The sequence below is a fragment of the Chanodichthys erythropterus genome, chromosome 23, assembly GCF_024489055.1.
Source record: "Chanodichthys erythropterus isolate Z2021 chromosome 23, ASM2448905v1, whole genome shotgun sequence".
NCBI lineage: Eukaryota > Metazoa > Chordata > Actinopteri > Cypriniformes > Xenocyprididae > Chanodichthys > Chanodichthys erythropterus.
The window spans coordinates 7,649,908-7,793,058 of NC_090243.1; the positions used below are offsets into that span (position 1 = coordinate 7,649,908).

Sequence of the window (143,151 nt, forward strand, 5' to 3'; positions counted from 1 at the left end):
TTGAGGGCATGACAGGTGAAGATGATCACCACGTAGTTTGTGAAGGCAATCAAGGCAAGGAAAATCAGTGCAGCAATCATCTCCCTTTAAATAAATGCAAAGTATTTACAAAAGATGATGATAATGACAAAGATAAATATGTGTAATTATGAATAAAATATAAATATTCTATACATACATGTATAATTATATACACAATAAACTATACTTACTAAATAAAATTATACATTAAAGTATATACTATATAACATTAGGGCTGTCAAACAATTAATCGCGATTAATCGCATACAAAATAAAAGTTTGAGTTTGCCTAATATATGTGGGTGTACTGTGTGTAATTATTATGTATATATAAATACAAACACATCCATGTATATATTTGAGAAATATTTACAAGTATATGTATTTATTTATATTTTAATATAGTTTATATTATATATAAATACATTTTTTGTACATAACATATTTCTCTTAAATGTATACATTAATTTGTGTGTATTTATATATACATATTATTTACACATATTACTCACACATATATATGTGTGTATATATATATATATATATATATATATATATATATATATATATATATATATATATATTATGCAAACTCAAACTTTTATTTTGTATGTGATTAATCGCGATTAATCGTTTGACAGCCCTATATAAAATTATATATGTAGTGTTATAATTTGAATTATTACATTATTACATGCATGTATATATTTAACAAAAATATATTATTAAATATATATATTATATATTTATATTTAATATAAGTTTTTAATATATATATATATATATATATATATATATATATATATATATATATATATATATATATATATATATATATATATATATATATACATAAAAATATTTCTGTATTTATATATATATAATAAATATTCACAGTGCACACACACATATTATGTAAACACTATTATTTTGGATGCGATTCATCGCGATTACTCATTTGACAGCACCAATATATATATATATATATATATATATATATCAGAATTTTCCTTCTTACTCTCTGTCCCACAGAAGGAGCCAGCCTATATTCAGCAGCATGTTTGCAATCCATGTGATGAAGAATCCATATGGCAACACAGCAGGACTGCAGTACATTGGACCATAAGTAGTCCTGTAATAACATTATACATAAATGTCTGTCTCATGAACATCAGCATATTATTATTATTATTATTACATACCACTTTATTTTTTGATTATCATTTGATTCTAGCTCAGAGTTCATACCTCCTGCAGGTAGTGGAGACGATGTAAACAAACATGACAGACAGCCAGGTGTAGATGACACCCCAGATTGAGAAGGTCCATCCCGAGGGAGTGATTTCGGTATTGTAGTTATTGGATATAGCGCTAGTGGTGTTCTGAAAAGGACCTGCGAGTGAGAAAAACAACATTGTAGCAAAATATTCGACCAAAATATAATTTTTCACCTATAATTTAAACCGCTGTACATACCTTTTCCTGGTCCAGCAAGTGCATTGAATATGATGCAGATGATGAACATGACAACAGAAAGGACTATGAGTGCTAAACGGGGAACGCTGTGATCTCCCATTGTGAGCAGTTGAAATGAACAGAATATTCTGCTTGTTGTTGTCTGAAAATATTTAACAGAAGTGCACTCAATTCAGAAGCACTACTAACATTACCACTATTGACTATATAAACATAAAGGCACTAGAATTGTGTCTTACCTACAGCTGGGAACAATCCTAAAGTCTGAAAGCAAGCGTGACAGAGAGAAGGAAGTGAATATACCCTGAGGACTGAAGAACACAAATGTTAGTTTACACCCGTGGGATTGGTTTTATAAGTGTGCAGGTTGTGTAACTATTACACGTGCCGAGTATGACACTCAAATACATGCGTACAATGGCTGTCAAGGCAACCATTTTTTCATTGCATAAATTTCTGATGGTTATGAAAAAACCTTACACAACTAAGTGACCTGCACACTCTGAAGAAACAAAAATATTAGTAATAGATATGGAAGAAGGCTTTTGTGTTTCTTTAAGTTTTTCTGAAGTAAAAACTAAACTTTTATCCAAGAAAACATGTAGCGCATGTTCTTTAGATAACATCTTGTGTGGTTTAGTCATTAACCATGTGTGTTATAATGTCTTCAACAGTAAAAGGAACTGGGGGTGATGAATGAACACATGGATGAACACATGATGATGAATAAACGATGGATAGACAAAAACGGACAGAACAAATTCTCCAGACAAAATTTGAAGGATATCTATTATGAAATGAAACATTTAAATATGAGTTGAAGGAGTAATGTTGCCATTTCTATACATTTTAACATGTTCACAATCATGTTCAATCTGTTATGAAACTACATTTTACGAGGATTGGTTTCAGCTTGAAAATGTGCAGATTACCATAGAGGACCTTGATAAACTGGTTTGGGTTTTATTCAAATTTACTTGACAATTAAGTAGATCTATAAGGACAAGCATATCAAGTTACAGTTTTTGAACTTGTTCTTCACAAAACCAAATTATATCAAAATAGTCATAAGCAAGAAATAATAAATTATAGGCTAATTACGTTAAATTATATATACTGTAAAAAAAAAAAAAAAAAAAAAAAAAAAATTTACAAAAATAGGGTGAATTCTATTAAGGATTTACATTTTCCCCAGTCATTTTTAGGGCATAATGTATCCCAATTCACCTGAATTCACCCTATATGTTTAAAATGAGTTAATTCAGTAGTGACAGAAGCGTTAGTAGTCAGCTGGACTCACATGGGTTTTCAACTACTTGACTGAAATGTTAAAAGTTATTTTAATTCAAAATAATAGTTTGTCGTGTAAAAATTTCCTAACATCGAAACTATCCACGCCCTAACCAGTTACATATGCGTTCAAACCACTTTACGGGGGTGATGAAATATGAACAGAGATACATTACCATAAAGAAGATCAATATTTAATGTTTAAAGTTAAATAATTATCATGTTTAGACTTATATTTAAGCACATTAGCAAAGCAGCTTCCAGGTTTTTCTCTGTTGAAACACTACAACCCTCTTTGGTCTATTCCACAATAATGGTCTGTTCCAATGTCTCGTGATCACCAGGAAGTAAACTTTCCAGTCAGTGAATCTTGTTGTGAACAGTCGTTCTCGAGTAATTTTGTATTAACCGTCTGTATTTAAAATGCCTTTACTTTGTGGCGGAACATCCGAGGCGAAAGATGCCACTGAAGAGGTGCAGAAAATATGCGATGAGGTTGGTAACTTTACATTGCAGAAAAACAGAAATAGTGAAGTGATGTGTCATAAAACAACATTCACTGACACTCCCGTTTTTCCTCAGATGAAGTCTCATGCCGAGACTAAAGCTGGCCGCACGTTTGACGTTTTCACCGCCAAATCCTTTAAATCGCAAGTTGTTGCGGGAACAAATTACTTCATTAAGGTAAGAAAAAACTGTGTTATTTTATGAATTAACTCACCTGGGTAAAATTGGTTTTATATTCGCACATTCGGACATCCGTATTCAATAGCCTTGTTAATCACACTACATTGAACATTCAGTGGACATTCACAAGTAAATATGCCATTAAAACAATACTTGCCTATTTTGAGCGACTGTGAAAAATGTTGTAAGTTGACAATCGTTGGTTGACAATATCATGTCGCTGCTTAAAATCCGCAAACATTCATTTATTGCACATTTATTGGAAAATCTGAATTTATCAGAAGTCCGAATGCGCGAATATAAAACCAAATTTACCGAAGTAATGAACGCGTAGGGGAACCCTGTTAATGGACTGAATGTATCTGTAAAAACAAGCCTCATATAACACTTACAGTCCTTAACTATAATCGTTTTAAATGTTTCTGAATGATTTGTTTTAGGTGCATGTTGGTGAGGATGACTATATTCATCTACGTGTCTATAAAACCCTGCCTCATGCTGGAGAAAAACTGGAGCTGCACAGCATTCAGACATCCAAGGCTCATCATGATGCCATTGAATACTTCTGAAACAAACCTCCAGAAAGATCAAATCATCATGAATATTGACCAAAATCCCACTGTTACCATTTTTACACTGTAAATGTTTACATTAACATCTGAAGATGAAACATGTTAACTCATTTATTACATGTGATGACCTTAACAATAATGAACATTATTGACTAGTGTGTAAACAATACCTGCAGTCGGTGCAACCCATTTTGAATGCAGGTAATCCTTTAAATACATGTCTCCATTGTGTTTTTGGCATAGCTGTACAATAACAGTTCATTTTTCCCTCCCTTACACTAAAAACATCACTTAACTCACATCTAGATATCCATGCCAATAGTTCTTCAAATCTTGGGTTTTGTACTTAGTGATATTGATGCAGTAAATAGTGATTTTACACTTGACTGCTAATAATGTAAAGTATTTACATAAAATGCATGAATGGACAGTTATGTTTGTTGTTGTTGTTGTTGTTGTTGTTGTTTTGCATAGTGGACTTTTGGAATTTTAAAATTATGAGTGCTATAGTCCATGGTAAATAACAAAAAAATATATTTAAAAAATTGATGTAATTAAAAATTCTAAATATAAAAATAATTCTAAATAAAATTAATTCTAATTCTAAATAAAAAATATATATTACATGTAGCTGAATAGAAACTAAATATTTGTATATATATTAGATTTAAATAAAAATGTAATCTGATTTAAATAAATTTAGTCTAAGATTATAAATTAAATTTAATGTAACTGAATAGAAATAAAATATTTAGATTTAAAAGATTTTAGAATTAAATGAAAATGATAAATAAAATTTTATTTAAATAAAATTATTACAAATAAAAAATATTAAATATAAAGTAACTATAGAAACTAGATATTACATTTAAATAAACATTATTTAAACATAGCAGATTTCAATAAATAAAAACTATTTAAAAATATAAAGTTATTTTAGTCTAAATAAATAGACTAAATGTTATGGAAGAGGATTAGGGCCAAGCAATAATAAAAAAAAAAATTATACCATCTTGAGATTAAAGTTGTTAAATTTCGAGAAAAATCTCATTAAATTTAGAGAAAAAAGTCGAAATAAAATGTTGAGAATAAACTTGTTTAATTACGAGAAAAAACTCGTTAAATTTCAAGAAAAAAGTCGAAATAAAATGTTGAGAATAAACTCGTTTAATTACGAGAAAAAACTCGTTAGATTATGAGAACAAAATTGTTAAATTATGAGAATAAATTTTTAATTTAACAAATTTGTTCTCGTAATTTAACGACTTTATTCTCATAATTTAACAAGTTTATTCTCAACATTTTATCTCAACTTTTTTCTCGAAATTTAACGAGTTTTTTCTCGTAATTTAATGAGTTTATTTCCAACATTTTATCTCAACTTTTTTCTCGAAATTTAACGATTTTTTTCTCGTAATTTAACGAGTTTATTCTCAACATTTTATTTAGACTTTTTTCTCGAAATTTAACAACTTTAATCTCGAGAAGGTTTTATTTTTTTATTATTGCTTGGCCCTAATCCTCTTCTGTAAAATGTAGTTATGTCACTGGATAGAAACTAAATATTTTCCAAATATTTTGGCATATTTATAATATTAATTTTTCAACGTATAATTTGTGTCTTTATACAAACTATACAAAAAAATGACAGGAGAGAAGAAATTGTTGAACAAAGTCATTATTTTTGTTTTAATTTTGCACATAAAAAGTATTCTTATCCCTTCATAACATTAAGTTTGAACCACTGCAGTCACATGGACTATTTTAACAATGTCTCTACCTTTCTGGACCTGAAAAGGTGCAATGACGTTGCTGCCTATGTGTGCTTCAGAAACCATCGGATTTCATCAAAAATATCATAAAGGGATAGTTCACCCAAAAATGAAAATTTGATGTTTATCTGCTTACCCCCAGTGCATCCAAGATGTAGGTGACTTTTTTTCTTCAGTTGAACGCAAATTATGATTTTTAACTGCAACCGCTGCCGTCTGTCAGTCAAATAATAGCAGTAGATAGGAACTTCAACTATAACAGTAAATAAAACTTGCTTAGACAAATCAAAATTAAAACCTGCGGCTCGTGACGACACATTAACATTATTTATATAATACCTCTAATACACCACTATGTCCAACTTCGTTCAGCTTCCTGTTAGTGAGGTCAAAAAACGCGTTCTGAAGACGGAAGTGATGTCTCGCCCATATACTTCACTGTAAAACTCAATAAGTTCAGAATACTCAAAACATTTGAGGAAACTTATTACCTCAAAACGTTTAAGTTAACTAACTTATTTTTTTTAAGTTAGTAGAACTTAATTTTTTTGTGACAAGTGGGGCGGGGCCGAGAGCCATGGAAGTGGAGCAATGCTAGTGTGGTGCACAGGTGTCTCTCATTAACAATCACATCACTGGCATTCCTTCGCTCCCACAGTTCTCAGCCTCGCCCTACTCAAGTACATATAGTTAATTTACATAAACATCACATTCAAATCTTGGTTAAATGTTAGTTAGCAAAAAACACATGCTATTATAATTATCAAAGAGACTGTCAATATATACTTGCATGTATATAATCAAACAACATACAGTATATGTGGTCTTAAAAGTTTTGCAGCCCATCCTCAACCTAACCACACGGTCTACTCTTCACCAGAATGGTAACCCTACAAAACTAACATAACAGAACCCCCTGTCAATCCCAACATAACACAACATTAAACACTAACTTATGTCTCCCTATGTCAATCTTATGCAAAAACACACAAAATAACACTTTATTTCAACATTTATACAGTCTGATGCAAAGCATGCTGGGAATTAGAAATCTGCTGCAACTAAAACAGTTTAGTTTACTTGAAATATGTCAGTGCTGTGAACTCAAAAGTAAAAGAAAGTTTTAAATACTCATAACTGTTAATTTAACTGAACTAATTTGTTTAATTTAAGTTTGTCCTACTCAAACGAATTAAGTATTTTGAGCATTAGGGTTTACAGTGTTCAATGAGCGCGAGACATCACTTCCGTTGTCAGAGCGCGATCAGACCTCACTAGCCAGAAGCTGAACGAAGTTGGACATAGTGGTGTATTAGAGGTAAAAAATGATATAAATACTGTTCGGTTTCTCGCACAAACCGATCGTTTCGTGTCTTAGGACATCAATGTGCCGTAACGAGCCGCAGGGTTTAATTTGGATTTGTCTATGGAAGTTTTTTCGACTCTTATTGTTCAAGTTCCCAATCACTGCTATTATTTGACTGACAAGACGGCAGCAGTTGCAGTTAAAAATCATAATTTGCGTTCGACTGAAGAAAAAAAGTCCTGTACATCTTGGATGCACTGGGGGTAAGCAGATAAACATAAAATTTTCATTTTTGGGTGAACTATCCCTTTGATTTGTGTTTTCTGGAGATGAACGAAAGTCTCGTGTGCGGAACAACATGAGGGTGAGTAGCCTAATCAATGACAGAAATGAAATTTTTGGGTGAACTGACCCTTTGAACTATAATCTATGTTTCTCAGACATTCCAGCACTTTAGTAACCACGCCCATATGGTTTACATTTGACCAATCAAATGTTGATATTCAAATTAAGTTTTGTTATTACAAAATATCAAGACCACCCTCCATTATCACTATTTGTTTAAAGAGCACTATAGACACCAAAAAGATTTGTCCCATTTTAGCTGATGTGAAAATTGGGGGGGTGATTGAATATGAAAAGAGATATATTACTACCAAAAAGAAGATCCATTTTATGTTTAACACTAAATAATTATCATGTTTAGACATATATTTAAGCACAACAGCAGAGAAGCAATATCAGGTCTTTCTCTGTTGAAACACTCCAACCCTGTTTGGTCTATTCCTGTTCCAATGTCTCGTGATCATCAAGAAGCAGTCAGCGAACTTTCAAGTCAGTGAATCTTGAACATTCGTTCCCCGAGTGTTTTTTGTATTAACCGTCTGTATTTAAAATGTCTTTACTTTGTGGCGGAGCATCCGAGGCCAAAGATGCCACTGAAGAGGTGCAGAAAATATGCGATGAGGTTGGTAACTTTACATAGCAGAAAAACAGAAATAGTGAAGTGATGTGTCATACGTCTATATAAAGTCATAAAACATTCACTGACAACTCCCGTTTTATCTCAGGTAAAATATCATGCAGAAGATAAAGCTGGGCGAAAGTTTGACGTTTTCACCGCCAAATCTTTTAAAACACAAGTTGTTCAGGGGAAAAATTACTTCATTAAGGTAGGAAAATATAGGCTACTTATTATTTTATGAATGAACGTAGGGTTACTCTGTTTATGTAATGGGTAGGCCTATGTACGTATAAAAGCAAGCCTCATATAACGCATATATCGCAGTCCTTAATTGTTTTAAATGTTTCTAAATGATTTGTTTTAGGTGCATGTAGGTGAGGATGACTTTATTCATCTACGTGTCAATAAAGCCCTGCCTAAAGCTGGAGGCAAACTGGAGCTGCACAGCATACAGACATCCAAGGCTCATCATGATGCCATTGAACCCTTCTGAAACAAACCTCAAGAAACATCAAATCATCATAAATATTGCCCAAAATACTCATTAATCCCACATCCCAATTGATTACACTGTAAATGTGAACATTGACATCTGAAAATGAAACATGTTAACTCATTATATGACGACCTTATAACAATAATGAACATGTATTTGTTGACAAGTGTGTAAACAGCAGTGTAACTCATTGTGAATTAAGTAATCTTTTAAATGCATGTCTCCAATTGGCATAGCTGTACAATACCAGATCATTTTCCCTCCCTCACACTAAAAACATCACTTAAAGGTGCCCTAGAATTAAAAATTGAATTTACCGTGGCATAGTTGAATAACAAGAGTTCAATATGGAAATGACATACAGTGAGTCTCAAACTCAATTGTTTCCTCCTTCTTATATAAATCTTATTTGTTTAAAAGACCTCAGAAGAACAGGCAAATCTCAACATAACACTGACTGTTACGTTACAGTCTGTATCATTAATATGTACGCGCCCAATATTTGCATATGCCAGCTCATGTTCAAGCATTAGACAAGGGCAGAATGTCCGGATGTGCACAGCTGAATCATCAGACTAGGTAATCAAGCAAGCAACAATAGCGAAAAATGGCAGATGGAGCAATAATAACTGACATGATCCATGATATCATGATATTTTTAGTGATATTTGTAAATTGTCTTTCTAAATGTTTAGTTAGCATGTTGCTAATGTACTGTTAAATGTGGTTAAAGTTACCATCGTTTATTACTGTATTCACGGAGACAAGAGCCGTCGTTATATTCATTATTAAATACTTGCAATCTGTATAATTCATAAACAACTTCATTCTTTATAAATCTCTCCAACAGTCTGTAATGTTAGCTTTAACCACGGAGCACCATCAAACTCATTCAGAATCAAATGTAAACACCCAAATAAATACCATACTTACGCAATTAGACATGCTGCATGACAAACACTTTGTAAAGATCCATTTTGAGGGTTATATTAGCTGTGTGAACTTTGTTTATGCTGTTTAAGGCAAGTGCGAGCTCCGTGGGTGGGGAGCATGATAATTTAAAGGGGCCGCAGCCTAAATCGGCTCATATTTAATGATGCCCCAAAACAGGCAGTTAAAAAAATTAATAGTAAAAAATCTATGGGGTATTTTGAGCTGAAACTTCACAGACACATTCAGGGGACACCTTAGACTTATATTACATCTTTTAAAAAGATGTTCTACGGCACCTTTAACAATAATGAACATTATTGACTAGTGTGTAAACAATACCTGCAGTCAGTGCAACTCATTTTGAATGCAGGTAATCCTTTAAATACATGTCTCCATTGTGCTTTTGGCATAGCTGTACAATAACAGTTCATTTTTCCCTCCCTTACACTAAAAACATTACTTAACTCACATCTAGATATCCATGCCAATAATTCTTCATATTTTGGGCTTTGTACTTAGTGATATCGATGCAGTAAATAGTGATTTTATACTTGATTGCTAATAATGTAAAGTATTTATTTGAAATGCATGAATGGACAGTTATGTTTGTTGTTGTTGTTTTGCATAGTGGACTTTTGCATATCAAAATTATGAGTGCTATAGTCCTTGGTAAATAAATAATTAATTAAAAATGTAATCTGATTTAAATAATTTTAATCTAAAAAAATCAATTCAATGTAATGTAACTGAACAGAAACTAATATTTAGATTTAAAAGATTTTAGATTTAAATGAAAATGATTACAAATAATAAAGATTAAATGTTATAATGTAACTGAATAGAAACTAGATATTAGATTTAAACAAAAATAATTATAAATTATAATCAAAAAATATTTTAGTCTAAATAAATAGACTAAAGACTAAACATAATAATGTCCCTGAATAGAAGCTAAACATTTTCCAAATAATATTTTGTCACAGTATAAATTGGGTCTTTATACAAGAACCAGTCTTTTAAATTTTAGGATGGGGGTCCCTCACATGAGGATCATGAGGTCCATGGCTAAAACCCCCTGCTTTAACCTTTGACACTAGAGGACGTGTCAACATCTGAGGACAGATCAATAATCTTATTGTCGCTTCAAATGAACATTCATTGCTGTGTTGCAAAGCAAATAACAGACATTTCAGCAATTGGAAAACATTTCATTTTTAATAAAATCTTTTGTACAGTATTTATACAAAAAGTTTTACACTTGGGCAACAGTAGTGTTCCTTCACTGTAGAAACACAAAGCCACAGACAGAGCACGCTGGCGGTTTGTGGGATGAGAGATAGGGACGTTTGGGCTCAAAGTCCCGGCTCAGCTCCAGGTGTTGTCCTCAGAATAACTGTGTGGTTCATGTTGACAACAGAACTATCATTCACTTGATCTTAGGAGGGGTGTAGTGAATTCGGCACCTTTCATTGAAAACCTAGGGGGAAAACGGCATCAGTGACAAATGTAAACAGCTCATATTCAATAGAAGACACTCTCAAAAACTCACCTTTAGACTCCGGTCATTGACCACTTCTTCAACATTTAGCTCAGACTGCATGAGTTTTAACTGTAGGCAAATTGAGAAGATTTTAGAAGATTTAGATTTCAGCTATTTGTAAACAGACTTCCAGAGTGTTTATTATAGTATTATTAATATTTTAAATGAGCATTTATTTGTTATAATTTTAGTTTAATTGTCAGTCATTTTGTTATTTGCTGTTGTCATTTTATTTTTATTTTTAGTTTGTTTTTCAGTTTAAGTTTTTATTAATAATCTTACTTAATTTTTGTGTTTCAACAAACATATTTATATTTTATTTCAACTAATATGTGGGATGACAGAAATTAACAGAAATGTTTTTAATAGTTTTAGTTCTACTTAACCATAACCCTGATTTCAGATTATTTAAAAGGGAACCCAACAAAACCACGGATTTGAGAAGCACTTCTTCAAGCATTAAGATTCACGTGGTTCCACTTACTATCTGTTATTATGCAAGCTGTCAACCTCTAGTCTTATTATGACATTGCTTTGGTCATGAGTCAACAAATACAACTACGTAACACTAGAGTAATGGGCCCTCCAGTGGCAGACAGTGGTATTACCTTAGTTTGTTCTTTCCTGAGTTGCTTGGTTATTGACAAGTTGTCACTATCTTTTGCCCTCTCTTCACGTAACTTCCCGAGGACAGCAGAGGTCTCTGTAATACATGACTTTATTGCCTTATCTCTGGCAAGATGGGCTTCCATGAGCTGAAAAACATAGAAAGTACAAGGAAAGGGTTGGTAACTAACACATCACAGTCTATGAAAGTACACTAAAACAAGTCATACATCAAGCACAGAATTATGGGATCTCTAATAATCAGGTGCTTTATAAGGTGATACATACAGATTCATAAAGTTCTTTGCAGGTCTGTGCGGCATCCACTTTGCCAGAAAAGGACACCGTGGGCACAGTGGTATTAAGGGCATGGACAATTCTGTCATCTATGGTGCGCATCCCTTTTAATACTTCCTAGAGGACATAAGGAGAGATAGAAATACAGCAGACCATGTCAGTGTCAATAAAAATTCAACTTTTAAAGCAGCAGTCCTTAACTTTTTTTTTTTTTTTTTGGTAAAAAATTATCCAAAATCAATTTGAGCAAGTACATAACCAATCAGTGTTCAAAACTATCTCCTTACCTTAGACTGATTCACGACGGAAAGCTTGTAATAATGTTTTATAATGTCAGTGGTACTGGTAGAATTTTGCAGGAAATATGAGCTTCCGCCGTTCATTTTTGCGTCATTACGTCACTTCTGTATAGATACAGAATTCCGGCTAGCTGGAATAATTAAACGTATCATTTTGATGGCGGTTTGTAATCCAGCAAGTTTAAAATGACAATCATTGCTGACAACTAGTGCGTTGATAGACAACCCACATATACAACATTAAAAGGTAAAACTTACGGACTGCAGCTTTAAGTTGTTATCTTTTCCATTTACTGTAAGCATTGCAATCATTGTTGTTCTGATGCCTTAATTAAAACCCTAAAAATTAAGAATAATTTTCTCAATTTAAGGAATATTAATATTACTGATTACTAAATTATCTTCCAGCAAAATCCCATAACCATAACCATCATTTAAAATGTATACAATATAACTGTACACATAGGTAGTTGACAACATTTCAAGCAGAGTCCAGCAGTGTGGCATGATATAGTTTATCTAAACCCATTTTTAAACTACGGTTTTAAATTCTTGTCTAATAATTATTCATGTAGCTTTTTAAGCTCATATTAAATGGGAACATCTGGAATACCGCAGAAATAATTAAATTAATTTAAATAAATCGCACAAAATTAAAAAATATTCAGAAGTGTCACAACACCTAAAATACACTTTATCTTCAAATAAAACGCTAATGCTAAAAAGTTCACGAGTCCATGATGTCAACTACCTATTTATTACACAATACACAATATTTACTTAATAATTCTATTATAATTCTATTAATTCTGTATATTCTATTGTGTAGAAATTATAGCTCATTTAAAGCATACATTTATATTTATAAAGAAAAACAGTGTCATGTTTGCTCTGCTGCTCATTGAACCACACGACTGCGTGCAACAGACCACCGAGGGTCAGTCATTTGTACAACATTCCCGTTAACATCATAACACAGCGCTCAGAAAAATCAGTATGCGTTTAAGAATCCTGTACAACTTTATCCTGACCATTGGCAAGTTCGCTCGTTTTACCTGAAACATTGAAAAGTCCTCACAGCTCAGAACTCTACCGGGCGCCGCCATACTGTACCGAAGAGGTCCTTCGCGGCGAGGGTGTCCAAATACAGCCTGAATTATACTTAGTACAAACACGTTTCGTCTTTGACACTTACTAAATAATGTTACAGATAATTACTGAGTATTGCTCATACTATTATGGGCCAATTTAACAGAAATTATCTGATGTAATTATTTCTCACGATAAAAAAGATCAGGATTAAACGTGTGCGTGTAAAATCCACAGGCGCTCTATGGGAAATATTATTAAGAACTTTAAATATAATTCATATTATCTTATTTAACTAACTTATGCTATTTACAACTAAATTGCGATCCCTTTACATAAGTATGTCTTCAACAGGCGTTCATATGAGCTGTTTGATTGCTGCTCAGGGTCCTTCAGTCTTTCAACAGCTCCGCATGAACTCGAACTGACTTTCAGGTTAGGAACTAAACCCGGTATTGTCGTTTTGACAGGCTTTCATGGTTTAAAAACTGTCTTGTTTCTTTCATTATATTTTTCTTCAGACGTCATGATCTTCAGCATGATCAGCAGGCCTCGCGCTGCCTTTGGCACTTTAATAGGTCAGTATTTTCCATATGTTTGTTTTGTTCGCAGCATATGATAAGCGTTGGCACTGGGCAGTGGGCACAGTGGGCATTCTTCAGACACTCATCAGCACAAAACTAAGCAGTGAACACATGATTATAAACGTTTATAAATGATTATGACGTAGTTTCACTTTTCGATACTGCCGTGATTGGATTCACGAGGTTATTTAAGGATATTGCATGGACTTTTAAATAATGTTTTATCTAATATGTGAAGAGAGCCACACCTCTTGTGAATTGACTTGTTACGATTTTACAACTCTATCTGATGTCTCGGATGATTTTTCCAGCAAAATGAAACCTGAATTGTAAATGAATTCTTATTTTATTCATAAATTGTTATATATTATTAATATCTTAAAATGTAATTGTATTACATTTATAAATTATTACCAAAAATAATTATTAGTAACAACCATGGTAACTTGGTATCAGTCTGTCATAAAAAAAGAAGAACTGGAAAAAAGAACTGGAGCTCAATCTGATCCCTCTTACTAAAATTTACAATTTATAAAATACATTTTCAAAATTCAACATTTATAACTGATTTTTTTAAATAAATTATTGTATGTATGTATGTATGTATATATGTATATATATATATATATATATATATATATATATATAATTTTATATACAAATAATTGTATATTTCATATATATAATTTTATATACAAATAATTGTATATTTCATATATATAATTTTATATACAAATAATTGTATATTTCATATATGTATATATATATATATATATATATATATACACACACACACAAATATATAAGTAGAGTATCATACAGTTAAACTAAAAAAAATATATATATATATATATTTGTGTATATATATATAGAGAGAGCTTTTATAAATATATTAAGTCATACATAATTGTTTATTACATTACATAATTTTATATAATACATATAATTGTATATTTCATATATTTTTGTGTGTATGTGTGTGTATATATATATATATATATATATATATATATCTGTGGTAATTTGGTATTACTCAGTATGTCATAAAAAAGAACAATGACATGAAAAAATGTAAGTTTGTTTGAAGAAGATCCCAATAACAGTTTCACTGTAACTGGAATTTTGGCAGAAACTATAGTTACTATAGTTAAGGGGAGTCTGAGACTCTGAGTATAGTTTGAATATAGTAAATAAAAAAGAAATTTGAGTACAGTTTGTAAAAATACATTTTCAAATAAATTCTTAAATGGCTGCTCAAATGATAAGTCAAATGCTTATTCATATTAATTTCCTCATTTGTGGAACAAAAATATTTTGGACTTATAATCAGTGTGCAAATGTAACAGGAAACAGCATATTTGTGTTGTATAAACATCATCATACAGCCAAAATTGATCACCATGGCAACCTTAAAGGGACAGTTCAGCTAAAATGAAAAGAAAGTCAAACAGTCATAAAGATGATGACAGAATTGACATTTAGGCTGAACTGTCCCTTTAATAGTCCCTTTCCTCCCCACAGGTCAGTGGCGGAGAGGCGTGATGAACACAGGGAACAGAAGACTGTGCAGCAAGCCTCAAGAAGGGGCATCCGTACCCCAACAGACCCCAGAACGGGGTCAGTACTCTAAATATACATTCACTTCTACATGCCTGCATTAGAATGACGTGGCATATGACAAGACATAACACTCTTGATGACACAGCACTCGTGATGACACAGCACTCGTGATGACACAGCACTTTTTCGTGCTGAATGAAACACGTCGTTCCAGCACATTATGTACCTGCAATACATAGAAAGAATTCAAAAGCATGAAAAAACATGCATGTAGCACGCAACAGCGTAATTACAGTGTAGTTCCTGTTCTGGCTGTTCTACAAGGATCAGATTATACTGGAGGGAATTTTTTTCCCAACAGACCAACTTCTCTTCACTAATACCTTGTTTCTCATCTCTGGTTGCTGCCTTTAGCTGAACGGCTTGGGTTTAAAGTACCAGGCTACCGCCCATCGGACTGGGATAGGAAGATGCTGGTGTGGTCTGGGCGATTCAAAACCCCAGAGCAGATTCCCGAGTTTGTGTCGTAAGTGGGCTATTCCTGTTTACATTTGGAGAAACCCCCAGTTTCAGGCATGCTGCTGAATGTGTAGTTGGTTTATGAGGTCATGTGCCAGTTTATTGGTGGAGCACAAGAGCTGTCTGCTGTTCAAATGAGATTTAGTCCTAGTGTAATGACAGGTAATTAGTGTAATTCACGGTATCTGGAGGGAGATCATAGTGGGATGTGTTTGTGATGGTTAGATGCAAAACAGAACAGGCACGTCCTTTGTGACCCACCATACATACAGTTCACCATTCAGGGATGGGTAAAAATGATGATTTAAGAATGAATCGTGATATTTATTTTAACTAACCCCTAATCTTTTTTAAGTGCACGACTACTTTAAGTAACTTTGTGAAAATATATATTATGTAAAGGCCTGTTCACACAACTAGAACGATAAATATAAAGATAATTAATACAGTAACTATAATAGCGTCCACGCACCAATGGACGATAGCGCTCTGTTTATGTGCTGAGTGTGAATATGCAGTGCCACAGCAAAAGAAATCATATTTAATATGAGTTGTTTTGTGAGTTTTGTGTCTGTATTCGATGTTATGTAATAAAAAACCTACCTCAAAATAGTGGCAAGAAGCATCATGTCCTCGCGAGCTACACGCAAAAACAAACATGCACGCAAACAATGAAGCTTGATTCAAAAACAAACGGCTCTTATGAAATGAACTGGTTCGAAACGAACCAGTGAAGCCCGGTTCAAAAAGAAATGACTCTTATGAACTACCTATTTGTAGTGAATCAAAAACATACAGCGCAATGAGTGTAGACTGATTCAGTTTCCAAAATTAATAGTTTTAAAGTACCTTCTACATGGAAAGCACTTTAAAAACCAGCAGTCCACAAGTAGGATATCTATAAAGATAACTATAATAGTTCTTAAGAAATTGTATTTAATGAGTTTTTTGTGAGTTTTGAGTCTGTATTCGATGTTATGTGATTAAAAAACCTTTTACCTCAAAATAGTGGCAAGAAGCATGTCCTTGCGAGCTACACGCAAAAACAAACATGCACGCAAGCAATAACGCTTGATTCAAAAACAAATGACTCTTTTGAACTAGTTATTTGTAGTGAATCAAAAACGTACAGAGCAACGAGTGTAGACCGATTCAATTCCCAAAATGAATGACTTATTTTTTTAAGATGATTGATCAGCACTTCAAGTGAGAAAACCTGCCCTACTCTTTACTGTGTTTTCTAGGGCTGGGTATTGACACAATTTTCACGATTCGATTATGATTTCGATTCGACTTGATTCAATTTCAGTTATTTTGGTACATGGCAAATTTTCTAGAGGAAAAACATCTCTCAACTAATGCTGTAAACTACACATGTAAGCCAGTTGGTACTACTATAATAATACTGAAGGTTAAAATAACTTATTTATATACAAACACTTAAATTACACTGTGATGTTTTTATTATAAATAAAGTTTAGAATTACATGATCATATTTCTACTCCAATTAGTTTTTTTGAAATAATAAACATTTAAATCGTGGCTGTCATAACTGATTTATTCAAAAATGCATTAAATATTGAAGATCATTAAAAATGATAAGGAATATGTAACAGTGCATAGCTATATTTATCAGAATGTTGCTTTCTAGAGTTAATTTTTCTAGGTGACTAATGAGTTTCTGGTCACTGAATCTGTTTTTCTGAGGTAAATGTGACATTTTTTACAAGCTGTTTTATTGACATCTTTCCGAGGTTGAAACACTGATTGAGCTATTAAATGAGACATGATACGGATTTCAGTAAGTTGTACTGTATCTTTTAACATACCTTCAGATGTTTATTCATGTTTATTTCGTGCTGTAACTGGTATTAAAGCGGAGGAGAGGATGTTCTCATGCGCTCGTGCTGCCGCTTCTGTTTAACTGAGGCGCTAAAGCGATCAGTCACGACACATTAAACAGTGATTTAAGAATCGATATCGGTTCGTAAAAATGAGAGTCGATTAAAATCGAGAAATCGATATGTTTTACCCAGCCCTAGTGTTTTCCTTTGTAAAATCACAGCATTATATAGCAGGACTTTGTTTAAACATATATTTGTGGATGTACTATTTTATGCTAATGCATATACTTATGAAAACACTGTGCTGTTTTCAGTTTTGAGATGATTGATGCTGCCAGGAACAGAATACGTGTGAAGGCCTGCTATGTCATGATGGCCCTGACCATCGGAGCGTGTCTCGTTATGGTCATCACTGGCAAACAGGTAATAAAAACATGTGCTGTTGTGTAAATGAAATGACATCTTAGATTGCGTAATAAATGGCTGTCATATCCTTTAACCAATGTCTTTTATGACAGGCGGTAGGTCGGCATGACAATCTGACCTCTCGTAACATGGAGAAGAAGGCACGATGGAGAGAGGAAGCGCAGAGGGAGAAGGACGAGGCTGCTGCACTTTCAGAGAAAGCCCAGTGATATGCGCCCATTCAAGCTCCCAAAGCCCATCGTTCACCAACCAGTTTTTCAAATATCAAATGCCACACCACATGGGAAATCTGGTGGAGGTGGTACAGATTTTCCTCCACACAGACTTTTAGAGTAGTATATAAAATAATGATGTGAGATTATCTGTTTGACGTTTGTATATATATATTCAGAAAAAATAAAATAGTGTCCCACTGATGTTTATTTCCTTTACAACAATCCTTAGTCTCATTGTGAACTTTTGTTTTTATAAGTAATATTTTAAAGAAATACTGCTAAAATTACATGATATGAAGGTAAAGATATATCAGCTGATATTAGAAATTAATTGATCAGTATCTGTCAATATTAGATATTTATTATTTTTCTACGCAGATTAATGTAACAATATAATTTAATAAAATTATTACATTTAAAGGTGCAGCGTGTAAATTTTAGCAGCATTTAGCGGTGAAGTTGCAAACTGCAACTAACCGCGCACACCCCTCGCACAAAGCCACTAGATGACAAGCCTGCAACCATTAGCCAAGAAAGCGTAACGGCTAATGCTAAAGCTGCTGTAAAGACCATAAGGTGCGTCCCAATTTGCGTACTTATGCACTATTCTATGACGTTTTTAAGTATAAATAGTGCGAGTAGTGTGTTCACAGAAAATTCCAAAGAGAAAAAGTGCACTTTAAATAGGGGGAGGGGGTATCAGACTCCGTTGTTAAATGACAAAATAACCTTATACAATTCATGCACTACATGGATGAGTACGTAGTGCATAAGCACATAGTGTATTGCATCATTTGGGACGCAACTATAGACATTATTATGACGTCTATGGTAAAGACTGCCAGTACGCAGGAAAGGAGACCGGAGGCCATTACATGGTAAGCTGAGAGGTGCTGCATGTGATTAAGTTAGCCGTTACGCTTTCTCCAATGGTAAGAGATACAGACCCTCTCATCTTCCTAAAATAATACAATGCACAATAATACAGTTAATTCGGACATACTACATCCGCTATGTTTTTACTGTCACACGACCTACCAACGTCAACTCCATTCACAAATCCTCTCCCGTGGTCTCATGGGGTAGTAAAGTGTCCAGTGCACACTTCAGAATCTCGCCGGAAGTAGTAAGTCATCCGGGTACTTTTCGCCTACTGTTTTTCCAATTCTATGAATTCGGACATACTACTTTGTTCACATACTGTTTTTCACGTAGTATATAGTAGAGTTGTATTCGATTTCGGACGCAGTGGATCTCTGCCTCGCACCCCTCCCTTTCGGAGAAGCTACGGTGGCCGTCTGGCCGAAATGTCGTCGTCTGAGAGCAAAGAGTAGCTTTTTCTTATTTCTAACAAAGAACGGTCTCTAACGTTACTTCTAATAAACCAGACGACTACTACTTCGTGTGTATTCAACGTATTGATGCAAGCTGCCTCTAAAACATATTCAACGTATTGATGCAAGCTGCCTCTAAAACATACGATTTAAAAGAACAACACAGAGACGAAACACGCTCTGTATAGTGTTTGTCCGTTTAGGGCTGCTGTAGAAACATGGCGGCGCATAATGGCGATTGACATGGAGGGGGGACCCGCGGTGTATGTGATAGAAATGGCTCATTCTAAAGGTAATAAAAACATAAAGTTTCATTATGTAAGGTCTTTATGTACCACTGAAAACATAGTTATGAATATTGCATTTCTGTCAATTGATCCAAATTCTAGACATTGCACCTTTAATCTTTGCAAAATCTTAAACTGAATATTCATTTTTCGTACTATACATTGTTACATTAAATTATAAATTAAATTATAGCATTTAATAAACTGATTTAATGTTCTATTTTTAATCAGCGTGATAGCATTCCTGTAGCTCAAACTGTTGAGCTTGACGCTAGCAACACCAAGGTCATGGGTTTGATTCCTAGGGAAAGCAAGAACTAATGACGTTTTACCATGAATGCAATGTAGGTTGCTTTGGATAAAAGCATCTGCTAAACATAAATGTAAACATGACCTCACAATCACCATTTTAATATTGGTGCATCCCTACAAGAATGGTCTCCTAAAGCTAATGTTTTTTGTCTGCTCTTGGTTAAAATGACCAGTCAAAAGTAAAATAGCAACTTGTTAATCTGTCTGCTCCCTAATTATATAATGGGAAAAAAAGAGTGCATGGTTAAAAAGAAGGTTGAGAGAATGTGAAAATAAACATCAGCTAAAGGAGAACCTGAACCAACCATTTTTTTCCTGATTTACGCAATTCATGTGGGTCATAAAACAAGGAAATGTGTATAATACGGAAAAAGTCCAGATCCTGATGTAATGACTGGTGCTTTTGTGAATGAAGCAATGATGAATGAGTCTCCTAAAGTACCAGCAGATTTCTAATTAAATCACTTGACCACTGAGCTTCATGAAACAGCATTTATGCAAATGGCGTAACAGAGAACAGTTACACAATCTCAATACAACAGCAGTATTGAACACAAAGAGCTGGTCATCTCTTGGGAAGAATCTGACATTGAAATAAGAAAAACAAAGTAAACAATCATAGCTTTAGCTAATACCCAGTCAATTTTAAGTGTAAATTTGTTGATCAATTTTTAGTCTTCTTTAAAGTCCATTTGTTTGTCATTTTCCACCTCCATTTTTAAAAATGAGGATTATGGCACCTTCGGTATTAAGAGATTCTAACCCTCGCAAAAATACAATAAAATAAAACAGAAAACCAAACAGTACTGAACAACTTTCTGCTTTGTATTTTGTTTTATATAGTTCTAGTCGCATATGTTGTCTGAATGTGTGTGCGCATTCACCATAATTAGACATTAATATTAAAGTTTGTCTCACAAACGTCGGGAAGCTAAAGCCTTTCAGCTCAATTTTCAACAGCTTAATATGGTGCAAGCTTTGAAGGGGTGGAGTTTTCTCAGCACTCTTAAATACTTAGTGTTTTTTCTGTAAATACATCCCGATATGCAGATACGCACCATTCCTCTTCACCTCGATATCCTGAGAAGCGTTTCGGGGGCCTAAAACTGACTACAGAGGTTCAAATCTAAACAAAGGGTCTATTCTGAACGTAAAGTGCTGATGAAGATGATGCTCATGTGAAATTGTCCTCTTGAAGTATCAAATGGTTTTAATGCACAGGATACAGGACCTGTCTTTTTGTCTGTCCAGCAGTCTCAGTGAGCAGGAAGACTCCAACTCCCAGAATTCCAAAGGTGCAAATGTGTAACCCTAAAAGGAGAGGCGGAGCCTGTACAGTTCAGTCATTGTCGGAATGCACTTTCAATGCGTGTCAAAAAAGCAAGAGACCGTCTGACTGGCATCGTCAGTCAGAAAGCCCGGACCCCTTAGTCCGTCTTGTCTGGGTAAAATGGGAAGGTAAAAGTGCCTTGCCTTCAGCAGACGTCCTTTTGGCGCACAATGGCCGTCACTTTTTTTTGGGGGGGGGATGTTGGAGACATGCAAACACAGTCACACGGTCAGTCCAGTGTTTTACAATAGATGAAAAGTCAATATTGCAGTCACGTCACACGAGCTGTGCTTTCCCAGCTTCTATCAACTCATCGCTGGATGCAGTTTTCCTGAATCTGGACTGATGGGATACGCGTGCATTGAAGGGCTGAATGAAAGTTTAATGAAGGAAGTGGGAAATTTAAATCATATGTAAAAGTCTACTGATCACGTTTTCTGCATGTCGCCATCGTTCCGGACCGGGCCAATGACATCAGGGAAGTAGGACAAGAGGGGGGAAATGGGTTGACCGGCAACACACGCTCTTGTAATATCACACTCTAATTGAAATGTTCATTTGTTAAATCCTTCGCTCTCTTGGGTCAGTGGGGCGTCTCTCACCCTACAGGGTGGATTGCTTGGAGAATAAGGGAGTGAAGGGAAGTGTTAAAGTTGGAAACCCTCCATGGGAGCCTCGCACTGCTGGAAAAGGAACTGCTGCTGCTGGAGGTCAACGGCAGGTGCCAGAGCCGGATCTTCATCATCTGTGCTGAAGTAGCGCTCGATCAGGTCAAAAGCCTTTTGGTAGATCTCCTGGTTCTCATGACCCTGGAGGAACTCCAATTTGTCCAACCCTGATGGAAATCAATAGAAAAAGAAGTAAGCTTAAATTATCAAAAGTTTGTCTTTTTTAATGAAAATGTATTTTTTTATTTATATATTATTTGTCAAATTTCTTTTTTTAAATGTTTTAACAAGAAACTGCAAAAATGTAAAAATAATAGAAACATCAATTTAAAACAAACATGTGAAAACTCCTTGTGAAAATCTGATCTCCTGAAAACTCATTTTTGTTATTAATGACATTGACAAGATTAACACTGCTTGGGATTTAATGAAGCATCTGAAGACCCCAGAGAACCAATTATAGGCATTTGATCAGTTAAGGACAAAAAAAAAATATTAAATTTTTTTATTATTATTTCAATATGACAATCCAACAACAAATCATTGTTGTTATTAATCAAAATATAATTTTGGTAACACTTTGGTATGGGGAACACATATTCACTATTATTAACTATGACTTTTGCCTCAAACTCTTTACTGCTCTTTACTCATGTACTGCTCATTAATAGTTAGTATGGTAGTTGTTGTAGCATTTAAGTTTAGGTATGAGGTAGGATTCAGGGATGTAGAATATGGTCATGCAGAATAAGGCATTAGTATGTGCTTTATAAGTACTAATTAACAGCCAATATGTAAGCTAATAAGCAACTAGTTAAAAGTGTTACCATAAATTTATTTTATTTAATTATGGAAAAAATAAACAAATGAAGATATATATTACCACTGTAATACTATTGTACTGAACTATTATTATTAATAATGCTGATAATTTCATTTTCCATAAGCGCAGTAAAATTACCATACTAATATTTATTAAACTAAAAGAACTTTATTTAGAACTTTTATTTTGGCGGAAATCCACAGGGAGACCTTAAAGGGTTAGTTCACCCAAAAATACTGTCATGTATTGCTCACCTTCATGCCGTTCCACACCCGTAAGACCTTCGGAACACTTGAAGCTTCGGAGCATAATGAATCAGCGTGTCGAATCATGATTCGGATTGCTTGTCAAACCAGCAAACTGCTGAAATCACGTGACTTTGGAGCTCCGAGCCGCTGATTCGACACGCTGATTCATAACGCTCCAAAGCTTCCTGAAGCAGTGTTTTGAAATCATCGCTATATAAGTCGTTATTTGTGCAATGCTAGAGCTATGTAAACAGGTCGCGTGTTGCATTTATCCAATCAATTTCACTGACACCACAAATATGCAAATAAGAACGTTAACCCAAGGTTTCGGAATGTACAATGTGAAACGTCAGCTTATGAATACCCAGGATTAATTGTTAACCCAAGGTAAATTATGAGCCATGTAAAACATGAAGCAAAATAACCCAGGATTCCGTTTACCTGGGGTTTAGAATGACCCAGGGTAAACTATTTCAAGTGTGAAATGCCCTTATCAAATGTACGCTATAAAATATGCTAGTGTTCACGTCAAAACTGAAGTATTCTTTAGGGTTAAAGCTTCTCTTTTGCTGACAGATTTAAAAATTATTACAAATCTGGGAAGATGGTTGACACGTGTTGCGTTTTCAAATGATAAGCGACCAAATTTTACAAACTGACTACAAACTGAGCCGTTCAGAGACTATTTGTTTTCCTTGAAATTTCACATTAGTGGATCAAAATTTTCAGGTCAGAAAATATGGAAATCCATACGAATATGTAAAAATCACATTCAAAGTGTGACAGCTAACATACCATATGCCTCCTCAATGAGGGCGCAGTAGGGGTTGATTCCTCCTCCTCGTTTAGCTTCCAGCTCACCCAGTCGTAGAATGTTCTCCAAGCCATTTAGGGCCACCTGTACGATCTTTGAATCCATCAGCGTCAGGAGGTCACATAAGGGCTTGATGCAACCAAGCTCAACAAGATGCCTAAGGAGAAGATTAAAGCATTGTAATATATAGCCATCTTGGTTGCTGATCTGATCATAAATGACATGTTAAGATCAGGTTTAAGAAGTGATCTGTCACACCTGATCTGCTCAGCAGAACCGCCAGATGTGGCGTTTGTGATGGCCCACGCTGCCTCCTTTCTTGTGCGGAACTCAGCTACTTGCAGAATACTTATCAACGGGGGGAGCAAATTTGCATCCATCACCATCTACATGTTACAAAGATCAAAAGAAAGAGTGTGAGAGCGAAAAAGACACTCAAACTTAAGTTTATGCGTTGAACTGTTCAAACATGCACATACCTGTATTTGTGCACGATTCCCAGCTGTGATATTGGAGATGGTCCAACATGCCTCTTTTTTAATGGACTCTTTCGGGCTACTCAGCAGGTGGAGAAGACTTTGCAGGGCAGAGCAGTTAAGAATCACCTGTTCATGATAAAAGAAAACGACAAGTTACATCTAAAGAATGTATTAGTTACAACATTACAGCAGATGTATTATCAGCTAAGATATTGTTATTTTAATGATGTGGAAGCTGACATTATCACCTTGTTTTCACTGTGTGAATGGTGTAGCCTAGATGAATGCAGTTAGAACGCCCCAAAATTCAACATGTGTGTCGAAAGTGGACAAGCTCAAAACATTTTATACCCCGTTTGCACCTGTATTTAGCGTTGTCCACTTGTAATTGTACTGATGAAAACGCTTCTTAATACCAGATGTAAACATTGCCTTGATTACGTCAAAACTGTAACCAAGCCGTAGTGATTTTACACAACAGTTCAGTTCAATAAACGTGTTTTTGCTCTACTGCACCAATGAAAATCGTTCCAAAGCAACAGGGGAACTGTTGTGAGTCTCCAAGCAACACACAGTGGAGTTTAGTTCCTGAATGAATCAGTGTTTTTGAACAAAGCAATGATTCAATGATCCATTCATAAAGGCGGTCAACTTGATTTGTTCCTGAATCAGGAATGAATCAGTTGAATAAATGACTCAAATTTAGTTTCATATTTAAAATAATACATTTTTAAAAAATCATATTACAATATTTAAAATAATATTACATAACATAACATTAATTTCACAGCATTATTCATGCAACTATCTGCAGTGTAAATAGATCTAAATGCTTTAGTAAGATGCCGCTTTTCTGCAGTGAAAAAAATGGATTTTGTTGATTGGTAAAAGCCTATTTTTACTTTAAGCTTAGCTGAATTTATTTATTGATTAAATCTAAGAATTTGACGGTAAAAATTTATGCAACGCTCATATAAAAGGTAAAAATGCCCCTAGATAAAAAAAAAGTTAACAGGCCTAAACCAGACAAGGTACCAGCAAAAAACATCTAATTATTGTTATGAACAAAATCCCAAAAATTATTCAGATATAATTTAAGCACTATTAAGCAGAGGACATCTATAAAAAGAAAAAAGCGCAATTGTTTACCTGAGTCTGTAGGTCATCTCCTGTGACTATGTTCCCCACGGCTCTTAGAGCAGGCGAAACCACCTTATATTCTGCATGTCTGGAACACATGAAAACACCACCTCAGAAAACTGTTACTCTAAGGATTTTAAGTATCGCCAGTAAAAATTAAAACAAGAGAAGCCCTCTTAAAAGCCTAAGCCAGTGGTTCTCACCCAGGAGGGGCTGGGGCCCAATGCAAACTTCCAAGGGACCTCAAGATGACTTTAAATTAATTAAAATCATTCTAAATACAACCAATATATTTCTTATTTTAATTCAACTCTTTTTCCCTTAAGGAACCAGGGTTTCCACTGTCTTGATAATGTATATGAAGTAGCCTCTAATTTTCAAAGTGTGGAAAATGAATCAAATCTTATAACTCCAACATTTTTAAAAAATAAAAATTTTTATGGTTATGCCCAACTCTAAAACATTTTATTTGGTAGAAATTGAGTAAAAAAATAATCCCTCCCTAATCCTTATCACAAATGACTGGAAAAGTCAAGTCAACAACGGGGGGCCTTTGAATTACAAAGGTCGAGAACCACCGACCTAAGCTATTCATTATCTGTTTTTTCATGTCTTACAGCAGCAGCTCCACTAGTCTGCGACAGACTCCTGAGTCTATAACAGCCTGGATCTTTTCATTGGGACCGTCGGACAGATAAGAAAGAGCCCAGCATGCATCAGCCAAAATGTCAGTATCGTTCACAAAGAGGAGCCAGGACAGGACGCTGAGACACGGTGACACCTGCATTAAAAGACAAATACAACTTCACTTTAAGTTTAAAGGTGTGTATACTCATGTGACTTGCCCATTCCTGCAACTCTTACATTTCCACCACACAATTATACACTACAGTTCAAAAGTTTGGGGTCAGTAATCTATTAGTCTATTATGCTTACCAAGTCTGCATTTATTTGATCAAATATACAGTAAAAAAAAAAAGAAAGTAATGTTATTACAATAAGTTAAAATAATATTTCTATTTTAATATAATTTAAAAATTAAATATACTATTGTTTTAAATGTAATGTATTGCTGAATTTTCAACATCATTACTCCAGTCTTCAGTCACATGATCCTTCAGAAATCAATTTAACATGCTGATTTGATGCTCAAGTAACATTTATTATGGATGTTGGAAAAAGTATATTTTTGTGGAAACAATTTTTTTTTCCAGAGCTTGATGAATAAAAAACAAATAAATAAATAAAAACAGCATTTGATATATAAATCTTTTGTAACATTAAGTGAATCACTTAATATTACAAAACAAAATACTTAAATGTCTATAAATGTTTTAATTTATAATTAACACGTCCTTGTTAAAATATTCAATTCTTTAAAAAAAAAAAAAAAAAAAAAAAAATTGTACTGGCCCCAAACTTTTGAATAAAGATTATTAAAAACAAAACATTAAAAACTAAAGTTAATCACATTTAATATTTCAAGTGAACCTGGACATCACAACATTATAATGTACAGTATGAAAACGATGGCTCTTCATTTTGAGATTATATTTAACAGTGAGGATGAAAAATCATTAAAATGTAAAAAGAGGGGAAATAAACTTGGCATAATTAAATAATGATGCAAATAATATAATAATAATAATAATATATATATATATATATTTTTTTTTTAAAAGTTCTAATACAAATAAATTGTCTTTAATCGTAAGGAAATAAAAGAAGGTGATTTTACCTTGGCAAAATCTGGGGGTGGGTTTTTCCCTCTGCACAGGTTAGACAGAGCCCAAACTGCATTCCTCATCATAGTCAGACGATTTTGTTTAGCCAATAACCTGCAATGAGATTCTGCATCATTAGAACCATTCAACAATATGGTTGTTCTAAAACGAATGCTTGCATGACTTACTGCACTAGAGAGGGTAAAATATTGCAGTCCAGAACATAATCTCTGCACTCAGTGCTGTCACCTGCGATATTGCCTAAAGCCCACACCGCCTGCAGTGAAAACAAAGACAGTTTCAAATGACAAAATTAAACATTAGTCCTATTTCATTATACCTAACTGGATCTATATGTGCCCCTTCAATGTAAACGTGTACAGATGCTTACCTGTTCTTGTACATCCTCGAAATCAGAGCTGAGCATCTCAATGAAAATGGGCACCGCCCCAGCCTGGATGACCACACGCGTCTGGTGAGATGTTCCTGATGCGATGTTAGTCAGAACCCACGCTGCTTCAAACTGCATAGAGAAAGGACATCTATCACCATACTGCAGAAAAGCATTCACTAATGCACCATTCAGAAGCCAAGGGGATTAAATAAAGGCACCGTTGAGATTTGCAGAATATACACATTCCAATAGTGTGAGCGTGTGCTGAGAGAGATTCATGCCGGATGACTCACTGTCTCACTGATGTGACTTAGGGCCCAAGTCTGGCAAGCAGTTCTTCTGGCACTAGACTACATAGTTCACTTTAATTAGGGATGTGCACCATGACTAATTTCCATAACGGAAATTCTGTAAACGACTAGTCTAATAAACCCCCAGACGACGCATTTGAAATGGGCTACTTAAAGGGTTAGTTCACCTAAAAATGAAAATTATCCCATGATTTACTCACCCTCAAGCCAAGCTAGGTGTGCATGACTATCTTCTTTCAGACAAACAGTTATTATATTGAAATATATCCTGGCTCCCCCATTCAGTGCCATTATAGAGCTCGGAAGAGCCAGGATATTTTTAAATATATCTCCAATTGTATTCATCTGAAAGAAGAAAGTCATATATACCTTGGATGGTATTTTATATACAGCTTATAAGGCTCACCTGTAGTGTGCAGTTCTCTCTTCTTTTCAGGAACTCAACAAATCGCTCCACGACACCAGGGGTGGCAATGACCTCATCAATAGGGGGATTAGGCTCTAATAGAGAATTACAAAAATGGAATTAGCATTCTTTTATCATACATATGATTATGTAAATGCTTGAATTTCAGTCTTTGGGGTATTTCACCTTTAGATAAGAGTTTCCTAAAGCGCTGTGTGCCAATGAGCTGTTGTTCTGGGGAGCTGGAGAAGATCATCTGTATCATGTCCTCAGAAATAACACTTCCCTATGAAGAAGGAAAGACAAAAGAGAGAAAAATCAATTAACCTTTTCCAACAGTAAGTAAACACCATGATTAACTATTGTTTTATCTTTCTCACCGTGATTTGGTCCATATTGTTGGCCTGCGATTCCAGGTATCCACTGTCGGCCATCCCATCATCCTCCAGTGTTCCGTCCTCCTCCACAGTGGCCACATTTCTGCGCTTGAACAGCTGTAAGAACACACAAACTCTCAGCTCGCTGTGCTCAATAAAAATACCAACATGCGCCACAAATCAGTCCTAATGTTTCCTTCTTTTAGAGAGAGGGAAGCGAGGATTTTTTTTTTTTAATGTTTAAAAATGTACTCAATGCAGAATCTAGAAGTAAGACATTTGTAGGCATATTTGCTCAGTCTAAAATCCCCACCAGTCTGACACAGCAACATTGTACAAATAATAAAACATCAAAAATACACACACACAAACATAAAATATATATATATATATATATATATATATATATATATATATATATATATATATATATATATACATATATACATATATATATATATATATATATATATATACATATATATATATATACATATATACATATATACATATACATATACATATACATATACATATACATATACATATATATATACATATACATATACATATACATATACATACATATATACATATATACATATATATATACATACATATATATATATATATACATACATATATATATATATACATACATATATACATATATACACATATATACATATATATACATATATATATACATATATATGTATGTATGTATATATGTATGTATGTATATATATATACATATATATATATCACTACTGTTCAAGAGTTTGGGATCGGTAACATTTTTAATGTTTTATAAAGAAGTTTCGTCTGCTCACCAAGGGTGCATTTTTAATTAAAAATACAATAAAAACAGTAATATTGTGAAATATTATTACAATTTAAAATGACTGTTTTCTATTTGAAAATATTTGTAACTTATTCTTGTGTTGGCAGAGCTGAATTTTCAGCATCATTACTCCAGTCTTCACTGTCACATGATCCTTAAGAAATAATTTTAATATGCTGATTTGCTGCTCAAGAAACATTTATTGTGCACAGATGTACAAAATATTTGTGTACAATATTTTTTTTCAGGATTCTTTGATGAATAGAAAGTTGAAAAGAACAGTGTTTATTTGAAATATAATCTGTTGTTACATTTTAAATGTCTTTACTGTCACTTTTGATTGATTTAATGCATCCTTGCTGAATAAAAGTATTAATTTCTTTAAATTGTTCTCAAAAAAAATAAAAATAAAAATTCTTACTGACCCCAAACTTTTGAACGGTAGTGTACAATGCTACAAAAGCTTTGTATTTTAGATAAATGCTGTTCTTTTGAACTTTCTATTCATCAAGGAATCCTGAAAAAAAGTACACAACTGTTTTCAACATTGATAATAATAACAAATGTTTCTTGAGCAGCAAATCATCATATTAGAATGATTTCTGAAGGATCATGTGACACTGAAGACTGGAGTAATGATGCTGAAAATTCAGCTTTTCCAACATCCAACACAGAAATAAATTACATTTTATATTATATTCCAATAGAAAACAGTTATTTTAAATTGTAATAATATTTCACAATATTACTGTTTTTACTGGGTTTTTTTAATTAAATAAATGGAATCTTGGTGAGCAGACGAAACTTCTTTTAAAAATATTCAAAATCTTACCGATTCCAAACTTTTGAACGGTAGTGTGTATATATTATATATGCATTAAATCAATCAAAAGTGACATATATATATATATATATTATATATTATATATATATATATATATATATTTATATATATTATATATATTATATATATTATATATATATATATATATTATATATATATATATATATTATATATTATATATTATATATATTATATATATATATATGTCACTTTTGATTGATTTAATGCATCCTTGTGCTGTATATATACATACATACAGCACAAGTGTTTTAATATTGATAATAATAAATATTTCTTAAACACCAAATCAGCATATTAGAATGATTTCTGAAGGATCGTGTGACTGAGAACTGGACAAATTATGCTAAAAATTTAGATTTGCCATCACAGGAATACAATTACACTTTGAAATATATGAAAATAGAAAACAATTATAAGTTATAACAAGACAGTTATATTAAATTGAAATAATATTTAATTTTTACTGCATTTTGATCAAATATATGCAGCCTTGGTGAGCATCCTTCTTTCAAAAATACTAAAAAAAATAAAAAAAATCTTACTGATCCCAAACTTTTGATATTTATAAATAAAAAGTAAAATAAAATAGAATAACAGAAGCCACTCTCATTTGTCAAATTCTCTTACTTGTTCATCTTTCTTTTGTTTGCGAAGTTGCAGGCCTTCCTCCTCCCTCCTCCTCCTCATCTCATCTGTGTTGAGGGATTTGTTTTTATAGCTTTTGAGACGTGCATTGTCCTTCCCCTGACTCATGATGTTGCCTGCTGGAAAGACACAATCAAAGCAAGATGAGTACAAGAGGAATCACCAAGACTCATTAAAATAGTTGCTTGATCTCAGCTAGACGACAGGTTGACAGACCTCCTCAAAAGATCATTTAATGTCACTTGTTTTCATCAGCTGTGGACAAGTACACCAATCACAATGCCAGATAAGCATTCACATCCACCATTTGTGACATAACTAATCTGACAGCAGCGAAAATACAGAATATGAATGCAGTCAGAATCTGGAACATACTCAAATGACCTTGTCAGTCATTTCAAATGATGGCTTAAACCAGCAAACAAGTATTTGTAGAGGTTTGGGGTCAATAATATTGTTTAGCCACATTCTGGATATTTTCTGTCACATAAAAAAGCCACTTGCAAATAAAATCAAGGCTACAAAACTATCACTTAATGTTGCAAAAGATCTTTTTGGGGGGATATTTGGCTTATTTATCATATTTAACAATATTTCAGACAACTCAGAAATTCAAAGCAAATGACTTAATGTACAATGATGAATCAATCGGGGAAATATTGTGATATCTATTATTTAAAAAATGTACCCTATTTCTCATTTGATTTAATTCATATAAATAAGATAATAAGAAACAGCCAGAATGTAACAGAGCTCCCCATGGGCAGTGGCGCTTCAGCTCGCAGTGAGGGAGCGACTGATCCAATCATCTCCACCTAAAAACACCCCGCTAAACACACCAATCCAACCGTACATGGCGCCTATGAAGCGGAGACGGTCGATTCAAGTCAATAAAATATAATTTTAGGTCCTCACAAGGTAGTGATCATCGATTGAATAGCAGGTTTGTTTGGTATCGTCTTAACGCCAGACTCGCCTCTCCCTCCCAGATCTGCGCAGCAGCCTGTTAGCTCCCCTGCTAACCCACCCAACAAGGTTGTCCGACTGCTGCCTTATATTTGAGTTTTAACGTTTTTATCTTTTCAATTTAACCTCATATAAGCGTAATAAAACCATTCACACACAAATAATCCACAATGGCGCACTGACCTGTCAAAAAAGTCTCGTTTATCCCTGCGTCGTTTAAGCTGCTACTGTTCAGCCTCCGCCGGTATAGTGATACTGCGCATGCGCACTGGCAGAGGACATCGTGTGCGAAGCGCATGTCTGGTTCTCGGTGTTGCCAGTTTTGTGTAACCAACGGTTGTCATGTCCACTTTTAATAAGAAACATTGGTCTTTTTTAATAAAGGCGTTTGTAAACATGGGCAGTAGCAGGGTGCAGGAATTTTTAGCCTCTTTACAAACAATAGTTTGACTTGGTAATGCTTCATGACCTCCATATCACAATAAAGTTTAACTGAATAAGGCCTACTGATCGCACATGTCAAGTCAATACTTCTGTAAAGCAGCTCTAAAAAGACAATAGTGTCTGTTCAGCTGAAAAAAAGCTGTTTAGCTGCTTTATAGCTGAATTGAACTGAACCAAATCAACAATAAAGTGATATAATAACAATGCATAGTTCATCAATTATGAAATTAGTTCATTTCAGCTTTAAAGTAGCTCTGGGGAAAACAGTGATGTCATCAAATAAATAAAAATGTTTTAACAAAAAATGATTAAGAGATTGCTCTTAATTGGAGATTGTGCTTTGGCTAAGGGCGTACATATTACGTGTGTTTATGTGTTTGTTTTTTTATGCTGTATTGCAGGGATAGGCAATGTTGTCCTGGAGTGCCACTGTCCTGCAGAGTTTAGCTCCAACCAAACACACTTGAACAAGATGTCTTCAGGATTAGGCCTACTAAGGCTACAGGTGGCGGGTGAGGTTTTTTTTTTCTTTCTTTCTTTCTTCCTTCCTTCCTTTATTTATTTTCAGGGGTAGAACATAACTCTGCACAGGACAACTGTCAGATATCCTCACCTGCTATACTAGGGTGACCACCATCAAACAAACCAAATGTGGGACGATTACCAAGTTTGTGTAGGACAATGTGGGACATGTTACCAACACTAAAACACAACCTGAAGCTGTTATATAATGTCTATCTAACTTAATAAAAACATTTGTATTCTGCCTTTCAGCTGATAAAAATACTTTAGTCCCTTCCAGAAAACACCATTGCATCACAATGTAACATAACATGTCTTTATTTTACATGTAATTTAAATTCAGTTGTATTTGTGTAAGGTGGGATGTTACTTTTGACAAAACGCTGTTAAATATAGATGAAAAACTACACAGCAAAAAGAATAAATAAAATGCTTTCTTAAAAAGGCAAAAGAACACATGCATGTTTTTCTAATATCATTATTAAAAACCAACAGACTGATGAAAATGCTGTACATTTTCTCAATATGCGATGTGCGGGAAAAAAGAGGAGGGGGGGGTAATGAAAGAAACTATTTGGCTTCCTATATGAAGGAAAGCACAATATCTCATTTTACAATGTAAAGTTTACTTCCATTATTGATATCGAGTTTTTTTTTTAGGCCTAACACCATTTTAGAGCACTAGCTAATGCTACCTTCACGAGCTAGCCTATCGGAATTGTCGGAAATACTTGTTTCCTTGGTAAAAATTGGAGATGAATGCCCTCTCATGTCGAAACTTGAATGTGATAAGCTCGTAATAACGATTTCTGAAGTGGGAATTATAAATTTTCCTATAGCACGTGAAGGCAGCATAAAATCAATGAGGAGATTTGGCAACCTTAAGGAGATGGTGCGATGCGCGACACTGCTGTTGTTTTATCTCATTAATCCCTATAGCTGGAGATTGTAGATATCACATCATCAGATAGGCCTTTTTATTGACGAGGCACAAAGGAACACCCTTATAGCCTAGTGTCATCCTTCCTGAAAATATCCTCCAGGTGTCCTTTACCTGGACACGATCCTGACGCTAGAGGGCAGCGGATAATCTGTCTTGTCTTTCCGGACACCGGAATAGGCTACAGATCACAGTCAGGATTGCTATTCGTTTGCACTGTCACTGTGACAGACAGCACCAGGTTAGAGATGGTATCGTTTCAAGTTTTACGTCGTTTGTGTCTGTTTGCAGTCACTAAACCGGTTTGCCATGGTAGAGTGATCTCAGCATGTGGACTGAAGACTTCCACGGTCAATCACAGTGACGGACAACCTGATCCAGGTAGAGCTGCAGGTAGAAGAGGCACCTTTATCCTCTTAAAATTGGTGGATTTATTTTTTGCAAATTAAATTAATCATTTTTATTTTTATTTTGGGAAGATATAATAACTTTTAGAGACCGAATTTCAGTGAATCTGCAATGTCAGGTAAAGAGTCATTTATAGGAACTTTGGACTTTGGTGCAATTGACAATAATCTCTACTTAATAAATAATCACACATCAAAGTATTCAATCTTTTAAGTGTACTTATTTAGTTATTTTCATTATTATTTATTGGGATGCAGAATATTATTGTTAGCTGTTTAAAGTTGGTTATAATGCCGCAGTGTTGCACATTTCTAATATAAAGGACTAATAATAAGTGTTTCATGCTTTCAATTGTGGTTAATTGTACTGACTAAACCACTTAGCAATTGTATTGTTTTTGTTTCTGCTGAGCACAGCAAAATTATTGTTTGACTCATCTTTTGTATCCCATTAGCCAAACACTCAGCCTTTCTGTGTATACCAACCATGATTAGCAAGATTTCTTAGTAAAATGCTTTTCTTTTTTTGATAATGAACATTATATTAATTGACAACAATAACTTAGATTAAAATATGATCTTACGGTGGTATCATTCTACTTTTTGATTTTCACATTTTCAGTGACATATGAACAGCTCAAAGCTATGCTGGCCAATCACAGCGTACAGTTATTTGACGTCAGGAATCCAGATGAATTCCAGGCCGGCCGGATTCTTGATTCCATCAACATTCCATGTAAGTCATTACTGAAGTGTATAGAATCAGCACTGCTTTTGTTTCGGTGTGCACACTAACCCTCAGTTTTAATGTATCTCTCAGTGGGACAGCTTGAGGAGTCACTGAAGCTCCCACCAAAACAGTTTCAACTGCAGTTTAAGGTGAAAGCCCCCAAAAAGGAAGATGATAACATAGTTTTCCATTGCCGAAGTGGGAAAAGGAGTTTGTCTGCACTCGAAATTGCTCATCGTCTGGGATTCTCTAAGTAGGCTAATCAACACACACACACACACACACACACTAACTGATCTTATTATGAGCCTAGAAAACATAATATGTGGATGATCCAATTAATTAAATATTCCTTGTTGTTAGAAGTACTACTTGTTTTCTTCATTTTTTTCCAGGGCACGGCATTATGCAGGCGGATACATTGATTGGGAAGAGCGTGAGAAGAAATAACAGAACTAATTACTGTATTCATATTACTGTATTCATAATGATGTGGTCTATTAATATGGAGAAGATACAACTGATAAAACTCTTATATTTTGATGTGAATCTGAATGACTCAATATTAGTGTCATTATTAATATATTTTTAATGGCTCATCAATTATTATTATTAATCAAACTTCAAGAAGCTGAATATAGAATAGATGGAGCGAAATACTTTAAATAATTGTTCCTTCAGACTGAATCAAAAAGGCATTGGACTGTAAAAACCACTGTGAATATACATTTACAAATGTGCTTCATTAAAATATTTTTAAAAAGTCTCTGGACATTTCTTAATTCATCTCATGGTAAAATAAAAAATCATTCAGTTCAGTTGCTGCCTTAATTTTTAAGTACAGCCTTGGCAGTACAAGTAATTTCAAATTAAATTACATTAAAAATCGACTTAAATCTCGTATAACATATAAAAGGTTGTTAATACATAAGTTCCCATGATTACTTACCATATTTTTTACAGTATGTGCATATTTAGTTTGACCTTCTGCATTCTGTGGTTAACCACTAGGTGGCAGTAATGCAATTAGGCAAAATAAAGGAGCGTTTTATGGCCAGCAAGCAGGGGTTCACGGTCACAGTTGCTCTGATGCTCATTTCACTGTTTGGATGTGGTTGGCTGCACCTCGGTAAATAGCTGTCAGACTGATACTGAACACAGATCAAGGCTGGCACATTTTTCATTGGACTGCAGTGCAATCAAATCAACAGACCTTCCTTCATCCATCTTGGAGAGAATTATTTGAGTGTCAATTTATAGAGCGCTGTTATTTTGGAGTTACAGGTCGAGTAATTGGTAGTTCATCAGATGTAAGCAATAGCTGTCCAGGTATTGGTTTTGGCACACGATATCTGTCTCATCTGAGGCTGAGCCTTGTTCTTCCCTGAATTATGAAAACAGAGTATGATAAATGTGACCATGTCTCTTTCACCCCAGCCATAATGGGCTCCACACACCACTGAGCCAGTTTGCAAAATAAAAAATCTAAAACTAATTTCTTTGTTTGGCACAGGGGACCTAAATATGCCCGGGGTTTATTTGCTTTCCTGTTTTCTCCATATTCCAAATATCTATTTCATTTTATTGTCCCTCCTCTGCTCTTGTTTCTAATTTTCTGACCTCATTGCTTGCTAAAAACTTCCCCATATCACATCAGTATAAGAGGAGATAGCGGGGCAAGTTGTCACAAAGCATTGGATGTCAGTAACTAAAAGGTTTTGAGTCAAAAATACAATTTCACAAATGTGTTTTCTGTAGCAGTGGTTTTGTATGCTGGTTTTAAACACCAAGATAATAAATTTGTTTTTTGAAGGGTCAACTATGTTAGATTTTTAACTGAAATGCTGAAGTGTGTTATCAGGACAAGGGTATTTTTCATAAAAAAATAATAGGTAGGGGCAAGTTGTCACATGCTTTTTTTATTAAGTTATGTGTTTTAAATGTTATACATTTGTACACTCTAAAAAAAAGGATTAAAAACAACCCATATTGGGTTGAAAATGGACAAACCCACCAATTGGGTTGTTTTAACCCAGCACTTGGGTTAATGTTTACCTAACCTGTTGTTAGCCAAAACAATAGTTTAATATTTTTAATGTTTATTTAATTATTTTCTGTGTTTCTCGACAGCTTTTTTTTTATGTAGGCTACACTCTAAAAATGTTGGGTTGAAAATGGACAAACCCAGAGATTGAGTTGTTGTAACCCAGCGGTCGGGTTAAATGTTTGCCCAACCTGCTGGGTAGTTTTATTTAACTCAACTATTGTTTAAAAATTACTGTATTGCTTGCTGAAAATGAACCCAAAGTATGTTGGAAATTAACATATACAGTGCACAGCATAAATGAATACACCCCCTCTGAAACTTCTGAAAGTCAGCAATTACTTACACTCTAAAAACTGCTGGGTTAAATATGGACAGAACCAGGGATTGGGTTGTTTTTACCCAGCCATTTTTTTTTCAACCAATTTTGGATTTATTTTTTTAGCCAGCAATATATTAATATAGTAAAATGAATGTTTTTGCTCACCCCCAAATAGGGGCAAATTTGTGGGGTATTTTAAGCTGAAACTTGACCATACCAGAGACTTATATTACATCATGTGAAAGAGGGCATAATAGGTGCCCTTTAACCCAACCTGCTGGGTTTGTCCATATTTTACCCAGCTTGGTTTTTTTTTAACCCAGCATTTTTTAGAGTGTAGAAGACATGTTAGGGTTCTTTAGAGATACAATGTTCCAGCAAGTCTGCTTAATCAATTACCAAAGAAGTCCTGAAATTATTCAGGAAAATAAGATTTTCTTATCAAGGTGATAAGAATGTTGTGTAGCAAAAATGATGACACCCTCCTAAAAGTTACTAAATAAAATGAAATAAAAATTTCTGGTGTAAGTTTAAGGCGATGTTTGATCAACAGGTAAGTATGTTAAACCAAAACATTTAAAGAGAAGTCATTTCTTGACAATTAAAAGTGTTATATAGCTCGCTGAATCATTCTCAGACTTAATGCTGACAACAATGGAAGCACTTGGGAGAGAACTATCAGGAGACTTATTTCTTAGCACAAAAGAGGACAGTGGTAAAAGAGGATTACCAAATCATTGTGAAAGTGTGAAAATATAGCAGAAGTAACACAGAAATTCAAAGACAATGGACTTGAAATAATCAGGTCTTCATTTTAAGCTTTCATTTAGTGATGAGGGATTTTTTTTTGCTAGAGAAAAAAGAGCAGGAAAAATACCAAGCGAGTGTCTCAGAGCCAGCAAAAGCTATGAAAAGATTGACTGTTTATCTCACAGAGTAAGATGCAGCCTGCAGAAATGACATGCATGGTTGTGGTTGTACCCACTGTAGCCAAAGCACAATAAAGTCAGTTATCCATTTCCAAAGCCCATATTTACAAAATATAGATTCTGGGAATCAATACTCTGGTCTCAATCAATCATTCTGGATCTAACAGCATCCAAAATGTTATGTTGTTGCTAGAGGAGGAGTACAGTGAGAAGTGCCTGGTTCCCACGGTAAAGTTCAGTGGTAGTAAAGCTCTTATGTAGGGATGTATGAGTGCTGAAGGTGTGAGGGAGTTGTGCTTTATCAATGCTGTCATGAATTCCCACACCACTGTGTAATTTAATGTTACCCTTTCCTCATTTCCTGCATTGTTTGGCATTTTTTCAACATAACAATGAGGATATGCATTCTCCCAAGGTGAAAAACCTTCTGTGGACATGTATTGCACTCAATCTTAACACTTTTGAGCGCTTGTGGGGGATTCTGTAGAGACGAGTTGAGCAACACTCCCCATTAAAGATCAGGGCATTTAAGGAGCTCATCATCCAGGAGTTAAACAGGACAGATGTGACAATTTGTCATGAACTTGTACACTCCATGCCAAGAAGGGTCAGAGCAGTATATTCAAAATTATGGAGGACATACCAAGTACTAGAATATTATACATTTGTTGAATTAAATCTAAGGTGTACTCATTTCTGCAACCCTTAATTTAAACAAAATTGGCTAATTTACTTATTTTATGGCTATTATGTATATGTTTAATACATTTTAGTTTTGCCATCTTTCCATGAAATGTATCAGTGATCATAAAGAAAATACATCTTTTGTATTTGTTCAGAGGGGGTGTATACTCATTTATGCTGTGCACTGTATTAATATGTGTAATAAATGACATTTTTTTTAATAAGTTTAATAATTAAACAATAAATATTCATTAAATTGCAATGCTCACCTTTCGATTATTATTGATGCCTCTAGTAATTAGGTGTCTGATTTTTAATTTCCAGCCTATTTTGAGTTCATTTTAAGCCAGCCATATAGTAATTTTTAAACAATAGTTGGGTTAAATAAATTGGCCAAACATTTAACCCAATTGCTGGGTTTATCCATTTTCAACCCAATTTGGGTTGTTTTAAACCCAGCATTTTTAGAGTGCATTATATGTCATTTTGTATAATGTTTTATACAACAAATGTCTTTATTTTGGGAAGAATAAACTATAATTTATGTTAATTATAGCTTTTAGGTATTTCACTGATGGTCTGACCTAACAATAGACAGGTTAGTGACAAATTACCCCAAATTGACAACATGCCCATTGGAGCATGTGTTCAACAGTATCTTTTTTTCCCCCTGGGCAAATAGCTTTTTTGTAGCCAAGACTCAAGACAGTGACAATAATTGACTTTCAATAATACTTTGAAAATATTCAATAGCTATTAAAAGATGCGACCTCTACACAATTCCATAATTACGTAATTATTTTCTCAACAAGAAATTAATTGTAACGTGCTATTATCAGGTGAAGTCGGTGTGGCTCTTGTGCTGTTAACCGGTTTGCTGAGTCTGTCTCGGGTAACAGCTATGTTCAGACAGTCGTTAATGATCACAGCCTGAGAGAGAACACTGTAGACATCAATCGAAATAGTCAGCGGAACGCGAATACCGTTAGAGCAAAGACATGATTTACTATCGGGCTTTTTGAGATGTTGTTTTATTCTTTCACCTACCTGGATTCACTTCAAAATATATTTAATCTACCATAAAGCACTGAACTGATAAAAGCAGAGATGATTCGTGCGTAAAAGACCTCTTGGAGACGGAATGAAGCGCGTCCCTCGGCTGTAATCAACCATCCGGGCGAATCAAGCACTGTGCGAAACCATTTTTTTTTTTTGCACAGAGTTATTCACTGCACGAAAGCAACGAGAGGAAGTATTGTTGGAGCTGTGAATTAATAAGTTTCGCGTACGCTGTGCTCGCCCGGTGCGCGGTAAGGATGGAGACCCTTCCTCAACACCGACGGCTCGCGCGAAGAGCGACTGGACAGATAACTTTAATCTCAGGGAAAGTGCATTCAGAGGTGGTTCTGATTCGGTTCTTCGCTGGAGATGCTTAACAGGTAGACACATTGTAAATCGTGTAATCTGCCTTTGGAATGCAGGACAGAAATGGATGTTATCCAGAACAAACTCATTAAATGCATGCGTTCACACTGGCTTTCAGGGCGCATTTGTGCAGATTATCACCATGATTGTTTTTCTTGGCGTCAATGAGTGTGACTTTGAGGAACATTGCAGCATTTACATTTTTTTTATCTGCATTGCATTTTGGAACATCATTTATCATCCACGTTAAAGATTTATAATATTTAGTTAAATTTCGAGAATAATAAATTATAATTTGTTTATTATAGCTATATTTCTCTGAAGATTTAAAATTGTTATAGACTGACTCTTTTTTACTTGAGTCAGTGTTCTGTATTATTAGCCTTAATTTATTACTGAAATCCAAATGTTAAGGGTTGCATGAAATGGACTGGATGAGACAGTTATAGCAGGTGTACAAGTTATAAAGCATGGATCTCCAAATGAGCCTTCACAAAATATATATATTTTTTATTGCTGAAATCAATAAATATAAGTTTCAAAGATATAAAAGCTGCACTGTGAAGTCACCAAGCAGTGAAATGCTTACCAAGTCTCTTTGCAGAATATAACATTTAAGGATGTCAGCATATAAACACAAGGTTTCAAACAATGTCAAACCTGCATAGACACCCAATGTTACAGTACATGTTGTCCTAGATGTCTGTGTTTTTGATTCCCAAAAGTGAAAAACTGTTCTCTTTCCCCAGATCTTCCACACTAATGGCAATGTTTAGCAGCAGTGAATGGCTGTGGAATGACTCAGAACATTTTCTCACTCCTGGGGGAAACTACAGCCTGGTATCAGGCATTGAAGAAGGGAAGAGGAATTACTATGCCATGCTCTATTCCCTACTTATCCTGGCTATTGTGTTTGGGAATGTTCTAGTGTGTATTGCTGTGGTTCGTGAGAAGTCTCTCCAGACCACCACCAACTATCTGGTGGTCAGCCTGGCAGTAGCTGATCTCTTGGTTGCTTCATTGGTTATGCCCTGGGCCGTCTATTTGGAAGTGAGTACACAAGAACCTACTATAGCCTATAGGGTGTTTTTTGGTATTAACAATAACAATTGCCATATGTAATTAAAAGCAACTCAACAAATAAATTAGATAAGGTGTTTTTAAGTATTGCCTGCAACCTTATGTCATGTGCAAGGAAATAGACTGACATTGTTTGGGGAATTGTTTGTTTACAGGCATCGTTTGTGGAAAAGATTCAATGATATAATTTCAGAGCCTTATTTTGCTGGGAAAAAATCAGTTTATTGATTGAGTGAGTGAATAATGTCAATTTGGGTGATGGCTTCAATCTTGAACAGCTAAATTTAGAGTTGAAAACATACAGGGACTCAAATCTGTAAATTAGTTTTTTAAAGGTGTCCTAGAATTAAATATTGAATTTATATTGGCATAGTTGAATAACAAGAGTTCAGTAGATGGAAAAGACATACACTGAGTTTCAAACTCCATTGTTTCCTCCTTCTTATATAAATCTCATTTGTTTAAAAGACCTCCGAAGAACAGGCGAATCTCAACATAACACCGACTGTTAAGTAACAGTCGGGGTCATTAATATGTACGCCCCCAATATTTGCATATGCCAGCCCATGATCAAGCATGAGACAAGGGCAGAACATCTGGATGTGCACAGCTGAATCATCAGACTAGGTAAGCAAGCAAGAAAAATAGCGAAAAATGGCAGATGGAACAATAATAACTGACATGATCCATGATTACATGATATTTTTAATGATATTTGTAAATTGTCTTTCTAAATGTTTCGTTAGCATGTTGCTAATGTACTGTTGAATGTGGTTAAAGTTACCATCGTTTCTTACTGTATTTACAGAGACAAGAGAGCCGTCGCCATTTTCATTTTTAAACACTTGCAGTCTGTATAATGCATAAACACAACTTCATTCTTTATAAATCTCTCCAACAGTGTGTAATGTTAGCTTTAGTCACGCAGCATAGCCTCAAACTCATTCAGAATCAAATGTAAACATCCAAATAAATACTATACTCACATGATCCGATGCAGTATGCATGACGAACATCTTGTAAAGATCCATTTTGAGGGTTATATTAGCTGTGTGAACTGTTTTTATGCTGTTCAAGGCAAGCGCGAGCTCCGGGGCGGGGGAGCGGGAGATTTAAAGGGGCCGCAACCTATATATCAGTGCATAGTTAATGATGCCCCAAAATAGGCAGTTCAAAAATGAATAAAAAAAAAATCTATGGGGTATTTTGAGCTGAAACTTCACAGACACATTCAGGGGACACCTTAGACTTATATTACATCTTTTAAAAAGACGTTCTAGGGCACCTTTAATCTATGAACCATCTAAACAAACTGATTCACTAGAATGAATCTGACTCGCAGCGTTATATGAGACATGAACATGTAGGATGAGCCGATTCAGTAGAATGATCCGGACTTCCCAACATTGCATATGAGACAGAGGACTGTTTAGGTTGAACCGATTCATTGGACTGAATCAGATTTTCGGATGCTACATATGAAAGGACTTAAGGGTGCGGTTTAGAAAAGCGCATTTGATTATTCCCTCAGATCAGATATTGAAAACACAGATGTAGTGATTGCGATCCACCAAACGTTGCAAAACTTGATAATGGAAAAGCAGCAGTACCTTAAAAAGATACTGTAAAAAAAACTACTGTCATGTTACAGAAAAAAAAAATGGAGTTAAGTAAGCCTTGTATTAAGGTTTTCGGTGATCTGATCACAAGCGGTCAGTCAAGATGCATTTCTGTTTCCACCTGGAATTAACATTGGCCTCATGTGACCACGCAAACCAATCTCGCAGTAAAATGTAAAATTTCCTAAAGCTGGCGATTAATATGAATATTACAAAAACATCTGATTATCAGTAAAAAAGTAAGCATGTTCCACTCCTAACCCCACCCCACCCCTAAATATAACCAACACTGGGCAGCAGATTGTACAAAAATGTGTAAATTCATACAAATTAGCCTCCAAATTGTCAAAATATAAAATAGTTTCAAATTGTCATTGAGGTATCTGGTCTTTAAAAATGTTCTCAAAACAGCACAAAAACATTATTCATACATTGTTCATGGAATGTTTTTTTTCTCTGAAACATTCATCTAGTGTTTTTAGATGTTACAACTTGTTTCAGAACATTTAGAGAACATTCAAAAGAAACATTCCCATAATGTTTGTAAAATGATAAAATCGAATGTTTCCTTAAAGGGTTAGTTCACCCAAAAATGAAATTTCTGCCATTAATTACTCACCCTCAAAAACTTTAAGACTTTCGTTCATCTTGGGAACACAAATTAAGATATTTTTGATAAAATCCAAGGGTTTCTGAAGCACACATAGGCAGCAATGTCCAGAAAGGTAATAAAGACATTGTTAAAATAGTCAACATGACTGCAGTGGTTCAACCTTAATGATATAAAGCGTCGAAAATGCTTTTTGTGCGCAAAAGTAACGACTTTATTTAACAATTTGAACTGTTGTCATACCGCAGTTGATGTAGTGAACGCAGTTCAGCGTTTCTGTGTTTACGTCCGAATGCCGGCTCAGTTTTGGCTGACACCAATACAATAATAAGTCAGTATTCTGACGTAGAACACGAAAGCACTGCACTACATTCACGTCAACTGCGTATGACAACAGTTCAAATTGTTAAATAAAGTTGTTTCTTTTGTGCACAAAAAGTATTCTCGTCGCTTTATATCATTAAGGTTGAACCACTGCAGTCATGTTGACTATTTTAACAATGTCTTTATTACCTTTCTGGACCTCAAAAGGTGCAATGACATTGCTGCCTATGTGTGGTTCAGAAACCCTTGGATTTCATCAAAAATATCTTAATTTGTGTTCCGAAGATGAATGAAGGTCTTATGGGTTTGGGATGACATGAGAAAACATAATTGGAAAAAAAATCTGTAAATGTAGTCCCTTTGTCTCCATCAGTAGTTGATTACTTAACATTGACACAAGAAACAACTTTAATCAATATATCTACTGTTTAAATAACCAATAAAAAAGCAATATTATTTGAAAGCTTATAGAATGGAGAACAGCAGATAATGGTTCTCAAATCTATAAAGTCATACTTCATTCAATATGTCCTCGAAATCAACAATAATTATCATTTGCCTTGGTAAAGGGTTAAATTATTGAATTTCAGAGCTACAATTCATAAAGCACTTAATCTACACAGTAAAAATGTTTTGTTAATTAACTTAAAATATTTTAACATTAATTGGCAAGTTACAAAATATTATTTAACATGACAAAATCAACCTGAATTAATTTTACAGTTACAGCATCACTATAATTTTCACAGTGTGATATCAAATTTCCTTCACCCTTCCCTGGTTTTGGTGGTTCACGTTTTCATTGATTCAGAGACTGCATTCCTACTCTGTTCAATTTGGCTGCATCTTGTGAATGACTGCAGTAGGAGGCTCTTGATTAGTGCCAGGAAGGGAGAAAAGAAGATCTTCCTGTCATGACGTACTACACCTAGCAGTCTGTTTCAGGAGCACGCAGTACATTCATCTCTGCCAGAGCCTTATTACCTCTCTTGCCACCCAGATGGGTGCTACAGTCATAGGAGAGATGGACCAAGAGTCTGTTTTCCTGTGGAGCACTCGTCATTTGCAAAGCGAGTGTGGGATGCTGAGACTCTCAAAAAGAGTTCTCTCCTTCCTTGCATTGGAGAATCCCTATCAGTGAGGCAGTGTGGCTAGAAATAAGTTGCTCAGTTTGACAAATTTCATATGTATATCCTTTTCACTTCAATTTTTTTGTGCATTTATTCCCTCAATATGACCTTGTTGTACCTGTGCAGGTGGTTGGTGGAGCTTGGCTCTTCAGTCGCTTGTATTGCAATGTCTTTGTGACCCTGGATGTGATGATGTGCACCGCAAGCATACTCAACCTGTGTGCCATCAGCATTGACAGGTATGGGGATAATAATATATGTGTATATGTGTAAAGAATATTCCAGGTTTAGTACAGGTTAAGCTCAATCAACACCATTGATAATATATATATATATATATATATATATATATATATATATATATATATATATATATATATATATATATATATATATATATATATATATATAGGTTACAGTGAGAGACTTACAATGGAATTGAATGAGGCCAGTCCATAAACATTAAAATGCACACTGTTTCAATAGTATAGCCACACAAAAAAAAACCCATATGCATATTTTGCTTAACCTTTTCTTTGCAAAATTATCCAATTTTGGTCAGTTTTACAGCTTAAATAATACAAATATTTTAATAAAAGAATGATTTTTTTTTTAAATAAAATAAGCTTCTCATTTCAGCTTTTAAATCCTCCAAAAATTGTCCCCAAATTCCAAAGGGTAGGTTCACCCAAAAATGAAAATTATCCCATGATTTACTCACCATGAAGCCATCCTAGTTGTATATGACTATCCAAACTCAAGCTCTTCTTCTTTTATATATAATAATTTTCATTTTTGGGTGAACTAACCCTTTAAGGTATGGTTACATTAGTAAAGTTTTGATGCCAAAAAAGGTCCATTATCAATATTGTAGTGATGTATGAAGCACAGTTCACATGCACAGAAGTCACTTTCAAACCAAGCAGCTTATTCGCATGACCAGCTGAACCTGATTCAAAACCTATGTGGGCAAATCTTTTGCACTCATGCACATTGTTGGGGTAATGCATTAAGTAACGCAAGTTATGTAATCAGATTACTTTTTCAAGTAACTAGTATAGTAACGCAATACTTTTAAATTTACATTGAGTTATTTTTTCAAAAAAGCAATTTCAAATAAGTTACTTTTTTGCCCATTTATTGACTGACACCTCTTTTTTCATTTTTTTGACACCTTTTTTAATTCCCTAATCGTGTGGATCCCCATTCAAATGTACGGAAGAGGATTACGGCCAAGCAATAAAAAAAAAATTAAAACCATCTTGAGATTAAAGTGTTAAATTTTGAGAAAAAACTTGTTAAATTTCGAGAAAAAAGTCGAGATAAAATGTTGAGAATATACTCGTTAAATTACAAGAAAAAAGTCGAGATAAAATGTTGAGAATAAAGTCGTTAAATTTCGAGAAAAAAGTCGTTAAATTTCGAGAAAAAAGTTGTTAAATTACGAGAACAAATTCGTTAAATTATGAGAATAAAGTCATTAAATTACAAGAAAAAAGTTGTTAAATTACCAGAACAAATTTGTTAAATTATGAGAAAAATTTGTTAAATTACGAGAATTTGTTCTCGTAATTTAACAACTTTTTTCTCATAATTTAATGAGTTTATTCTCAACATTTTATCTCGACTTTTTTCTCGAAATTTAACGACATTTTTCTCATAATTTAACAAATTTTTTCTCGTAATTTAACAACTTTTTTCTCGTAATTTAATGACTTTATTCTCAACATTTTATCTCGACTTTTTTCTTGAAATTTAATGACTTTTTTCTCAAAATTTAACAACTTTAATCTCGAGATGGTTTTATTTTTTTATTATTGCTTGGCCCTAATCCTCTTCCGTACAAATCAATATTGGTAAATGTGACGACTTTTCTTTTTTTTTCAACTCAAAGCAGGGAAGGGAAAATATTTTTTTGTGGTAGGCCTAATCAACAAATGCTGTTCGAGCTTTCAAACCTAAATATTCTTTTAATATGGTATCAGCAAATCCAGTGACAGGTGCATCATTAACACCTTCATAGATAGAGCAGGTAGGGGCCTTTGTTTTAATTTTGACTGCATGGCATGAGTGTGAAAACATATAGAAGTTTAATTAGCTGGGTGGTGGGGGGGACAAGAGTGAGGGGCTGGTCATATAGGATGAAATGGAAGGGCAGAGAGAAAACGATTCATAGAAAAGGCAAAAAAAAAAGTATGATAGAGAGTGCAGGGAAATAGAAGTATTCAGCCGGGGGGAGAGAAAAGAACATATTTAGGTTGATTATGCCTTTCAGACTGTCCTGGTTCTCCCCCTCTTTCCTCTGTGGTATACTAGGCTACTTGTAAAAGCAGTGTGCTGCTGCTAACATAAAACCCGATCACGAAAAGCTAATACAAATTTATCGTCCTGATAGGGGTCGAGCATAATAAATCTCTCTTTGATGTATAGATGTTGCGCATTCTCTTTCGGTGTCCTGACTTGTTAATTTTTAATCAGATATTTTCTTTTTAACGCTTTGTGGCAGATCCAGAAAAAAGCATTATAGTGAAAGCTTATCTGAAATTGAGTTTGATCCTTTTTTTTTTTTTTTTTCATATCAGAGCGGATGGTATATTCAAAAATTATTTTGTGGGGTCATTTAAAAGTTTTCATTTATTCTCATAACTAATACTTTCATGCGTCAGTGAGTGTGACCTTTTCCTGAACAGGATTCCCATTTCTCCAAAGATTCCTCTGAGATTTTTCTTCCTTCTGTAAAGGTATACGGCTGTGGTGATGCCCGTGCTATACAACACCACTCACAGCTCCCGCAAAAGGGTTTCAGTTATGATTGCTACAGTTTGGGTCCTTGCCTTTGCAGTCTCCTGCCCCCTACTGTTTGGATTCAACACTACAGGTGAGCTAGGGCTCCTGTGGCTCAAAAATGGGTCATAGGTGCTCTCATAATAAATAATGCTAAATAAAATGCAAACACATGCATATTATTATAGAATCATGCACAGTTAGCTTGCAAATACTGAAGCAAAACCAGTTGAGAACCACTGCACTTGTTCATTGGTGTGAAATCATTGCCTCCATTGCTTGCAAGGATGAAATCTTGTAAAGGCCTAATTCATAGCAAATGGGTTTGGCTATATACAGCTGTGGTCAAAAGTATTGGTAGTGACATACGTTTTTTAACATGTTTCTATGGTATACTGAAACAGGAAGTTTGGGAAGAACATAACAAATGGATATGTTTTGTAATAGCCAATAATTACCTCAGCCATGAACTTGATTTGCTACTTGTTAGTCAGCTGCAGATGGTATTGGGGGCGGGACATGCTCATTCTCATTTGTTTGGTTTAAAATCTGTTAGAGCATGAGTCATTTTTGTCCATTTTCCCAGAAAAGAGAAACAGTGTTTGGGGTAACGCGTTACAAGGAACTTAAGTTACATAATCAGATTACTTTTTTCAAGTTACTAGTAAGTAACGCATTACTTTTAAATTTACAATAAAATATCTGAGTTACTTTTTCAAATAAGTAATGCAAGTTACTTTATTTTCCCTTATATTGACTGACAGCCCTTTCGTCCCCATGTTGAGAGAGAAATCAGTAGTAAGTGCAGAGGTGTCATGCGTAAACATGATGGTTATTGTAGTTCTAGACTAAATGTGAGCATTTAATAATCTCACTTGCAGAAAAACAGTCAGTATTCCTCAAAATGAATAAAAACTGTGAAATGCGAACTCAGAATATTAAATTACACAAATATACTTTATGTATTTAATCTTACTTTATTAACCAATGTCTTTGCTGCTGACCTTCAATGATCCAATTCAACCATACTAATAAGAAAAAATGACTTTAGATAAACATCCTGAAGCTTATTTATTTCGCATTTGGTGTGAAAGGGCCTTTACATTTGTCAAAAATAGAACTTTTTTTGTTGTTATTTAAAAAAAAAAACAAGCAAGCCCAGCCCAGGTGAGAAAAAGTAACGCAAAAGTAATGTAACATTACTTTTCATAAAAAGTAACTGAGTAACGCAATTAGTTACTTTTTTAGGGAGTAACGCAATATTGCATTACTTTTAAAAGTAACTTTCCCAAACACTAAAGAGAGACTATACATTTCAAAAGTGCAAGTTATGTCTGACAACTTTCAGTAGTTCACTATCATATTAGCTTCAAAACTGCTGGAAATTGGAATAATTCAACTTTTTTTAAATGATTTTAAAGTCTCTTATGCTTACCGAGGCATTTATTCGATCAAAAATACAGTAAAAGCAGTATTGTGAAACATTATTACAAATTAAAACAACAGTTTTCATTTTGAATATATGTAATTTATTCCTGTGATGGCAAAGCTGAGTTTTCAGCAGCCGTTACTCCAGTCTTCAGTGTCACATGATCCTTCAGAAATCATTCCAATATGTTTTTAAAATATACTAAAATAAAAAAGCAGTTCTTTTAAATTGTACTAATGCTTCACAATATTACTGTTTTACTGTATTTTTGATCAAATGCAGTCTTGCTGAATTTGAATTGGTAAGCACAAGAGTTCAAAAACATTAAAAAAATCTTCAAACTTTTGACCGGTAGTATAATATCCATGGACTAAAAACAACTTAAACAGAAATTTTAAGTTCATGGAGTTTTTAAATAGCTTTAGTCTAGTTTGCATTTTTTTCTTTAATAGTTTGTAATGCAACTATTTTTCAAAAGGGTAGCTTGACTGTAAGTCAACTACTTAACATGATGCGTTGCATGTTACGCTACAAAGTTGCTTCCTCAAACATGGGGTTTCAAAATACAACAAAGCACTAAAAGGGTGGCTAATTTTATAGCTATAGCTTTCAGTAAGCTTCCATCAGATGTCGATAAATTAGTTTGCAAAGGAATTAATCATCCATTTAATTAGAGTAATCAGTTAATTAGTTTCACCGTGAGATATAATGAATGTCATCTCTCTCACACACACACACACAAGCCTCCAAGATATGCTTCCGATTTGTTCTGCTTTGGCTGCATGTACTGCAGATGGGAGGGAAGGACTTTGAGGGTCTAATTATGCTGCCGCAGAAACAATTTTATACGTTGCAGATTACTGCTGATAAGAGTATCGATTATACTTCCAACCCAGCTGGCATCATTACATACATTCACACTGTTTATTACCTCATATCTGTGAATTTCAATCTTAATTATATTGCTACACAATGAAATATTTACTGTAATACCAAACCAAAGAATCACAACAAATTCAAAATGTATCTACTGTTGCATCGCACTTTGCAGTAATGATATGTTGCATGTGTGTTTGTTGCAGATGACCCTGCAGTGTGCTCGATTTCAAATCCCGATTTTGTTATCTACTCCTCCGTGGTGTCGTTTTACTTGCCGTTCGTGGTGACCCTTCTGGTCTACGTGCGCATCTACATCTTTCTCAGAAAGAGACGGAAAAGAATCACTTTCCGTCAAGGCAGTGGCAAAGTTCAGCCAGCATCCGCGCCACCATCAGTGGTAAGAGTAGATATTCTTACATTTCACATCCACACATAATCTCCTCAAGCTGTTCTGTACTTCAAACACACATAATCCACCAATAACAGTGCATAATGACAAGAAATATCTGTTACCGGTGGTAAGTATAGATTGGAAACGCATTTAAGCTCCAATTCGGGCTATCTTGGATCGAAACATTGTATTACATTTCACTTCAATTCAAAGCAGCTTGGAATCCAGTCTGTCTTTGTTAGGAAACATTACTGGGTTGTTTTTTTTTCAGTGAAACAACATTCCCGACCAGTGGATAGGGCCTTTGTATCATTGGCTTTGTGTGGAAGTGAGATGCACAGTCAGGTCTTTGGAAAAGTTCCAGCAAAGCCATTCTGCTATGCGCCCTAGGAATTTTATTGCAAGATTTAGTTCCAGCTAACTGGAGCAAAATTTGATATGGAGAAAAGGCTTTGTAGGCTGTCCTGAATATTTTTCTTTCTGTTAAAAAGACTGTTATTCTCTTTTTCCCATCCTATCTAATTTTAATAAAGAAAATGAAGCCCAAGCACAGGCTTACACAGTATTTTGAGCAATACATTCATTTATATAACATGATTGATTTTGTACCTTGTTCAGATTTTAAATTATCAGCTTCCTTTTTTTCTTTTTATTAAAGAAATGGTTTACTCAAAAAAGATTCATTTACTCACCCTTATGTACAGCAGTTCCAAATTTGTAAGACTTTCTTCTTCTGTGGGACACAAAAGACGATATTTTGAAAAATGCCTTTTTTTTCTCTCACAAAAAAATAATGGTGTCCAATGTTATTGTTAAAATGAAAATACGAAATGTTCCTGGACTTTATAGCTTGTTGTCAATAACTGAAATAAGAATGAAATAAAACATTAGGTGAAAAATATTAGATGAAAAATGATGACAATGAAAATTGGAAATGTTGCTTTGGCTACTAACTAAAATAAATACACTGATCAGGCATAACATTATCACCACTGACAGGTGAAGTGAATATCACTGATTGGACCTCATTTATAAAATGTAGCGCAGAAACCATCCTAAATTTGATCAGATTTCTTTCAGATGTGAAATATACGGAAGAGGATTAGGGCCAAGCAATAATAATAAAAAAAAAACATCTCAAGATTAAAGTTGTTAAATTTAGAGAAAAAAAGTCGAGATAAAATGTTGAGAATAAACTCGTTAAATTACGGGGGAAAAAACTTGTTCGATTTTGAGAAAAAAGTCAAGATAAAATGTTGAGAATAAAGTCATTAAATTATGAGAAAAAAGTCATTAAATTATGAGAACAAATTCATTGAATTATGAGAAAAATGTTTTACATTTCGAGAAAAAAGTCAAGATAAAATGTTGAGAATAAAGTCATTAAATTACAAGAAAAAAGTTGTTAAAATACTAGAACAAATTCATTAAATTATGAGAAAAATGTCATTAAATTTTGAGAAAAAAGTAGAGATAAAATGTTGAGAATAAACTCGTTAAATTACGAGAAAAAACTCGTTAAATTTCGAGAAAAAAGTCGAGATAAAATGTTGAGAATAAAGTCATTAAATTATGAGAAAAAAGTCGTTAAATTATGAGAACAAATTCATTGAATTATGAGAAAAATGTTGTTACATTTCGAGAAAAAAGTCGAGATAAAATGTTGATAATAAAGTCATTAAATTACAAGAAAAAAGTTGTTAAAATACTAGAACAAATTCATTAAATTATGAGAAAAATGTCATTAAATTTGAGAAAAAAAGTAGAGATAAAATGTTGAGAATAAACTCATTAAATTATGAGAAAAAAGTTGTTAAAATACTAGAACAAATTCATTAAATTATGAGAAAAATGTCATTAAATTTTGAGAAAAAAGTCGAGATAAAATGTTGAGAATAAAGTCATTAAATTATGAGAAAAAAGTCATTAAATTATGAGAACAAATTCATTGAATTATGAGAAAAATGTTGTTACATTTCAAGAAAAAAGTCAAGATAAAATGTTGAGAATAAAGTCATTAAATTACAAGAAAAAAGTTGTTAAAATACTAGAACAAATTCATTAAATTATGAGAAAAATGTCATTAAATTTTGAGAAAAAAGTAGAGATAAAATGTTGAGAATAAACTCGTTAAATTACGAGAAAAAACTCGTTAAATTTCGAGAAAAAAAGTCTAGATAAAATGTTGAGAATAAAGTCATTAAATTATGAGAAAAAAGTCATTAAATTATGAGAACAAATTCATTAAATTATGAGAAAAATGTCGTTAAATTTCAAGAAAAATTTGAGATAAAATGTTGAGAATAAACTTGTTAAATTACGATAATAAACTCGTTAAATTACGAGAAAAAACTCGTTAAATTTAGAGAAAAATTCGAGATAAAATGTTGAGAATAAACTCGTTAAATTACAAGAAAAAAACCTGTTAAATTTCGAGAAAAAAGTCAAGATAAAATGTTGAGAAAGTCATTAAATTATGAGAAAAAAGTAGTTAAATTACGAGAACAAATTTGTTAAATTACGAATTTGTTCTCATAATTTAACGAATTTGTTCTCGTAATTTAATGAGTTTATTCTCAACATTTTATTTCGACTTTTTTCTTGAAATTTAACGAGTTTTTTCTCGTAATTTAACAACTTTAATCTCGAGATGGTTTTATTTTTTTATTATTGCTTGGCTCTAATCCTCTTGCATAGAAATATATAAATCACAAATGATCTTGATGGTTGAATGGTTTCAGTTCTCCGCATTGTAAACGACACCTAATTTATGTAATTTACATATTAAAGATCACCAGTCATCGTCCAAATCCTTTAATTTAGAATGGCGAGCTGCAAGAATAGCTTAGATTTCCAAAAACCTGCAGTAATCTGACAAGGAAAAGTGCGTACGTATGAAACACATTTGTATGTACGTATAAATATGAGCGTTGGTGTGGATTTAAGCGTACGCAGACTCTAAGATCAAATCTGTGCTTATGCATGCTTAATAAATGAGGCCAATTATCTCTTCATCACGGCACCTGTTAGTGGGTGGGATATATTAGGCAGCAAGTGAACATTTTGTCCTCAAAGTTGATGTGTTAGAAGCAGGAAAAATGGGCAAGCGTAAGGATTTGTGCGAGTCTGACAAGGGCCAATCTGTGATGGCTAGACCACTGAGTCAGAACATCTCCAAAACTGCAGATCTTGTGAGGTGTTCCCGGTCTGCAGTGGTCAGTTTCTATGAAAAGTGGTTCAAGGAAGAACAGTGGTGAACCAGCAACAGGCTCATGGGCGGCCAAGGCTCATTGATGCATGTTGGATTGCAAAGGTTGTGGTCCGATCCAACAGACAAGCTACTGCTCAAGAAGTTAATGCTGGTTCTGATAGAAAGGTGTCAGAATACACAGTGCATCACAGTTTGTTTTGCGTATGGGGCTGTATAGCTGCAGACCAGTCAGGGTGCCCATGCTGCCCCCAGTCCGCCGATGAAAGCGCCATCAGTGAACATCAGAACTAGACCACGGAGCAATGGAAGAAGATGGCCTGGTCTGATGAATCATGTTTTCTTTTACATCACATGGATGGCCGGGTGCGTGTGCGTCGCTTACCTGGGGAACACATGGCACCAGGATGCACTATGGGAAGAAGGCAAGGCCAGTGGAGCTAGTGTGATGCTTTGGGCGATGTTCTGCTGGGAAACCTTGGGTCCTGCCATCCATGTGGATGTTACTTTGACACTTACCACCTACCTAAGCATTGTTGCTACCTCAAACCATTCCTGCCACAATGGTTCAGGAATGGTTTGAGGAGCACAACAACGAGTTTGAGATGTTGACTTGACCTCCAAATTCCCCAGATCTCAATCCAATCGAGTATCTGTGGGATGTGCTGGACAAACATGTCTGATCCATAGAGGCCCCACCTCGCAACTTACAGGACTTAAAGGATCTGCTGCTAACATCTTGGTGCCAGATACCACAGCACACCTTTAGGACTCTAGTGGAGTCCATGCCTCGACGGGTCAGGACAGCAAGAGGTGGACCAACACAATATTAGGAAGGTGGTCAAAATGTTATGCCTGATCGGTAACTGGCCTGATTATCATTAATTCTGTTAAATTAGGGTTAATTAAGTTTCTTAATGATAATTCTATTGAAGTGAGGTATGATCCAGTCTGAGCTTCAGTGAAACGACACATCCTATATTGGCATCTAGTGAAAATCCGATTTTTCTGATTCTTTTTCCATACTTCATTTTCCCTGCCTTGATTCTGGCATCCTTTCCTGTCTTGTTACATTTAAAAAGCTGCTTTTTCTGCTACCCAAATATGTTTTACATGCTTTTGCATTGCCTTTGTTTTCCTCCCGCTGACTCTTTAACATCTCTCCACAGGAGACGTGTTTACAAGATGGCACTCACAAAGAGAAAAGAGACCTTTCCCCCATCAGGATCAATGTGATAAATGTGCGTATACCATTGTGTGCCTGCATGTGTGCATAGAAATGTGTGTGACTACTCTAATCTTGCATGAAATTAGCCTTCTCAGAGCAACAGACTCTGTGAAGAAATCCTACAAGGTATTTTGAGATTGCTGGCAGCATTCTCTCTCCTGTTTTAGCATAGCGGGTGTGTTTCTGTCACCGTGCCTCCACAGACTTATCCCTGCGGCTGTAAGCTGTGAACTGGAAAAATGTGGCTCTGACGTATGGCCTCCAACTTGCTCTGGCTGGTGCTTAACTCCCCTCACCAGCGCACTCCTGTTTGTTGAAACTGTTTCCACAGGAGTCACTTCAAAGTTAGCGAGTAACAAGCTTTAGCTGAGAGCCATAGGATATATGTTCTATGTAGCTGTTAGTTGAGACCTCGGAGTCAGAATAATATGAAGAGAGATCTTGATTAATTGACATATAAGGAGATGAAGTGAAACCATCTTTCTGACTAAATTGTTAATGTTAATATAAATGGTATTCTATCATCAATAATTTTTTTTTTTTTTCTACACTGTATACATGCATTGAGTTGCTGCCATGAGATTAATCAATTAGTTACTTGCTGAATGAAAAATTAATTTTAAAAAAATCACAAACCTTTGAATGATGGTGTACAGTATAGTCTGGAAGACATGTAAACATTTATTATATGTTAAATAATTAGTAAATATTAGGGTTTTCGATTAAACGCCTTAATTTAATGAATTAGTTATGGAAAACGCACCCGCCCCGACCCAGATGTACACAGGTTTATACAGCGGATTGGTGACGAACATGATGCAGGGCAACAATTAGATGATATATAGAATGTAGTTAGAATGCCCGTAAAATTCAAGATACAATGGCAAAATTGCCCTGTATGATTTTTGTGTTTCATATTTATATCATATGATATAGTTAAGCAATATCAAACAAATTATTTCTTTTTCTTTTCTAATTGATGCTTTTCTCATTTAACACAATAATGATCTTTTGGGGATAATTTCTCACCCAAATGTACGATTAATTAGATTATTCGGCACATCATGTAATTAATTAGATTAAAAAAATTAGTAGTCCTTGTAAATATATAATAGAATGATATCATTTATAATTAAATAATAAAAGAATATAAATTTACTTCAGAAACAGTTTAAAGGGTTTGTTCACCCAAAAAATGAAAATTCTATTATTAATTACTCACCCTCATGTTGATCCACGCCCGTAAGATCTTAGATCATCTTCAGAATATAAATTAAGATATTTTTGATGAAATCTGAGGGTCTCTGAACCACACAAGTTATTTTTGTTTTGTTTTTGCGCACAAAAAGTATTCTCGTCGCTTTATAACATTAAAGGAACACTCCACTTTATTTGAAAATAGGCTCATTTTCCAACTCCCCTAGAGTTAAACAGTTGAGTTTTACCGTTTTCAAATCCATTCAGCTGATCTCCGGTTCTGGGGGTACCACTTTTAGCATAGCTTAGCATAGTTCATTGAATCTGATTAGACCGTTAGCATCGCGCTTAAAAATGACCAAAGAGTTTTGATATTTTTCCTATTTAAAACTTGACTCTTCTATAGTTAAATTGTGTACTAATGCTGCGTTCACACCGAACGCGTCTGGAACGTCAAATTCGCACCAGACGCGTCTAGTTGGACGCTTGAACATTTTGAAGTCAGACGCTTCAGACGCACGTAAAATTCGCTCAATTCGCGCGTCTAAACAAAGTGTGTTCAGACGCGAATTCGCTTCATGGGAGGGGCTTTCATCTCTTTCTGCACAGATCCTCTGAATAAACACATAATCTCGTCAATTGGAAACCTGTAGTGGCAATTTAACTCGGTTATGCCGGCCGACTTTTGCTAGCTAGAAGGTGGGCTAGTATCAACGGCTAAAATCATGCAAAAAGTTTTACAACTAACCAGATTGTCCGATTTCTTCGCTTATTCTCTTCCAGGCAAGGTCCTTTTTATTCCTGTCTCGATAAAAATATAATGACACATCACAGAGCTCAGGGTGGCTACACACAGCGACATCTTTGTTCTGGTCTCCGGCATCACTGATCACATCATAAACACGTTACTACCAAAGCAGAGTCCCTGATTGGTTAACGTGCCGCAAATTTACGCCAAAGTTCAGATTTTTCAACTCGGGCGTTTGGGCGTCAGACGCTCAATTCGCGAGTCAGCCGCGTGAACGCTCAATTCGCGCCGCGCCATTCGCGCGTCAACGGCCGATTCGCGCCGCGCTAGACGCTTGATTCGCGCCGCGGGACCTCTAGACGCGCGTTTGCATTGACTTAACATGTAAATCAGACGCCCCAGACGCGTTCGGTGTGAACGCAGCATAAGACCGACGGAAAATAAAAAGTTGTGATTTTCTAGGCCGATATGGCTAGGAACTATACTCTCATTCCGGCGTAATAATCAAGGAACTTTGCTGCCGTTCCATGGCTGCAGCAGTGCAATGATATTACGCAGCGCCCGTGAGCCCCTGCTTGCACAGGGAACGTGCCTTACAACCATGGAGACGTTTGTGAGAGACGCTGCGTAATATCATTGCACTGCTGCAGCCATGGTACGGCAGCAAAGTTCCTTGATTATTACGCCTGAATGAGAGTATAGTTCCTAGCCATATCGGCATATCGCAACTTTTCATTTTCTGTCGGTCTTAGTACACGATTTAACTACAGAAGAGTCAAGTTTTAAATAGGAAAAATGTCAAAACTCTTTAGTCATTTTTAAGCGCGATGCTAACGGTCTAATCATATTCAATGAACTATGCTAAGCTATGCTAAAAGTGGTACCGCCAGACCCGGAGATCGGCTGAATGGATTCGAAAACGGTAAAACTCAACTGTTTAACTCAAGGGGAGTTGGAATATGAGCCTATTTTCAAAAAAAGTGGAGTGTTCCTTTAAGGTTGAACCACTGTAGTCACATGGACTATTTTAACGACGTCTTTACTACTTTTCTGGGCCTCAAAAGGTGCAATGACATTGCTGCCTATGTGTGGTTCAGAAACCCTCGGATTTTATCAAAAATATCTTAAAGGGTTAGTTCACCTAAAAATGAAAATTATGTCATTTATTACTCACCCTCATGTCGTTTCACACCAGTAAGACCTTCGTTCATCTTCAGAACACAAATTAAGATATTTTTGATAAAATCCGATGGCTCAGTGAGGCCTGCATCGCCAGCAAGATAATTCACACTTTCAATGCCCAGAAAGCTACTAAAGACATATTTAAAGCAGTTCATGTGACTACAGTGGTTCAACCTTAATGTTATGAAGTGACGAGAATACTTTTTGTGCGCCAAAAAACAAAATAACGACTTTATTCAACAATATCTAGTGATGGGCGATTTCAAAACTCTGCTTCATGAAGCTTCGAATCTTTACGAATCTTTTGTTTCTAATCAGTGGTTCGGAGTGCGTATCAAACTGCCAGAGTCACGTGATATGTCATAAGTGTTCACCACTTGGGGCCGTGACTTTGACAGTTTGATACATGCTCCAAACCACTGATTCGAAACAAAAGATTCGTAAAGCTTCAAAGCTTCATGACTACATTTGTTACATGTATACTTAAAACAAGACAAAAACAATTTACCAGGAAGAGAAAAATGCATTAAACCTGAAATATTTAAGATATATCTGACAAAATACTGATTAAGAAAAATATTTTGCTGTGTTTCGCTGATTTGAGAAAGACCAATGGCCACAAATATATTTCATGATAAAAATTTGTACAACCAGTTTTTTGTTTTATGTTTTAGTAATATAATTAATATAATTGTCCATAGCATAGCTCAGCCGAAAACATTTTTATCCACTGGGATTAAAATTCAAAAGACCTTTAAACTTTTAAAAAGTCTAGTTTTCAAGAATGTAATGTATTTCTCAATACCATATCCAATGGCGATGTTGTGTTATAGGAGAGTATACATGAGAGATTTTAATAAGATATGGCTGGAGAAACAGCAAATGTTCAGTCAGTAGCCAGAAGGTTGGTTCATTGCCCTTTCTTAACGAATTGCAAACTCAACAAAAAGCAGTTCAGAACTAGTCCAATGTGAAATCAGCTTCATATTGCAACAAAAATATTCAGTAGTCCTGGAGACGATATCATTCTATTCGAGGAAATGAGGACAGCATATCTCCATGTGCTAATTAATTATAGAACAGACATGCTTGCAGGAATAAAGATATTTGGCGCACCTTGAAGTTTGCATGCTTACATTTCATCTCCCTATCTGTTCAGGAAACCACGGAGCAGGTGATCCGTCCGCGGCTCCTCGCCAGCTGCCTGTGGCGTAAGCGGCCTCAAACCGCACCTGCCGAGAACTCGCTGCTGCCTCCTGTGATTACGCTGAACTACTGCAGTATCAGCCAGGCGTCCTTTGCTCGCACTGAGCAAGATGCAAATCACGAGGAAGAGGAAGGTGGGGATGAGGAGCAGGTGGCAGTTAGGAGTTGTGAGGTGAAGAAGTTGTCAAACGGACGAACGCACACCACCCTGCATCCACCGCGGGCCGGCCGAGTCATGGCGTGTCCCAGTCAGGTCCGTTGTAGAAGTATGCAGTCCAAGGAAAAGAAAGCCACACAGATGTTGGCCATCGTTCTGGGTGAGATGTAAATCCAGACTCCATTTTTAGATTCCTAGTTTTGGAAAAAAAATATTCTGTTGTTGTTAGTGGCACAGACATTACATTCTTCTTTAAAGTGAAGAGCGACAGAATACTTTCACTCATCCATCCATCATATCACTATCCTTTTCCATCCATCCATCCATCCATCCATCCATATCACTATCCTTTTTCATCCATCCATCCATCCATCCATATCACTATCCTTTTTCATCCATCCATCCATCCATCCATATCACTATCCTTTTTCATCCATCCATCCATCCATCATATCACTATCCTTTTTCATCCATCCATCCATCCATCATATCACTATCCTTTTTCATCCATCCATCCATCCATCCATCCATCCATATCACTATCCTTTTGCATCCATCCATCCATCCATCCATATCACTATCCTTTTTCATCCATCCATCCATCCATCATATCACTATCCTTTTTCATCCATCCATCCATCCATCCATATCACTATCCTTTTTCATCCATCCATCCATCCATCATATCACTATCCTTTTTCATCCATCCATCCATCCATCATATCACTATCCTTTTTCATCCATCCATCCATCCATCCATCCATCCATCCATATCACTATCCTTTTGCATCCATCCATCCATCCATCCATCCATCCATATCACTATCCTTTTCCATCCATCCATCCATCCATATCACTATCCTTTTTCATCCATCCATCCATCCATATCACTATCCTTTTTCATCCATCCATCCATCCATCCATCATATCACTATCCTTTTTCATCCATCCATCCATCCATCCATCCATCCATCCATATCACTATCCTTTTGCATCCATCCATCCATCCATATCACTATCCTTTTCCATCCATCCATCCATCCATATCACTATCCTTTTTCATCCATCCATCCATCCATATCACTATCCTTTTTCATCCATCCATCCATCCATCCATCCATCCATCCATATCACTATCCTTTTCCATCCATCCATCCATCCATCCATCCATCCATCCATCCATATCACTATCCTTTTTCATCCATCCATCCATCCATATCACTATCCTTTTCCATCCATCCATCCATATCACTATCCTTTTTCATCCATCCATCCATCCATCCATCCATCCATCCATCCATCCATCCATCCATATCACTATCCTTTTTCATCCATCCATCCATCCATATCACTATCCTTTTCCATCCATCCATCCATCCATCCATATCACTATCCTTTTCCATCCATCCATCCATCATATCACTATCCTTTTTCATCCATCCATCCATCCATATCACTATCCTTTTCCATCCATCCATCCATCATATCACTATCCTTTTCCATCCATCCATCCATCATATCACTATCCTTTTTCATCCATCGTCTATCCATCCATATCACTATCCTTTTTCATCCATCCATATCACTATCCTTTTCCATCCATCCATCCATCCATCCATCCATCCATCCATCATATCACTATCCTTTTTCATCCATCCATATCACTATCCTTTTCCATCCATCCATCCATCCATCATATCACTATCCTTTCATCCATCGTCTATCCATCCATATCACTATCCTTTTTCATCCATCCATATCACTATCCTTTTCCATCCATCCATCCATCCATCCATCCATCCATCCATCCATCATATCACTATCCTTTTTCATCCATCCATCCATCATATCACTATCCTTTTTCATCCATCCATATCACTATCCTTTTCCATCCTTCCATCCATCCATCCATCCATCCATATCACTATCCTTTTTCATCCATCCATCCATCCATCCATCCATCCATATCACTATCCTTTTTCATCCATCCATCCATCCATCATATCACTATCCTTTTTCATCCATCCATATCACTATCCTTTTCCATCCATCCATCCATCCATCATATCACTATCCTTTTTCATCCATCCATCCATCCATCCATCCATCCATCCATCATATCACTATCCTTTTTCATCCATCGTCTACCCATCCATATCACTATCCTTTTTCATCCATCCATCCATCCATCCATCCATCCATCATATCACTATCCTTTTTCATCCATCCATCCATCATATCACTATCCTTTTTCATCCATCCATATCACTATCCTTTTCCATCCATCCATCCATCCATCATATCACTATCCTTTTTCATCCATCCATCCATCCATCATATCACTATCCTTTTTCATCCATCGTCTATCCATCCATATCACTATCCTTTTTCATCCATCCATCCATCCATCATATCACTATCCTTTTTCATCCATCCATATCACTATCCTTTTCCATCCATCCATCCATCCATCCATCCATCCATATCACTATCCTTTTTCATCCATCCATCCATCCATCATATCACTATCCTTTTTCATCCATCCATATCACTATCCTTTTCCATCCATCCATCCATCCATCATATCACTATCCTTTTTCATCCATCCATCCATCCATCCATCCATCCATCCATCATATCACTATCCTTTTTCATCCATCGTCTACCCATCCATATCACTATCCTTTTTCATCCATCCATCCATCCATCCATCCATCCATCCATCATATCACTATCCTTTTTCATCCATCCATCCATCATATCACTATCCTTTTTCATCCATCCATATCACTATCCTTTTCCATCCATCCATCCATCCATCATATCACTATCCTTTTTCATCCATCCATCCATCCATCATATCACTATCCTTTTTCATCCATCGTCTATCCATCCATATCACTATCCTTTTTCATCCATCCATCCATCCATCATATCACTATCCTTTTTCATCCATCCATATCACTATCCTTTTCCATCCATCCATCATATCACTATCCTTTTTCATCCATCTATCCATCCATCCATCCATCATATCACTATCCTTTTTCATCCATCGTCTATCCATCCATATCACTATCCTTTTTCATCCATCCATCCATCATATCACTATCCTTTTTCATCCATCCATCCATCATATCACTATCCTTTTTCATCCATCCATCCATCCATCCATCATATCACTATCCTTTTTCATCCATCCATCCATCCATCCATCCATCCATCCATCATATCACTATCCTTTTTCATCCATCCATCCATCATATCACTATCCTTTTTCATCCATCCATCCATCCATCCATCCATCCATCATATCACTATCCTTTTTCATCCATCCATCATATCACTATCCTTTTTCATCCATCCATCCATCCATCATATCACTATCCTTTTTCATCCATACATCCATCCATCATATCACTATCCTTTTTCATCCATCCATCCATCCATCCATCCATCCATCATATCACTATCCTTTTTCATCCATCCATCCATCATATCACTATCCTTTTTCATCCATCCATCCATCATATCACTATCCTTTTTCATCCATCCATATCACTATCCTTTTCCATCCATCCATCCATCCATCCATCCATCCATCCATCCATCATATCACTATCCTTTTTCATCCATCCATCCATCCATCCATCCATCATATCACTATCCTTTTTCATCCATCCATCCATCCATCCATCCATCCATCCATCCATCCATCCATCATATCACTATCCTTTTTCATCCATCCATCCATCATATCACTATCCTTTTTCATCCATCCATCCATCCATCCATCCATCATATCACTATCCTTTTTCATCCATCCATCATATCACTATCCTTTTTCATCCATCCATCCATCATATCACTATCCTTTTTCATCCATACATCCATCCATCATATCACTATCCTTTTTCATCCATCCATCCATCCATCATATCACTATCCTTTTTCATCCATCCATCCATCCATCATATCACTATCCTTTTTCATCGATAGATAGATGGATCCATCCATCCATCTATCTATCTATCCATCCATGCATCATTTCACTATCCCTTTTCATCCATCGTCTATCCATCCATCCATCATATCATTATCCTTTTTCAACCATCCATCCATCATATCACTATCCTTTTTCATCCATCCATCCATCCATCCTTCCATCATATCACTATCCTTTTTCATCCATCCATCCATCATATCACTATCGTTTTTCATCCATCCATCCATCCATCATATCACTATCCTTTTTCATCCATCCATCCATCCATCCATCCATCATATCATTATCCTTTTTCAACCATCCATCCATATCACTATCCTTTTTCATCCATCCAACCATCCATCCATCCATCCATCCATCCATCATATCACTATCCTTTTTCATCCATCCATCCATCCATCCATCCATCCATCCATCCATCCATCCATCCCATTGTTAGAATCTTTGCCATGCAACAATGATGATATCAGTGTAATATTAGCTTTCTTCATAGTGTTTAGTCTTCCATCTTGCATTTATTTGCATACTAAATTGTCATTGTTTTTTTTACTTCCATTTGTCGCCCTGAGCATCATAACAACAGTGACTCAGTGATGCGACATTTAATTTATACTGAACTGTCTCACTTTACATGCTATCCTGTTTTGGCCCAAAGCCATTTGTATTCATATTTGCAAGGTTAAACTCGTCTGTTTTCCCTTAGGTCATATATACATTATATAATACTGTACATTACAACATCCCGGTAAGATTTTTTAATGTTTTTGAATGAAATCTCACATGCTCAGCAAGACTATTTATTTGATAAAGAAACACAGAAAAACAGTAACATTGTAAATATTGCAACAATTTAAAATAATCGTTTTGTACTTTCATGTTATTTTAAAAAGAAATTCATTCCCATATTAGCAAAGCTGAATTTTTAGCATCCATTACTCCAGTCTTCAGTGTCACATGATCTTTCAGAAATCATTGTAATATGCTGATTTGGCACTCAAGAAACATTTCTTATTATTATCACTGTTGATACTGTTTTTCAGGATTCTATGATGAATAAAAAGTTAAAAATAACAGCATTTCATCTTTTGATTGAATCCCAGGTGAAGGTAGCAGGGGTACATTTGGCTGCATTTTATTTTGTAATTTCACTGACTTGACTAACTCGACCTCTGTCATACATCATAATCAACACTGATATTAATCCATCTCTCATGTCTAGCAAATGAGGAGAATTTTTCATAGACACTGAGACAGACAGGCAGCAGCAGAAGTGAGAGAGGATGTGGTGGGGAGGGACATGTAATTTCTGAAATTCACCATCTTGCTGATTACTTACAGCAAATTGATTTTGTGATTTTTATCCTCACAATTTCAAAACTGTTTTCCTTTCATATTGGGTGTCCTGACAACTCCTCCAACCCTCCCCCTCAACCCGAGCACGTCACCGTACTATTTTTTTCAATCAATGATTCACTTAGTTTTTCATTTGACATTTTGAAAGTGGGTTGCAGAGTTGCTCCATGGAGCTCAGTCAGTCTGTGCTGGCGTGTGCCACAGTTTGTCAGATTGCCATCAAGGGGCCACCTGGGGAATAGTGAGGGCGCTGAATGCCACTAGCTTTATACAGCACCTACAGAGTACAGACAGTCTCCAACATATTAGTTTTATAAAACATCAAGTACCAATTAAGCTCTATAAGTGTCAAGCGATGACCCATGAGTCAGTGTTCTGTGTAAAGTGATAAATGACAGTGATGGTAATCGGAGATGTCTGCTTAATTGAGGAGGAAATTAAATCACACTCATGGAGACAGATGTCTTGGATCGAGTGAATGGCTCAGCTGCCTCAGTTCAAAGACAATTGGTCAGGGTTGCCACATGACCATTTTGCCTGTGGTCACGGTTTTTATTTCAAATTCAACAAAGCTATTTGTCATTTACAAAAACTCCTACATGTAAAAAAAACTGAAGTCTGAAGAGTAGTTCACCCAAAAAGCCTCATGGCCTTTTTTTTTCTGTGCATCACAAAAGGTGATATTTTTTAGGGACTGTACGGTTCGCTATTTTCAAAACGGATTAAAAAGCACCATAAAAATCTGCTGAAGTTATTGAATAGTGTTATGTGAGGAAAAGACCTCACAGACCTAAATGCTCATTTGTTTTTTTCTTGTCCTGCAGGGGTTTTTCTTATTTGCTGGCTTCCCTTCTTTGTGACCCACATCCTAAACACTCACTGCAGAGCTTGCCACATTCCTCCTGAGGTCTACAGCGCCTTCACTTGGCTCGGCTACGTCAACAGCGCTCTCAATCCAGTCATCTACACCACGTTCAACACTGAGTTCCGCAGAGCCTTTATTAAAATCCTGAGCTGCTAAAACCATTGGCTATACTCCCATATAATGCTCAATGCCGCTTCCAGACATTATGGATTCCATTTTGGGGTGCAAAGTGCCATATGCAGAGGATATTAAAGACCTTGAATAATCTGAATGTGTTCAAGGTTATTTTATTTTCACTACGCTTGCAATTGGTGGATTACCATTCATCCAAATTCTTCTTCAAAATCCTATAGTTCACTTTTAGAGGATGGACCAATCTGGAGTTCCAACTGTGGCTTCACATCAAACAAAAAAGCTTAGAATATCATAGACCTTAATCTCCATCTCAACACCTTCTCACATACAGGTGAATCTGAAGTCATCCTGTGTTTGCATGTGTCACACCACTGAATAAAGCTGAGTTGAGTTTTGCCTAAAACTCTTCCGTTGTAAAACAGCTAAGAAAAAAATGTATGTGGCTACAAAGGCTAGTGATTTGTCAAAGGGAACATAAAGAAGGTAGACCAAAGGAGGGTGAAGAAGGTGAAAGACTGAAGACTGTGTTGTGACTTTAATGGCTTCGCCCATCTAAGGCCGGGTGTCATGATCCAACTGCATATCAGGAGAGAAAAAAAGAAGAGATGGTCATGATTGTTATGGATGAAACATGTTTTTGTGCTGTGAATTAAAGCTACATTGAATCTCCATAAGTCCTGGTGTCATCTGAAATATATACACAGAAGTCTTATGCCCAATTTGCGTGGGTCTTGTCAGATTTGTGATACAAATAGGCCTACTATAAATATACATAGATACACATATACTATAAAGGCCCCGATATATTCACAGCGGGCTGCAACACAGGCTCACTGGTAAAACGTACCTGTTCAGTTTTACTGATGTTCAGTATGTTCAGTTTTACTGATGTAATAAGCTTGCTCAGTAGCTCAGTTGATACTTGCGATGTGAAGAGCTCGGGAACGAATCCCATGAAAGGTAAAAAAAAAAAAACCCTCAAAGATGAGTTAAAAAACAAGCAAAAATGCAACGGTTACGATTACATTTTTATGTCACATTTGCTTTTGTTAACACTTTCTAGTAGGTTTAGGGTTTAGTGTAGGTGTACGATATTAAATGTGGAGCGTTAAGCTTTTAGCACCACTCACCGGACATTTCAATTCAGAACTGCGGTGATGCGTACATGCTCCAACGTGATAAAACGTTGCCATAGTCATGTTCATCTCTTCTGGAAAAAACTAAACACGCTTTTAGCGCCACTCACTGGACATTCCACTTTGAAACGGTCGCGAAATGTATTTTTGTGTCTTGCAAAAATGTTGACACAGGTACGTTTTTCTAATGAGCCTGGGCTGCACTGCAAAACTTTTTCGTTCTTCGTTTAGGGGTAAAACGAAGTTCAAAATACGTGAGCAGCGATATAGAGAGCGATGTTTAGATGAATATGTAGATATGCACGCTTTCCTCTCAGTAACAAAATAAACACGTACAACAAAAAAAATGAGAAAACAGCAAGCATTTTTTTAATAGAAAGCTTAAGAAAAACATCTGATCATAACAACATGGGTAGGTTAGCATGAGTTCTGTGAATTAGCACTCCAGTAAAGTCAGGTCACGTTTATTTATATGGCATTTTATTCAATAGATTGCTTAAAAGCAAGCAGCTTTAGAGTATCAAACATGAAAAACAGTGACAGTGCCTCATTTCATTAGAAGTACAACTTAAGTTTCTCCTATAAAGCGGCCATCCAGTGTGTTCATGTTTTCACCTGTGGATATCTTACCTCGAAGGACTCAACAGATGAAATGAGTCAGAAGAGTTCCGCGTTAAAGAAGGCGGAGCCTCAGCACACACCTATAGAGACAGAGCCAAAGTCCCTTTAAAGGTGCCATTGAACTTTTTTTACAAGATGTAATATAAGTCTAAGGTGTCCCCTGAATGTGTCTGTGAAGTTTCAGCTCAAAATACCCCATAGATTTTTTTTTTATTCATTTTTTTAACTGCCTATTTTGGGGCATCATTATAAATGAGCCGATTCATGCTGTGCGGCCCCTTTAAATGCTCACACTCCCACCCACGGAGCTTGCGCTTGCCTTGAACAGCATAAACAAAGTTGACACAGCTAATATAACCCTCAAAATGGATCTTTACAAAGTATTCGTCATGCAGCACGTCTAACTGTGTGTTCACACCGCCGGCAGCGAGAACGTCAAAGTGACGCTAGTCATTCATTTTCAATGAGAGCTGGCGGCGAGCTCCGACGAGAGCGGCGCGGCGCGTCTTGGACGGTGAGAGCATCGAGGAGAGTTTAAATCAGGTTAACTTTATGGTAATGAGCTATGACGCGACTTGAGAGACTTGAGAGACTTCCGATTGGTTGACGCGACTTGTCATTTACTTTGACCCTCCCGTCGGCGGCGGTTTGAACGAACAGTACAGCGTTGTTGGCAGGGCGGCCAAGGCGACTATTGGCGCTCTCGCCGGCGGCGGTGTGAACGCACGGTAATCGCGTAAGTACAGTGTTTATTTGGATGTTTACATGTGATTCTAAATGAGTTTGAGGCTGTGCTCCATGGCTAACGGCTAATGCTACACTGTTGGAGAGATTTATAAAGAATGAAGTTGTGTTTATGAATTATACAGACTGCAAGTGTTTAAAAATATGAAAATAGCTACGGCTCTTGTCTCCGTGAATACAGTAATAAACGATGGTAACTTTAACCAACAGTAGCCTACATTAGCAACATGCTAACAAAACATTTAAAAAGACAATTTACAAATATCACTAAAAATATCATGTAATCATGGATCATGTCAGTTATTATTGCTCCATCTGCCATTTTTCTCTATTGTCCTTGCTTGCTTACCTAGTCTGATGATTCAGCTGTGCACAAATCCAGACGTTAATACTGCCTTGTCTAATGTCTTGATTCTTGATCATGGGCTGGTATATGCAAATATTTGGGGCATACACCCTGACTGTTACGTAACAGTCGGTGTTATGTTGAGATTCGCCTGTTCTTCGGAGGTCTTTTAAACAAATGAGATTTATATAAGAAGGAGGATACAATGGTGTTTGAGACTCACTGTATGTTATTTCCATGTACTGAACTCTTGTTATTGAACTATGTCGAGGTAAATTAAATTTTTGAATCTAGGGCACCTTTAAGACAAGTCATTTCACTCGGCGGCCATCTTTGAGACGCCTCTCGGGCATCCATGCAGCTCCTATCGCTTTGAATGGGGAAACATCAAATTCTCCAAAGCTGTTTGCCAAGCTTTCGATTAAATTTCATATTTGAAATCTGACAACAACTGTCTCTTTTTTTTTTTCTTTTTCAAACGCTCGTATCATGACAAAAAAAAAAAAAAAAATTTTAGGATGGATCAAGCTAATGCGCAGACCTAAATGCGCGTCTCTTGTGCCTCATTTCGGAGGCGCGCATCTGACTGTTTCTATAGAAACCAGTGCTTCTAACGACCGCTGCAGTGACGCGATGACTTTACCAGTCGGCGATTAGCTCTTATTTTGAAGGCGGGACTTATGCCGCATTCCAGGCAACCCGTAACCCATGTTTTTCCAACCTTCTACCCGTGAAAGTGCACTGGAACGGCAGTCAAACCCGTGACTTCCCACCCGTGAACTCGTACTCCCAGTTACGGGTTCTGACGTCACATAGCCCGCGAAACACCACCGGATGTGGTGTTTATGCAAGTGCATGGTAAAATAAAAGGTATAACAGCTTCTCTTGCCTTATGCGCCGTTTTCCTCCTCTGTTTCCCTCAAATAAGCAAGGAGTAAGCACCTTTGGCGATAGAAATAATTGTTAATGAGCATAAGCCCCGTACGGTCCGCCATGTTGGTTTGTTTACACTTTTACGCAGTTTGGCGTGATTTTCCTGGAACGCTACAAAGTTGCGAGTCGTGATTTGAAGTCGTGACTCACTGGCTCAAAAACCTGCCTGGAACGCAGCATTATTCCGCCATATTGCGCGTTACACTTTCTCCCATTCAAGACAATACGAATATTATATAACCGTGATGCATTTTTTCATGATTCTCTGATGAATAGAAAGTTCAAAAGAACAGCATTTATTTAAAATTATTTTTTGTAACAATTTACAAGTCTTTACTGTCACTTTTGATTAATTTAATGCATCCTTGTTGAATATACAGTAGTGGTACTATGTATTTGTATATGCATCAAAATCTCATAACTCCTCTTTACCATACAACAAAAAGAAAATGTTTACTGACTGTCAAAATTAAATTTTGATTTGTGTTGATTGTTAGATCATAAAGAGAACAGTGTCTCAACAACACATCTTGCACAAACATGAAAAACAGTGACAGTGCCTCATTTCATTAGAAGTACAACTTAAGTTTCTCCTATAAAGCGGCCATCCAGTGTGTTCATGTTTTCACCTGTGGATATCTTACCTCGAAGGACTCAACAGATGAAATGAGTCAGAAGAGTTCCGCGTTAAAGAAGGCGGAGCCTCAGCACACACCTATAGAGACAGAGCCAAAGTCCCTTTAAAGGTGCCATTGAACTTTTTTTACAAGATGTAATATAAGTCTAAGGTGTCCCCTGAATGTGTCTGTGAAGTTTCAGCTCAAAATACCCCATAGATTTTTTTTTTATTCATTTTTTTAACTGCCTATTTTGGGGCATCATTATAAATGAGCCGATTCATGCTGTGCGGCCCCTTTAAATGCTCACACTCCCACCCACGGAGCTTGCGCTTGCCTTGAACAGCATAAACAAAGTTGACACAGCTAATATAACCCTCAAAATGGATCTTTACAAAGTATTCGTCATGCAGCACGTCTAACTGTGTGTTCACACCGCCGGCAGCGAGAACGTCAAAGTGACGCTAGTCATTCATTTTCAATGAGAGCTGGCGGCGAGCTCCGACGAGAGCGGCGCGGCGCGTCTTGGACGGTGAGAGCATCGAGGAGAGTTTAAATCAGGTTAACTTTATGGTAATGAGCTATGACGCGACTTGAGAGACTTGAGAGACTTCCGATTGGTTGACGCGACTTGTCATTTACTTTGACCCTCCCGTCGGCGGCGGTTTGAACGAACAGTACAGCGTTGTTGGCAGGGCGGCCAAGGCGACTATTGGCGCTCTCGCCGGCGGCGGTGTGAACGCACGGTAATCGCGTAAGTACAGTGTTTATTTGGATGTTTACATGTGATTCTAAATGAGTTTGAGGCTGTGCTCCATGGCTAACGGCTAATGCTACACTGTTGGAGAGATTTATAAAGAATGAAGTTGTGTTTATGAATTATACAGACTGCAAGTGTTTAAAAATATGAAAATAGCTACGGCTCTTGTCTCCGTGAATACAGTAATAAACGATGGTAACTTTAACCAACAGTAGCCTACATTAGCAACATGCTAACAAAACATTTAAAAAGACAATTTACAAATATCACTAAAAATATCATGTAATCATGGATCATGTCAGTTATTATTGCTCCATCTGCCATTTTTCTCTATTGTCCTTGCTTGCTTACCTAGTCTGATGATTCAGCTGTGCACAAATCCAGACGTTAATACTGCCTTGTCTAATGTCTTGATTCTTGATCATGGGCTGGTATATGCAAATATTTGGGGCATACACCCTGACTGTTACGTAACAGTCGGTGTTATGTTGAGATTCGCCTGTTCTTCGGAGGTCTTTTAAACAAATGAGATTTATATAAGAAGGAGGATACAATGGTGTTTGAGACTCACTGTATGTTATTTCCATGTACTGAACTCTTGTTATTGAACTATGTCGAGGTAAATTAAATTTTTGAATCTAGGGCACCTTTAAGACAAGTCATTTCACTCGGCGGCCATCTTTGAGACGCCTCTCGGGCATCCATGCAGCTCCTATCGCTTTGAATGGGGAAACATCAAATTCTCCAAAGCTGTTTGCCAAGCTTTCGATTAAATTTCATATTTGAAATCTGACAACAACTGTCTCTTTTTTTTTTTCTTTTTCAAACGCTCGTATCATGACAAAAAAAAAAAAAAAAAATTTAGGATGGATCAAGCTAATGCGCAGACCTAAATGCGCGTCTCTTGTGCCTCATTTCGGAGGCGCGCATCTGACTGTTTCTATAGAAACCAGTGCTTCTAACGACCGCTGCAGTGACGCGATGACTTTACCAGTCGGCGATTAGCTCTTATTTTGAAGGCGGGACTTATGCCGCATTCCAGGCAACCCGTAACCCATGTTTTTCCAACCTTCTACCCGTGAAAGTGCACTGGAACGGCAGTCAAACCCGTGACTTCCCACCCGTGAACTCGTACTCCCAGTTACGGGTTCTGACGTCACATAGCCCGCGAAACACCACCGGATGTGGTGTTTATGCAAGTGCATGGTAAAATAAAAGGTATAACAGCTTCTCTTGCCTTATGCGCCGTTTTCCTCCTCTGTTTCCCTCAAATAAGCAAGGAGTAAGCACCTTTGGCGATAGAAATAATTGTTAATGAGCATAAGCCCCGTACGGTCCGCCATGTTGGTTTGTTTACACTTTTACGCAGTTTGGCGTGATTTTCCTGGAACGCTACAAAGTTGCGAGTCGTGATTTGAAGTCGTGACTCACTGGCTCAAAAACCTGCCTGGAACGCAGCATTATTCCGCCATATTGCGCGTTACACTTTCTCCCATTCAAGACAATACGAATATTATATAACCGTGATGCATTTTTTCATGATTCTCTGATGAATAGAAAGTTCAAAAGAACAGCATTTATTTAAAATTATTTTTTGTAACAATTTACAAGTCTTTACTGTCACTTTTGATTAATTTAATGCATCCTTGTTGAATATACAGTAGTGGTACTATGTATTTGTATATGCATCAAAATCTCATAACTCCTCTTTACCATACAACAAAAAGAAAATGTTTACTGACTGTCAAAATTAAATTTTGATTTGTGTTGATTGTTAGATCATAAAGAGAACAGTGTCTCAACAACACATCTTGCACTATATCTTACATAGTACTGAAGTTCTTTAAAAGTGATTTTTCGTCTAACCTCATGTGTCATTCATGCCTTAGAAAAGAAACGTGCCAGGACTACAACTGATGCTGTTCACAGGAAAAAAAAAATTCATGGCACCTCTGCATATACGTGCACAAATACTGAATTGGAAAGACAAAAGAGTCGAGGAGGTTGAAGGAGAAATACGAAGAACATAACCCAAGGAGATGAGTGTGTGTGAAAGTAGATAAGTCAGTTTGTTGATTTGAAGGAAAGAAGGGAGAGAGTGAAAAGGTGCGACTGAGTGAATTAAAACAAGCAATTTGATTGGGCAGGAGCTTGAATGCCTGTGAATGTGACTGAAAGCTTTGAACAGACAAGAAAAAAAGATGCTTTGAATTTCAAGCAGCATTGATGGAGAGCTCAGCTGGAACCCAGATGATTATATGAAGAAAAATTGTGAGTGAGAGAGAAAAAAAGTGTCACGCTCAAGTGTGGCTTGACCCAAATTGTTGCTTTTCAAGACACACATGCTGATACACTGTGTGTGTTCCCTAATAAGTGTTGGTGAGAGCTGGTACAATACAATAACAATGTGAGTGATGGCCTCCTCTCACTAATTACTAAACACTGGCGAGAATCCAGGCCTCTCCTGAGTTCCCGCTTTAATGTGTGTGGTTTGCACGCACTCAGAATCATGGCTCTAACTTGCTGTCAGAGCAAAGTGACAGCTAATGAATTCAAATCCAGCCCTTTTTCAGTCTTTCTGTTCTGGAACCCTTCATATCTGTCGAACACACTCGCTTCCTGCTGCAGATCCTGATCCGACTGCTTTGTGCGCACAAAGGGTTCCTGTCAGTTAGCAAATTATTTCTTGTGTGCGTATACATGTTGTGTGGCTGAACCCTGCCGGCATTCGTTGTAAGCTAGTAGCTAAGCTACATTCAGTAACGGCTCAAAATGGATGTGGGCTGTTGGAAAGATGTGTGAAATGTTATGTAAGCTTCTAACTTTCACATTATGCCCCTGTCCACCCACCAGCCCATCACTCAGAGCAGGCTAACTCAATCATACCTGGGAAACAGGGCCATATGGGACCTCTCCATATCACAGACACACACATTGGGGTTTCACGTTTTATGGGTACATAGACATAATGATTTTTATACTGTACAAACTGCTCAGTCTATCCCCTAACCTTAAACCTATCCATCATAGAAAACATTCTGCATTTTTACATTTTCAAAAAACATCACTTAATATGATTTATAAGCTGTTTTCCTCATGGGGACCAAAAAAATGTCAATTTCTGTCATATAAGAAAAAAATCATACTTTTGTAAATTATATAATTGTAATTGTGACATTAAGTCATTATGAGATAAAAAGTAAAAAAAAAGGTCATAATTATGACAAACTCATTTTAGTTATAACATAATTTTTTACTTTTTATGTTACAGTTTGTGATCATTTCAATTATATATATATATATATATATATATATATATATATATATATATATATATATATATATATATATATATATATATATATATTTTTTTTTTTTTTTTTTTTTTTTTTTACTTTTTATCTCGCAATTTTTACTTAGTATCTCATCATTTGGATATTTTATGTCATAATTATGACCTTCAATATCACAATTATGATTGACCAAAGCATATCTTTTTTTTCTTATATGGTGGAAATAGGCTTCCATAGTACACATATTCACACCCTAACAGAAAACTTTTTGCATGTGTAGAATATTAATTTTTTTTAACTTCATATTTATAATTTAATTAGTGACAACAATATTCAAATTCTAATTTCACTTGTAGCTTTTAAAATTATAGATTTTAGTTTATTTTAAATTTTTTAGACAAAATTACATAATATTAGCAGTTATCGATGATAATAATTATTGGATTATCATATAAGCCAATAATTATTATCATCAATAACTGCTAATTAAGTTAAAATTCTACACAGTTTTGTCAAAAAAAAAAAAAAAAACTAAAATCAGTCATTTAAAATCCTATACAAGTGAATTTAGGCATCAAAACATACTTCACACTATGAAAAATAGATATTCATTTTGAAATTTGCTAAAGATTACATTTAACAGTGTAATTAATTTATTAGTGTTTTCAAAGATTATATGAAAAGTATGGAAGAAGATTAGGGCCAAGCAATAATAAAAAAAATAAAACCATCTTGAGATTAAAGTTGTTAAATTTCTAGAAAAAACTTGTTAAATTTAGAGAAAAAAGTCGAGATAAAATGTTGAGAATAAACTTGTTAAATTACGAGAAAAAAATCGTTACATTTCGAGAAAAAAGTCCAGATAAAATGTTGAGAATAAAGTCATTTAATTGCGTGAAAAAAGACGTTAAATTACGAGAACAAATTCGTTAAATTATGAGAAAAATGTCGTTAAATTTCGAGAAAAAAGTCGAGATAAAATGTTGAGAATAAAGTCATTAAATTATGAGAAAAAAGTCATTAAATTACGAGAAAAAAGTCAAGATAAATTGCTGAGAATAAACTCATTAAATTATGAGAATAAACTCATTAAATTACGAGAAAAAAGTCGAGATAAAATGTTGAGAATAAACTCATTAAATTATGAGAAAAGTCGTAATTGAACGAATTTGTTCTGGTAATTTAACGACTTTTTTCTCGTAATTTAATGACTTTATTCTCAACATTTTATCTCGACTTTTATCTCGAAATTTAACGACTTTTTTCTCGTAATTTAACGAGTTTATTCTCAACATTTTATTTCAAATTTTTTCTCGAAATTTAACAACTTTAATCTCAAAATGGTTTTATTTTTTTATTATTGCTTGGCCCTAATCCTCTTCCGTAGAAACCAGGTAATCTTATTAAAATATAGAGAAAAAAGATATGTGCAATTAAATATTATAAACTGATACTGATAATAAAAAAAAAAAAATCTTGAATCTCAACAGATAACCAGTATGGTACAAATATATTGTGCTTTAATTTTAATAATTTAATATTTAAACACCTAACCCTCGGATTGAGCAATAGTAATAAAAGATATGCAATTTTTTTCAAGCACTTGATGTTTGACAGCCTCTAAAGAAAGATAATATAACTTACATGTCTTCATTACTGGATTTAACATTAAAAAAGACACCCAGAAGATCGTTTTCGTCTCACTGGTGGCAGTTTAATGACTACTGGATTTAACAAATGCCTGATGTGCTGGATAAGACAACCAGTGGGAACTAAGATAAGTCGCCCCATTACAGAAGATCAATAGCACAGCTGGAATCCTGGCTCTCTTTAAAATCATTTGCACACACATTAAAACATGTATAAGCTTGCATTTCAATAGACTAAGTTTGCTGGTTAGTTTTGAGAGCTGCATGTTTTCTTGTGCTGCTTCATTAGAGTGGGTTCTTCATAAAGTGCCCCATGGTGCGTTTATACTGTAAATCTGCCCGGTTGGGAGACAGGATTCTGGTCGTTCTTTACCGTTATCTGCAGCGCAGTGTTGTGTGAATTCTGATAATTATGCAAATCCCCAGGAAAACTGTGAATGCCTATAAATAAACTCAGTTTGATGCCCTTGTTAACTCGAAAGTTGCACCTTCACGACCACACAACCCCTGCCCCATTATCTGTCACACTTTATCCTGTATCTATTGTGCGATAAAAAGTGGAGAGAGTTGGAACTACTTTCCTTACGTGACTAACATATGAACCTCCTAAAACAATGCATTTAAAGTGATTCATTGATAGCCGAGTGGAGAGGAGAATTTAAGGGCCCATTTATCTCTTTGGCCTCAAGGTCTCCTCTGACAAACCACACTCACTGGTTCTGGTGAACATACGCCCTTGGGTTTACTACCGGCACAATGATCATCTTCAAGTCTTCGGCATAGTGCATTTTATATTGGGCAATAGGCTGGTTATCATATGGCACAGCATGACTAGAAAGGATCATTTGCAGATGACAATGTATGTTGTGCTGACAAAAGGGAATGACATGAGATCCTGCCAGTTGACAGCACCACAGGCTCTTTTCCTCACACTGCAGTTCTCAATTAACCACCTTTGCAGGTCTGTTTAGGCTACTGCAGCATATAGATTAGCATTAGAAGTGGTTCAAGTAATTATACTAAAGGACTAAAGCAATAGGATTCTGGGAGGGAGATCATCAGTCAGCTATCACTTAGAGGACGCACAGAAAAAGGAAGGTTTTAGCATTGCAAAAAAGTACAGTGGCAGGAATGGTAAATTAATGGTATTTAAGCTCTTTTAAATCCCACATAAAATAACAATTTCAAAATGTTCTCATTTCAATATTAGCCCAGTATAACATTGCAAAGCATGCAGGGGACTGGCAATTCCCTGCTTGGACGAATATGCGGAATATGCGATGTTACAGAAAATCTCATAGTGATATGTACAGACTCCGATGTTTTTATATTCAGACTGGTTCATGTTTGATATTTTGAGCTGATTTTAGAACACATTGTTTTCATTTGTCATGTGTTTCCTAGCAACAATGCACATGTTTCTGCATGAGTTTGTGTTTGGAAAAACAAGTCTAGTGTATGATGGCCAGATTTTTCTGGAACATTTACAAACTCTGCAAATATAAGATGCTTTTAAAATCTGTTCAGATTTTAAAAGTCATATTCCAGCCTTAAAGGGATAGTTCACCCAAAAAGCCATTATACATGACTATCTTCTTTCAGACGAACACAATCATAGTTATATTGAAATATATCCTGGCTCTTCCAAGCTTGATAATGGTAGTGAAGGGGTGTGAGATTTTGAAGCCCAACAAAGCACACCCATCCATCATAAAGGTAATCCATACGGCTCCAGGGGGTAAATAAAGGCCTTCTGAAGCGAAGTGATGGGTTTTTGAAAGAAAAATATCCATATTTAAAACTATAATAACGAGCTTCCGATACACAGCTATACGCCAAAATCTCACTCCCCCTTCACTACCATTATCAAGCTTGGAAGAGCCAGGATATATTTTAATATAACTCCAATTGTATTCATCTGAAAGAAGAAAGGATGGCTTGAGGGTGAGTAAATAATGGGATAATTTACATGTTTGGGTAAATTATCCCTTTAAGCTCCAAAAAAGTACTGTTGTAGCAAGTAGCAACATTTTTTCATATTTTTGTTTGTTTCCTTCCCATGCATGGCAAAGGACTAACATTTATTTTTCAAGTCTTTCTAGAGGAGTTACATTACAAGACCATCTTTTCAACATTTTCAATTTAAGGCTTGGTTTCACAGACAAGGCTTAGATTAAGCCAGGATTAGGCTTTATAGTTAAATTAGGACATTTAAAGGGTTAGTTCACCCAAAAATGAAAATTATGTCATTAATGACTCACCCTCATGTCGTTCCAAACCTGTAAGACCTTCGTTCATCTTCGGAACACAGTTTAAGATATTTTAGATTTAGTCGAGAGCTTTCTGTCCCTCCATTGAAAATGGATGTACGGTATACTGTCCATGTCCAGAAAGGTAATAAAAACATCATCAATGTAGTCCATGTGACATCAGAGGGTCAGTTAGAATTTGTTGAAGCATCGAAAATACATTTTGGTCCAAAAATAACAAAAACTGCGACTTTATTCAGCATTGTATTCTCTTCCGGAATCCTTTCCATTGAATTGAATCCTTTCATCTGTTGGCGTTGGTAATGCACTTTTACGTCACCGTGGGTTTTTTTGGCGATTAGGACATCCACGACATTTTGAAGCATCGAAAGTACATTTTGGTACAAAAATAACAAAAACTACGACTTTATTCAGCATTGTATTCTCTTCCGGGTCTGTTGTCAATTCGCGTTCACGACTCCGCAGTGACGCTGCTGATGTAAGACGCTGCTGACGTGTTATCCGGTGCGCCCGAGCTTCGTTTACAGCCTGAGGGAGACGCACGCTGTATTCAAGCTATTCTACATTGTTTGTATTTTGGTATTTCTATATTTTTTAAGATGTTGCGTAAGTGTGCATGTTGCGGATGTCCTAATCGCCAAAAACAACCACAGTGATGTAAAAGTGCATTACCAACGCCAACAGATGAAAGGATTCAATGGAATCAATTCAATGGAAAGGATTCCGTAAGAGAAGACAATGCTGAATAAAGTCGATTTTTCGATTTTCGATGCTTCAAAAAATTCGAACTGACCCTCTGATGTCACATGGACTACTTTGTTGATGTTTTTATTACCTTTCTGGACATGGACAGTATACCGTACATACATTTTCAATGGAGGGACAGAAAGCTCTCGGACTAAATCTAAAATATCTTAAACTGTGTTCCGAAGATGAACGGAGGTCTTACAGGTTTGGAACGACATGAGGGGGAGTCATTAATGACATCATTTTCATTTTTGGGTGAACTAACCCTTTAAGCAGCTTTTATAAGTGTCATAGAAAAACATTACTGGTGTGCATCTTGAGACAAAACAATGACACTGACATATTTTAAGATATGTCAGTGCAAGTTCCTTTGCGTTAAAACAGCTCAAACATGCATTTTAGTCTGGGACTAGGCTTAAGCCTTGTCTGTGAAACCAGGCATAAATGTTGTAATATTTGGTGCTCTGTTAATAAACACGGTCTTCACCCTTGGTCCTCGTTTCCTATGCTAACCCTCATTCTGTCAATACATCTCACCTTCTGAATGTAGGTCACCTCTGCCACAGTAAGGATTAAAGGGAAAAAAAAAAAAAAAGAAAATGTGTTTGCATATGAATGTAGAAGCAAACGCATCTTTAAGCAGTTCTGACGAGGTCCAGGCACTTTCATTTTCTCACTCAAGTCAACAAATCATCCTTCCTTCTTCACAGGGAACAGAGCAAATCCATAACTCAAGTAATAACCATGCAGTCACATTCAAAGTTTTCTTAATGCTGTGTCAATTACTCCCACATTCATCACTCACCATGATGAGCCTGTCAATGCTCTGACAGGAAGAGTTTTTGAGTTTTTAAGATGAGTATGACAGCCTCTACCATATATATAATATATATATATATATATATATATATATAATATATATATATATATATATATATATATATATATATATATATATATATATGTGTGTGTGTGTGTGTGTGTGTGTGTGTGTGTGTGTGTGTGTGTGTGACCTGATCCAGCAAAATGAGTCACAGTGACCCAAATTTCAAAATTGAGATTTTGGTATCAATGGAAAGATGAGACAATAATCTTTAAAATGATATCCTAGTCAAAGTCATACCTTGAATGGTTTTAAAGATATACCCATTATGGTTGTCTGCCCTCTTTTTCCAATTGCAAACCTGAGAAAATCGCTTTTAAAGTTTTTTGCCCGTTTTTTTGTTGATATCTTTCAAAATCCATTGCATTTAAAGGGATAAACTATTTATTTTACAGCTTAATTTGACCAAAGACATTTTTATATATTCTAAACCAGGCTGAAGCTCAAATTATTTGAAAGTATTTATTTGAATTAACACTTTAAGATCTGAAGGCTTTTTTAGAGGTTTTTTTTTTTTTTGTTTGTTTTTTTGTTTTCTCCTGAGCGACACACACAAAAGTAAAGACTCATAACTCCAAAACTGTAGCAAAGAGAGTCAAAAGGTAGGTATCATTTGATATAAAACATTTAAAATTTTAAGAAAATATAAATTACATTACATTTGGACATTTTCTTGCTGAGAAACAGCTGATAAATGACAAAAATATATATACTTTTTTTAATAATTTTTCTTTTTTTTTATTTGACATGGAATAACTCAGGAACACAATAAGATCGCTAAAAAATATTTTTTGGTGATGTTTATGTGAGCTGCATCTGGTTCAAATTTCGTGGTGATAGCATAAAGAATAGTTTGAAAAATTGTTGTTCATTTTTTCCGCAGCCAGGTGGCGCCAACGGGCGGTAAACTCCGGTTTAGAGGTGCTTCTCAGCAGTCCTTATGAGTTTTTCAAAATGGTTAGATGCATTAAAAAGATGAGATTCTAAGCTTTAAAATGATATCTATTTTGTAAGTTATTACACGTTGGAAAACGAACATGGATGGATCCGGGATCATTGGATAGCCTACACACTGCATCCCGGAGAGATGAGAGACATGTTTTTAGCCAAGTATGTTAAATCATTCCGTGAGTAATATCTTGTGATCAACGCAATATATTATATAGTACATCCACGTGAAATATACATACAGTATACTTGTATTCAGTTAGTGGCTGTGCTATTTTTGTTGTAAACGCATATTACTCATTAGACTCATGACTCATTAGAGGGTGAAAACAACACAACAGAAGCATGTTGGAGGCTTGATATGAAAGCTTAAAACTCCCATTTAAATTCTTTTTGCATACAAAACCAGAGACTTTATTTGATAAGGCGCGCTAGTCTGACAGGAGGATGGCTGGACCGATCGCGTGCCCGTCAGTCGAAACGGGGCTTCCCATTGATAAAAATCAGCCTTTAGGTCAGTGTGTTTACATTTCTAAGCTTTTTGATTGGTTCTATACAACGTGTAACACCATATTTGTAGAGCAGAGATAATGACGTTTCAGGGGATACCGGGAAATGCTCATAAGTGACGAGAGGAGTTGAGAAGTTCATTTCCAGCGAATTTAGTAAAACCATGTCACATTTAATAGCCATTTAAATACCTTTACTCAATTATCTGGACTACGAAACTTTGGGAGATTATTTTTGAAAGTCTGTTCTTTGAAATTAGTTTAAAAAATAATCGATTTTTTCATTGTTTTTCCACATTATTGGCCCGTATCTTAAAATAGAACGTTGCGACTTCCGACTCATTTCGCCAGATCGGGTCACATTATATATATATATATATATATATATATAGATATATATATATATATATAAATATATATATATAAATATATAATTTTTTTTTAAATGTTAAAATTAATTAGTAATGAGTAGGTGTGTCCAATCTTTTGATTGGCAGTGTACAATAAAATTCACTTTGGCTCACAAAGTAAAACTGTTCTGCTCGTCTGTCTGGATAAATATTCATGGACAGCATCACAGCTCTGAATCAGCAGTTGCACATTATTTGAGGAGGTCAAAGGTGTTTTGGTTTCCTCAGGCTTTCCATACTGAAATTTTATGTATTTCCATGTCAGCATATTGCATTTTTAAATGGCAATATAAAAAAAACTACTTTAAAATTCAACCTTTTTTTTCAAAGCCTTAGCAACTGTAAAAAGGCTAAGCGTAAGTTTAGCCTGCTAGACAAACCACTCTGAATCTGGATCCATCTGTTACAGTGTATTAGTTTGTCCAAGTCTATCTGCCCTGTTGTTCGCAGGGCACTCTTGGTTTATGGAGAACCAGGACATAGTAAAAATAAAAATTGAGTCTTAGATGGAGGTGATTGATGAAATGGAAGAAAATAAACAGATAGTGATAAAGCACCTCTCTCTCTCTCTCTCTCTCTCTCTCTCTGAGGGATGCTTGTTAATGGAAGTTGTATAAGGACAATCAGGGTCTGGAGGTAAATCAATTGATCACTCTTTAACACCCGCAATAATCGAATAGGTCAGTGCATAGGAGCGAAAATACTGACCTGCCATCTCATACATATACTGACCATATTTTAATTTAAGGAATTGTTTCTATAAAAGGGTATTTCAGACTTTCAGAAATACACCTGGTCAGGCTCAGGCACTTCATTAATTATAGCTTGATTAATTAAACAGGAAAGAAGTATGGAAGAGGATTAGGGCCAAGCAATAATAAAAAAATAAAACCATCTCGAGATTAAAGTTGTTAAGTTTCGAGAAAAAAGTTGAAATAAAATGTTGAGAATAAACTCATTAAATTACGAGAAAAAAGTTGTTAAATTACGAGAACAAATTCATTAAATTATGAGAAAAATGTCGTTAAATTTCGAGAAAAAAGTCTAGATAAAATGTTGAGAATAAAGTTATTAAATTACAAGAAAAAAGTCATTAAATTATGAGAACAAATTCGTAACTTAACTCTCGTAAATCTCGTAAATTAACGACTTTTTTCTCATAATTTAACGAATTTGTTCTTGTAATTTAATGACTTTATTCTCGTAATTTAACGAGTTTATTCTCAACATTTTATATCGACTTTTTTCTCGTAATTTAACAACTTTAATCTCTAGATGGTTTTATTTTTTATTATTGCTTGGCCCTAATCCTCTTCCGTAAGTTAGCCACATAGTTATGTCAATGTGAAATTCCTTCTGTAACAATTTTATCAGACAGGATTGAATGTTTTAAATTGAGGCAAACCAAATAATACCAAGTTGCTTTTAGTTAATAAACTAAAAGCAACTAGTAATTTTCAGATCAAAAAATTATATCACTTCTGGAGGACAAAAGAGTTGTTACAAAAGACTAACAGGATGGTGTGAAATTAAGGACACACAAAAAATAAACTGAATTAATGAATAAATGAATGAAATTCACCCTTGAATTGGGATATTGTATAAATTAAATTGACATTTTCACCTTTTATTTTATTAGTTGTGCCTGGTGTCACTTGTTTCATTTGTGATAACGCAATGAAACATGGCAAATTGTGTGGACATATTTCTTTGGCTGTCATACAAAGAAATTATGAACATGGAAAATCAAGAGAAAACCAACAAAACATACTAATAACTGATTATGTAGTAGTCATGGTATATTAAAACCCTTTTTTTCCCCAAATAATTGTGTAAGATAAATAACCAAGTTTAGTGTTTTGTTTTTTCTTCACATTTAAAATAATTAAAACATATTAAATATTTTCTTCATATTTTGATAATTTAATTGAACTTGTGGGATCATAAAAAACAAATATCCCCTCCGGACATCACTTTTGGCCACTTCTATTTTTTATTTATTTTTTATTCAGCTAATTAAATACTATAACCTAACCCTACAGCAAACATTGTATTTGTTGAATAATAATAAAAATAATTTTTTTTTTTTTTTTACAATTTACGTTCCCAACGTCCTGAAAAGTTTTTTTTTTTTTTTTTCAGATTTAACTTCTGTACAAATTTGATTTTTGACTTTGATTTTTATACTGTACAAACTGTATATTCTACCCCAAACTTTTTACTTTTTCAAAAAACATCAAGTATGATTTTCCTCATGGGGACCAAAAATGCCATATTGCCATTTTTGTGGGGACATTTTGTCCCTATAACTTAGTTTACCAGGACCACACAATCACACGCAGGCTGTCTTGTTGTAATTTTCACTGCTCTCTGTAGTCAATAAGCCTGTCTTGTCTCCCCTCACCCTCACTCTAGATGTGTCAGAGAGGGTTAATGATGCTGGAGCTGAAAATAATTCCAGGCTAGTAAAGGAAATTTACATTAATCTTTCTAAGATAGGGCTGCTATCTCAGCAGCCAAATGATATGAAGGTCAGAATGCCTGAGTGAAGCATTCCAAGGATGAAATTGCTGAAGCACAAGGAGGAGATATTGCAGGTATTTAGAAAGAGAGATTCATACACTGCACAGACGTAAAGGTTTGTTTATGATGACACTATCAGAATGGGTCACGTTAACATGGCATATTTAATTTAACACAAATGAAAATGACACTGTGAGGAGCCGCTTTGCACATTTCAATTATATTCAGTCAATAAATTATTATTTTGGAATGAAGATGAGAGAGAACAGAAACACCTTCAAAAAGATGGTATATCGCTAATGCAGCAACAAGTCAAACATCAAATAATGCACACATTTCCCACTATATTTCCGACTCCAACCAAACATTCACCTGCGGCTTTCATTTCAGATTCAGTTCATGCCTGTCCTCATAAGATTAAAGTAATGAGGTGAGCATCAGGCTGTAGGCAATAGAATATTTGAGTCTGTCTATCAGGCCGACTCCAAAACAGAACCAATAGTCTGACCTGCTCCAGCTCCAGCTGAGTAACCTCATATACATCACTCATTTCAGGTTCATGAAAAAGGACACATCCAACAATAGTGATGAATGAGGAAAATGTTCAGCCCTCCAACCACCAGGGAGGCATTCATTAACTCAGATTAAACTGTGATGACACAGACATGCCACCCTTTACTTGAGGTTTTGCAAACAATTTATACATCATATGTTATGGGTGAGATAAGGGACATTAATGCATATTTTTATATATATTTATATTACAGGCTCAAGTAGTAGTAGTTTTCAAATGGAGATTCCACTTCTTCATAGCAAACATATATTTAAATGTGCCTCTATGGAAGCCTGTTTCCGCCACAGAATTAAAAATAAAAAGTTACTTGCAATTTAATTCTGACTTTTTTTCCCCCCTCGCAATCATGAGTTTATATCTCAAAATACTGACTTTTTTCCTCAGAATTGTGGGTTTATATCATGAGATTACAAGAAGTTTAAGGATTAGTTCACTTTCAAATATAATTTTCCTGATCATTTACTCACCCGCATGTCATCCAAAATGTCCATGTCCTTCTTTCTTCAGTCGAAAAGAAATGAAGGTTTTTGATGAAAACATTCCAGGATTATTCTCCTTATAATGGACTTCAACCTCCAAACGGTTGAAGGTCAAAATTACAGTTTCAGTGCAGCTTCAAAGAGCTTTAAACAATACTAGAGGAGGAATATGGGTCTCATCTAGCGAAGCTATCGGTCATTTTTGAAAAGAAAAAAAAAAAAATGTAAATGTATATGCTTTATATAAACAAATGATCACCTTCCAAGTGCTTCCACCAAAACCGCACTTTGGAATTCTTCAAAAAAAACTTACGCTGTGTCCTACACCTTCCTTTGTGTCCTACACCATTCTGACTTTTTCGCAGAATTGTGAGAAACTCACAATTGAGAGAAAAGGTTTCAGAATTGTGAGATAAAAATCGCAATTTTATGGTATAAACAAGCATTCATACCTCCTCAAAAACATTAAACATACTAAAAAAAGCTGAGAGCAACTTGATATATATGGCATTTTCTACCAATTTTAAATAAAAAATAAAAACTTAATTAACCATTCATTATTGAAAATTGTCCAATACAATTTGAATTAAATGAGTTTACAATTTAAATGATTTTGATTTTCACACTGCATCACCCGTCTCCCAATAAAAGAAATTAATCATTAAACAATCTCAAGACTACATGCATATTAAAGGGATAGTTCACCCAAAAATGAACATTTGATGTTTATCTGCTTACCCCCAGGGCATCCAAGATGTAGGTGACTTTTTTTCTTCAGTCGAACGCAAATTATGATTTTTAACTGCAACCGCTGCCGTGTGTCAGTCAAATTGGGAACTTGAACAATAATAGTCGAAAAAACTTCCATAGACAAATCCAAATTAAACCCTGCGGCTCGTTACGGCACATTGATGTCCTAAGACACGAAACGATCGGTTTGTGCGAGAAACCAAACAGTATTTATATAATTTTTTACCTCTAATACACCACTATGTCCAACTTCATTCAGCTTCCGGCTAGTGAGGTCTGATCGCGCTCTGACAACGGAAGTGATGTCTCGCGCTCATTGAAGTATATGGGCGAGACATCACTTCCGTCATCACAACGCGTTTTTTGACCTCACTAACAGGAAGCTGAACGAAGTTGGACATAGTGGTGTATTAGAGGTAAAGATTATATAAATAATGTTCGGTTTCTCGCACAAACCGATCGTTTCGTGTCTTAGGACATTAATGTGTCGTCACGAGCCGCAGGTTTTAATTTTGATTTGTCTAAGCAAGTTTTATTTACTGTTATAGTTGAAGTTCCTATCTACTGCTATTATTTGACTGACAGACGGCAGCGGTTGCAGTTAAAAATCATAATTTGTGTTCGACTGAAGAAAAAAAGTCACCTACATCTTGGATGCACTGGGGGTAAGCAGATAAACATCAAATTTTCATTTTTGGGTGAACTATCCCTTTAAGATTAATATTCAAATGAAAAGGTAAATGTGAGGGGGAAAAAAATGGCAAATACTTTTTTCAAAGCTTTTCCATTATGCTAACACAATAGCAGTGACAGAATTCTAAAGTTTAGTTTAGTATTAATTCTATTTTAAATTTTTATTTAAAGATGCCATCGAACGTTTTTTTAAAAGATGTAATATAAGTCTAAGGTGTCTCCTGAATGTGTCTGTGAAGTTTCAGCTCAAAATACCCCATAGATTTTTTTTTTTATTGATTTTTTTAACTGCCTATTTTGTGGCATCATTAAATATGAGCCAATTTATGCTGTGCGGCCCCTTTAAATCTCGTGCTCTCCGCCCACGGAGCTCGCTAATATAACCCTCAAAATGGATCTTTACAAAGTGTTCGTCATGTATGCGGCATGTATGCGTCGGATTATGTGAGTATTGCATAACTGTTATATTGTTTACATTTGATTCTGAATTAATTTGAGGCTATGCTCCGTGGCTAACGGCTAATGCTACACTGTTGGAGAAATTTTATAAAGAATGAAGTTGTGTTTATGAATTATACAGACTGTAAGTGTTTAAAAATGAAAATAGCGACGGCTCTTGTCTCTGTGAATACAGTAATAAAATGATGGTAACTTTAACCACATTTAACAGTACATTAGCAACATGCTAATGAAAGATTTAGAAAGACAATTTACAAATATCACTAAAAATATCATGTAATCATGGATCATTTCAGTTATTATTGCTCCATCTGCCATTTTTCGCTATTGTCCTTGCTTGCTTACCTAGTCTGATGATTCAGCTGTGCACAGATCCAGACGTTAATACTGGCTGCCCTTGTCTAATGCCTTGAACATGAGCTGGCATATGCAAATATTGGGGTCGTACATATTAATGATCCCGACTGTTACGTAACAGTCGGTGTTATGTTGAGATTTCGCCTGTTCTTCAGAGGTCTTTTAAACAAATGAGATTTATATAAGAAGGAGGAAACAATGGAGTTTGAAACTCAGTGTAAGTCTTTTCCATGTACTGAACTCTTGTTATTCAAATATGCCAAGATAAATTCAAGTTTTCATTTGAGGGCACCTTTAAACTTTAGAGATGACACAGATGCCGTTAGGGAGCCGCTATCAAGATGTGGGAGACTCCCGGACCTTCTGGGAGAGATGGGATGTCTGGGTTAAGGTCAGGAAGAAGTGTCAAAAACAGATGCTCCTTTAAGAAAACATTAATGCCACACCACTGATAGATCAGTGTGCCACACTCAAACAGAGTAACTTTACTGATCCATAATGGAAAACTTGTTAGCATGTTGTACAGTTACTAAAGCAGTATACCATGTCTAATCTGTTCACAAGAATGCTGTGAAATTCAAAACAGTGTCTGCAGTCCAGGTTTCAGTTTTATTAGCATCATCTAGAGAATTTCCTTCATGCTTTAGTTTGGCCAAATACCATGTTTTTCATCTTTACCTTGTTCCTAAATCCCTTATTGACCCTCTTAAGCCTGAGTGAATCTTTTCCTGTCTAAGCCCTTATGAATAACATAAATTCACCTGCTTTGCCAGATAAAAGTAGTGAGGGGATTATTTCAAACTCATTTTCTATTCTGAAAAACTCTAGCCAAGATGAATAGATTCCACTCTTTAAGACCTTTGCTCACTCCTCATTCCCCCTATCCCTAACTACACCTTTGATCCTTTGATGTTAAAAAGCATACAACTATTGAAAAAAGAAGAGAGGGAGAAAAAAAAAACAAAGGCAGAAAGTAATGTAGAGGACTTATGGTGGAGGACTTACTGTCCTATTTTTTTGCTAACACAAATAGGGCGCTTCCTACAAAGCTTCAGTATCAACATTACCCATTTCACCCCACTGCTGTCTCACGGGAAATGTGTCCAACTTCACCTACATTTTAACTCTTTTATGTGGAATCTATTCATGGAAAGTGACTTGAAATATCCCAAGCCTGGGATATTTCAAGTCACTTGCCATGAATATGTCACAAAATTGGGCCTCTATTCAATAAATGTACTTCAGCAAATGGGCAGTGGAAGGAGGTTTTATTTTTTTATTCTTCATTAATTAATTCATTAGCATTTTTCAAGAATCAAGAATTTTTAATTGCTGAATACAGTCAAGAAGATCAAGACCGCAACCGTGGAAGATGTAGGACAGGCCAAATTTCACCATTTTAAGAGGGTTAAGTTTGTTAGATAGTTCAAATAACATATCTAATAGTTATTTTTTCAAAACATGGCATTTCTGCCTTTAATGTATGAGTAATGGATTATGGGACATCCATTTGTATGTGAGAACAGTGTTGCCCAGTTCAAGGTGACTGGGTGTGCGTTCTGTGCAAGAGTAATTTCCAAGACAAAACATACATTGCCTAAATAATTATCTATATTTTCTGCCTGGATGAACTGCTTATAGTGTCTAACCAAAGCATCAACATGAGACAGAGTGGCCATAAAGACTGCTTTATGAGAATACTTGACCTTTTTTGATAGTGGTACATCCTTCCAAAAATAAAATTGGCCCATTAGAAACCAGCTGAATTTCATCTGTAAACAAATATATAAAATAACTCACCAGAGAACCTCAAAAGACCTTTCCAACTAGCTGACAACTACCATTTTTATTTATTTAATGCCTACATAAAATATCATAGGAGAGGTCATAATTTTACTCAACTGATAGGCCTAACCCCAAAGCTCTCAAATGTGTCTCTCCAAAGGACATGAGACACATTTGTTACCTGTGGAAGTTCAGCGTTCAGCACCTGTTATCATTTAATCAAAAGGAATGTCCTGAAAACTTACAGTGTGGTACAGATAAATTGATTTTCACCAAAAATGTTAGGAGATGAATGGTGGATTGAGAGAAGGTCAAGTCTTCCTGTTAGACAGCAGCAACACTGACAATGACTTTTACCTCAACGTTCACTAACCTTCCAGTCTAGAAACTAAACATCATGGGAAAGTAAAACAAGAAAAAGTAAAACAGTATCTCTGTAACACTACTCTGGAATACTCATGGAATATTTCCATGCCAAAGCTGTATATCATTCCGCTCATCTGAGTATAAAAGCACGGGGCGTCTGCATTGATGCTTCTCTTTTACTTTGAATGGGTGACGTCATGTGAACTGAATTGTACGGTTCTGTTGCGTTTTGTCACTAGCATTGTTCATGGCAGAAGTTTTCAAACGCCAACGCAGACGTCAGCCAATCAGATCATCTTATGCAAATACTGCAGGTTTGTCGTCTGCCACTTTAAATGCTCAAGCTCTAAAGCAGGATGAATTCTGATTGGTCAATGTTTTTATTATTCATCAGCTGTAAAAAAGAAGATATCGTTTCTCTGCGCCATTTTCGTTATAGTTGGTTATCGTCCTTGCAGTGATTGGGTCTTTTATGTGTGGTCACATTTACATTTCCCGGCTTAATTTCACAGAAAAATACACTCATTTCAATAAAAATTTCACAGGAGAGTTAAGAAAAAAAATCCCCCACACATTTTGTATCGGGTTCAAGCTTTTTACACAAATTCGCCATTGGAAATGACCATTGGAAAGCTGCTTGGTTTGAAAAGTGACTGTTAGCGGTGCTTTTTTCAACTATCCAATCAATTCCTGATGGACAAAATCAAGTCCCGCCCAACATTTTTTTCGTTCGAGAAGCAACTTGCAATGCAACTTGTTTCAACTGACCAGCACTACTTTCATGTATTTTGTATCACACTACAGACTCACTTGTTTCACACAAACGTGACTGAAGCCATTTTGCGACTCCAATATTGATTGTAGTGAAATTTAGATACCACTTGTAGTACACTATGGGTTCAAATGTACTATAAGTGGTATCTAAATACATTTTTTAAATACAGAGATAGTATATTAAAAGCACATTTTAGTTCATATTTCATGGTGTCTCAAAATATCACAGTTGAGTAACTTAGATGTTCTTAAGATTATCTTAAGAAGTACTAAAGAAGAATTTTTAGTATATTAAGTACAAAATTAGTGCATGAAAATAGAGCACTTTATGAACTTTTTTTTCACCTGGGTGTACATTATCCTGTAACAGGCTGATTGAATAAGTATGGATTTCTAAGTAGACATGAACTGGTGAAGACATTGCCTTTCTTACAAAATTCAGTGAACTCTAAGAAATGTGAGATGCCATGGGATCACTTCCTCCCTCCTAAAATCCCAATGTTATAGTTCTCTAACCTCTTCAATAATTAAATCAAACCCTTAAATATACATATAGAATTTAATTCCCTTTGACACCGCTCCTGATAAAATATGTAGGAATAGACTGAATTTCAAGAAGGGAGAACCTGAGCAGGGCTTTAGATTGACTGAACATGCCCTATGCCATCAATTTTACAAATATAACATCATAAGCCTTCATATATCACTAAAGAAACAAGCCAGAAGAGAGGATTTGCACTTAACAGAGCTGTTAAGAGGACTGAAAGGTCAAGTTTTCCCACAAGACCAACTCTTCAGTTTCATTTCATAAGAAGATATCGTTTCTCTGCGCCATTTTCGTTATAGTTGGTTATCGTCCTTGCAGTGATTGGGTCTTTTATGTGTGGTCACATTTACATTTCCCGGCTTAATTTCACAGAAAAATACACTCATTTCAATAAAAATTTCACAGGAGAGTTAAGAAAAAAAATCCCCCACACATTTTGTATCGGGTTCAAGCTTTTTACACAAATTCGCCATTGGAAATGACCATTGGAAAGCTGCTTGGTTTGAAAAGTGACTGTTAGCGGTGCTTTTTTCAACTATCCAATCAATTCCTGATGGACAAAATCAAGTCCCGCCCAACATTTTTACAAATATAACATCATAAGCCTTCATATATCACTAAAGAAACAAGCCAGAAGAGAGGATTTGCACTTAACAGAGCTGTTAAGAGGACTGAAAGGTCAAGTTTTCCCACAAGACCAACTCTTCAGTTTCATTTCATAGCTGTCTCCTTGCAGTTGAAGTAAATCTGACAAGGAGCCCAACTGTCATTCAACTAAATAAAAATTCATATTATACAGCACAGAGCAAGATTATATATTGAGGCATACTCTATTCGAATACTGCATTAGATCACCGATACTTGAAAAATCCAGTAGATGCACAGTGAAATTCAAACACGATGAGACTCGACTGGAAAGAAGCTCTAATACTCTCCCAGCCTCTTCATTTATATATTGTACATACTTGAGCGACCCTTAAAAGGGCAACATTTTTAAGGAAATTTCACCTTGGGTCTCAACAAAGCCATAGAGAATCCATCGCAATCAAGCAGTAAATCTAAAAAGAAATTGTGTAGGGATTCTCAAGTAAAGGTTCTCCAAAGTCATTTCAAACACTGCTATATTAAATGGGTCACAAAAATCATATAAAAAGCATTATTAAAATAAATATCAAAAGGTACAAGTAGACAAGTTTCATCAGAGGCTAAAAGTAAATCTTAATGTACTGGTTACGAACTTTCAAAGTCTAAAAAGAGCTAATTACACAAAGCTTAAAAACTGGCTGTCAAGTTTATGATAAATAGGGGAGACTGGGGCTAGTTGTCACACTTTTTACTCCAGTGAATACTTCTCTATTAATGAAAGTCCATTTCAAAGTCTTGGCTACATTTTCTTGAACATTTCCACCATTTTTGCTTATAAAAAGCACATTTGTGTAATTGACTTTTGTCTCTAAACCTCAAAGTTACTGAGATGAAGCCCTTGCGACGAGTGGAAGCTGGGTTTGGATAAAAGTGAAGTCAAAATCAAGTGCAGGGACTAGCAGTGAAAAGTAGTCCACCAGCTCAAACTTTTTTTTAATGATCTCTCCTGGCTCTTCGGAAAAGGTAATTGGCTAAAACGTGGGGAGGAACCACCTGCTGGGAAAGTGTCGCTCTGCTTTTAAATGGAAATGCAACTTCATGTCACTTATACAAGCACACACATACACCGGGTTAACGTTCAAAAGTGAGCCAACCAGGCTGCCAAATATATATACAGTGGGTTTCAAAAATATGGGATCACACTGAAATATAAATCTGGAAATAAACATTATGAAGTTATATAAATAAGATGTTATATACGAAGTTAAATATAAATATGCCTTGATTTTGTTCTAATAGAATAGGTTTTAATGCTTGAATGTAAAACAACAAATGTAAAAACCTATTTTTCACATATTTTATATTATTGCAGCTCCTCTCTTCCCAGTCTTTCAGCAATGGCCTGGGTTGCATTTCCCGCACAACGATGCTTAACCAAATGCTTTACTCACTGCTTAACCGAAATCAACTATAGATAGTCAAGACCGTTTCCAGAAACTGTATTGTCGCAAATTTGTCGTTCAACCACGTTGGTTACTGATGTCATGCAGTTGGTGGAGTAACTTCTTTTAATTAATCAGTTTGAGAACACATTAATGCCAGATGTTTTGCTATAAATTACGGACATGGCATCTGATGACTAATTAATTTTTCTTTATTAAGTTACTTTGATTTTTTCCCCATATTCAATAGGCTCCTTCTTGCCACAGGTCGAGAACTGTCATTCCAACCACACAACTTTGCGATGATGTTTGCGAATGTTCATTGAAACTATGGTTTTTGGGAAACACAGTTGAACTATAATGACACAGAAACTGTGACCGTAATTGGCTAACTGTTGTTAGTTTGACTCAAACTATCCTAGTTCACATTACTTAAAAACGTATTTTTAGTAGAAATAACTCAATTGAATTGAGTATCGTCAGCTTAAGTGTTTGTACGTTTCACCCAGCAAAGTTAAGTTGATTGAACAAATAAATGTTGACATAACTAAATGGGCAGTGGATCCATAGTTTCCAGCATAATTAGCAAGGGATTGCATTAGGAGAGTAAATTTAGGGATTAATGTGATATTTTAGGTTTTTCAGTAAAGAGGAAGATGTTGTTAGTTTATGTTAATGTTTAATGTTCAGTTATGTTGGACATTTAGAAGATTCTGTAATGTTTTTGAATTATGCAGAAGAGTTTAGGCTGTGAGCGCTCATATACCCATGTTTATAGAATGGAGTTCCTGCTCTCAATTAAATTTAGTTTGTTCAGGAGTTAACGTTTTGAGTACATTTTGTAGAACAAATGGGTTATATAAGGTAAATTAAGTCAATAAATATGTTCACTTTACGTAAAAAACATTCCAAGTAAACTGCACATATAATGTTATATAACACTGACAAATTTTGAAAAAGAAATTGTCAGCTTTACTTGAATTTCTTTTTTTTATACAACTAAATTGTTATATGTATAAATTACTCACTTATATATAGTTACATGGAACCACTTGACCTTGCTTTTTTAAGTAAATGCAACAATTATTTTTTTGAGTGGCTTTTGGAAAATGCACCCATTTTTTATTTGTGTTTCTGTGAAGCCTCTCCTTCCGAAAAGCCCAATGTGCTCTAACTGGTCGGTTGGACAGTGTGTTGCCTTGGGCAGGAATTATTTAAATAAGGAATTTTGTGACATGTACTGTATGTTCCCGGAAGAATCCAATCGAGACATTTCAGGATGTCTGAAGCAATGCTTATTGATATAGAGAATAACTAATTTTGGACTTAAAGGTGCCGTAGAACGTCTTTTTAAAAGATGTAATATAAGTCTAAGGCTGCATTCACACGGGGCGCTGGCGTTAACGCTTCTCGTTTACTTTGAATGGGTGACGTCATGCGTTGCCGAACTGAATTGTGTTCCGTCGCTTCACTCGTGTTGCAAGCGGCAGAAGTTGAAGATTTCTCAACTTTTCAAACGCCAACGCAGGCGTCATCCAATCAGATCGCCCTATGCAAATACCCTAGAGCAGTCGCAGCCAACTGCGTTCGTGCAACACCGGAAAGTAATGTGATTGGCTATAATCACTATAACGGTTGCGTCAGCACAAGCTTCAGACACGCCCTCCGTCAAGCGTTGACGCTGACGCCCCGTGTGAATGCAGCGTAAGGTGTCCCCTGAATGTGTCTGTGAAGATTCAGCTCAAAATACCCCATAGATTTTTTTCTTAATTCATTTTTTTAACTGCCTATTTTGGGGCATCATTAAATATGCGGCGATTCAGGCTGCGGCCCCTTTAAATTCTCGTGCTCTCTGCCCATGGAGCTCGCGACTGCCTTAAACAGTATAAACAAAGTTCACACAGCTAATATAACCCTCAAAATGGATCTTTACAAAGTGTTCGTCATGCAGCATGTCTAATCGTGTAAGTAGTGTTTATTTGGATGTTTACATTTGTTTCTGAATGAGTTTGATAGTGCTCCGTGGCTAAAGCTAACATTACACACTGTTGGAGAGATTTATAAAGAAAGAAATTGTGTTTATGAATTATACAGACTGCAAGTGTTTAAAAAATGAAAATAGCGACAGCTCTTGTCTCCGTGAATACAGTAAGAAACGATGGTAACTTTAACCACATTTAACAGTACATTAGCAACATGCTAATGAAACATTTAGAAAGACAATTTACAAATATCACTAAAAAATATCATGATATCATGGATCATGTCAGTTATTATCGCTCCATCTGCCATTTTTCACTTATTGTCCTTGCTTGCTTACCTAGTCTGATGATTCAGCTCTGCACAGATCCAGACGTTAATACTGGCTGCCCTTGTCTAATGGCTTGATCATGAGCTGGCATATGCAAATATTGTGGGCGTACATATTAATGATCCCGACTGTTACGTAACAGTCGGTGTTATGTTGAGATTCGCCTGTTCTTCGGAGGTCTTTTAAACAAATGAGATTTATATAAGGAGGAGGAAACAATGGTGTTTGAGACTCACTGTATGTCATTTCCATGTACTGAACTCTTGTTATTCAACTATGCCGAGGTAAATTCAATGTTTAATTCTAGGGCACCTTTAATGCTTTGTAACTTTGCAGACCATTTTCATGCTCAAACAACAACATTACACATTAAAGAATGTTGAAAATGTAAAAAAAGCATAATAGGTCCTCTTTAATTCTGATATTATAATTTGCATTGGAAAAAAAAAAATGCTCTCAGACTTTTTGGCCCCACTGTATCGGTATCTGGGGAAAAATAGCTTTAGTTCAATAAGGACATTGCAACCCATTGATTCCCTCTTTGATTAAACAGGTTCTCACTTTTGTGCTTTAACACACTCCCACTCCAACACACTCTCCCTTAAGTATTTAAAGGAATATCCTGCACTGTTGCCCTTTTACGCCTACATCTCAGTACTAGATTGTACATGGCCAACTTTGAAACTTTGTATTGCTCCACTTATGTTATTGTCTCCTTAAAATTGCTTGTTGCAGCATTCCTTATTTGTAAGTTACACCGAGTAAAAAGGTCTACCAAATGAATAAATGTTACAGTACTCACTCTCAAAATGCACTCACACATCCTTAATTAGGTCATAAAACAACAATTAAAATGGATGGTTACGACTCTGGAACCTGAATGGCCAATACAGCATTTCAGCCGTGCTAAAATATACACAGACATAACATTAAACTTTTATCAAAGCAATAAAGCACTTTAGGCTGTGCTATGTTGTAAATATAGTCACAGCTAAAAGGTTTACAGGCACTCTGCGGTGCATTTATTGTAAAGTTAAAAATACTTAACGAAGAGGAATGTAAAGATTGGGAAAAACAAGTCAGTAAGCTAGATTTGCAGAAGTTTAAAACTTAACACAAGGCCAAAATGTTAATCTAAACAATAATTATATTCAATAGTAATAATGCACAATAATAAATATACAATACCATCATTGTAAGAAAGAAAGAAATGCAGCATTTTTCAAAATAAATGTATAACCAGTCAAAAAATATGTGCTAAGGAAAACAGCAGATGGTAATTTTTCGGGGTTTGAAAAAGTGAGAATTTGAGCGAAAGCTGCTCTTTTAAAAAGGTAATTTTTTTCCATTATTAATGCCCCTTCTGAGAGAAATTGTTCATTTGATGCAGCTGATGGCAAATGTTAAATCCAACTGAGTGAACTCTGAAATGAGCCATGGGAATTTAAAAGGTTTGCTATGTCACTCACATTAACACTTTTTGTCTGATATTTTGCATGGCAAGAGCATGTGCATCAGTATCATCTTTTAATTCATGAAACCACATCAAAGCCCTAAGTATGCTCTGATGTAAGTTTGCTTTTGTTCATTCTTTTTTCTTTTCTTTTTGCCCAATATCCTTCAATCATTTCAATCACCTTCTCTGCAACGAAGCACTCTATTTTTAAAGTCCTGCAGACGGTCGCTGGCTATTGCCTCCCGCAGCGCTTTGAAAAAGCCTAGGTAATGTGCCATGTTGTGCAGCATGAGTAAAACCCCACCAAGCAGCTCGTTGGTCACCAATAAATGATGAACATATGCTCTCATGTGCTTTTTACAGCAGTAGCAGCCACAGCCTTCCACAAGTGGGCGGAAATCATCTTGATACCTGAAAGTCAAACAGAGTGTTATGGGGCTAATTTTCACACCAGGGTATCTGCACATTTAGGGATTTTGAAGGACTTTTATGTGTTTCTAATGCAGTATTAAAAGTAAATTTAAGGAAAAATCTGCAATGCAACACAACATTAAAAAAATCTCTTTAAAAGGGAAACATAGCTTCAAATGTGATCAACCAATATGTACAATTGGTGATTATAAGTGGAAGATAAAAAAGGAACCATAATCTGGATGAAACTGTTGCAAAGTAGTTTTAAAATATTGAATGCAACAAACTAAAATGCACTGAAAATCTAGTTAAATAATCAATGCATGCTTTCCACAAAGTAAATGGAAGTGTAAATGTACCAATATACCAATACTTGTCTTGTTGGCAAAGGCTATTTACACTAACTGCACCCACTAATGTCTGGTTGGGCCACACAAGATTAAAAAAGATGTGCACCACTCAACGTCTGCAGTGGCGTAGGCCATAGGGAGTATGGCCCGTGGAAGTAGCTTTTGATGCGTTCGACCAAGAATTCAAATCTGCCTTTTGCCGAACTCGCTCTTCTCCCTTTTCCCATCACATATCAGATTGGAAAGGCATTTATTTTCAATAAATATAAAGAAAATATTTGAAAAGTGGAAATAAAGTGCCTAACGAGTGTTTAATAATAATTAGTTACTTGAAAATGTAATCCGTTTATGTAACTCAAGTTATTTGTAATGCATTTCCCCCAACAAACTACCTAAAAACTATTTGCACTTATTGCAAGAAACTGCTACTTTTATATAGTGTAAACAGAATATATTGTTATTGTCACTTAGTGTAAATAGCATATTGCTAAAAAAAAGGCTATTGTTCCTTTTGTAAATACCATCTAATAGTAAATAGTAAAGTAAAAGTAATATTTATAGTTAAATAATTTTTATTCCATAAAAAGTCTTAAGACCTGCATGTATCATGTACACTCGCTGATGTATATTGGAGGTTTTATAAAGGCAGACATGAGTGTGGGGGTTGGAAAATCCTTTTGTTTAATATCCTTCATCGCTACTTTGAGCACTAATCTGATCTGACTCTAGTGATAGGAGCAATATTATGGAAATGCACTCAGAAGCGAGAATGAATTACTGACATATAACATTTATTTATCCTCATATACAATCTGAGGAGATTGAGATCATGAAAGATGTGAAAGAAAGCATTAGTAGCCTCATCTGATATGAGGAATGAAAAAATGCACAGCTGTATGCGGGGTGAAAGGGTATGTCCTTGTCTCCCAACTAACACACACACGCACCTTTTATCTTTGAGGTTCATTTCAAAAGGCGTCATATTTTCATCTCCATTTGCTTTCAGCTTCTTGACAGCAGGCATCTCTCCATTGAGTTCCAGCACTGTGCCAAATATGTTAACATGATTAAACATTCATCACAAGACAAAACCTATTACATATACATTTCATGACCAGATAATGAAAGTAGTGCATTTTTCATGTCTGGTGTGCACATGCCAAGGAAATGCAATTTTCAAATTGAGTGAAATTCTGGTAGCCTAAAGGCAGTGGCGTTTCAATTAGAAGAACACCAGGTCTCATTCACTAATAATTGAATGGATTATATGGATTTATATGCACAAGAGCACTTCTCACAAAACATTTCGGCTAAATTATTTCTGCTAACACATACAGTATGTACATATATGAATTTTGTTCTCAACATCATTCTAATGTTAATGAATTTGTTGTATTCTAAATGTGCAATGTTTGTAAGCTCTTGCCTAAGAAGCAATGCCAAGTGTGCCATCCTCAAAACCAGTTCAAAATAAATAAACACTTTTTAATACAGACCCAGATTATAGACCTCTCTGCTTCAGTATAAAGCACATTTTTGTACTCTTTTACAGTATATGCAAAAATGTACTTGGAGCATGATGAAGAAAAAAAAAGAAAAAAAGAAAATAAGCGACACATGAGAGAGAAAGAAGGAAAAATAAGGAAAAAGAGACCACAAAGTGGAAGTTTAGACAGAGATGAGAGGGTGCAAAAGAGAACAAGATTGGTGTGGATGAAAACATGTGACCTGTACTGACAGAAGGTGGCAGATCAGGGTGAGGCTATAGACAGTCCCCCTGCAGAGCTCTCTAATTGGCTGAGAGGGTATTTTTTTCCGTTTTCCCCGTGCAAGTGCCTGTCCTGAACTCTATTACCATCCTAACACATCGATTAGCTTCTTCTTAGAACAGACTGCTGCAAACCAAACAGCCCAAATCAATTATTTATGCCCTATAGTGAATTTTTTATCTCTCTTTGTGTGATCCAGACACTTTGTAGACATTCTTTGTAGCTATTCTCACAGAATATGCTTTTGAAAGTAAAATGCAACACAAAATGGTGGGAAACCATACTAAGGTTTGATTCATACATGTTCCTGCTGACAGTGAAGATGGCAAGACGGATTCCCAGGGCTTGGGTTCTGTTCGAAAGGAGCCAATTATTTAATTTGACTGGGGCCTGAACAAACACACTCTCTCTCTAAGACTTTATTCCCTTAAATCAGACTTAATTATCTGAAACAACTAGCAGAAGCACAGCTCCACTTCCACCAAGCCATACTGTGAAAAAACAGTCCCACATACAGCTCACTATTCCTGCTGACACTAATCTGGCAGCAATCACTTGAAATACGACCTTATTCATTCATATTATTGAGCTAAACAGCTCATTTATATATTACAAGATGAATCTAAAATTAAAGTTTCAGTGTTTATAATTTAGAAGCCTTGGAAATTTGAGTATCAGATTTGATATAGTAGGCTTTAAAGGGTTAAGAAAGTGTAAGAAACCTGTAATATCTTTTGAATGGTATAACTATGGGCTTCTGCACACCTGTAGGAGCTGATGTACCTGCCGTCTCAGGGTCAGGATCAATGGTGTAGTCGAAGGAGAGCGCACAGCCCCGCTCCGTCACCTGGAAGGGGAAGACGCTCTCAAACAGGTCCACTCCTGCTTCAGCACAGCTGATGACCTCATCAGGACGGCCAATACCCAACACCAACCTGAAATGGACGGCAATAATGTCAATGCACTGTATGTCTTTTTAGATGGAAAAGGCCCCCCCCCAGCCTTAAAGTACAATATATCAGTCAAATACAAAAAAAATGTTGCATTAATGAGAGTTATTATTAATTAAAGGTTAAATATAAAGTTTAATTAAAGGTCATAGTTGTCTCTGCATGTTAAGCTGAGATAAAAGGTATTTAAACATTGAATAAATTACACACTTCAGCAGTTACCGGTAATTCTAAAGCTTTAGATCTCACAATGCATTTTTTTTCTATTGGCTTGGGAATACTTTTTCAATGTACCTCAGAAAGACAGATTACAGTGAGCTCCAGTGATAAATCAAAGTCAAGTTCAGCCCAGGGTAAATCATTAAGTATTAATACAAAACATGAAGGTTCAATGGAGATGGCTAAAAGGCTATCTCAGAATTACATAGACAAACTCATGCAGTGAAACAAGAATTGTTTTTGAGGTTAGTTTGGGAGTTTGGATAGTCGAACAAACAAATGAGGACCACTAGCACATTGTGACATCTACAAACAAACAAAAAGACAATTGCACACACACACACACACAAAAATGTTCGAAAGGGGTCAGTACATTTATGCTTTTGAAAGAAGTCTCTTATGCTCACAAAAGCTGCATTAATTTGATAAAAAATACAGTAATATTGTGAAATATTATTAGAATGAAAAATATTTTAAAATGCAATTTATTCCTGTGATGGCAAAGCTGAATTTTCATCAACCATTAGGCTATTCCAGTCTTCCGGTCTACCAGTTGTGCCGTTTATTTTTTTTTTAATAATAAGTAAATAAATTAGGGCTGTCAAACGATTAATCACGATTAATCGCACACAAAATAAAAGTTTGAGTTTGCCTAATATATGTGGTTGTACTGTGTGTAATTATTATGTATATATAAATACAAACACATTCATGTATATATTTGAGAAATATTTACAAGTATATGTATTTATTTATATTTTTATTTAATTTATATTATATATAAATAAAAATATTTTGTACATAACATTTCTCTTATATATATACATTAATTTGTGTGTATTTATATATACATAATAATTACACACAGTACACCCACATATATTATGCAAACTCAAACTTTTATTTTGTATACGATTAATCGCGATTAATAGTTTGACAGCCCTAAAATAAATAAATATTTATTTATTTATGATTTAATGCCATATCAGCAGCAATGGCTATATTCATGGAAACCAGCAGTATCACTTCAATACACTGTTTACAATAATTTAACAATTTTGTCTTAAAAACAATCACTATACAAAATCAGGCATGTATACCAATAACAACATTAATAATGACAACAATTACATCAAGTTTTTCAATTGAATATTCGACAGAAATTCTAAAAATGACTCCAGGAGAAACCTTTTTAAAAATGTCCATTAATGTGTTCTCTGTATAAAACCGTTGTCTAATATTATTTAAAAATGGACATTCTATTAAAATATGTTTTACACTCATGAAATGTTGTGCTGTTTAATACTTTTAAGGAAATCAATATTGTAAAATAATATTAGAAAAAACAATTATTATATAAACATTTTACACATTAATATGTTTTAAAATGCAATTTATATAAATATAAACATCATTGTCCACTAATAATAGCATAAATACTGCAGCACAGAAACATCTTGTCCTGCTCTAAATCTAAATTATGTATCCTGTCATCCAGCCTGTCTGCCTCACAACCTTCTCCAGCTCCAGTTATTTGTGACCTGAGATACACCCAAGGGAAATGTCAGTTTCTAACAAGACTGTAAAGCCCAGAGGGAAGCTGCCCTCTGAAGACCCAAAGGATGCTTCCAGATCCACACTGCTTTACTTCCTGCCATTGTATTGCTGTCTGTGTGATTTTGTAACCTCCCAGTCATTCTCCAAGAGAGAGAGAACAGAGAAATCAATCATTACAACACTAGGAACATAAGATGAAGTTTTTTCCTGAAACCCCAGCACTTCCAGCTACCCAAAAAGGATGAGATAGTTGTTATGGGCTCCTGGTGGGATAGAGTGTTGCTATGGCTGCTGAGAATCGAGGTGCATAATCAGGTGGGGATGATTTATCCATTCAGTCTCCAACTGAAGAAATGTCTGAGCCTGTGAGGAAGAAATTTAAATAGACTCCTTTTTTACCTGGGTTTTTCTTGGGGAAGTTCAGCAGTTGTCGCTCTAATCAGCTGAGCCCTCACATCCTGGTCCATGGCAGCAGAATGGAATCCATCCAGGACAAATCCGCCCACAGGACGCTTGGCAGTCTCTCGTGCCGACCGGAGCCTCTCCTCCATAATGTCCCCACCCTCCACAACACCAAATATCTCTGCATGTTTTAATTCCTGTGACAGCCAATTTGCAAATATATAGTGATATATTACTTTTTAATTTTAGTTTTATTAATGAGCTTTTACACACACACTACATAATAATTATATATATATATATATATATAAATAATTTAAATATTTAAATCCTATTGAACAAGCATTTCACCAGCTGAAGAAGAGACTGAAGGCAGAAGCTCCCCAGTAAAAGCAACCATTGAAAATTGCTGAAATAAAGGCATGGAAAAGCATTTTTAAAGTGTGAAACCAAGAGTCTGGTGATGTCTATGGGTCACAGACTCGCTCCAGTGATTGCTTGCAAGGGGTTTACAACTAAATATTAGCTTTTACATTTTTACATTTACTTTAAGTTAAACCTTCCCAATACTTATGTTCACATTAGTCAGAAGGATGAAACTATGAAAGTGCTGTACTTATTTGGTAAAACATTTTTATATATACAGTATATATACAGTGGCATGAAAAAGTATGTGAACCCCTTGCAGAATCTGTGAAAAGTAGAATTATTTTAATAAAATAAGAGGGATAGTAAAAAAAATGCATGTTATTTTTGTTTAGTACTGTCCTGAGTAAGATATTTTACATAAAAGATGTTTGCATTTAGTTCACAAGACAAAACAATAGCTAAATTTATTAAAATAACCCCATTCATAAGTATGAACCATTGATTCTCAATACTGTGTGTGTTTACCTGATGATTTACAACTGTTTTTATGTTTTGTGATGGTTGTTGACGAGTCTCTTGTTTGTCCTGAGCAGTTAAACTGAGCTCTGTTCTTCAGAAAAATCCTCCAGCTCCTGCAGATTCGTCAGTTTTCAGGCATTTTTGCATATTTGAACCCTTTCCAGCAGTGACTGTATGATTTTGAGATCTGTGTTTTCACACTGAGGACAATTGAGGGACTCAAACTCAACTATTAAAAAAGGTTCAAACATTCACTGATGCTCCAGAAGGAAACACGATGCATTAAGAGCCGAGGGGTGAAAACTTTTGAACAGGATGAAGAACAGAATTTTCTGAAGAACAGAGCTCAGTTTTGTTTGTCCTGAGCAGTTAGAGACTTATGAACAACCATCACAAAACATAAAAACAGTCGTAGATCATCATGTAACCACACACAGTATTGAGAATCAATGGTTCACATACTTATGAATGGGGTTATTTTAATAAATTCAGCTATTGTTTTGTCTTGTGAACTAAATGCAAACATCTTTTATGTAAAATATCTTACTCAGGACAGTACTAAACAAAAAATAATTGCATTTTTTATTATCCCTCTTATTTTATTAAAATAATTCTCATTTTCACAGATTCTGCAAGGGGTTCACATACTTTTTCATGCCACTGTATGTGTGTGCTTTTGTCATTTTATGTTTTTTTTAAATACTGCTATTTAGGTTTAATTTATTTTATTTCACTTCTAGTTTTAGTTAGTTATTATTTATTTCCAGTTAATAATTTTAGTGCTTCAACTTAAAAGTTTTTCAGTTTATTTCCAAGGCAACATTTCTAATGTTTGTATACATTTTTCAACTAATATGTATTAACAGAAATGTTTTTAATAATTTTAGTTGACTATAATAACCCTTATACATATACTGTACATTCTTTACTTTCTCATGGCATTGCAAGGCCATTGAGATGAACCTTGACCCCCAAAATGGAGTTTCCCACTATTGTGTGCCAAGTTTGCAATGTAAAGTATATTTAGAAAAAAAAGTTCTGTTTAGAAAAACTAAAAACCTTGTAAGAAGTTTCTCGTCTAACTTTATTGTGTGGTTCTCTCTGAAACACTAAAGTTGAGCCCTGAATAGTTTAGAATATGACCAGTGTGGCATTTGCCAGCTTTACTGAAAATGTATCCTGCAGTCACTGACAGGTATTCAGAACTCAGCCTGTGTTTTTGTGCATTGACCTGTGTTTTCTGGTGCAACACCAGACATTCATCCAGATGGGCCAGAGTCCTGTCCACTGCTTTACGGACTCTCTTGCGAGAGGTATTGGCCTGCCAGGTCTCTCCGTCCGCCATGCTCTGATAGCAGTCCGGCTGGATAGCTGCCTGAATCGCCATGAACCGAGCCGCTGTCAGCTCTATCCTTCCACCGCTGCCCCACACCGACACTGTCTGTTAAATTACACACAAACCATTAAATCCCTGACAATTAACAATAAAGGGATGGCATAGCGTTAGAGGACACAAAATCTCTCTTTCTAAGCCAAAACGGAGCAGTTGAAAACCAATGAGATTTTACTGAATTGCCCTTTTAGACTATTTGTAATGATTTAATTTAATTTTACTCCATCTCAGTGACAAAAGAGGTTAAAAACAATCATTCGACACAGTTCACTAACCTTGTTGGTGACGTGACCAGTAGGGCTAGTGTTCGCAGAATCATGCAGAGAGCAGAAAAGCACAGTATCATGAAGACCTGCGTAAAGATCATCAGCTTCATGTTAATCATGAACGTTAGAAACTACTTCTAATCAAAACAGATGTCATACATCTAAAATGTTTTAACAGCAGTTTCAGTGACTACAATCTCAAAGACACAAATAGTGCCAACAACACAATATATGACGAACTGCAAAATACACTTTTGTTATTCATCCATTTACTAAATCCTCAGCAGTGATGGAATGCATGAGAATTGTCCAATGCAATCAGGCAGAACACTTGTTCATTATGGCAACACTGTTTACCGGCGAAATAAACAACCAAGAGCTCAACTCATTATTCTGAAGATATAAAAATGCATTTACATAGAGATTAGGACAAATTGGGGCACTGATGAGTGTCGTTGATGGCGAAAGTGTACATTTGCATAGCTTGTATAAACTAATTCCCAAATGTAGATTAGGTGAACGTGCACATGTACAAAAGGAACGCGAGGAGGAATCTAAACTCGGTGGTACTGTGTGGAAATGATGATGGAAATGAACTTTGGTGACCAATATTATCATGTACAACAATTTTCTTTTTGTAATTATCCAAATGGAGCACTTCAAGTCACCCTTTGAAATGTTTTCATGGTCACACATCTTAATATTGTGAATGCAATTACCTTTCTCATTTCTTCTTGGATTGCTGAAGGCAGTAACTGAAACAGTACGCTTCTTTTCGTTACGGTTGAAAAATGAAAACTGAAAACTAATTTTTCAAAAATATATCTGTTGCATGCAACCAAGCATGAATACATAATTACTTCTAAACAGTCACTTAGTAGTCAGTGAGAGGAAGAGAATGTGAAAACATGCCTTCAACACTAAATATTAATACAACACCCACTGGGAAATTTTGTTTGGTTGAAAGCTAAAAGAATTTTAAAACAAAATCAATTTTATTTTATTAATTTTTTTTTTTTTTTATATGATATTAATATTTATTATATTTATTATGACTAAATGTGTTTGGGAAATTTAAGGTGAAGAGTGTAATTTCTGGACCTGTGTATTTTGTATAAATTATAATTTTTATAGTACTTTCACATCGTGAAAATGGGAACGGGAACATGTGTGATGTAGCCATGTGCACACTTACTAGACCATCTCATTCTACAGTTTAATGTTGAGGAGGACTCTAGCCTACAAGACTCTGAAGGACTGGACTGGGAAGGACACATACTAGGATGCAGCCTCTTGGGTAGATTCCCATTAATCTCAATTGCAGTTGCTGGACCTACCCTGAATTATATGATTTGAAATCTGACATGTTTGGCATGGGACCACAAAAGTTTACAATTAAGTCAATTGCATAAACTGTAAATGCCATGTGACTATTCATTTTAGGAAAAATTATTTTGACAACAGTGGGACTGGCTGATGGCACCACAAGAGCCCCAAACTATCCATCAACAACTATCCACAGTTGTGGCATAAAAAATAGCCAACAGGAATAATAAGTCCATTTCACACTTATACGAGCCATTCCAAAAACAACAACAACAACAACAACAACAACAACAAAAAACAGCCATCTGTACTTATTAGTATTGTCACGATAGTGGAATTTCTAACTTTAATACGATACCTTGAAAAATATCGATATTCGATAGCATTTTCAATACCACAGGGAAAACTGCCATAGAAATATTATTATTATCATTCCATCATTTTTTTGATAATTTGGGTAATTTTGCTACAATAGTTTCACAGCACAGGGAGAATTTATTTGAAACTGAATTAAATTTACAAAAAAAGAAAGTACAAGTACAAAAGAAAAGTAAAAATTAAACAGATAAATGCTTACAATTCAAGTTACAAGAGCAGCGGGTGATTTTCTTTTTGTCTTGATTAGCATGACAGACAGCAGCAGGTTTATTAGGCTGCTGTCACTTTAAGAGCTTATGCACAGATTCAATACAGTTACACAACATGCGCTGTCTTTCTCAACTATTTACTTTCTGTGTTTAGCTGAATACTTACCAAGACGGGCATTTTTTTTTATATGTGTGTATTTGACCGTTTAAGTGCAATACACCATGAAAAACAACTTAACTTGGTACTCGCGAGCTGTTTGAGAGGTGGTTTTATGTGTGCACCACTTAGTAAAATTATGCGTGGTACAAGCACTATTCAACTGGAGCAAATGAAACAAGTGAGTGACAGGAGGCGAGTGTGTGGCAAACTGAAAATTCGCAGTCGGAGAGAAAAGAGAGAGTGAGAAAGTGAAGCTGGTATGAGTGTATCTATTGATACTGCAGAAAAGCTTCAGATATTTCAGTAGATACATATCGAAATATCGATATTTTTGACAACACTAGTACTTATGAGATATTAGTGATATATTGTTGCTTAATGTTGTGATTAAGCAGGTTTTAATTGCCATCAAGGGAAGAAGATGCTTTTAGAACCAAACGGCCAGCAGAGGCTAAAGAGCAAAGATTAAGCAACCAAAACTTGATCCCTTGGCCCACTTACCTAATAAATGCGAAATGTTTAAAGAAAGACATTATGACTTCTGTCAGCACAAGCTGAAATATTATTACAGACACACTAACCTATGGAAGCTTGTTTCTGCCACAGAATAAAAAATTAAAAGATAATTGTGACTTTTTATCTGACAATTCTGACTTTTTTCTCGCAATTTTGAGTTTATCTCTCACAATTCTAAAAAAAGTCAGAAATGCAAGATATAAACTCGCAATTGCGAGTTATAAAGTTCGAATTGTGACATATAAAAACTGCAATTGAGAAAAAAAGTCCAAATTGTGAGATATAAACTTGCAATTGCAAGAAAAAAAGACAGAATTGTCCATTTCCATACAACCTACCATCTTTTAAACCAAGAGAAAGCAAATAACAAAGTTAGTAGAGTGAACTGCTAACCTGCAAACTTTCTGACACCCTCTTTGAATTCCTCCAGAACCTCTTGATGCTCTGCACTGAAAAAGAAAAAGTGCTGAAAAACTGAAACTACAGAACATTTTCAGAGAACAAATCACACCGTTTCAATATGTGAAAAAATGTTTGCAGAGCTTAAAGCTAGATTCATCCATACAATAATTCAACAATAATATTTCTTTTTTAAATCATATAACGGTTTTCAGGTTGCTTTACAGATGGCAAGAAAAATAAATCATTACTCTCATAGTCTTCCATCCACTGTGAAGATTCAAGTTGTCACAACATCAAATGTTGTGAACCAAACCCAGATCTGTGTCAGCAAAATATGCCATTTTACAGATCCACATGTTTGGCTGAAAAGCAAACTATTTGCCAAATATTCAGTGAATCCCTAACCTTGAATGTATAACTACAATCTTACAGGCTATCCACAGACACTTGTGTGACTGATGGCAGGTCGCTTAAAGTGTGTAATGTGTCCTGGGTCAGATGGGGAACAGTTGCACAGCGAGTGTACAGGAGACAGCCGGGCAACTCTAGTGAGTGCTGCCCTGATTTTCCCAGTCCAGTCAAAATCCCCAGGCGACATCCCTGTACCACTCGGGACAGTTCCAGTTTCATCCTACTTGTGGAGCTGTGGCTTCCTAATGTGGAGGTTTCTCAGATCTAGAGAGAGAGAAGGGCAGCTCATCAACTGCAGAAACTATACGTTCAACCTCCTTATTCTCTCATTTTTCAGAAGGATACATTGCCTAATACGCAAATATGAACATATGAATTAAATATATTAGATATTATTGTGTAGTTTTCATACTTGAATGTAATTTCCAATATAAAAGCAAGCAAGTTCACTACACAGCGAGCACAGTACGCCGCAATAACTTGTTAGCATTGAATTAAAAAAAAAAAAGTCACATGCGACCATTGATAAAACGTAACAGCCTCTCAAGCTTACCAATTTGCTCTTAGCTGCTTCAGAAAGCAGGACATGTGAGAACTTCAAGTCGCAGAAATATTTCGTAACGCTTTGACTTGCGTCTCACATTTACGACGTCATAACATTTCTACAGCACAGAGCTGTTCATTTGATTTTTATATACACATGACTGAATAATTTATTTAATGCAATTTAATGATTTGAGTAAGGTTTTCTTTTGCATATTGTTTATTGTATTCTCTGCTTAAGTCCTGCAAAAGAGTTAAATAATGCATAGTTAAAACTAAAATTTAAAAAAAATAAATAAAACCATTAAAAACACATTTTTGTTGCTTGGAAACAAACGTTAACTGAAAAATAAAATGAAATAGTGGCCAAGGCAACGTTTCCATTTAACTTAATGTACTAAAATTAGTAAAACTAAACTAAAACTGAAATAAAATTAATAAAAACTATATAGACATATTTAAAAATGACAAAAACATTGAATCAAATTCAAATTATACTTATTATTGTGTACATATTAGCAGCTTGATTTATAAATATGTTAATTTATAAAGGATAAAATATATAAACATGTTGTATATTAATGAAGTTGAACATATAATATTTTGTTTTTTGTTGTTGTTGTTGTTTTGTTTTTGTTTTTTGACAACATATTTATTTAACAGGGTAAAATTTATTTATTATTTTGAAAAACACTTCTTTTACTTTATTGGTGAGAAAATATTTTTTCTTGTAAAGACCAAATCTTTTTCCAATTTAAATGTTTTAATAAATTATTCCAGGTAAAGATTGCAGGAGATATTGAGATAATATCTTCAAGAAACAGGCATCTAACTTTCTTGTTTCTATCTTTTTTCCTGAAAAACATATTTTACCTATAGGAGTGTCTATTGGCTCAGGGAAAGTAGTAGTTATAGTAGTAGAGTGAGCGTAGTTCTTAAAAAAAATTGACCGTAGTTGCTTCATTCATGGGTATAATAACCGACGTAACAATTGTTTCCATGGTTTCAAAGTAGACGCTTCAGTCTTCATCAGTTCTTGTTGGGATAAGTAGTTCTTTTTAGGCACCAACTCATGCTACGTCACTTTGCGCAAACTACAAATCCCACAATTCCATTGCAGCCTGAAAAGTTTCTTACTGAAGTACGTTTTGATGAAGCTACATTTTGTATAACCCATACTGTAAATTGCTGCTATACTTTTCAAACATGTGAAAATATGTTATATTATATTACAATCTAAACACATGCCCATGTACAAGCGACCATGGCATCTCCCATACACAGACCGGATATTTTTCGTTGGAAAACAACAAAGACTAAAACACCAGGCAGTAATAAGGCGAGTAAAACCTCTTCCTCTTTGCTCACTCAGTTCTTCACATATTTATCTTCGTAGTGGTGTTTCCCTTTTACAAAATTCAGCCAGAGGTATTAATCTAAATAAATGTCACACTCGGGTTAGCTTCGGTCATGCACATTGGTTATTAATAATGAATGAATGGATTTGTGGCTCAGCAGAAGAATTTAGCTCAAATGTGCAATGCAATAGATCCAGTTTAAGGTGAGACGGCATATTTAGTCAGGGTTTAGATGTGTCAGGCCAGTGTGACAAAATATTCAATTTATGTCAACTTCAGGCATCAACAAGGCTGGAGACGTCTTAAATTAGGTTATCAGCTTATGACTGTAGAGAAGCCAGTAATACATTTTTGATGACTCAGTCTATTTTTGAATTGAAGCAATGGGCAGAGCTGAATTCATATCTCATATTGCAGGTGCAGCTGAATGAGAATGACATAAAACAGTGGGTGAAGGTAAGTACATTTCAGTCATTTGAATACATGTCATGCGAAAAATGAATGTGTATGTATGTCCTCCTTTGGGAAAAAGAAGTGTGCTTAATTATACTGAATGTGGACTTGTACTTACTGATAATATAATATTAATGAAATAATCACTTAAAGGGATTGTTCACCCAAAAATAAAGATTTGGTTTACTATTACTCATCCTCAAGTTGTTCCAAACTTATATGAATGTCTTTGTTCTGCTGAACACAAAAGAAGATATTTTGAAGAATATGGTTAACCAAACATTTGATATGCTCCATTGACTTTCATAGTATTGAAAAAAAAAATACTATGAAAGTCAAATAGGCCCATCAACTTTTTTTGGTTATCGACATTCTGACAGAAGTATCCTTTTAAGTGTTCTTTAAATTTTCATTATTTTTATTAACATATACAGTGCACAGCATAAATGAAAACACCCCCTCTGAAACTTCTGAAAGTCAGCAATTACTCAATTACTTAGAAGACATGTCTGCTTAATCAATTACCAAAGAAGCATGTCAAAATTATTCAGGAAAATAAGATTTTCTTTTCAAGGTGATAAAATGTTGTGTAGCAAAAATGATGACACCCTCTTAAAAGTTACTAAATAAAATGAAATAAAAATTTCTGGTGTAAGTTTAATGCAAGGTTTGATCAACAGGTAAGTATGTTAAACCAAAACATTTAAAGAGAAGTCATTTCTTGACAATTAAAAGTGTTATATAGCTCACTGAATCATTCTCAGACTTAATGCTGACAACAATGGAAGCACTTGGGAGAGAACTATCAGGAGACTTATTTCTTAGCAAAAAAAGAGGATCGTGGTAGAAGAGGATTACCAAATCATTGTTTTAAGTAAAAGTAACACAGAAATTCAAAAACAATGGACTTGTGACAAGGCCCCTGAGATAATCAGGCCTTCATTTTAAGCTTTCATTTAGTGATGAGGGATTTACCAAACGGGTGTCTCAGAGCCAGCAAAAGCTATGAAAAGAAAAGTTCTCACTGGAACTACCTAGTGTAGCCAAAGCACAATAAAGTCAGTTAGCCATTTTCAAAGCCCATATTTACAAAATATAGATTCTGGGAATCAGTACTCTGGTCTCATGAAACCAAATCAATCATTCTGGATCTAACAGCATCCAAAATGTTATGGTGTTGCTAGAGGAGGAGTACAGTGAGAAGTGCCTGGTTCCCACAGTAAAGTTCAGTGGAGTAAAGCTCTTATGTAGGGATGTATGAGTGCTGAAGGTGTGAGGGAGTTGTGCTTTATCAATGCTGTCATGAATTCACACACCACTGTGTAATTTAATACACAAACTTGAAACAGAAGATGTTACCCTTTCCTCATTTCCTGCACTGTTGGACATTTTTTCAACATAACAATGAGGATATGCATTCTCCCAAGGTGAAAAACCTTCTGTGGACATTTATTGCACTCAATCTTAACACTCTTGAGCGCTTGTGGGGGATTCTGTAGAGACGAGTTGAGCAACACTCCCCATTAAAGATCAGGGCATTTAAGGAGCTCATCATCCAGGAGTTAAACAGGACAGATGTGACAATTTGTCATGAACTTGTACACTCCATGCCAAGAAGGGTCAGAGCAGTATATTCAAAATTATGGAGGACATACCAAGTACTAGAATATTATACATTTGTTGAATTAAATCTAAGGTGTACTCATTTCTGCAACCCTTAATTTAAACAAAATTGGCTAATTTACTTATTTTATGGCTATTATGTATATGTTTAATACATTTTATTTTTGCCATCTTTCCATGAATTGTATTAGTGATCTAGAAAATACATCTTTTGTATTTGTTCAGAGGGGGTGTATACTCATTTATGCTGTGCACTGTAAAAAGTGCACACTGTAATATTTTTGCTTAATTGCAATTAACATTCCGAAAGTATCCGAAAGCATATAAGTCATTTGCTATTGTTGAGATCTCATGATCCCGCCCTTACGCCAGTAAACAAGTCATCGGAGTAGAGATGTCGCTGCAAGAGGGAGAGGAAGTTATTTTGATGAAATATTATGATGCACATGAATTTCAAAAACAGATAAATCATTTATAATAAATACTGCAATATTCCATAAAAAGAAAAAGAATTGTCGATTTCATAAAGACTTCTAGTATATTCTCTCTGTAATAAGTAAGTACTCTCTTTTTTTTAAAGTATGCTAAAGTGTACTTTTTCACAAGAGATGCAGTGTAGTTAATGTATACAATTTTCTTTTTTTTTTCTTTTTTTCATTATTAAAAATTCTGTTGTATTCTCATTCTCCTCAGAGGGTGGAGATGGCTTCAGAGTTTGCTGTAGCTGAGGTGTTTTCAATGAAGAAACCACATTGTGGTAAAAACAGTATGGCACTGCAGAGCGTTGAGCAGCTACAGGATCATGATGATGCATACAGTGAAGGTAGTCTTTAATCAATTAATATTCAGCACTTAAAACATATGCAGATTTTTAAATCAAAACCACACTGATGTGTCCTTATTCTTGTATTCCACAGCTCAGTCTATTCTAAGTGAATGGATGAACCAGAAATTACGACTGGAGCTTGAAATGGATGATGACGAGGAGGAAGAGGAGATGAGTTCCAATAAAAAGGATGATTCAGAATGCAAACAACTTGTTAAGACCACACAACATAGTTATAATAACTTTGATGGTACAAATGAAAACAGTTTTCCTTTAAGTTTACCTTAAAGATCCCATGAAATCCTAAATCATAGTTATTTTAGGCTGATGCATATACTATTATAGTTTTTATTAAACATTTGAATTAGTTATTTTTAATATATATATTTTCAGTTTTCATATATATATACACACACACATATATATAATATGTTTGTTTGTGTGTGTGTGTGTATATACAGTGGGTACGGAAAGTATTCAGACCCCCTTAAATTTTACACTCTTTGTTATATTGCAGCCATTTGCTAAAATCATTTAAGTTCATTTTTTTCCTCATTAATGTACACACAGCACCCCGTATTGACAGAAAAACACAGAATTGTTGACATTTTTGCAGATTTATTAAAAAAGAAAAACTGAAATATCACATGGTCCTAAGTATTCAGACCCTTTGCTCAGTATTTAGTAGAAGCACCCTTTTTATCTAATACAGCTATGAGTCTTTTTGGGAAAGATGCAACAAGTTTTTCACACCTGGATTTGGGGATCCTCTGCCATTCCTCCTTGCAGATCCTCACCAGTTCTGTCAGGTTGGATGGTAAACGTTGGTGGACAGACATTTTTAGGTCTCTCCAGAGATGCTCAATTGGGTTTAAGTCAGGGCTCTGGCTGGGCCATTCAAGAACAGTCACAGAGTTGTTGTGAAGCCACTCCTTCGTTATTTTAGCTGTGTGCTTAGGGTCATTGTCTTGTTGGAAGGTAAACCTTCGGCCCAGTCTGAGGTCCTGAGCACTCTGGAGAAGGTTTTCGTCCAGGATATCCCTGTACTTGGACGCATTCATCTTTCCCTTGATTGCAACCAGTCGTCCGTTCCCTGCAGCTGAAAAACACCCCCACAGCAAGATGCTGCCACCACCATGCTTCACTGTTGGGACTGTATTGGACAGGTGATGAGCAGTGCCTGGTTTTCTCCACACATACCGCTTAGAATTAAGGCTAAAAAGTTCTATCTTGGTCTCATCAGACCAGATAATCTTATTTCTCACCATCTTGGAGTCCTTCAGGTGGGCTTCCATGTGTCTTGCACTGAGGAGAGGCTTCCGTCGGGCCACTCTGCCATAAAGCCCCAACTGGTGGAGGGCTGCAGTGATGGTTGACTTTCTACAACTTTCTCCCATCTCCCGACTGCATCTCTGGAGCTCAGCCACAGTGATCTTTGGGTTCTTCTTTACCTCTCTCACCAAGGCTCTTCTCCCTCGATAGCACAGTTTGACCGGACGGCCAGCTCTGGGAAGGGTTCTGGTCGTCCCAAAGGTCTTCCATTTAAGGATTATTGAGGCCACTGTGCTCTTAGGAACCTTAAGTGCAGCAGAAATATTTTTGTAACCTTGGCCAGATCTGTGCCTTGCCACAATTCTGTCTCTGAGCTCTTCAGGCAGTTCCTTTGACCTCATGATTCTCATTTGCTCTGACATGCACTGTGAGCTGTAAGGTTTTATATAGACAGGTGTGTGGCTTTCCTAATCAAGTCCAATCAGTATGATCAAACACAGCTGGACTCAAATGAAGGTGTAGAACCATCTCAAGGATGATCAGAAGAAATGGACAACACCATGAATTAAATATATGAGTGTGACAGCAAAGGGTCTGAATACTTAGGACCATGTGATATTTCAGTTTTTCTTTTTTAATAAATCTGCAAAAATGTCAACAATTCTGTGTTTTTCTGTCAATATGGGGTGCTGTGTATACATTAATGAGGAAAAAAATGAACTTAAATGGCTGCAATATAACAAAGAGTGAAAAATTTAAGGGGCTCTGAATACTTTCTGTACCCACTGTGTTTATATATATATATATATATAGAGAGAGAGAGAGAGAGAGAGAGAGAGAGAGAGCTGTAATTTTGTTTTTATTTGTTTTAGTAATTTTAGTAACATTTCTAATTTTCGTTTGTTTTTTGAGTTTGTGTTTCATCTAATATTTGTATTATATTTTATTTCAGCTTTATTTCAATTACAGAAAACAATTTTTTCATAGTTAATAATAATTTAATACTAAACTGGAGTTTCTCTTTTTGTTTTTTAGACATGTACTTTCATCTAGAGCAGGAAGAGGATAACTCCGTAGTGCACAATTTCCTCCAGGACCTGATGGAAACCGAGGTGTTGGACTTTGGAATAATGGAGAACCTCAAAGTAGACTCTGAACTGAGTAAGAAGAAATGGAGGGACCCTAGCATCACTATGGAGGTGCGTCACAAGCAGGTAAAGGAGAACCGCATGCGCAGAGATGCAGAGCTTGACAAACTGCGTAAAGAGAAAGAGGCGCTTAGGGAGGCGCGAGAGGAAGCGTGGCAACTGGAGCAGGAGAAGCAGAGAAAGAAGAGACAGCAGGCACGCAGACAGGAAGAACTGATACAGCAGGAGATGATTCGCTTGCGTAGAGAGATGGAGGAAAAGAGGAGTGTGGAGCAGCTTGCACGAAACATGTACAACAATCACAAATGTTTTTGGACACTCAAGCCACCATTAAAAATGTATGAATGTCAAAATATCAAACAAAGTGGCATTTTTACGCAACAAAGTGTTCTCATTTTTACTGCTCAAGGTGATTTTTAGTGATTGTATGAAGTCAGTTCCCCTTAAGTTCATACCAGGGCCTGTTCAAAGGACCATGGGGCTTTGGGGCACAAATGTCCCAGTATATTCACTACAGTTGTTCTATAATATATGCATAGTTGTTTAACTTTGTATTTTCCTCAATTGCGGTTTTAGGACAAGACCGCGGGTGAAACGTAGCCTAGTTAGAAGGATCAGGTCATACATTTAATGAGGCCCCTTGGACCCTAAAGCTAACCAGAAAGAGTCTAAATACATTGGTATTAATTTGAAGTGCAGCATTATAGTTTAAAACCTAACAAACATATTGTTGTGAAATATGTTTGATGTTTTTTCTTGAAGAGTGTGTTTGTCCTATTTTTTATTTTTTTTTTTATAAATGTCACTCTGTTTGATATTTTCTCATTTAATGAAATGACATGAATACATTTTTAAGTGTGTTTTAAGTGTCCAGACACTTTATGGGGTCACTGTATATCATTTTCCAATTTAAATGGCATTTAATTTTTTGAAGAGATGATTGCATGACATTTTAATTTCAATCTTATACAGGGAGAGGGAAAAGCTTCAGAAACAAAGGGCCACTAAGAGCTCCGTCATTCCAAAATGTCATAATTCCACACAGAAGAAACAGAACAAAGACCTTCAACTTAAGCTGAAGAAGCTGGAAGCCAAAGTTTACCTTCTCAATTTGCAGGTTAGAAAATATTACAGTTTAATTATATTATATGCAATGAATACTTAGTTTTTTTGGGTAGCAATTTATTTCACGGTTCTATTCCGCATGGACATACCATGTACTTTTTATAGTAATTATAATAACTAGGTTATAACTAGCTAACCCTGAACTTACCCATAAACCTAACCTTAACCTATGTAGTTACCTTGTATTGCCTACTACTTTCTAAGTACACTGTAAGTGCACGTACTGTAAAATACAGTGCAACCCTTTTTTTATTGGTTGCATATATGTTTTAGTGCATTCACAGGCATTTTACGGCATGGTACTCTGTGATAATGGAGAGGAGGGTGCGCATGGGCAAGGCAGCAGCGCTGTGTGATTGGAGGAGGCAGCTGAGGGCGTGGCGGGCATGGCGAGCTCTTGTTTGGGCCAAAAGAGAGGAGAAAGAGGCTGAAAGGACAGAAGAAGAGCTCAGACAGGAGCACAGGTAGGAGAACTCGATTTATAAAAGCCTGTCACTGTGAACATAGGGCTTGATAAACATTTGAAAGAAAAAAGCTCTTTAACTAAACGATTAGACTAAAAGAGCATGTTAATTGCTTAACTAAAGGCAGCATTGGCAGTCAGACTGGTTTTAAGTCATATCTGTCATTCCCACAGGCGCAGTCAGCAGGCGGTGGAGAGTGACCGCAGGAGGCTTTTGAGGCGCTGCCTCAGTGATTGGCGTATGTGGTGTCAGGTGGAACTTCATCGCAAGGAGCTTCTCCAACAACAAGAAGAAACCCGACGTAAAATGGCTGCCTTGATTAGTGCGGCTGCTTCTGGGAAACTACGGGCAGAAAAATCTCCACCAATTACCAACCCACCTGAAACACTCAGTCTTACAGAACACATCAGCCATCAGGTGAGGGCATGCACTGTAATATTTTTCTATTCTGATGAAACTATTCCACAAACTCTCTTCATCCCACCACAGGAAGTGCCAGCGGCTCCAGAAAGCAGTTCACCCACTGTGCAAGCCACTAAAAGCACAGGCCGTTCAGAGGCCCCGCCAACCCAAGCCTGGCAGGTAACGCATCGTCATGCCGCTCTCTCAATGGCTGAGCTACGACGGGCCCGTCAGGGGCAACAGACCACCCGAAGTGGAAGTGCAGAGCGTGGCGGTGGACAGTTCAAACATGGCCATGTGGCCCTGCAGCAAACTGTAGCAGAGCAGAGGCGCCTTCTGAAAGAGCAACAGGAGCAGATTCAGCAACTGCAAGAGAGACAGAACATTCTGGAACTGAGACACGAGGCAGAGAAATCAGCACTGTTAGCAACAGGTCCTCCTGGAGCTATAAGCACATGCTGTCCACCTAAACCCAACACAAATACTGCAAGAGGAAGTGCAGAAACACCAAGGTACATCATATGTGTGTAGCATATTCCACATATCTTTTTTTTTTTTTTTTTTTTTTTTTGTATAAAGATAATCAGCCCTCTTTCCCCCATTTTTATTCATAATAATTTTAATAAATTAAATAATAAACTCCAATTAAAAAATTATGAATTTGTTAAAATTAGCAAATACTATTATTTTCTACACTTAGTTATAATTTACAAATGTATGTTACAATTTAAATGAAGGCTGTAACCATGTTTTGAACATTGTGGGGGACTAAAGTTTTTTTTCTAAAGGAAATTAAATAATTAATTAATCAAAAGGGATTTAATTATATCAATGCCTATGGTGGTTACAGCCCTGATTAAAAGGTGCCCTAGAACTTTTTTTAAAAGATGTAATATAAGTCTAAGGTGTCCCCTGAATGTGTCTATGAAGTTTCAGCTCAAAATACCCCATAGATTTTGTTTAATTAATTTTTTTAACTGCCTATTTTGGGGCATCATTATAAATGAGCCGATTCAGGGCTACTGGCCCTTTAATTCTCGTGCTCCACGCCCACAGAGCTCGCGCTTGCCCTGAACAGTGCATAAACACAGTTCACACAGCTAATATAACCCTCAAATGGATCTTTACAAAGTGTTTGGCATGCATGCGTCGGATTATGTGAGTATTGTATACTGTTATATTGTTTACATTTGATTCTGAATGAGTTTGAGGCTGTGCTCCTTGGCTAACGGCTAATGCTACACTGTTGGAGAGATTTATAAAGAATGAAGTTGTGTTTATGAATTATACAGACTGCAAGTGTTTAAAAATGAAAATAGCGACGGCTCTCTTGTCTCCGTGAATACAGTAAGAAACAATGGTAACTTTAACTACATTTAACAGTACATTAGCAACATGCTAATGAAACATTAAGAAAGACAATTTACAAATATCACTAAAAATATCATGATATCATGAATCATGTCAGTTATTATCGCTCCATCTGCCATTTTTCGCTATTGTCCTCCTTGCTTACCTAGTCTGTTGATTCAGCTCTGCACAGATCCAGACGTTCTGCCCTTGTCTAATGCCTTTCATAATGTTGGGAACTGGCATATGCAAATATTGGGGGCGTACACCCCGACTGTGTTACGAATGGGAGGCTCAGGCAGGAGATCCAAGTGCAGCGTTTTATTAAGAATGAGAATGGTCGTACAGGCAGGGTCAATCAGGAACAAACAGGAGCAGCAAAGGACAGGCAGGGTCGTAGTCAGGGTACAGGCGGTAGGTCACAAGGCAGGCAGATATAACTCACAGGTCGGTATACAAAGCAAGGATCAGGACAGGCAGCAACGGGTCAAAAACAAGAAACAGGCAGGAACGATAACAAGCAGGCAGACAGGATAGAAACGCTCAGAAATTGCAACAATAGTTAAACAATACTTCGCGGTGAGGTGGTGTGTTTGGAAGTCCTTTATAGTCCTGTTAATGAGCTGCAGCTGGGTGTGGTAATCAGTGTGGTGTGCTAGGGTGGATGTGGCAACAGGTGATAGGTGTGAAGTGAACATGTGACTGACAGGGAGAATTGTGGGAAGTGTAGTCCGGGGAGTGACAGGAACAGACGGTGATCGTTACATAACGCCCCCCTCCCGGAAGGCGCGTCCTCGCGACGTAAATGGAACAGCTAGGGAGGGGGGGTGGGTGCATTGGGGACTGGTATGCGGACATGAACAGGGTCCCCAATGCAGGTTCCAGGAACTCGACCACCATGGCGGGTCAGGTGCTACGGGCAGCCACGGCAGGTCAGGTGGCTCAGGCGGCCACGGCAGGTCAGGTGGCTCAGGCGGCCACGGCAGGTCAGGTGGCAAGGGCAGCCACGGCAGGTCAGGTGGCAAGGGCGGCCACGGCAGGTCAGGTGGCAAGGGCGGCCACGGCAGGTCAGGTGGCTCGGGCGGCCACGGCAGGTCAGGTGGCTCGGGCGGCCACGGCAGGTCAGGTGGCTCGGGCGGTTCAGGGACCGCTGATGACCGCGGCTGTGCAGGGTTCCCACCCACAAACTCCCCACCCACAAACTCCCCACCCCTAGGTATACTGCCCCCCCCCAAAAAGTTCTTGGGGATTTCAGCGGGGCCCGTCGCAGGTTCGTGGGCAAGGAGTTCGGGTGGCGGCGGCAGAGCCAGGCGTGTCGGTGAAGCCGTCAGGGCAAGACTCCTGAGTGGCGTTGGCAGCGCAAGGAGTTTGAGTGGCGCCGGCAGGGCTGGAAGCGTGGATGGCGCCGGCGAGGCTGGAAGCGTGGATGGCGCCGGCAGGGCTAGAAGCGTGGATGGCGCCGGCAGGGCTAGAAGCGTGGATGGCGCCGGCAGGGCTAGAAGCGTGGATGGCGCCGGCAGGGCTAGAAGCGTGGATGGCGCCGGCAGGGCTAGAAGCGTGGATGGCGCCGGCAGGGCTAGAAGCACAGGTGGCGCCGGCAGGGCAAGAAGCACAGGTGGCGCCGGCAGGGCAAGAAGCACAGGTGGCGCCGGCAGGGCAAGAAGCACAGGTGGCGCCGGCAGAGCGAGGAGCACAGGTGGCGCCGGCAGAGCGAGGAGCTTGGGTGGTGCTGGCAGACCGAGGAGCTCGGGTGGCGCCGGCAGGACAAGACGCTTGGACGTAAGAGGGGGAAGAACAGAAGGAGCCTTCTTCCTCCTCCTCCTCCTCTTCCGAGGATGAGGCGATGGTTCACCGACTGGAGCGGTTTCTGGAGCAGACTCACTGGCTGAAGCGGACTCAATGGCTGGAACAACCCCTGCATCCTTGAGCACCGCAGGGGCGGCCATCTTGCCCGTGGGCACTGGCAAAGCAGCCATTTCGTCCATCGCGTCCAGGGTGCTTAAGTCCACTGCAATAGGCGAACAAGAGTCCATAGCAACCGGCGAGCTTGAGAGCGTTGAAACCGGCGAGCTTGAGAGCGTTGAAACCGGCGAGCTTGAGAGCGTTGAAACCGGCGAGCTTGAGAGCGCTGAAACCGGCGAGCTTGAGAGCGCTGAAACCGGCGAGCTTGAGAGCGCTGAAACCGGCGAGCTTGAGAGCGTTGAAACCGGCGAGCTTGAGAGCGTTGAAACCGGCGAGCTTGAGAGCGTAGCAACCGGCTGGCTTGAGTGCGAAGCGGCCGGCGGGCTTGAGTGCGAAGCGGCCGGCGGGCTTGAGAATGAAGTGGCTGGTGGATGCTTAGGGATGCCAGCCGCTCGAGCTGAAGTCATCGGCGGATCTGCCACACTGCAACGCAGTCCTCTCCGCTCCCGATCAGCGGCGACGTGACGTTGCTCTGGGCGATCAGCGAAGGCGTGACGTTGCTCTGGGCGATCAGCGAAGGCGTGACGTTGCTCTGGGCGATCAGCGAAGGCGTGACGTTGCTCTGGGCGATCAGCGAAGGCGTGACGTTGCTCTGGGCGATCAGCGAAGGCGTGACGTTGCTCTGGGCGATCAGCGAAGGCGTGACGTTGCTCTGGGCGATCAGCGAAGGCGTGACGTTGCTCTGGGCGATCAGCGGCGACGTGACTCGTGGTAGAGGCCGCCATTTTGTGTGTGTTCTCGGGCTTGGCAGCCATTACAGGATTCACCGTTGTGTCGGAATCCTCCGCGACTCCCACAGTGAAAGTCGAACCAACTGCAAGCAAGGCAAAGTCCAGGAATTCTATGAACGATCCGCGGGGACCATTGGTGAGTACACAGTCCTTTAGTGGTTCGTTTAATCCGTAAGCGAAGAAGTCAATGAGGGCACAGTCCGGCAGATCAGATAGATAAGCAATATCCAAAAAGTTCTGAATGTGCACCTCGAGGGTACGGGTACCTTGGCGGAGGCTGATCAGTTGCATTGCTGGGTCCATGTTGAAATGGGAAAGACGCTCACCGAAGCTGCTGGATCTGGTAGTGGCGAAGTATTCTGTTACGAATGGGAGGCTCAGGCAGGAGATCCAAGTGCAGCGTTTTATTAAGAATGAGAATGGTCGTACAGGCAGGGTCAATCAGGAACAAACAGGAGCAGCAAAGGACAGGCAGGGTCGTAGTCAGGGTACAGGCGGTAGGTCACAAGGCAGGCAGATATAACTCACAGGTCGGTATACAAAGCAAGGATCAGGACAGGCAGCAACGGGTCAAAAACAAGAAACAGGCAGGAACGATAACAAGCAGGCAGACAGGATAGAAACGCTCAGAAATTGCAACAATAGTTAAACAATACTTCGCGGTGAGGTGGTGTGTTTGGAAGTCCTTTATAGTCCTGTTAATGAGCTGCAGCTGGGTGTGGTAATCAGTGTGGTGTGCTAGGGTGGATGTGGCAACAGGTGATAGGTGTGAAGTGAACATGTGACTGACAGGGAGAATTGTGGGAAGTGTAGTCCGGGGAGTGACAGGAACAGACGGTGATCGTTACAGACTGTTACTTAACAGTCGGTGTTATGTTGAGATTTGCCTGTTCTTCGGAGGTCTTTTATACAAATGACATTTACACAAGAAGGAGGAAACAAATTCAATTTTTCATTCGAGGGCACCTTTAATATAATTTTAGTATATTAATGTAAAAATATATTATTACATGTAATACTACCGTTCTATAGGTTGGGGTCAGTAAGATTTTTTTTTTTTAATTAATAGAAATTAATGCTTTTCTTAGCAATGACACATTAAATTGGTCAAAAGTGGCAGTAAAAACTTTTTATGATGTTACCAAAAAAAATGTATTTCAAATAAATGCTGTCGTTTTAAACTTTCTATCCTAAAGAAAATGTAAACATTTCCACAAACATATTAAGCATCACATTCGTTTTCAGTATTGATAATAATCATAAATGTTTTTTGAGTAGCAGATCAGCATATTAGAATGATTTCTGAAGGATCATGTGACACTGAAGACTGGAGTAATGATGCTGAAAATTCAGCTTTGCCATCACAGGAATAAATTACATTTAAAAATAAGTTTCAATTATAATGATATTTCACAATATTTTCACTGTATTTTTGATCAAATATGTGCAGCCTTGTTGAGCATAACATACTTTCAAAAATATTAAAAAGTCTTACCAACCCCAAACCTTTTAACTATACTGCGTTACTTGCAATATCATTATTTTTATTGTATAGTATTTCTTTTTATTTATTACTTTGAGAATGAGATTTTTTTTTCCATTACAGTAGGCTAATAACTATTGATGAATTTGGTTTAAATGTGCTTAACTGACATGAAAATAATGTCATAATGCAAAAAATCTTAAAATAGGATCCATTATATTTGTTTGAAATATAATGCCCGTCTTTTTTTCGATTTTGGGGTGAAATATAATGCTGACCTTTCTTGACATTTTTCATGATATTAATCCTTTGCATTGATAGAACAGAATAAATTCTGTAAGAAATCTGTCACCTTAGGCATCAGAGTGGATCAGAATGTAATATTCAAGTGCTCAATGTAATCCCTCTAGATTTCACCAATGGGTCACTTCCCACTGCTGTTCTATCTGTGTGTGTGTGTGTGTGTGTGTGTGTGTGTGTGTGTGTGTGTGTGTGTGTGTGTGTGTGTGTGTGTGTGTGTGTGTGTGTGTGTGTGTGTGTGTGTGTGTGTGTGCTTTTGTTTATATTACATTGTGGGGACCAAATGTCCCCATGATGTAATATAAACCTGAGTTCACCTACATCGTGGGGACCAGCCAGCGGTCCCCACAATGTAAATGGGTTTATAAATCATATAGAATGAGTTTTTGTGAAAAAGTAAAAGTTTGCACAGTTTCCTGTGAGGGTTAGGTTTAGGGGTAGGGGCAGGGTAGGGGGATAGAATGTACAGTTTGTTCAGTGTAAAATGCATTGAAGTCTATGGAAAGTCCCCACAATTCACAAAAACAAACATGTGTGTGTGTGTGTGTGTGTGTGTGTGTGGAGGGGGGGTCTGTGTGTGTCTGTATCTTTGTCTGTGTTTGTGTGTGTGTGTGGGATAGACAGAATATTTGTTATTAGTCACAATATCACAAAGATATTCATGCTCTTTACAATCCCAGAACAAAGACTGCCTCAGGGGATAACGCCAGCAGCCACACCGACCAAAAATCATCTCTGCATCGTTCAGCACTTCCCCATCCTACAGTACAAGGTCAGTCATACACATACACAATCAAGCAGTTGGAAAAACTGTCACTATGGTGGTTCCAAGCATGGAAAATGAATTTCATGGCTATGCCCTAGATTTAAATCCTCTCTGATACTGAATGCATTGAATACAGATGCACATAATCACTATACACTCATAATCCACTTGTGCGAAAACTATGCAAGCCCAGAACAATACCAAAACCACACAATAGCTCCTCCATGTGATAAATCTCGAGTTTCATTGTTGATGAATGCAAAGTCATATTTGTTCGATAATCAGGGTTGTTTGAGAATCTGAGGGAGTTGGTGTACATGTCTGTGTCTCTCAGCGGGAGGTTGTTAACAGCCTCCACAACTCAATATCCTGCTGAGTAAAAGACCCTATCGACTCTACAACAACATCCACCATTTATGATATTATCGCTCAATCTGCGAGGTGGACTGTCATGGCCTTGGCAGAGAAAGTGAAACACTGACAAGCTATTGCCCTGCTCAGATCTGATCCAAACTTTTCCTCACAAAACGCAAGGCCTCATATTGCAATCACAGACTGTTGTACATGGTGATTGTGTAACCTAGTGTTTTTCCACCTCCTACACTTAAATTAATATATATATATATATATATATATATATATATATATATATATATATATATATATATATATATATATATATATATATATATATAAAAATAAATGATTTATAAATTATTTTAGCCCATTTTATTGAATATCATTCCTTAGATTTAAAACATATTTTTTTAATTTTTAAAAATTAATAAGAAAAATATGGTACAAATAAGGTGCAGTGTGTAAATTTTAGTGGCATCTAGCAGTGAGGTTGCTAATTGCTCAGTCCACTGCTCACCTCTTCCTTTCGAAGCACACAGAGAAGCTACGGTGGCCGGCACAGGACAAAGATGTCGTTGTCTGAGACAGTAGAGAGTAGCCTGTCAAGCAATGAGGTTTCTTCTTTTTTCTGACAAAGAATGGTCTCTGCTTCAGATGACGACTACTACTACTTCGTTGTGCGTATTCAACTTAGTGACGATGCAAGCTGCCTCTAAAAACACCAACGAAGAAGAACAACAACAACAACATAGTGAGGAAACACGCTCTGTAGAGCAGTTTGTCCATTTAGGGCTGCTGTAGAAACATGCTGCCGCAAAATGATGACTTGACATGGAGGGGTGACCCGCAGTGTATGTAGACAGAAATGGCTCATTCTAAGGAAATAAATATTTCTTTATGCACCACTGAAAACATAGTTATATATATTATTTTGCATTTCTGTCAATAGATCTAAAATTGACACACTGCACCTTTAAATTAATTTCATAATTTTCTCATTCAGATAAGCTTCACATTGGTGAGCTTGTATTTTAAGTTTTTTTTCTCCATAAAACACTGCATATTAACTATTTGTAAATTAATATTAAAATAATTAATTCATTTATAAGTTATTAAAATGAATATGAAATGTCTGATTTTATTTAATTTTGTCATTTAGGTGAGCTTTATATTGGTGAGCTTGTATTTTCAAAACTTATCTACATTTTCCCCCATAAAAAACACAGCATATGAGATATTTTTAAATTAATAATAAAATAATAAAATAATTTAGCAATTATTAAAAATGAATAAGATAAGTCTATGTTTATTTAATACAATTGTTTAAATTTAATGTTGTAATTTTCTCATTCTGGTGAGCTTGACATTGGTGAGCTTGTATTTTCAGAACTGATTTAATATTTTTCCCCATTAAAAAAAACCTACAGAGGAATTAAACTGATAACTAGTTAACTCTTCATGACAGCATTGAATATTATGTAATCAAAAAAACTGAGAAAAAAAAAAAAACAGGATATGCTACAGGGGTAATTTTCCCCCATTTTTTAAATATCCAGAACATTTTTGTCACTTTTGTTGGCATTTTTGCTTCAAGTCCTGGTTAATTTCTGATCCCGGTTGCAATATATGACTTAATTGATACTACAAATGATGGGATTTTGAGCAAAAACAGTCGGGTGGTACGACATGGAATGCCGCCATGAATACAAATGCAAGCAGCACAAAAACAAACTTGTCTTGTATCACAGAACCATAAGATCAGAAGAACATACAGCAGAACTTCACAGTGACCCTTTAATCTCGCCCTTAACTGATGTCTCTGTCTCCCCCCAACTGTGTCTCTCACTTTTCTTTTTTTATGTTTCTTTCAGCCATGGAGGAGCGAGCACGCCAGCGCGCCGAGCGCCGGAGAGAGATTGAGGAGCAGAGGAGACAGAAGCAGGAGGAGAAACTGGTAAGACATGCTTCTCTTGAGGGATGGACATCAGTGAATATGATGACACAAACCTCTCCTTTTTTGTTCTTTAGGCTCAAATGAAGGCAGCCGAGGAGGAAAGGCTCAGAGCTGAGGAAGAAGAGAAACAAAAGGAGGTAGAGAGGAAGAAGGAAGAGAAAAGGCAGCAGAGGAAGGTCTGTGGCGAAACACATTATCATGGATTTATAGGCTTTACATAATTAGATTATGTTATTATTAGTGGCTGTTATTTAACTGGCAGCTGATACCTCAAATCATGGCTTGGCTTGTTAAGGAGAGGTGTGTTTTCACTTTTATAAGTAACTATTTCAGCTCGTTCGGATGATTGTCAGCTTTTTAGGATAATGAAATGGGTGAAAAATATCCCAAGCCTTATCTAGGGACCAGAATGCCATGTGCAACCACCTGGAGCGCCCTAGCAACTGATTAGCAGTATGCTAAAAAGCATTCAAAATAACTTGGCAACAGCATATAGCCAACAAGTTTTGCATAAGCAAGCGCATCTAGAAAATGTAAAACGTGGCTTATTTATTCATCATGTTTATGCATTCATCATGTTATGAACTTAGAGGGAGCTTGAGAAGCAGAAGAGAGCAGAACGGGAACAAGAACTGTCAAAGCGGGCGTCCCAACACTACCTCAGAACCCTGTTACTGCACCGAGGCCTGGCACCATGGAAACGCCTGCTGGAGCAAAGCCATGTCAACACACAGGTCAGTGGTGTTGCAAACACACACACACACACACATTCATGCCCTACAGTAACAATGCAGGCCATTTGCCTGCTTTCCATACAAACACTCGCACACTCAATTATTCATCCAAAGAGTTATGGGCCGCTCATGCACAGACAGGAAGACCAGCTGTTGCCTTGCATTAACTCTTGGTCATTTCCCCAAATTTTAATGATGTTTACAGTATACTGTTGCATTTTCCACCTGGCTAACCACCTGTTTTCAAAATAAATTAACAGAGAGCGGATATCTGAGACTGAGAGGCAGAGATTGACAAGGACAGAGACACAAAGAGAGGAATTGCTTTGGATTCAGACTTTGCATTGTTGTTTAGATATTGAACCACATAAATGAGAGCAGAAACCTCAAGGTCCAATTAGTTGCATGTGCGTCTATATCTTTACAGTACCAACAGGAAGTCAGCAGATTCATATAAAACAGTGCATGAGATGATGACACTGTTAATTAAAGCTGACAGTTATTTATGTTCGGGTGCTTTCGCCTTTTTGGTCTCCTCCAGAGAGCGGTGGATCATTGCACTCTGGCTCTGGAGAGAAGCTGCTTCTGCTCTTGGCGGCAGTCTGTGGATGAGGCCCACGCAGAGAGAGAGGCCAGTGCCAACCAGCTGTATCACCGGATCCTGCTTCAGAGGGCTGTTTGTAGCTGGAAAAGGGTAAAAGGCCACACACGCATTACCTGTGAATGATTAGAAAAGCTTCAGATTTTGAGACAACCTAATGTCTATGATGACATTTGGTATAGCCACAAGGTGTCTTATCGACTTATTATAAATACATTTATAATCATTTTTTATTCATTATTTTACTATTAATATTCGTTTGCTTGTTTAAAAATCGATTTACTACAAATAAATAATTTAATTAATTTATAATAAATGTCATTATTTATTCATTGTCTTATTTCTTATGATTAATATTTAATTGTTTATTTAAAAATAACCTTACTAAATATACAGATATATATTTATTTAAAGACATATACATAAATAATTGTATTGTTTATAATAAATTACATTTTTGAGACATCTTAAAATGAAATTTGGTACACAATGTGTCTTTATAAATGTATATTTTTAATAAATGTATAATAAATTAAATAAATATTTATTATTTATTCATTCATTTAATATTAATATTTTTTTGTTTAAGACGTACAAGTAAATATAATTATAATAATAATATATTTTTATTTTAATAAATATTTTATAGTCTTATCAATATAAGTAAATATACAGACATATTTATTTATAGACAAATTATTTTATTGTTTACAATAAATTCAATTAAAATGTAAGATATTTTAGTTTCTATAAAAAATGTATTGTGGTCTTAATAAATAATTAATTTATAATAAATTAAATACATATTTATAACTTATTAATTCATTTAATATTAATATTTTTTTGTTTAAAAAGTACAAGTAAATGTAATTGTATTATTTGTAATAAAAGAAAATTAGATTAATATTAATAAATTCATACATAATTATATAGATTTTTACATTTTCTGAATTTATCCCCAAAACTCACCTCCAAGGTTATCTTATTTAATAAAACATATAAATATATATAAATGTAAATATATAGACATATAAATAAATACTTTTTATTATTTACAATAAATTCAATTAAAATTAGATATTTTGAGATATTTTAATGTATTGTGGTCTTAATAAATAATGAATTTATAATAAATCAAATACATATAACTTATTCATTGTTTTAATATTAATTTGTTTGTTTAAAAAAAGGACAAGTAAATATAGATTTATATATTTAAATATATATTTCTTTATAGACATCAATAAATAATTGTATTATTTGTAATAAAAGAAAATTAGATTAATATTAATAAATTAATACATAAAAATTAAATGTACTATTATTATCTTTATACTATATTGTATATTATCTTTACATTTTCTGAAGTTATCCCCAAAACTCACCACCAAGGTTTTCTGGGTAGTTTCTTACTGGCCCAACCCAAGATCTCACCGCTAATTTATGTGCCCAAGTTTAATATTTAGGGTTAGTGATATTAATAAACCCCATCCTTAAGTATTAGCAATTTCTACCTTTCATTTCAATACTTACCAGTTAAAAGATCTGCGCTGTATTCTGGAAGCACGAGCCGAGCGGTTCCACAAGATGAACACCCAGAGGAAGGTGTTCACGGCACTGCTAGATCACGCTACAGAGGAGCGAATAACAGCCTGGGACAATGAGCAGCGGGCAGAGGAGCACCACAGCAGGTCAATATATGTCCCCGTCTCTCTTTACCTCATCTTGAATGTCGTGTTGGTGTGAATGTGACAGTTTTACTGCACCGTAAGACCAAATCTAAAGATGAACTTGTGTAGTATTAAAAGAATTTGTTTGGATTATTTAGCATTTGCAGTATTTAGAAAAATAAAAGCAAGTTTGCTCTGACTTTGGTACTCTGAACTATATAGGAGAGCTGTCAAGAAGTGTTTTGCTGGCTGGAGGCGTCTTCCTGTTGTCTTGCGAGAGGAGAAAGAAAGAGAGGCACGCAGAGATGAACTCAGACGTAAAGTGGCGGAGATTTTGCCTGACTTCCGCGCCTCCCCTATAGACTCCCTGTGGCGCTCCGTAAATCCTCTTTAACCAGCAAACACAGGCTGCAACTACCAAGCTTTACATGACATTATTAAATGACATTGACAACATCTGCAGCTTGATGAGCCGCCGCGTTTAATCTTTTTACGCTTGTTTATTTTTCCATGGTACAGTTTAATTGAACAACTTGTAGAATGAAATGCATTACATTATAAACCGTCTCACATGAGACAAATAAACATCCGGATTTTGAAGTATTTCATTATCTGCTTCTGTGCTCAAAAGCATTTAATGGAAGGAAACCAGCTTTGATTCAAAAACACTGAATGGTAGCTGGATGGTAAGCAGAACAGATTTATCCCCAATTGAAGCACATGAAAAGAAAACACACACACAAAGACCCCAAACAACAAACATGAAGCTCAACATTAAACATTCATACTGAGATGACAGTTTTAAAGCTGTGTGCTGTTGCATCACATCTGATGTCCCAAAAGGCACTAAATAAAGTTTGATATTGAATGTGCATTCACATATAAGACACTTTGGAGTTGAGAGAACAAATATTAGACAATCCACAATTGATCAAACTAGCAGTGAATGTAAACCAGAAATACATATTCGTGGTAACACTTTACAATAAGGTCTCATTTGTTAACATTAATTAATACATTAGCTAACATGAACTAACAATAAACAACATATTTTACAGCATTTATTAATCTTTATTAATGTTTGTTAATAAAAAATACATTTATTTTGTTCATGCTAGTGCATTAACTAATGTTAACAGATAACTTGATTTTAAAATTGTATTAGTAAATGTTGAAATTAACAAATGAAACCTTATTATAAATGTAAAAACTGTAACTATAAATGGTTCCTTCTGAGTGAAATGACTAAAAAGAATTTTTGATTAGAAAAAAACGAATTAAAAGAACAAAATTAATGTATTAATTCTTATTTTTATTAGTATGTAGGGAGAACTTCACATAAAATCTATGTCAAGTCATGTGTAATCACTATCCACGGCAAATTATCCTGAGTAATGATGCACTCGATGTTGAATTACACTGTAGAAATGTAATATACTACAACACTGCCATCTACTGATCCACAACATTCAACTGACTCTTGATGAGGCCTTGACCACAATGTATGGAGCCATAAAACTGACTCCGGAATGGATGTTGAAGGCATTAAGTAGCACAACATTATGCTTCATTGTAGTATATGAGTGATAATTCACTTTAAAGTCAGACCTTTCCATCAGCAGACGCTGCCAGTTTAGTGTCTAAACCAGATCTGATGGTTTATGGTTTGATGACTCTGAAGCCTTGCTCATGGTCAAGAATTCAGTCCAATTACTACGGAAACCTCGGGAGTAAACGCCAGTGTCAATGATTAGACCCCAGAGACGGCTGCGACCGGTTTTCTCTCTCAGAGCCAGGCGTGCCTCGCGTTCGGTCACGTTGAAGCTGACGTTGATAAGCTGTAAGATCAGCAGGTGCAGCAAACCTCCTGTCACTATACTGCTGTACCAGGCACAGGTGAAACACAGAGCAGAACTGACCAACAGAAAGATGAAGACAGATGGGTTGATTATTAACAATGTTATATTAAGCACATAAAAACTTAAAGGGATTGTTCACTCAAAAATGAAAATTCTGTCATCATTTACTCACCCTCAAGTTGTTCCAAAACTGTATGGATTTCTTTGTTCTGCTGAACACAAAAGAAGATATTTGGAAGAATGTTTGTAACCAAGCAGATATCCAAATATTTTCCTTTGTGTTCAGCAGAACAAAGAAATTTATACAAGGTCAGTAAATGATGACAGTATTTTTGGGTGAACTATCCCTTTAAATGAAAATTAAGATGAAACTGAAAATCTAAAATAAAAGCTAATTCAAAATATTAATAAATACTATAATAGTATATATATTTAAAAAAAAAAAAAAACTAAAATAGCACTGCAGCCCAGAACTTCTGTCTTACGAATAGCATAATTTAGACAAGACTAAGTGTTTATGTGAATAATGGCAGATTATATTTGGGAAAGCCAGATTTTTGTTCTCTTAACCCTTAATGATTCTGCTAAATACTGACATGGTGCATTTGGAGCAGTTTACACAAACAGAAAGGCAACAAAATTCCATTAAATTTACTATTTAAAGTGACTTTTATAAAAATAAAAAAATAAAAATAATCTTTTCTCATGAATAACTAATGAACTGGAAGGAACAGAGGTGGTGAATAGAAAGGTTTAAAGGTGCCCTAGAACTTTTTTTTTAAAAGATGTAATATAAGTCTAAGGTGTCCCCTGAATGTGTCTGTGAAGTTTCAGCTCAAAATACCCCATAGATTTTGTTTAATTAATTTTTTTAACTGCCTATTTTGGGGCATCATTATAAATGAGCCGATTCAGGGCTACTGGCCCTTTAATTCTCGTGCTCCACACCCACAGAGCTCGCGCTTGCCTTGAACAGTGCATAAACACAGTTCACACAGCTAATATAACCCTCAAATGGATCTTTACAAAGTGTTCATCATGCATGCGTCGGATTATGTGAGTATTGTATACTGTTATATTGTTTACATTGATTCTGAATGAATTTGAGGCTGTGCTCCGTGGCTAACGGCTAATGCTACACTGTTGGAGAGATTTATAAAGAATGAAGTTGTGTTTATGAATTATACAGACTGCAAGTGTTTAAAAATGAAAATAACGACAGTCTTGTCTCCGTGAATACAGTAAGAAAGGATGGTAACTTTAACCACATTTAACAGTACATTAGCAACATGCTAATGAAACATTTAGAAAGACAATTCACAAATATCACTAAAAATATCATGTTATCATGGATCATTTCAGTTATTATTGCTCCATCTGCCATTTTTCGCTATTGTTCTTGCTTGCTTACCTAGTCTGATGATTGGATGTGCACATCCAGACGTTAATACTGGCTGCCCTTGTCTAATGCCTTTCATAGTGTTGGGAACATGAGCTGGCATATGCAAATATTGGGGGCGTACATATTAATGATCCCGACTGTTACAGTAACAGTCTGTGTTATGTTGAGATTCGCCTGTTCTTCAGAGGTCTTTTAAACAAATGAGATTTATATAAGAAGGAGGAAACAATGGAGTTTGAGACTCACTGTATGTCATTTCCATGTACTGAACTCTTGTTATTCAACTATGCCAAGATAAATTCAATTTTTCATTCGAGGGCACCTTTAAACAGAGGGTAAAACAGCAGAAGCATTTGTGTGTTTGTTGTTGGCTCCACACCTGTACTGCTTGTAGACGTCAGGACAGTAGAGCAGTGCAGTCATCACACTCTGATGAGGACACACGCTGCGAAGCACCAAACTGATCCCGTACAGTGACGTCAGCAGAAAGAAAACAAGCGTCAGAAGGAAACTGAGGTGATTGGCTTGTCCCACACAGCTGTTGATCCTACCACAAATCAAATGACCAACAAGACACAGAACTGAGACCTGGAGATTCATTTACACATATCAGTTACACAGAGTAAGAAGAATGCAGAGGGTGAGATGAGATCAACTGTCTGTCTCCATTACACGTTTACATGAAGAGCAAGATATTTGACAGCTGCGCTGGACACTAAGAGCTAGATTTGATGAATATTAATCCATTATATATAATAAATGGACAGCTGGAAAATTCTGAAATTGCCTGTATCATCATATCAGTGAGGGTATTCAGTACACAGCACAAGAGCTAACTAACTCAACTGGTCTGTGTGCACTCTCTTTAATTCCACTGAGGACTTTGTTTCTGGTAAGATAAAAGTATACGAATATGCAGATAGGACTTCACCTGTATAACTAATGATAGAAGTTTGAAGGATGTGTGGCAAATTAAAAATGGGTCAGTAACCAAATCATCTCTCAAAATGCTGGTAAAGCTAATGGGTCTCATTCTTGAAACACGAGCAGAACGATTTTTTGTGTAAATCGTGTGTAAAGTGGTTCTGGCGTAAATTTTCGGATTCATTAAAATGTTCGTATTTTCCAAATGTTAGTTGGTACGAAAGAAATCTACACCTGCTCCCAGCCACGCGTAAATAGTGCGTTTAACATCCGAACGTTTTGCTCATTAATAAGGCTGCATTTTAATTCACCTTAATAAGGTACATATTTACACAGCATTTTGAAAAAATATTATATATAGTAATTACATACGTTTTTCTTTTTACTTTTATTGTGAGAGCCAGTAATAGCATCTGCAAACGGAGCACTTTAATCAAATAATGGATAGATTTCAATACGGTTGGGCAAACTAATGGCCCCTTATTTGTTATGGAAATTGTTTCCTATAAAATGTCCAAAATCCTTCGTTTGGTTTCATAATATGATGCCCATATATAGTTGTCAGTCGGATTTAGTTTTCGGGAAAGTCTGTTTACGCGCAAATCACTCGCATATTTACTCGTATATTTACGAATGTTTCATGAATGAGACCCAATGTGTGTATTTGATAGGCTTGAAAAATATTGCATGTTAATGTACCATATTTTAGCACCATTAACTTTTTTTGTATTGTGACATTATTTTCAAAGACAAATTAAATTGAAATATTCTCAAAAATTTGTATTACATTTATATTTCTAATGATAAAATTATTAATTACAAGAATTATTATAATTATAATTGAGGATTCTTGATGGATTTTCAGTAATGAACATTATATATATATTATTTTGTTTTACAAAATATATATTACAATATATACATATAGTATTTTGTAATTTGTACATTTAATTTAACTTTAAAATGTAGTAATTAAATTTTTATTTATTTAATTTGCATATTATATATATATATATATATATATACACACACAGTCAAACCAAAAATTATTCAGACATTTTTGATATTTTTTATATATTTTTACAAGTGGGTACAGGACACTATAGTACATTTATGTAATTGAGGATAGCAAAATAAAGTAAACTATGAAGATGTTTTGGATATAATATGTCACAAAGTGGACTACCAGTAAAATTATTAAATTTGGAACCAAAAATGATTCAGACACTTTGACCTGACCATGTTTGCTTAAGTGTTATCTGACATAATTAAGATTATTTTTTTCTAACAGTTTAACTCTGAGATCTTGTCATATTTTATTACCATTTTTTTAAACTATAGTGAATAAACTGAATTAATGAATGAAATGTTCAAGGTGTCTGAACAAATTTTGGTTTGACTGTGTGTATATTATATATATATATATATATATATATATATATATATATATATATATATATATATATATATATATATAAATTAAATAAATAAAAATTGTATTACTACATTTTAAAATTAAATAAAATGTACAAATTACAAAATACTATATTATATATATATATATATATATATATATATATATATATATATATATATATATATATATATATATATACACATAAATATATACACATATTATATATATATGAAAAATAAATAAATAAATTATATATATATATATATATATATATATATATTTATTTATTTATTTATTTTTCATGCTTGGGGACAAAATGTGTTTTACAATGCAAAAAAATACTAATGTGCTAATTGCATGCTTTATTTTCTTTATCCTGATTTTCTTTCTTTTGATTTTTGCGTGAAATATGACCCAAACAAGTTATCTGCAGATGAAATTTACCCACATAATAATGACTGAGACCCTCTTGAATAAGGAACCCACCAGACACAGTGGTGGTCCAGACGCAGGATGCAGACTCCACAGATCCTGCAGTGTCCGGCTCTCGGGGGACGCACCACTTTGCATACTGTACACCAATTCATCCTCTGAACACTCTCCTGTGCTGTACCAGATTCACTAATTTGTTCAGGTGGACCAGCGTGATTGGCTATCACCACCTGGTGCCGTTCTCCATTTAGATAGGCAGCATCTACATCAGGTGGTGGTTTGTGATAGGTCACTGTACTATGAGTGTCAGATGGACGAGGCCTTACGTAACCCGGCCCCCTCTTGGTGATTATGAGAGAAATGACCGTAAAAGCAACACCCGCCATCACAGCTCCCAACTGAAAATGATTCACATCACCACGAGGGACGACTTCGGTGATGAAGAGGTAAAACATGTAGAAGAGGGAGAAGAGGGCGAGGCTGAGGAAGAATAAAGTGCGTCCTTTCTTTCGATGAGTGAAGTAGTAGTACCAAAGAACCATGATGGGCAATGCTGTTAGCACTAAAATACCCAGCAGGTAGTGCAAGGCTGCAATGTGCAAAAAAACAGGAAGCAGAATAAGAGGAGGGATCAATGACAGATCAACTTGTTGGGCACCAGATATCCAGGGCACCCGCAGACGATCACTGATCGTGGCGACTACCCGAGACAGGGAGTCTGGATTTTGAGGCGCCTTCTTCATCCATCTGGAAAATAAAATATTCTCATCATATTCTTCATTTAACACATTTTACTATATTTAAGGGTGTGTTCACACTTGGAAGGTTTGGTTTGATTCAAGCGAACTCTGGTGCGACTGCTCTGAGTACAATTCATTTGAAAAAGTGTGAACGCTAACATCCGAACCATGGTGCACACCAAACAAGAGGACCGAGACCCACATTTTCAGGGGTTCCAAGTTAACTCTGGTGCAATTTGACTGAAATATGAATGCAGCATGGACCAAAGACATTCTCAACAAACCAAAAACAGGACATGATGTCACAAGATGTGACCCTAGAAAGGACAGAATGTTCAAAAATACCTGCTTTTTTCTCATGATAGGAGCTACGTTGCTCATTACCGTTTTGTACAGGTGTCAAAACATTGGCTACTTGCAGATCTTTTTGACTCCTTGTTGTCTGTTTTGACTCCTTTACACATTTCATAAGCTGTTTTTGAGTTCTCAGTTGGTTAAAATACCACTATATGTATGTACATAGACAGTAGCAGCCTTTGCTATGTTTCACTTAAAATGGGCCTCGCAACAGAAGCACTCGAAAAAGAGCCCTGCCCCTCACCAACATGGAAATTAACAAGGGCGAGGGGCAAAAATGGCACCTAATATAATAAAAATGCCCTCAAAATTCAAGATATATGGTGCAAAAATATCCTAGTATGAGTTCTTGTTTTTTAATATTTATAAAAGGATATAGAGTGCTGTTTTCCTGAATATCAGCAGGATTGCCGATGTGATAGCCTATTGGTTTTATACAACAGTTCAATAAACAAGAAGTTAATGTTGGGTGACTTTCATTTTAGACTTTGAACATTGTCTATTTTTGCTTTAATTTCATGAATGAAAACAGTTCCAAACAAATCCACAGAGCCACTGTGTGTCTCCAAGCTACACACTGACGTTTCGTCACTAAATGAACCAGCGTTTTTTTAAATGAATCGTTTGACTGAATGATGGGGGGCCTCCATCTGTTTCTTTGAAATGGGCCTCCGGATTGCAAAGGCCACCTCTGCACATACAACAAGCACATTTGGCCCAGCACACAGCATTGTTTTAGATGGTCGGAAAGTTCTGTCTCAAAATTAGCTTATAAAATTTGGTTGTGACCATATCCTTATTCCTTTTGCTGTATATCTTTAGATCTGGTGTTAAAAATGACAGTGTGAATGCTAAGTAAACCAGGACTAGATGTATAATTTTCTTTTTGGTCTGAACCAAATGAAACAAGAGAACCGAACTACAAGTGTGAACACACCACAAGTAGAAAAGTGCTATTTTAGCGGCCCCTCGCTCACCTGTCACAAGCATCATCCAAATCCTCACAGTCACAGCAACATGCTGCCATGTGACTGCGCCCGCCATGACGATCAATGTACTCACAACAGCACAGAGCATCATCCTGATCTAGTGTTCGACGGGATCTCTTCGTCATGATGTCAACTTATAAAACTTAGGTGAGGGCAGATATCAGTCCTGTGAGGGAACCAAATTTCAATTTCAGATCGCATGTCTCAATTTATTAGACTCATATGGCAGACTAATAGGCAGACAAAAATATACACGGTATACTGTATTGGTCATTCATCTGACATATCCTAGAATATCCTCTATGTAAAGGTATCCCTGAGGATCCACTATCTGGGACAATTTTTTCTATATGAGGCCTCTATAGATAGTTTGCACATGCTTGAGTCGCATTATGTTTAACAGTGTGGGAGAACAGCATTGATTTGAAGATGAATCATTAATGGATGCAGGCCTGTGCATCTGAGACAGGGTTATTATAATTAACTTAAAGCCTAAAACCCTACAAAATAATAATAATAATAATAATAATGGAAGACTTCAGATGCAAAAGCCTCTAAGTGCTGTCTGAAATTTTCTTCTAAAATGAGCATTTTTATCAAGCTCGTATGTTTATGTTCAGTTATTTCACTTTAATGGCAATGAAAATGACCGATTAATTGCCATTAAAGTGAAATTACTGAACCTAAACATACAAGCTTGATAAAAATGCTCATTTTCAGACGGCACTGAGGCTTTCGCATCTGAATTCTTCAATTATTAAAAAAATTTCCATGACTTGAAATAAACATTAACTGAAATAAAATAAAATATAAAACTGAAACTATTTTTTCATCTAATTGCCATTTCTCATTTATGTTTTAATTTTAGCTAAAATAACTCAAAATATATGAACTAAAACTTAAAACTTATATTTAAAAAAACATGTTTTTTAAAAAAAGTAATACGAGTAATATGGGTAAAATGACAAACCACAAAAATATTTAAAACTATAAAAGTAGGCCTGTATCAATGATAATAAAAAATGACATTAATTTGAGAACATTCAAACAAGTATGTGCATAATATAATCTTTTACTAGTCATTATCATTAATTACTTAAAAAAATATTTACACTTATGCATTTGTCAGACACTTTATCCAAAGCTACAAAGCATATAAGACAGATCACCTATACATCTAATCTCTTCATGCATTTACTGGGAACTGAACCCATGACCTTGGCTGTACATTCGTACAGTACAGTACAGTACAGACAGACAGACAGACAGACAGACAGACAGACAGACAGACAGACAGACAGACAGACAGACAGACAGACAGACAGACAGACAGACAGAAAGAAAGAAAGAAAGAAAGAAAGAAAGAAAGAAAGAAAGAAAGAAAGAAAGAAAGAAAGAAAGAAAATATGGCAGCACATTTTGAACATATTTTCAATATAAACATATTTAATTACCTAACACATTTTTAATCGCAGCTACGAGACTAGAAAGTTCGTCGGATGTAAAGCGATGAGGTTCTGATAAACGACATACTGGGTGTCTAGAACACGTCAAACAACAAAAATACTCGTTATAATACATAAATAAACCAATAGAGACATGTCAAACGTAACATGTGGCATGCTATGTTTCGTACTTACAGCACAAAACATTCATATTGTAGAAAAAGTTCCTTTCGGACGTGCTGTCAGTGTGAGCATCAGCTGTCAGTCTCTTTTTCGGTATCGGAACGTTCTAGTCTTTTTACCCCCCTGCTCCATCACAGGTTACTCCACACTCCAGAGTCTACGAGGAGCTGCACAAGAAAAACTAAAGCAGCCCAAACCTACGAAAAGCACCAGGAAGTCGCGTAACATAAATAAACTGCAGCCGCGCACAGCACGCGCGCTTGACCGCCCTGTGAATGCGAGTGTCGAATAGACTGCCTTTATCTTCCTGACGTCAGTGCAAACTAACCCTTTCATTTCCTGATTGTAAACTTTACTGAACGAACTGTATTTTTACTAAATGATTTTTACTTTGATGTCAAGGTTACCAAAAAGATCACAAACATACCATAACAAATTCTCGATAAAATAGAAAATAAATTAAAATAGCAAACTTCACAAATTGAACATTTGAATTTTATTTATAAATAGTTTCAGAGGAAATTTTATTTAAAAATTCAGAAGAAATATCTCTATGCAGAAAAAAAAAATAGACATCTATACACATCAACCTCATATATTTTTCTGTGAAAGTTTGGAATGCTTGAGGATTACACATTTTATTATTTTCCCAAGTAAAGCATTTACATGAATGTGTCACAAATTTCACAGTGACAATACAGTCCCTAAAAGCTGTTGAACAACCAAAAGTGGTATTTAACGACAAGTGTAAACAATTTATAGGTAAAGCATCACCACTCATCATTTACAGTAAATGTCAGATATTTTATCTTCTCCATATGAACCTGTACCATTAGACATTATTAAAATCCTGATTAACATTCAGAACTTCAAACATTCTACAATTTCAACACGCACAATCATTTGTCAGTGATGATCCCTGCATTAATAATGTTTTAAGGTGCAATCATTTACAAATTCTTAGAGGTATCTTAAGACAAGAACATTGTCTAAATCAACAGAAAAAGGCACACAAGTACATTTTAGGCAGATCTTTAACATGAGCTGGAGGCAATGGGCCGGCATTGCCACCTCAATAATCAGAGTGAAGAACCTGTGCAACTGCACTGAATCCATTTCATATCTGAGAATGTTTAGTTTTATATTATATGGCTTTTGTTGTAGTCCAGAAAAACTACATTGCGGTTACTTTCACTTCAGCAACATCAATTCTGAAGAATGAGCAAAAGAGTCGCTTTTTTTCTTTCAGCTTCAAGGTCAAGTGAAGTTAGCAAATCCAAGAGGAAACTTGCAAGATTTAGTGTACCAGTGCAAAGATCCCCTTTGACAATTGAAAAAAAAATCCAACCACAACAAAAAAAAAGCCCAGAGAGATGATGAACATGGCTAAGAGTCTGCCCAGGGGTGACTATCCCTATGGCAACACTCCTCAGCGAGGGTATGTCTTATGGGAAGAAAACCCTTGTGTTGTCAGGTCGCAAAACCCAATGCCATTTAAAGCTGAGAGGAGGATCTGTTGTAGACCTGAAAGCTCTGCTGAAGCACCATAAGAGAACTGCGTAGCTGTGAAGAAGGAAGCAGCAAAAAAATAAAATGAATAAATTACACAATTAGCCAAAAGAGATCACGTATGTAATGTAACCCCTGCACATAGCAATAGTTTTGACTAACAACATAAGATCGATATTTCTGGTCAAGAACTGCCAAATTAGACAGGAAAGAAGTCTCACTGACAAGTAACAGTGGACAACCGCTGATGGTTTCAACATTTACATGACATTGAAAAGTAGGTTTAAAGGGTTAGTTTGCCAAAAATGATTTACTCACCCTCAAGCCATTCTAGGTATATATGACCATCTTCTTTCGGACAAACACAATCAGAGTTATATTTAAAAATATCCTTGCTTCTTTAAGCTTTATAATGGTAGTGAGGTGAGGTGCATTTTGAAACCCGAAAAGCACATCCATCCATCATAAAAGTAATCCACACGGCTCCAGAGGAAGGCCTTCTGAAGCAAAGTGATGCATTGTTTTAAGATAAATGTCCATATTTAAATCTTTATGATCTAAAATAACTAACTTCCGGCAGATGACCATACGCATACTGTGCAAGTCTACTTGTATAAAATAAGTAACCCCCTGATGTGATGTATGATGCAGGATGTAGGAGTAGCGTAAGCTTAGACATCTCTCACGGTTTAAAGGATTCAAAAATTGAATTTATCGTGGCATAGTTGAATAACAAGAGTTCAGTACATGGAAATGACATACAGTGAATCTCAAACTCCATTGTTTCCTCCTCCTTATGTAAATCTCATTTGTTTAAAAGACCTCCGAAGAACAGGCGAATCTCAACATAATACCAACTGTTACGTAACAGTCGGGGTCATTAATATGTACGCCCCCAATATTTGCATATGCCAGCCCATGTTCAAGGCATTAGACAAGGGCAGGACGTCTGGATGTGCACAGCTGAATCATCAGACTAGGTAAGCAAGCAAGGACAATAGTGAAAAATGGCAGATGGAGCGATAATAACTGACATGATCCTATATACTATATTCTTATATAGTATCATGATATTTTTAGTGATATTTGTAATTTGTCTTTCTAAATGTTTCGTTAGCATGTTGCTAATGTACTGTTAAATGTATTTAAAGTTACCATCGTTTCTTACTGTATTCACGGAGACAAGAGAGCGCCGCTATTTTCATTTTTAAACACTTGCAGTCTGTATAATTCATAAACACATCTCCCTTCTTTATAAATCTCTCCAACAGTGTGTAATGTTAGCTTTAGCCACAGAGCACCATCAAACTCATTCAGAATCAAATGTAAAAATCCAAATAAATACTATACTTACGCGATTAGACATGCTGCATGACGAACACTTTGTAAAGATCCATTTTGAGGGTTATATTAGCCGTTTGAACTTTGTTTATGCTGTTTAAGGCAAGCACAAGCTCCGTGGGCGGAGAGCAAGAAATTTAAAGGGGCGGCACTGCATAAATCGGCACGTTTATAATTATGCCCCAAAATAGGCAGTTAAAAAAATTAATAAAAAAAAAAAATCTATGGGGTATTTTGAGCTGAAACTTCACAGACACATGCAGGGGACACCTTAGACTTATATTACATCTTTTGAAAACATGTTCTTGGGCACCTTTAAACAAATATGGGCAACAAAATCAAAATCCTCTTCTCTTATATCGGAATCCTCAGACATTTGTCTTTATAAATTATCATTTTAGACTTCTAATTCGTG

At 36.0% G+C, this 143,151-nt stretch overlaps 12 protein-coding genes across 20 annotated transcripts in view; 6 read left to right on the plus strand and 6 right to left on the minus strand.

Moving 5' to 3' along the window:
- The window catches only part of si:ch211-161h7.5 (uncharacterized), a 3,068-nt gene extending 1,254 nt beyond the window's left edge, over nt 1-1,814 (minus strand). Inside the window, exons 1-5 of one of the 2 annotated variants that reach the window (XM_067377452.1) lie at nt 1,741-1,808; nt 1,498-1,639; nt 1,270-1,414; nt 1,040-1,153; nt 1-84 (exon numbers count right to left, since the gene is read on the minus strand). The exon at nt 1-84 is cut by the window's left edge and continues 61 nt beyond it. In XM_067377452.1, coding sequence (XP_067233553.1) covers nt 1-84; nt 1,040-1,153; nt 1,270-1,414; nt 1,498-1,597 — 443 coding nt within the window. In that variant the 5' untranslated portion in view covers nt 1,598-1,639; nt 1,741-1,808. Of the gene's footprint in view, nt 85-1,039; nt 1,154-1,269; nt 1,415-1,497; nt 1,640-1,736 lie in introns of both variants that reach the window. The other variant, XM_067377451.1, reaches the window with a different exon arrangement.
- A 1,310-nt stretch (nt 1,815-3,124) lies between these two features.
- On the plus strand, nt 3,125-4,499 carry LOC137013587 (cystatin-B-like). The gene is made up of 3 exons (XM_067377453.1): nt 3,125-3,282; nt 3,370-3,471; nt 3,915-4,499. Exons 1-3 carry the CDS (start codon nt 3,211-3,213, stop codon nt 4,041-4,043), a joined length of 303 nt encoding a protein of 100 aa, XP_067233554.1. The 5' UTR covers nt 3,125-3,210; the 3' UTR covers nt 4,044-4,499.
- Nucleotides 4,500-7,405: 2,906 nt separating this feature from the next.
- On the plus strand, nt 7,406-9,706 carry LOC137013981 (cystatin-B-like). The gene is made up of 3 exons (XM_067378053.1): nt 7,406-8,091; nt 8,195-8,296; nt 8,453-9,706. Exons 1-3 carry the CDS (start codon nt 8,020-8,022, stop codon nt 8,579-8,581), a joined length of 303 nt encoding a protein of 100 aa, XP_067234154.1. The 5' UTR covers nt 7,406-8,019; the 3' UTR covers nt 8,582-9,706.
- Nucleotides 9,707-10,719: 1,013 nt separating this feature from the next.
- On the minus strand, nt 10,720-13,543 carry mix23 (mitochondrial matrix import factor 23). Of its 3 annotated transcripts, XM_067377515.1 has the most exons (7): nt 13,315-13,362; nt 12,518-12,598; nt 12,248-12,390; nt 11,952-12,077; nt 11,666-11,812; nt 11,067-11,126; nt 10,720-10,994 (listed from the first exon to the last, which is right to left on the minus strand). In XM_067377515.1, exons 3-7 carry the CDS (start codon nt 12,341-12,343, stop codon nt 10,944-10,946), a joined length of 480 nt encoding a protein of 159 aa, XP_067233616.1. In that variant the 5' UTR covers nt 12,344-12,390; nt 12,518-12,598; nt 13,315-13,362; the 3' UTR covers nt 10,720-10,943. The 3 variants fall into 3 exon arrangements, with proteins under 3 accessions (XP_067233616.1, XP_067233617.1, XP_067233618.1); XM_067377516.1 differs by lacking the exon at nt 12,518-12,598 and having other exon boundaries at nt 13,315-13,543; XM_067377517.1 differs by lacking the exons at nt 12,248-12,390; nt 12,518-12,598 and having other exon boundaries at nt 13,315-13,543.
- Nucleotides 13,544-13,686: 143 nt separating this feature from the next.
- Nucleotides 13,687-18,757, plus strand: fam162a (family with sequence similarity 162 member A). The gene is made up of 6 exons (XM_067377514.1): nt 13,687-13,783; nt 13,870-13,926; nt 15,454-15,549; nt 15,907-16,018; nt 18,171-18,279; nt 18,375-18,757. Exons 2-6 carry the CDS (start codon nt 13,875-13,877, stop codon nt 18,489-18,491), a joined length of 486 nt encoding a protein of 161 aa, XP_067233615.1. The 5' UTR covers nt 13,687-13,783; nt 13,870-13,874; the 3' UTR covers nt 18,492-18,757.
- A 1,822-nt stretch (nt 18,758-20,579) lies between these two features.
- kpna1 (karyopherin alpha 1 (importin alpha 5)) lies at nt 20,580-32,777 on the minus strand. Of its 2 annotated transcripts, none has more exons than XM_067377481.1 (14): nt 32,648-32,777; nt 31,481-31,614; nt 29,148-29,261; nt 28,954-29,053; nt 28,768-28,862; nt 28,048-28,179; nt 27,845-27,933; nt 27,671-27,770; nt 26,550-26,713; nt 25,942-26,020; nt 24,793-24,918; nt 24,572-24,699; nt 24,295-24,470; nt 20,580-22,595 (listed from the first exon to the last, which is right to left on the minus strand). In XM_067377481.1, the coding sequence occupies exons 1-14, from the start codon at nt 32,760-32,762 to the stop codon at nt 22,408-22,410; spliced, it is 1,740 nt and encodes a 579-aa protein (XP_067233582.1). In that variant the 5' UTR covers nt 32,763-32,777; the 3' UTR covers nt 20,580-22,407. The 2 variants fall into 2 exon arrangements, with proteins under 2 accessions (XP_067233582.1, XP_067233581.1); XM_067377480.1 differs by having other exon boundaries at nt 20,582-22,595; nt 31,481-31,617.
- Nucleotides 32,778-34,547: 1,770 nt separating this feature from the next.
- On the plus strand, nt 34,548-36,241 carry si:ch211-161h7.8 (thiosulfate:glutathione sulfurtransferase). 2 transcript variants are annotated; one of them, XM_067377466.1, is made up of 4 exons: nt 34,548-34,763; nt 35,400-35,513; nt 35,598-35,760; nt 35,903-36,241. In XM_067377466.1, exons 1-4 carry the CDS (start codon nt 34,619-34,621, stop codon nt 35,955-35,957), a joined length of 477 nt encoding a protein of 158 aa, XP_067233567.1. In that variant the 5' UTR covers nt 34,548-34,618; the 3' UTR covers nt 35,958-36,241. The 2 variants fall into 2 exon arrangements, with proteins under 2 accessions (XP_067233567.1, XP_067233568.1); XM_067377467.1 differs by having other exon boundaries at nt 34,548-34,751.
- A 4,661-nt stretch (nt 36,242-40,902) lies between these two features.
- On the plus strand, nt 40,903-66,463 carry drd3 (dopamine receptor D3). Its single transcript, XM_067377465.1, has 8 exons — nt 40,903-40,925; nt 41,661-41,961; nt 45,801-45,913; nt 48,416-48,552; nt 50,970-51,163; nt 55,535-55,606; nt 59,880-60,243; nt 66,267-66,463. Exons 1-8 carry the CDS (start codon nt 40,915-40,917, stop codon nt 66,461-66,463), a joined length of 1,389 nt encoding a protein of 462 aa, XP_067233566.1. The 5' UTR covers nt 40,903-40,914.
- A 29,207-nt stretch (nt 66,464-95,670) lies between these two features.
- Nucleotides 95,671-109,624, minus strand: qtrt2 (queuine tRNA-ribosyltransferase accessory subunit 2). 2 transcript variants are annotated; one of them, XM_067377922.1, is made up of 9 exons: nt 109,570-109,624; nt 109,036-109,280; nt 108,597-108,652; nt 105,624-105,700; nt 105,187-105,396; nt 103,065-103,264; nt 100,723-100,874; nt 99,118-99,214; nt 95,671-97,820 (listed from the first exon to the last, which is right to left on the minus strand). In XM_067377922.1, exons 2-9 carry the CDS (start codon nt 109,233-109,235, stop codon nt 97,583-97,585), a joined length of 1,230 nt encoding a protein of 409 aa, XP_067234023.1. In that variant the 5' UTR covers nt 109,236-109,280; nt 109,570-109,624; the 3' UTR covers nt 95,671-97,582. The 2 variants fall into 2 exon arrangements, with proteins under 2 accessions (XP_067234023.1, XP_067234022.1); XM_067377921.1 differs by having other exon boundaries at nt 100,705-100,874.
- Nucleotides 109,625-110,710: 1,086 nt separating this feature from the next.
- ccdc191 (coiled-coil domain containing 191) lies at nt 110,711-130,546 on the plus strand. 2 transcript variants are annotated; one of them, XM_067378461.1, is made up of 16 exons: nt 110,711-110,898; nt 111,335-111,373; nt 113,687-113,816; nt 113,911-114,069; nt 116,127-116,529; nt 117,212-117,356; nt 117,638-117,828; nt 118,002-118,245; nt 118,318-118,742; nt 124,737-124,828; nt 127,051-127,133; nt 127,208-127,309; nt 127,724-127,867; nt 128,409-128,561; nt 130,005-130,159; nt 130,361-130,546. In XM_067378461.1, the coding sequence occupies exons 1-16, from the start codon at nt 110,824-110,826 to the stop codon at nt 130,530-130,532; spliced, it is 2,712 nt and encodes a 903-aa protein (XP_067234562.1). In that variant the 5' UTR covers nt 110,711-110,823; the 3' UTR covers nt 130,533-130,546. The 2 variants fall into 2 exon arrangements, with proteins under 2 accessions (XP_067234562.1, XP_067234563.1); XM_067378462.1 differs by lacking the exon at nt 117,212-117,356 and having other exon boundaries at nt 116,127-116,305.
- An 89-nt stretch (nt 130,547-130,635) lies between these two features.
- Nucleotides 130,636-140,139, minus strand: zdhhc23b (zinc finger DHHC-type palmitoyltransferase 23b). Of its 2 annotated transcripts, none has more exons than XM_067378464.1 (5): nt 139,899-140,139; nt 138,247-138,424; nt 136,227-136,919; nt 133,779-133,937; nt 130,636-132,052 (listed from the first exon to the last, which is right to left on the minus strand). In XM_067378464.1, the coding sequence occupies exons 2-5, from the start codon at nt 138,381-138,383 to the stop codon at nt 131,779-131,781; spliced, it is 1,263 nt and encodes a 420-aa protein (XP_067234565.1). In that variant the 5' UTR covers nt 138,384-138,424; nt 139,899-140,139; the 3' UTR covers nt 130,636-131,778. The 2 variants fall into 2 exon arrangements, with proteins under 2 accessions (XP_067234565.1, XP_067234564.1); XM_067378463.1 differs by having other exon boundaries at nt 133,779-133,946.
- A 264-nt stretch (nt 140,140-140,403) lies between these two features.
- Nucleotides 140,404-143,151, minus strand: part of gramd1c (GRAM domain containing 1c) — an 18,627-nt gene continuing 15,879 nt past the window's right edge. The window contains exon 18 of the mRNA XM_067377174.1: nt 140,404-141,449. Coding sequence (XP_067233275.1) covers nt 141,381-141,449 — 69 coding nt within the window. The 3' untranslated portion in view covers nt 140,404-141,380. The remainder of the gene's footprint in view (nt 141,450-143,151) is intronic.

What these genes read in the sequence shown, in the direction of transcription:
- LOC137013587 (XM_067377453.1), top strand. Translation starts at nt 3,211, where the DNA reads ATGCCTTTACTTTGTGGCGGAACATCCGAGGCGAAAGATGCCACTGAA. An exon ending in TGCAGAAAATATGCGATGAG is followed by an intron (nt 3,283 to 3,369) that starts GTTGGTAACTTT and finishes GTTTTTCCTCAG; the next exon opens with ATGAAGTCTCATGCCGAGAC. An exon ending in GAACAAATTACTTCATTAAG is followed by an intron (nt 3,472 to 3,914) that starts GTAAGAAAAAAC and finishes GATTTGTTTTAG; the next exon opens with GTGCATGTTGGTGAGGATGA.
- LOC137013981 (XM_067378053.1), top strand. Translation starts at nt 8,020, where the DNA reads ATGTCTTTACTTTGTGGCGGAGCATCCGAGGCCAAAGATGCCACTGAA. An exon ending in TGCAGAAAATATGCGATGAG is followed by an intron (nt 8,092 to 8,194) that starts GTTGGTAACTTT and finishes GTTTTATCTCAG; the next exon opens with GTAAAATATCATGCAGAAGA. An exon ending in GGAAAAATTACTTCATTAAG is followed by an intron (nt 8,297 to 8,452) that starts GTAGGAAAATAT and finishes GATTTGTTTTAG; the next exon opens with GTGCATGTAGGTGAGGATGA.
- mix23 (XM_067377516.1), bottom strand. Translation starts at nt 12,343, where the DNA reads ATGAACGGCGGAAGCTCATATTTCCTGCAAAATTCTACCAGTACCACT. An exon ending in GCAAAGAACTTTATGAATCT is followed by an intron (nt 11,813 to 11,951) that starts GTATGTATCACC and finishes TATGTTTTTCAG; the next exon opens with CTCATGGAAGCCCATCTTGC. An exon ending in TCAATGACCGGAGTCTAAAG is followed by an intron (nt 10,995 to 11,066) that starts GTGAGTTTTTGA and finishes TTTTCCCCCTAG; the next exon opens with GTTTTCAATGAAAGGTGCCG.
- fam162a (XM_067377514.1), top strand. Translation starts at nt 13,875, where the DNA reads ATGATCTTCAGCATGATCAGCAGGCCTCGCGCTGCCTTTGGCACTTTA. An exon ending in TGCCTTTGGCACTTTAATAG is followed by an intron (nt 13,927 to 15,453) that starts GTCAGTATTTTC and finishes TCCTCCCCACAG; the next exon opens with GTCAGTGGCGGAGAGGCGTG. An exon ending in CCAACAGACCCCAGAACGGG is followed by an intron (nt 15,550 to 15,906) that starts GTCAGTACTCTA and finishes TGCTGCCTTTAG; the next exon opens with CTGAACGGCTTGGGTTTAAA.
- kpna1 (XM_067377480.1), bottom strand. Translation starts at nt 32,762, where the DNA reads ATGCGCTTCGCACACGATGTCCTCTGCCAGTGCGCATGCGCAGTATCA. An exon ending in AACAAAAGAAAGATGAACAA is followed by an intron (nt 29,262 to 31,480) that starts GTAAGAGAATTT and finishes GTGTTCTTACAG; the next exon opens with CTGTTCAAGCGCAGAAATGT. An exon ending in GGTTCTGCTGAGCAGATCAG is followed by an intron (nt 24,471 to 24,571) that starts GTGTGACAGATC and finishes TCTTCTCCTTAG; the next exon opens with GCATCTTGTTGAGCTTGGTT.
- si:ch211-161h7.8 (XM_067377466.1), top strand. Translation starts at nt 34,619, where the DNA reads ATGGTATCGTTTCAAGTTTTACGTCGTTTGTGTCTGTTTGCAGTCACT. An exon ending in TGATCCAGGTAGAGCTGCAG is followed by an intron (nt 34,764 to 35,399) that starts GTAGAAGAGGCA and finishes TCACATTTTCAG; the next exon opens with TGACATATGAACAGCTCAAA. An exon ending in TGATTCCATCAACATTCCAT is followed by an intron (nt 35,514 to 35,597) that starts GTAAGTCATTAC and finishes TGTATCTCTCAG; the next exon opens with TGGGACAGCTTGAGGAGTCA.
- drd3 (XM_067377465.1), top strand. An exon ending in CCTGGGCCGTCTATTTGGAA is followed by an intron (nt 41,962 to 45,800) that starts GTGAGTACACAA and finishes GTACCTGTGCAG; the next exon opens with GTGGTTGGTGGAGCTTGGCT. An exon ending in CATCCGCGCCACCATCAGTG is followed by an intron (nt 51,164 to 55,534) that starts GTAAGAGTAGAT and finishes ATCTCTCCACAG; the next exon opens with GAGACGTGTTTACAAGATGG.
- qtrt2 (XM_067377921.1), bottom strand. Translation starts at nt 109,235, where the DNA reads ATGAAACTGGAACTGTCCCGAGTGGTACAGGGATGTCGCCTGGGGATT. An exon ending in CAAGTGTCTGTGGATAGCCT is followed by an intron (nt 108,653 to 109,035) that starts GTAAGATTGTAG and finishes TTTCTTTTTCAG; the next exon opens with TGCAGAGCATCAAGAGGTTC. An exon ending in ATGAACCTCAAAGATAAAAG is followed by an intron (nt 97,821 to 99,117) that starts GTGCGTGTGTGT and finishes TTTGACTTTCAG; the next exon opens with GTATCAAGATGATTTCCGCC.
- ccdc191 (XM_067378461.1), top strand. Translation starts at nt 110,824, where the DNA reads ATGGCATCTCCCATACACAGACCGGATATTTTTCGTTGGAAAACAACA. An exon ending in TAGTTATAATAACTTTGATG is followed by an intron (nt 114,070 to 116,126) that starts GTACAAATGAAA and finishes TTTGTTTTTTAG; the next exon opens with ACATGTACTTTCATCTAGAG. An exon ending in AGAAAAGGCAGCAGAGGAAG is followed by an intron (nt 127,310 to 127,723) that starts GTCTGTGGCGAA and finishes TTATGAACTTAG; the next exon opens with AGGGAGCTTGAGAAGCAGAA.
- zdhhc23b (XM_067378463.1), bottom strand. Translation starts at nt 138,383, where the DNA reads ATGACGAAGAGATCCCGTCGAACACTAGATCAGGATGATGCTCTGTGC. An exon ending in TTGGATGATGCTTGTGACAG is followed by an intron (nt 136,920 to 138,246) that starts GTGAGCGAGGGG and finishes TTTATTTTCCAG; the next exon opens with ATGGATGAAGAAGGCGCCTC. An exon ending in GACGTCTACAAGCAGTACAG is followed by an intron (nt 132,053 to 133,778) that starts GTGTGGAGCCAA and finishes TCTGTTGGTCAG; the next exon opens with TTCTGCTCTGTGTTTCACCT.